We start from the raw sequence: 142191 nt of genomic DNA, 5'->3' as shown, positions 1-142191 counted from the left end.
GAAGTTATGATTAAAGCAAAGAGAGCTCAAATATCCTTAGAATATAATTATCTAAAAAACGAAATGGCATCACTTTAGGTGATAGTTCTTCTCTTTGAATAATTATCTAGGGTACTTGAATAAGAAATCCGGACACTGTAAATATCAAGATGTTGTTTGATGTCTATTTACTCTTACTGGGAAAGTTTCCCTATTGGATATCCTCTTCATTAAGCCATCAAAGGGAACTCCATGGTGAGAAAACACTGAAGTTAAAAAGTGTCATTTTCCACCTGGTTGAACGAACTATTCCCCGTCATTGATTAGAAGAGAAAAGTGAGTCATACCTGTAGTGTTGAAACAGGGCCCTCTTTATCAAACAGCAATCATCTATAGAGAGGGGAAATGACTTCAGGTTTAATTACTCAAACCTAGTTCACTTAATTCTGAGAGATCCTCAGAAAAATCCTCGAGAGATCCTCAGAAAATCTGCGGTGGTTTTTGGAGGGGATGAAGGCTGTATTTTGCACAGTGTGTGTTAGGGAGTTAATGGCAGTCCAGCTGAGTGGTTGGCAGATTTTGGAGCCAGGACAGAACTTAACCTTGTTGAGGAGAGATAATACTGAGAGGAGATCTCCGATATATTTTCCCAGAAATGTTGCACTGAGAGACTTCTTTTGGGGCATAAATGTTGAGGAAAAAAGAAGATTAAGATGCATTGTTTATATGTGATTATAGATATTTATTGGAATTAACTAGTTTGGAACTTATAATTATTAATGGTTTTACAGTTTTAGGAATAGGATTTTATATTAAAGAATTTACGAACTCCTTGAAAATTGATCTCCAAGTGTACATATATACTAGCATACTATGGTGCCAATGATGGGAAAGTGACTAGTTTCTTTTATGTTTTCAGTTTAAACTTGCCAACTTAAAGGAAATGGTTCCATTGAAAGGTTGTGAGAACAAGACCCCTGCTGCAGTCTTGATGAAACATTGTCTTATTGTGCAAACTTCCATCTTTATTTTCTAACGATATGTAGCCCATGGGCTCTTTGGAGTATCGACCCAATGACATATAGTTCATACACACACAGAGAAAAAAAATTGATTGACTTTGACAACAAAGAAATTCTTATTCACAGTAACAAAGACAAATCTGATTAATTAGCGGGAACTTTTAATGTTACCGAGATAACCAGTTCACCTGACGAGAGAAATGACACGAAATGATGCCATGAGTCACGTTCAGCGGTTCACTTTGATGATTCGAAACAGGAGAGTGTCGGAGATTCTATCTTTCATTAGATGACAACACCTGTATTGAGTTTTTTTTTTCTGGTTATTGAACAAAGTGCATTATGTCTTTTTGGTTAATTATCTCCCTTCGTTATTATCTTTGATAACAATGACTCATTCAGGATTTCTCATCACGGAGAAAAGTTGTCCTAAATAGCTTGAGGTTGGATGGCGTGCTCGTAAAAAAGATCTTTTGGATGAGGTTTTTCCTCCTCCTAGCATGCTAGATCATTACCTGTGTATCTCTTCGTAATGTCACCATTGATTAGTTTCCCTTTGCAGGAAATATTGATGGTACTGTGGTCCATTATAGCTAGATAAAGTTTTACAAGTCACCGCACTAAGAACAAGGGTCGTGTATTAGGTCTGGCAAAAAAAGAGAAAAAAAAAATGGAAAGTGGAGTTTCGACTTATATTTTGGCTGTTTCCATCGTTGTTTGTGTAATGAAAACACAACTAACAGCAAGAAGCCATCATACTGTGTAATGTGAAATGTCAGTCCACTTGAACATGCCCACTCACACTGAGAGTTTAAAACAAGAAGAGCAGGTCCTTTCTGACTTCTTTCTTCTGTGAAACTAAGTTGAAAATAATTTCAACATGTAATTTTTAACATAATTTTCTTGATATGTTAGAAGACACCTTTATGTTCACATAACAATGAATTATTGGGGGGGGGGGTGCAATTTCAGAATTTGTAATGGAATTTAGAAAATATTTCAATAAAAGGATTGCTCTGTTGTGTTTTTGCAGGAGGTATTGCTGCATCGTTCTAACAGTGAGGAGAAAATAGGACTCACATTGTGCTACGGCTCTGTAGACATTGAAGAAACTGATATTTACGTCAGTGAGGTAAGAGCTGGAAGATTTTAAAAATTAAAAGCACATTTCAGAAAGCTTTAAATACAATTGTACAGATAAAGACAGATTTAGAAATAAGTACTTAATACAAAGAAAAACCTGTTAAGAATTTCCAACAGAGAATGATTTTTTTTTTTTCATTTCAGATTGAGCCTTACAGTATTGCTGCCCAAGATGGCCGAATCAGAGAAGGGGATCAAATTTTACAAGTGAGTATCAAGGGCATCCCCACACCCCCACCAGGTTATATAGGTGTCTAACCCTAATTTAATAAGTAACCAATAGCAGCAAGAAGGCAGTTCAGTTTTAGAACTCATCTTGCAGTTAATTGGCCCCATTGTTTTCAGGCTTCAGTCATTCATCAACTCTGTCAATTGATCAGTTAGCTTGTTGATAATGTTGAGTTGATTGCCTCATTGGTAATGAGATAAGACAGTGGCTTCCCTCCTATCCTGGGAACATTGGAGAATCAAGTCAATGTTAGTTTTGGTTCTTAGTGCACTGCTAAGGGCAAGTCAAAAAATAAAAGAAAAGAGAAAAAAATCCTAAATTGAAATTGGTAAATTTAAATATAAATTTGAAGTTGTTATAAAAATAGGCAAGAAGAGAAATTGTAAGGAGCCTCTGTATCCAATAGTGTATTAGAAACTCTACCCCAGTTAAGTTTGTAATATATCTGTACAGAAATATAGAGAAAAAAGCCTGTTAACTGCAGTGTTTCTTTGCACAGCTCTATAAATTCATTAACTTCCCATTATGACTTCTTCAGTCAACTCTAACATCGATCTATGTAATTGATTTGCAGTTTTACTTGCAATCAACTGTTCTTTTTTATCCTCTGTCCTTTTTCTAGTCTGTTCTCTTTTTACATTTCTTAATAAAAAAAAACTGTTTTTCTCTTTAATTTCAGTTCCGTTGATACAATCCTTTAAATATTATGCTGTTATTGTTCTTGAGGAAGTGTTCCATGGAGAAATCTGAGAAAGAAAGTACATTTTCTGTTACTATTTATCTGTCTAGACATTCTTCTTTCCTTCTTTATATCTCAAATTTCATGCAGCTTCACCCCTGGTTTGAAAAAGCAATTTTGTGATTACATAATCAGATGAAGTTTGTCAGATCCAATCAGAACCAGGCTTCTGGATGAAAAACAGCTTCTCTGAACATCCCAGCCAAAAAACAGAACTCATCTATTCTAGAGGCCTGGGAAACTGGCTCTACCAGTTAAATTTTGGTCTTATCATCGCCAGCGCAGGCAGCCGCTGGGACACTGCATTTTTTCTGCTGTCTTGATTTAGGAATTAAGTTTAATTTAAGAATTAAGTTATCTCCGTCTTCGCTCATCTGGTCGAGTCTGGTTGGAGCCAAAGAAAGCTGGGTGTTTAGATTTTGGTGGGTTTTTAACCACTGGATCAATGGAGGTGTTTTCATTGGTCCTTTTGAGCACCCATCACCCCTCTCCCCCCCCCCCCCCCCCTCCCCCCACCCCTTTACTATAAAACACATACATGCACGAACACACCCCACACATGCACACACACACACTCCAACTTTCTTTCATACTCATAAAATACACTGATTTCACCCATCAATGATTCAGCTTCTCTTGAAGTATGGAGAAAGAGTGCTCTTCATGCCATTTTTACTTTGGTATACATTTGCAGTGTAATCTCATTACTTCTTTGACAACCTTTCAATAAGAGATCTAATACCACATGTATTGACTACTGAATCACTTAAATAAATAAGTAGGTATGAATTATTCTGAAGATGATTGGGGTCCTGTATAATGACTGTACTCAGTTAATTAGCTAAGGTTAATCCACAACCCAAAGTAAACATCTGTCTCAGTAAGAGATAAAATGGTTATAAATTTTCAATAAAGGGAATTGCAATCATGGCATTATAGCAATTGCTTTGTTTAATAGCTGCCAATCAAATTAAGGCTATCACCCTCTTGGATATAGATGACTTAATGTGCCCACCCACCTTCATTAAGTACTTGACTTAATTAAGGACAGCCTTAAATAAGTTTTTTTAAAAAAAGATGATAGCTGACACTTATATTTCTTGAAATCATATCTTTATCAAGTATGCCAATTTTGAATAGAAATTGAAATATAGTTATTGCCCATCGTAGGATCATAAATCTGTGTTTATTCTGATGGATTTTATGATAGTCAGCCCAGAAGAAATTCCTTAGAAGAATGAGTTTTCCAAAGCAGAAGCAGTAGTAGTAATAGTAGGGCTGATAAATTCCTATAGTACACTATCAGCTGATCATTGATCAGATTTACCATGCACGGTCTTCACCATAACTCAATCAGGCTGTATCAAGAGAAAATACTGGGATTTCACTGAAAGGCTTCATCAGTGAAAATGAATGATGAAGGCAATTCAGCAGGGAATCCTAGCTGACTTCAAGCAAATGGATTTGTGGTTATTGTAAACATTAGGCTTGCTGGCTACTACCACAAGGACTAGTTGATCTGGTGAGACAGGGATGTGGTAGGGTATAGGTGAGACACTGGCTGGAGAGAGAGAGAGAGAGGTTAGTTTGGGTTGTGAGGGGATTGGAGAGAGTCTAGCTTATTGGGCTCAGAATGGCGCATGTAAGTTTGGGGATGTAATGATTTTTATGGAACCTCTCTAAAGATGGAAGATTTTAACAGGGAATTCTGGAAAGTACTTGTAGGAGCATTGTGAATAGATGCATCTTTGGGAGATTAGAGATTGCACCTTTTTATGATTTTTCCTATCCTATTGTAGGAGCTTCTAGTTTATGTATGGATTTAGCTCATTTTCATACGTATATAGTTAAAGGAAAAATGATTATCCTGTAATATTAAATATGATTATCCTGTTATATTGAACATGATTGTCCTGTTATATTGAATATTTTTATTTAATTAATTACTTTATTTTCCAGATAAATGGTGTGGATGTCCACAGTCGGGAACAGGCCATCAAACTCTTTTCACAGAATCGCTCTGACATCACATTACTGTTAGCCAGACCAATGCAGGTAAGCCTAGACTTATTCCTTCATGTCTGCTTTGTTTTAATTCCCATTTCATTGAATACATACATGCATGCATATGAATCAGTGGTTTGGTTAAAGGTGATTTCAAATTACAATCAATGAATTATAATTTAGAAGCCGTGTTTCACTAGCACCTGTTTCACTATGCTGTTCCTTTTTCCTCCCTCTTCCACCTGCAAAACCCCCTCCCCCCCCCCCCTCCCTACATTCTGAAGATAGGCACAGAGGGAGGCAAGCTGTCATTTTGGTTTTAGTTTGAAATAAAGTATATATATAAGTATATAATAGTTTGCTCAAGTTTCTCTTTCTTCCTCTCCAGTATGCATACCATAAAATGATACCATGAGCTTCAAAGAAGAACTTGCTATCTGAAATTTTTTGCATATTATTTTTGGCACCAAGGATGAAATCAAAAGAAACAATCTCTTGGATGTGAGGGTTTGGGTTTTAGATAAGAGCATTTTGGAGATGTTTTTCTTCAACTGCAGGGGAACTTTGAACTAATTAGGTTCAAGCAGCAAAGTTGGCTTCCATAGCATGTACAGAGAGAAGACCTTTCTTACTCTGATATACAACGAAACAACAAAAAAAAATTTATGATATGTCTGCTTAGATAAAGATGCTGTTGCCCATACAAAAAGAGACCCATCTCATCCTTCCAGTCAGTCAAATGAAGCTTAAAAACTTGATTTTTTCGTTGAAATCCCAAGCAGACACCAACTGCCTCCATATTTCAACGTATTGACAGGCGACGTCTGCCAAGATGGCGCTGAACACACTGCTCAATTTCTCAGTGTCAAAGGTGTAGTTGAAACCAAGTCAGGGTGAGCCAGTCGGGCCAAGGGTTACTTTGATGATGAAGATAGGGAGTGGAAAATTAGGGTTGGGATTTATAGACTGGCAATGAACTGAGGAAGCCTCCTTTAACGTTGACCTTGTGGTTTTGCTACATGGAGGAAAAGGTTGCAACAAAGATGCTGTGGAAGCAAAGATATGTTAGACATTAAATTCATGGCTCGTTTTCTGCATTACAGCATCTCAATATTAGCACAACTTGAATTACAAAAGAAAATTTGAAAAGTGGATAGTTTACAAAAAAAGGTTGACCATTTAAAACTGTTACAATTTAAAATGTAATGCATCTCTTCTTATATTATAATCTCCATTTTGACATTTGGTGAGACATGTGGTCTTTGACAAACTGGCTATCAGCAGGCACTAAAAGCATTACTTCCCCCTGAAAATATTTTATGAAGAAGTTAAACATGTATCACAAGAGACAAGTTTCACCCTGCATGAGTAAATTCTGAAAGGTCATCATCAGTCCACCATAATGGATTTGACCACAGGGTGGAGTTTTGTCCAGTTGATGTTTAAGCTGATGTGCAGTGTCTAAGAGTTTGTAATGAGAAATTGTGCTTCATGTATCTGAATGTTATTATTGAACAAAATCCAGAGATGTTTACATATTTTGGTTCTCGTATTTTTTGATATCAATGAAAAATCAATGCTAACAGAGTATATCTGTGTAAGTTTTTGATTACATGTCTCAATGACCTCTAAGATATGTTAAAATTTTGCCTCGAGATGTCTCACTTAACCATCGAATCTGTAGGAAAATCCGAGCAGAATCCAAAATGTCAAGGAGTTCAGGAAAGGAATATTTGCTAGTTTGCTTAACCCTTAGCCTCTGTACACATAGGTGAAAGCCATTTTACCACCCCTTCCCAGAAAAAAGTGAAGTCAAGCCCCTTTCTATAGAGATTGATGTCCTTGCCTGTTCATTTGTCAACACAGAGGGGATGTAAGGGTGACCAGTTTCTGATGGGTTGAACTACCATTACCCTTCCCAGCCCCTTTGATGTGTGGGGGCCATCAGTGCAAGGTGTGGTCCTCCCTGCTGAGAAAATGTCACACCCGCTGCAATAAAATAGCAAGGCTTTCTTATCATCTGCTGATGTCTGTCCCAAACACAGGGCCTTGTCATAAAAGCTGAGGACCCCTCAGTGTATTATCAGAGGAATGCATATTTAGGTCCTGGTGTGATTTATAAGAGCCCTGTTCACAGGACTAGGATTTGAAAGTTTGTCTTGTTTTTACAAATTGCTGGGGTGAACACTTGAGATGAAAGCCAAGATTGATCAGGGTGAGAAAACGGGCTCACAGGGGGACGGAATGTTTACAAATTGGGGTAAATTTGTTCTCAGATCACAAGCAAGATCAAAGCCTTGGTTGGCACTTCTGTTTGAGAGGAAGGTCTGCGTGTGTGAAAGCAGAGACCACTGGCCCATCATCAGTGATATATGATGGAGAGATGATGACAGACTTGACTGTCTGAATTTCCGTAAAAAAAACTCTACAGCTTTTGTTTGGGGGGGGGGGGGGGGGGGGGGGGGGGACCCTTGTTTGAAGATTTTCAAACAGCTCCAGTGTGTGTGCCCCTTGTTTATTTGCATCCTGAGCATATTTAGAGAGCTTACTACATTTTTCCATATAACGTGAAATCAATACATTTGAAGATAAAAAATGTTGATATTGTATTACAAGCCCCCTGGTATGATAACCCTAAGGAATAAAAACACAATATACTTCAGAATGATAGACAGCTCATTGTTTCCAAGTTTGCTTAAAAATATATCAGATTCACATTTAATCTGTTAATGTTACAGATGGATGACGGGTTCATGGAGGAGCAACACATGATGCTGGATGACTTTAATATGTCCATGCTGGAAGCTAACCACCATCAAAATATGGAGTTTACCTCGGCAATGTTGGGACAGGTAAGTCGATCTGGATGGCTCTAGAGATTTGTCACCCTTTAAGCATAAGTTGTAAACTGATGTCAGTGACTTTGTCTGCACCTCTCCCCCCCCCCCTCTCAATGGACAAAAGAAAGCATGCAAAGTTTCATAAAAATTAAGCTCAGGTCAGTTTTTGTTATCTGACTTTGAAGAGCAGGTATGTTCAACTATTGTCTCCCTTGAGATCCCTTAACACTGAAGCTTTCTCAAGATTCCATGCTAAGATATCATCACGTAGGGCATACAGCTCATTTCAGTTTGCACCTTCTGATTGCAATTTGAAAGGCATTTCCAAAGCATAAGTTTCAATATTTTGAGAAATAATGAAGCGCCAGAGATGCAACCTCCCAGGCGTGTTGCATCAACATGAGGGTTCCATAAAGACGAGCATTCCAACTTGTTGCAAACCAGGTTCCGATATGTAAATGTTTGTGCGCATCTTTATCTGCTGTGCTCTCAGTCTGGGCAAAATAAAGTACAGAGAACACACATTTCCACCTCTTTTCCAAACAAAAATAAATCACTCAATCCTTCTTGAAAGATAGCCCTATGTCCTGTCCAGTCAGTGGTCAGAAATTTGTGAAAGTTGAACCATCAGCCATTAACTACATTCCAGGGAAGGAATCCTGAGATAGTAAAACCATCCTGCTGTTTTCCAAGGAATCTGGGGAGTCCAGAGATGTACATAGTTTTAGTTAATGGGATAATTGAGTGCAAGGTTTCCCTGTATTTACCCATCTGTGAATGGTGGTACTTGTGGGGCAGAGATCAAAGACATATCTATTAAGTAATTGTTTCTTCCAATCTGGGCTAATTGAATGGCTTAACTGAAACAAAATTTCCTGGAATGTTGGTCTGATTGCTCTACTGAAGAGGGATGCTGTCACTGAAGGCAGTGAGGGATAAACCATAAGTGGTGTCTGTTTCTTCTCCTCTCTTCTCTCTATCAAATTGTATCATAGTTACAGGAAAATACAAGGGCAATGTGAAAGAAAAAATATAAGCGAATGCTTATTATCACATGACTTACTTCAGTTATTTATCACAAAAATGAAGATTAGAACATTTTTGACTTGATAATTGAAATTGATTGAAAAGGACAAGTATGGGCAATTAATAAGCCTTTTGTTAAGGTATGTAATAGTCAAAATATTTTAATAGGTAAACAGGAAGAGTTAGACCATTCACCACTAAGAGTTGGCTGCATTTTCAATTAGACTGTAATAAAATCCAAGCACAAGTTCTCAATTTTTCCAGTGAACTTAGTGGCATTTCCATCCTAGCTGGTCTTGTTTATACTGTGCACACTGGAGCAGTGTGCTCTTACAGTGTACATGTCAGCCTCTCATCAACCAAAATCCTCTACCATGGATCATATATAACAAATAGGGCCCTGCAGCAGAATAATGTATCTTTAATTTTGCCTATCCATAGCTTCTAATGAATAGACAAAACAGTGGCCCAGAAATGGGCACCTACTTGGTGGTGGTGACCTGGAGTGTCTTGGCTGCATAGATAAAACAGATTCACAGCAGACAGGTGGAATAGTGCACTGGTAGTAGGAGCTGTGTATGTTTTCCCATGTGGCCCCTGCTTTTCCAAATAACACTAGATCAAAAAGAGGAGTTGTTTAGTTGGTGTCTTCCCAAATTACACCAGGAACAGTGAATTTGAATTACCTGTAGCTCATCCTTTATCAACTTGTACCTGTTTTTCATCTGGTCGGCATTTTGTTCCACGTAATAGCACAATTTCAGATGCTCCTGTACAAACAGTTCCAAATTGTTTGGGATGATGTTTAACAGACAGTTTAAGTCCTTTTCTGGGAAATTCTCTTGGAATTTCAGACTGAGAATAGGTGTAAATATTTTGATGTCTAACGTACAGAAAGTTTGAACCCCTTTACAGAACATGAAACTTTCTGAATTGTGCCTGACAAATGCGTTTTTTGAATGGAAAGACTGCTTAATAAACAAACATGTCTAGGGGCAAATAAAATCTTCCTAGTGAACTGTTGCTTGTTTTTGTATTGTATATGTACACTTACCTATTTCTTTACATAACAACTCTACCTACCTTACAAAACATAGTAATTTTTTCAACTAAACATTTAATCCAACCTTGTTATTGTTTACTGTAGCGTCACCATGACAATGACGAAGAGGGCGGGACCACAGACACTGCCACCACGGAGAATTCACAGAAACACGAAAAAGACAGTGGAGTTGGCCGCACTGACGAGAGCACAAGAAATGATGAGAGCTCAGAACAGGTGTGTTTTTCCAGCTCATTAATTGTGAATTGATTCATTTGAATGGTATTCATTGTCCATTTGTTTAGAAATTACAAATTTTGGGTGTTTTGTGTATGATTAATTTTAGTTTAGTTTAATTGATATGTGTTTTAAAAGCGAAATATGGAGACAGAATTGATTTATATCAATTTGAAACAGTATGCAATTTAATAGATATTCCATGAATCTTGAAGTGCATTATCAGTTGGCATTGAACATGGTTTTGCAAATATTAAAGCACAATTTCCTCTTCTTACAGGAAATATTTGACAGTGAATGCATGTCCCCAGCAACAAAGACCAAGTTCCGAGGTGGACAGCTGGGCAATGGCGAGCTCCAGTACAGCAATGACAGCTTCACCTCCAATGACACTCACGACAATGATTTCCCAGCCAATGAAATCCCAGCTGAAGAGTGTGAAAAATTCAGAGAAGTGTTGGAGAATCGTTGCACACAAAATTCTCATCCAAACATGGCGTCCTCAGGTGCTCCTTTGACCTCAAATTCGCGCAAAGACTCACAGAGCAGTATTGAGCGTGAACTTGCCATCCTAAACCAAGAAATGGAGGAAATTCAGCTGGAGTGCCAGCAGATAGTCGCTGCCCATCTTCAACACCAACACAAAGTTCAGAACCAGATAAGAACGCTGCAAACCTCAGAAATGTGTCGTAGTCCACGGCTTGTACCTCGCATGGGCACGCGCATGGAGTCTTTGCGATACAACCAAAACACTTCAGAACAACAACAGTCAGATCCAGCCATTTGGATCAGACAAGACATTTCCTCTTCTCCAACACCAGTCAAAGTCTGTAATAAAGACACCATTAAAAACGTTGAAAAAGAGAAAAAGATTGTTGAAGATTGTGAGAAAGACACTTCCAATTCAAGTGCCTATAACACGGGAGAAAGTTGCCGTAGCACACCTCTCACTCTGGAGCTCATGAAGGAAGAGGGGTTCCGGGGTTCCATGCTTAGTCTCTCTCACGCCCCACAAACTGTATCACAACCTCAGAGCGACTCTGAGAAAACTACTCAAACCACGCCTCAACACATGCCTAAGCCGGCTTCAGACAAAAGTAATAAAGGCAAAAGCCTTGCTCAAACCAAGAGTGCAACAAGTAGCAGTATTAGTGACGGTCAGCAGACGGCCATTGAGAATCGAGATGGACCTTCAATGAATGATTCTGAGTCCATGACTGATATCTATGCCAAATATTCAGATATTATGTACACAAACCATGCCCATCTGGAGCACACCATAGCTGTGCAACAGCGCCTTTTTGAGCAGAAAGTAGAAGAGCGCAATCGTTTGTTATCCTCGAACCAGTCAATCTCCCAAAACAGCCAAAATAGTGGGGAGAAAAATACCCAGAATGCACCAAGCTCTTCCCAGAGTGCTACAGGAAGTAAGCGTGCTGAGACTCCAGTAACGAGTGACAATCAGATGGAATGGGTAGTCAAAAAGCGTGCTGATGGTTCACGATACATCACGCGCAGACCTGTGCGCAGCATGCGCTTGAAGGAACGTGCAAAGAAAATTACAGAGGAGCGATGTGGTATGACCACAGATGATGATGCCATGAGCGAAATGAAAGTTGGACGTTACTGGAACAAAGAGGAAAGGAGACGCCATCTTGCGCGGGCACGCGAGCACAAGCATAAGAAAGAAAGCATGATCAAACAGCGAATGGAGACTCTGAAAGAAGGCGAAGAATGCAAACAAATGAACATAGTTGAACTGAGCCACAGAAAAATGATGCGCCACAAAGGGCGAAGGATGCTGGATGATTTTACAACTGTGCAAGAGATTTTAGTCCATGGAAGTAAAGTTACAGATGGTAAATCTTATAGTCCATTGCTTTCTGTAACAACTGTTTAATATTGTATGTAACTTTGTATTCTAGTCTACTTATTACATTATCCTGTGTTATAACAGGTGGAGAGGTGTTAACTATTTAAGAGAACTGGTTTTAACTATACCTTAACATCAAGTCTACTGCTGGTCAATGACAGGGCAATGGTTTGTTCACACCAGGTTTTGGCTGCAGTAATTTGTACAAAATTGAGACAACTTTGAAAGGTATGCTAAAAAATGAGATTTTTTACAGCTAATTAAGTGAAATTAGTAATTTCATCCACCAATTTTAAGAAGAGTCCAAACAAAATTGTGTTACTATTGAATAGTTCTGCATTTGATAATACAATAACATATAAATGAAGATTTGCTGTAAAACCAATTTAAATAATATTTCAACACCCTCAGTAACTAAACGTATCTTGAATGCTACACATTTTTCCAAGATGATGTAATGACAAAATTTTTTTAAGATAGGGCTTATAGTCAACTGTTTCTGTGCGTGATAAAAAATTGGTGTGGTTACTGTTAAAATTTGTAACCATGGTAATATGTTTAATCTGCTCAAATGTGGTGGTTATCAAGGGGGGGGGGGGGGTCATTTAACCAGACTATTTAAAGCTTGATAAATGTTAAGACAATCAGTTATTTTAAAAGACTACTGCATAATGGAGAAAGGGGTTGGAAAGGGAGAAGAAAATGAAGAGGTTCTATTTCCAAGCGTCAAGTGAATGCTCCATCTGCTGCAAGTATGTACACATACTTGCTATTAAAGTTTTAAGTGTGTGTTTTATTGTAATACAGACATGACATACAGTAGAATACAGTTTATCTTTCTTGGGTTAATTCCAGCTGGTAAGCTATTCATATTACTACACATGATCTGGTATAATTGTTTGATAGAATTTGGTTCTGCATGGTGCTTATGGTATAGCAATGCCAGTTCAGAGTATTTTAGAAATTTTGACCAATACATGCTTTTGTTACATGGACGAATAATGGAAATGACATGAGTCATTATGTATGAAACTGTACTATTGGTCAAATTTGTAGTTAATTTACAATTATTGATATCTATTTAATGCTACTGCATTCAATTTCCAAAGGAGATATCCATGAGTAGTGTAAGTCATGTACAGCTTGTATTATTGATTCGTGTTGCTTTTATTTATTGTGTACAATACTTACGACATACGCAGTCTCTGTTGTTTTGTTGTCAGCCCATCCCTTTCTTTGTAAATTTTTTTTTTCTGAAAGCGCTCTGCTGCCTGGCAGGTGGTTTTCTCAGAAGGTGACCCGAATTTAGCCCTGGTCAGGTACGCAGGTGTAAAATTGGTCCTTGAATTCATTGCACAGGTATGACAAAATGGGAATATTAAATATTATGTTCCTTATTGTGAATATTGTCTGTACAAATATTTTATTTTATTTGTGTGATAAATGTAAAAACTTGTAATTTTAGTCTTCAGTCTCACCTAGTCAGTATATTTCATAGTTTTTGGTGCACAAATTGGCCCATTTATTGTCCTGAGAAAGAAGAAATTCACATTTGATTTTTGGTATTAGGTTGACAGCCAAGTATCGCAGTATGAATCAGACATCATACTTTTTTCTTACCAAGTCCACAAACTTTACCTAAAAGCCTACCAAAAGATATAATTTGATGAGGTCTCAGGTATCTTCCAGACATGTAACTCAATTATAAGACACATTATGCATGTTGAATAATCTTCCTTATATTTTCTTTACAAAACGGAGTGCAGACCTTTCTTCTGATTGGATAAGTGATACCATATAAGTAACGATCTTTGTTGTGTATTTATGTTATTTAGTATATCTACAATCCTTGGTAAAAATCAGTTGTCATTTCTTGGGCTATAAAGCATCAACTTGTGAAATGGGCAATTTATGGAATAAATTATTGTTTTCTACCCAGAAATTTTCCTTTGAGTTTTTGGTAGAAAAATCTAACATTAGACACCTAAGAGAAGTATTAACCTCCAGAACTGCTGTTTGCGGAGACTTTCCAATAATGCTCACATCATGTGTATTCTATTATAAATGGCAATACACATGATGCAAATAATGGGATAAATCTATTGGCAATAAAGTCATTTATAAATGTAGTGGCATAATTAATGTAAACAATCGAGCTATGAAAAGGTCGACTAGACGCTTTTCAAGTTCACAAACACATGATGCTTCCAGTGTGCATGCGCAATCTCGCGGGATCCATCATGCTGTATGATAAGGTAGAATGGGTTTACTCTGTAATGTACAATATGAACAATGACACTGCAGCCATCTGCGGTTGTCTTATACACGATTTACAACCAATACTGACAAACTGTGCTACGCCTAGAGGAGCTGGCAACAGAGCCATTAAGTTATCTCCTTTGCACAATTTGGGGATAAATTAAGAGACAAAGAGTGATCTGCAATGGCAAGTAAATATGTTTATAATTTTGACCCACAAAGGGAAATTATTAAGTAATTGCAGTAGTTGTGACAGCAAATGTCTGGAGAAGGCAGACGAGGTGGTAGATTGTGATAGTTGTGCCACAGCATAATCACTGTGGTAGTTGTGACAGCAGGGAAATTTTTAACTTTACCAGACTCGGCACCTGTCAGTTCAATATGATTGAATCAATGTTGAATCAAGGTGAAAAACTTACTCAAACATCAACATTCAAAAATGCAAGTTGAATTAAAGTTGAAATATTGTTGGTTTATCAACTCAATCTTACTTCAAACTTGAATCAATGTTGATTGATATGCCAACTTTGAATTTGTTGTCGTTGAATCAAAGGTGAATCAATGTTGAAATGTCAACGTTGAATTTGTTGTCGTTGAATCAAAGTTGAATCAATGTTGATATGCCAACGTTGAATTTGTTGTCGTTGAATCAACGTTGAATCAATGTTGTAATATCAACGTTGAATTTGTTGTCGTTGAATCAACGTTGAAATGCCAATGTTGAATTATGGTCATTGAATCAACATTGATTCAACGTTTATCAACGTCTCAACATAAATTCAACGTTGATTCAACGTTGAATCAACGTTGTGTGCCTGCTGGGATATAGTATGTACAAGGCACATAATTTTCTTTTATGATAAACTTCCTGCAAAAAATAAAAATGCCCCCACTTCTGAGGATGTTACCCCCATGCATATTTCCATCACCCCTGTTTATAAATGCTGATAAGGCAGTTTGTAATAAAATTCTCTCTCTCCAGCAGTTGTCTTGATATTAGTATAAACCAAAATTTAATTATATATTTCATGTCAGAAAACAATATCTGGTGAGCTTGAAAGAAAATAAATCAAGCTATATACATGTAGCACCTGCCATACTACTATTTAAACCTATTAGTAATGCATAAATGTTTCAAAGCTTAAATATCATTGAAAATTAACTTGCCACGTATGAATGATAGACTTAATTTTTTTAATTCATGTGACATAACAGAGTTTTCTGATCCAAGATTATATTGAAAAAGTATAAGAATTATCTGTAACAATATTTGTGCTTCCAATTTGTCTACCAATTAAAGTAAAGAATACACAAATGTGATTTGACCACTGTTATAGGGAATTCTTGCACCACAAAACTGATAATTGTAGTTTTAAAAAGCTGTTGGTCCAACTATACTACAGAAGTCTGCATATATAAAAAGTAAATATAATATATCAATACAAATGACAGTAAGTTTTAAAAGGGAACTTGAGCTATTTTAAGTCTTTGGCACAGAGATATATAAAAACAACATTAGTAAATCACAAAAAAATGGATAACTTATTCTCTCGTTGGCTTCCTCAAAAAGTTTTTAATTTTATTTCGATGTACGTCCATCTCCTAAAGTTCTAGATATAAATATAATTATTATACTTACATCTAAAGTTCTACACACAAATATCTACATGTACATAGAACTTAACAATATTCACACTGTCAAGGTCATTTGAAGTCTTTGGCAAAGATGTGTTAACAGCATATGTAAATCACACACACACACACCAAAAAAAAAAAAAAATTAATTAATTAATCAATACTAAATCTGTCAAGGCCCCATTAAGACCTTTATAATCAGTCAGAGACGCTAAACCCAAGAAGTTACAACTCCTTGCTAAACCAGACAACCAAGAAAAAGAGTCAGGATTATTCAATTTATTGATGCCGCAAAACGGATGAAAACACCTGCTCAGAGTTAAATTATTATGTCAAAGAAGCTTGCCAAAGTCCACTCAGGCTTTAACTTTTGAGTGCATTTCACCATGATTCCCAACAAACCCATCACAATCAGGATATTCTCTGTTATTATCACTTCTAACTGATGTATGCAAGCGATGTAACAGTTTTGTTAAGCGTACGCAGTAAAAATTGACCTCGACTGGCCGCGGGGACAACAAGCGTGTGCGAGGGGGGGGGGGGCGTTGAAATAAATTACAAAAAAAATATTTGCCCAAATTTGCCCAAAAATCTGAAATGTTGGTTAGAAACCTTAGTCCTTGTTCTTCTACATGGCATATATTTTGTCTTGCCGCCCTTTGCCGACTTCAAAAAATAAATCAGTTTAAAAGTTTGCTCTTAAAAATTTTCACTTCTGACCTTTCGTAGATTGTGAAAACAATACCCAAAAGGAAGTAACAGCTGTTCTTTATCACGTGTTAAGGTAGGGTTGTTCCCGATGCAGTAGATGAGACACGCCGTGCATTGTAAGAGCGGGTTGAAATCTGATACTCTGGGGACAGTTTTAATGGCGCTTCGCGAAATAGAACAACTAACGCCACCTAGGGACGTCTGCGCTCGATACAGTGGTACATGCCTTTTACTGCTTTTTCACTGTTGCTATGCTATCAAATTTTCTTTTACTGTTAACAGCGTTGTCCACATGTAGGCTATAAAGGTGTCGTGAAATCTAAAAAAAAAAATGTAATTTAAGCAAATCAAATCATTTCACTGTCAGTAGTCAAATAATTTGAGAGTTGGGAAAAAGGATATAAACCAATGAGATCTAAGCAGCTCCATTTAATTATCAAAAAAAAAATAATAATAATAATAATAATAAAATGTCCAAGGAATTAAAACAAGATTTCCAACAGTCCTTCAAAGATGAGCTAGGTGACTGGTCGTTTGGTGCAGTATTTAATTCAAAGAAAGTCTGGTTGCATGCTTCACTGTTCGAGCAACAGGTGTCTGCTTATAGCTATTTGAGCATTAATATATTGCAAGTTGCTTTTACTTATACTTTTTCTTGGCCTTAAAATGTAATAAATGTGCCCCTGTCAGCATAAGTAATACGAATATCATTTCAACACATAAGAAATAATGTACTGTGGCAAAAATAAGGACAAAGCAATTCTAAGACGAACGTGCAGGTAAGAGAGAGAGAGAGAGATGGAGTGAGATTCTGTGCTAGAGAACATGGTTGCTTGATAAACTGATTTCGTCTTACAGCTAGTGTATGTCCGAACAGGCGCAAACCGTTGTACTGGTAGTTCAAATAGACAGGCACTCATAATCAGCGTTTTTAATTTTATGCTAGTATTTTAGCACGTTGCGTAGAACTTTGGTTAAGTCTGTTTCAACAAAATCATCACCATCTCCGTGTACTACCTTCAGTCTAAAGATCAACCAGTACCCGCTGACAACTAATAAGGGTGTATAGGCGTGGGAATTAGGGAGAGGCTGCAGTATGTATATCCATGAATGAAGTCGAGCTCATTTTTGTTTTCCTCTCTGTGATATACTCATTTACATTAAGCCTGGTGGAAAGAGAAAATGTTAAGTGAAATTAACCAGTTTGTCTTTTGCGTTTGATTATATCCCAAAAATTATGTAAACTATAGAGAAATACTGTAGATTGAAATGATGGTGTAAAGTAAAACAGATACATTATTATAAGATGAGAGAGAGAGAGAGAGGGATGGGGGGGGGGGGGGGCTTGTGTATCCAGCTTTTGCCTTGTGATTCTCCGATCTAGTTTCCATCACGATTGCTCGGAGTTTGCGAACAAAAGGAAATTCTGTTACCCTAAATTTTTGCATCTTTTTTATTACTTTTTACAGTACATTAATTTTTGTTTTACTTTTTCATATTGATGTCATTATGCAGATATTGCCAGAAATAGCATAAACTTATTATCTGTTGTGAAAAATTTTAAGTGTAGAATGCTTTCCATTTTACACGGATATTAGAGGTTGTGTTTCTTCGAATGTTGAAAGAGAAAAAGAGAATGGGGTGCTTAAAGGCCATCCATTTTACTCGTCTACACAAAGAAGCCTCTCTCAATATCCTCCCCACCCCAATCTGCTAAAAATAGTGACCTTTGCCAGACCCCCTGTGTGGAGCTGAAGAGTTAATGATTTTTTTATCATTATCTCACAAGCTTGCCGAATACTTTAACCTCCCCCCCCAGCATATGCGTTGTAGAATTGCGACAATGACCCCTTACCAACTAGCCTGAATATATTTTAACCTTATGTCCCGTAGCCAGTTATCTCGTCGTGTGTTATCAAATTTAACTAAGTTTGGTTCAGATTTTAGGAAAAAAACTGCTCATTAATATTGTGTACAGCTTATTAAAATATATATCTTCATTTTCTTAAGAATATATGAAAGAACAAATCAAATTGTGAATTGTGTGCCTCCTCATAGTTAACTTTGTAATGAAGGGGGATTTAAGTTCTAGAGAACATTTACAAAAACTCACTGAACCCAGTAATAACTGCTGTGGAATGATCAACAACAATTTTGTTGGTTTAAATTATTGTTTTGTTATTATATGTGAAAAATGCAAAATAATGTTAAATATTTGAGCATGATACAAATATAATCCGGCTCCGGCATTTTTTTCAAAATGTATAAGGTCCAAACAAAAGTCATTATATGAATGCTCCACACTGCCGTAGGTTAGGATGTACATGTACAGTTAGTGAAAAAATACCTTACTTCGTCACATCTTTAATTAAATTAAAAACAGGGCTTATAAAGTTTACCATAATTATTTTTTATTACTATTATTATAAGTCTAACTCTGACAAAGAAGCATCAGGAAAAATGGGTAAGCTCTTTCTATTACTTTTGTGGTGTCAACTTCATTTTGATGGTTTTCTTTTACAGTTAACGGATTCGTCCATGTAGGCTATAAAGGTGTTGCGAAGTGCAAAAAAAATGTTAAAGTTAACGTTTTGGCAGATAAAACAATTTCACCTTCAGAGAATGGTAGATTTCTAACCAATGATTGTAAGTTGAAAAATAGTAATATGAACCAATGATATTTAAGCAACTCCATCTTATTATCAGTAAACATTTAGGAAATGCTATGTCCAAGCGATTAAAACCAAATTTCCAATAGTCTCTTTTCCTTCAAAGGTGAGGTGACTGGACATTTGGTTCATTTTTTATGCAAAGAAAGCTTGGATGCATGCTTCACTGTTCGAGCAACAGGTGTCTGCTTATAGCTATTTGAGTATTAATATATTGCAAGTTGCTTTTAGTCATACTTTTTCTTGGCCTTAAAATATAATAAACGTGCCTCTATGAGCATAAGTAATACGAATATCATTTCAACATATGAGAAATAATGTGCAGTTGCAAAAATACGGACAAAGGGAATACTACCATGCACGTGCAGATGGAGAGAGAGAAAGAGAGCGCTGGAATGAAATTCTGTGCTAGACAACAGGGGTGGTGGATAAACTGCGTTCTTCTTGTGTCCGTCCATTCATAATAAGCCGAACACGCACAAACTGGCGTAATTCAAATAGACCGGCACACAAAATCAGTGGTTATATAATTATACTAGTACTTAAACGCATTATGGCATTTGCGTAGAATTTGATTAAATACTTGTAATCTGTTTCAATAAAACCATCGCCATCGTCGTGTGCGATAAAAATCAATCTGTGACCCTGGTACAGTATGGATTAGGGAGAATCTGTAGTATAGCCATGAATGAACTCGAGCTCATTCTTATTTTCCTCTCTGTTATACTCATTTACACCAATGCGTGAATTAAAGCAGATACTTTATTGAAAGACGAGAGAGAGGGGGAACCTTGTGATTCCAGCTCGTGTCTTGTCACTCCTCAGATCTAGTTTCTATCACGCTTGCTCGGAGCTTGAGAGCAAAAGGGAATTTTGTTACCCGATATTTTTTAGTATTTATTTTTTTACAGTAAAATAATTTTTACTGTACTTTTTCATATTGATGTCATTATGCAGGTATTGCCAGTGATAGCCTAAAGTTATTATCTGTTGTGAATAAATTTAAGTGCAGAATGGCTTCCATTTATAAGAAAACCTTGCTTCCTAGAGTTATGAAGGAGAGAAAGAGAAGCGGGTGGTGTTAGGGTCACCCGTTTTATTGTCATTTTTCGATCTACAAAGAGAAGGCTCACAATACCCTCGTCCAACCCTATCCGAGTGAAAAGTTAAAAATGGTGACCTATGCAAGAGCCTTTTGGGGAGCTGAGGAGATCACGATTTTTTTATCATTATTTCAAAAGCGTGCCAAAGACATTAACACCCCCCCCCTCACCACCACCATATGAGTTGTACATTTGCGAAAATGGCCCTTTATAAACTACCGAGAATATATTTAAGCTTGTGTTCGGTAGCCAGTTATCTTCTTGTGTGATATCTTTATTATCTAAGTTTTGTACTGATTTTAGGAAAAACCTGCCCATTAATATTGCGTACAGCTCTTTTGAAAGCCTTTGCATTTTCTTGAGAAAATATGAATTACAAAAAGTGTGGGTCACAATAAACATTTTAAAATCTGCAAGTCTTATTCTAAAGAGTACCCAACAACCGAAGACTTGATGTGTGTGTGTGTGTGTGTGTGTGTGTGTGGGGGGGGGGGGGGGGGGGGGGGGGGATTGACAGCAATAATTTAACTCGTTGTAAGTTTCGACCCTGTTTTTGTGCTGCATTTTTAACAAAATCCTTTTCCCCCGAAAACAGATAATGCGGGTAAAATTGAAATAAATAATTATCGTGGAATTAACCCTAGATATGTTCTATGTCCTAGTGTATTTTTTCCTCTTTTTTGTGGCCCAATCTTTGTTTTTCTAGGTTGGGAGGGGGGGGTGACATCAATAATTTTACTCATTGTAAGTTTCTGTTCTCTTAACCAGAGATATTATCTGTATTCTAATGTACATGTTTTCTTTCCTCTCCTTGTTTTTTCTGGGTCGGCTAGTACGTTTTCTTCACTTTCGCAAAAATGGTAGACTATTTCATCAGAATATTCCGTCTGCGATTTCAGTATGATCAAAGTAAAATCCTCTTTTTATATTTGTCCACTATCAACTCATATTGGCGGCCACTTACAAAAATAAACAAAAACATGAACGCAGAAAGATTCCATAATTCCGCTATGCCTGTCAAGTCCAACGATATAGGTATAGTGGAAATAACTATCAAGTGAAATGAACTTGTCACGAGAAATTATAGTAAAGAACAAAGATGGACTATATAAACATGGTAAATTTGACCAGCAATCTGTCCCCTTTTTATAGATGATGCTTGGTATAAGATATTCACGACAGTCAATTTTAATCTCAATTTAAATTCGTTAAAGCAACTCCTTTCCGTGAGCTGTTATTTGGAGTGTTTTATTACATATTCTGGGTGTAACAGAAGATTGAAATGCAGGTCTATCAGCATATCTTACAAGACGATCATTTAGGTACAAAAAGTGTGGGGGTTGCAAAAATGAGGGTGCAAAAACCGAAATTTAGATTATTATGATAATTAAACACACTAAAAATTAAGATGCAGATAATTTTATTGGACAGTAAGGGAATTCGCAGAGGGAAAATTCCCTTTCGCAAGCTACTGATTGGTTAATTCTTCTCAAACAGTAAATGACAGCCAACATTGAGAATTGTCTATAAAATTACGAGTATATTGAACTTATTATCAGATCCACAGTCGTCTCTGACAACCAGTAGATCAACATTTTGCCAGAAATCAATTCAGCAGCTTCAGAACTATCATTTGAAGGTGAAGATGACCAGTCCAATGGCCCTTTGTCTTGTTTTGATGGCGGTGTCACTATGTGCTGTCGATGGTGCCCGTAAGTACAAAAACTTTTTTATTATTATTTCAAAGATGGATGATATGGTTTCAAGTTGTCATGACTGGCAAAGGAGAAGTCAAACCTTTGAAAATATTGGAAGATGTACACAATGCAAAGCAAATTATATTTAGTCACTTGGTCTAGTCGATGTTATTTAGAAAAGCAAACGTCATTTTATTAGTCCCTATTTCGACGGCATTATGATTTTAAACATTTTACAGTTCGGCCTTAAATTAATAATTCTTTCCATGTGATCCGACATGTACTAAATTCACGGCCTACCAGTTTGCAATTATAATAACAATAATAATGATCAAGTTATTCAACCATTGTTAGCCTAAATTTATTGTAAAAAAATACACATAAAACGGAAACTTTTTCACCATCTTGGATTTATGCATGATTAAATTAATGAAAAGAAAAAAGTTTAGAGTAATCGGTAAAAATTATGTCATACTATTAAAGAAAGATGTAGCGGTTGGATAAAAACTTCAAAGCAGTTTGCTTCGTTAGTCTACGTCTAAAAGATAAAAGTCTACAATTGAAAATTTCATACGCAGGGTGAGCAGTATCTTTAATAATCTTTGCTGTTTTGGAAGCCACCATTTCCATATAAATGCCTCTAAGAGCGGGGAGATCCAGATTTGCTTGTCACGGTAGACATGCTCTGTAGTTGGCTAACTCCATTTTGTACCCAACAAACATTTGAATTTCCTCTTTGGATTCGATATTAAGTACCATTAGGAAAAGAGGAGGGGTTGAAACCTACATACTTTTCGAGATATATGGAGGATTAGAGAATCGTTTAGAACCATCTGAAGTAATGTGACGAGAATTTATGAAAATTTGGAGTTCCTAAATCCTCGTAAAGACAAAATATTCTGTCATTTCTTGGAAGGTAAACCGTCAACTGCTCATGCTTTAGCCATCCATGAATTACCGAATTTTAATTTGTCTATTAATTCTCCCTTTTTATTTTATAGCAACGACCGATATGCCACCTTTATGCGGGAACAATACAAGGTGCTGCAGGATTGAAAAAAACAACGTGACTCGCTGCAAGAATACCCCGAGTCCAAATAGCCAAGGTATTGCACCTTGCCCCAAGCCCTGGTCCTGTATTTGTGTTCCAGAAGGTGAGGACTTTCATAACAATGTCTATTGCATTAAGCGCATTTGCAAATATCAATACAATGTGCATTTATAGGTGAATCGCAACACTTTTTTTATTATTATTGTAGGTGTGTGTGTGTAAAAATCAACGCGTATTGTAACATAAATTAAAAACTGAATATTGTAACAAAGAAGTTTGCTATTCAGTTTTTATTCTTTTTCTAATAAATGCCCATTTTTTCTTTTGGTATTATTCAACAAAAATATTTCCTCTGCTATGTTTTTTACCCCTTGATTGCACTTATTTTATCACCAAACAATAGTTATCATGGAATCCCATATATGTTTTACTGCAGCGCTAATGATGATACCCCCACATTTATTATTCGGCTGATATTCCGTAATGTATAATATTGCTTTCTTTTATTTTTTCTCCTAGAGCCACTGGCATGTCGTAAGTATAACGTAAAAACTAGATTAATTTGACATGCAGTTTGCTTCCTATCTATTACTATTTATTACAAGCTAACTAAATTATGTTTTTATCATAATTGAAAAAATTGCGGTAGTGGATATTAGCTTACGGTCCACATAATACATGGAGACTCGTTCAAAAAGTTTAGCGAATAGATAAAACAAGTTAATGTGATTGGGAATTGGTGTGTGTGTGTGTGTTTGTGAGTGTGTGTGTGTTTTGATGTTAACAGACTTAAGTTCTTTACTCATATGTGCTGGCAGAAGTTTTGCAATATATAGATTATTTGTTTGTAAAATATTAATGAGCCTTTTCTTACATATCTCTTGTTATCAATTTTCAGCTGAACTTACAACACAGTGTCGTAAGTATGATATTTTGTAAAGCACTTACCAGTGTGTAGAAAAAGAAAATAAATAGGAAAAAACGACGATATATCGAGTTGTTTGTGGTCTCATAGCTACGTAGCTTACCGTTGTGCTTTTCCAAATGTTTACTTACTGTCTATTTAGTATATTATGTTTTAACATAATAAAATTAAAATTATTAAAAATCGTCTTATATCCACGTTTTAAACTTTATTATTATTATTTTTGGTATATTATAATAATAATAATAATAATAATAATAATAATAATAATAATAATAATAATTATTATTATTATTATAGCTCTTACATAATCCATTTTCCTATATATATTATATAATGGCTGAATAAATTATTATAAGTACTTAAATGTTCATTTTGGTGGGCAATGTGAAACTTAAAATATGTATATTTGTCACTTTCAGCGGATGTTCAACAAGTCACGTGTGATGGTACAGCTTACACCTTCACCGACAGCCATCAATTTGTCGCCGTCAATTTGGCACAGTTGCGATACTACATCAGCTACACCGGGTGCAACGATGTCATTATATCCACATGTAACACCGCCGACTACGACACAAAGCTGGCTCTTTTTGCCTGTGATGCGTTGTCTAATACTGAATCCGGTGGGAGTCAGACATGCAACATCTACCAAGAGTACAGTCTGTACTATAACGACTACGACAACAGGTGTTCTGGTTACACCTCTTTGATTCAGATTCCCGAAGGAGAGCTAGCCATTGGAACGTATGCAATAGGTGTGTACGGGTACGACACCAGAGAAGGGACCTTTACGGTGTCTATCACTTGTTAGAGATTTCACGGTCGTTGAGCGCAACCAAGAAATTGAACTGTGGGCATGATCCGCTCGAGAATAACTGAATTGCCAGAGACTACATTTGTATTCCAGATTATATCAAGTTTAGCGTAAAGACCAAAGCACTGAAATACTAGTATCCAGCTGATCGAATGAAAAATGATGAATTATAAAAGTTGAGATGAAGATTATATCCTTACATAAGTCATTAATAAATCTCTGCCAATTCACTGATAGTTTTTATATTTTCTCTCCAAATACTGAATTATATAAAACTATAAAAAGTTAAATATAGATTATTTTTCAATTATTCAGAGGTACATGCCGTTTCATTTATATTAGACCCCCCCCCCATTGATGATTTACCTGCCCTAAGAGTTGAGGTCTGAAATTTGTCACTGAAAGCCCACCAGGCACTTAAAATCATATGGTCATTTATCCGCGAGGAGCCTATCGTGCGTAGATATATCTTAATGCGTTTCCAGGCCTACCCAACTACCAGACTCGGCACCTAAGGATCCTGAATTAACCGGTATATCGGACCACGCTACCCGTTTTCAAGGTATGTGTCAGATCGCATTTCGGAGTATCATACCCCAGAACAAATTTTGTAGCATGACTGCAGGCTCATCCACGCTCGGCTGAACAACCATAAACTGTACTCTTACTTTAGAGTACTCTATTTAATTGTCTCAATGGGGATATATGGGGACTTAACGACATTCGGTTTGAATGTTTTGACCACTTTTGATAGGGCGTTTTTTTTTGCATTGTATTAGATTAATGTGGCAGTCTAAGGTTCATCTAGGTGGCTTTCAAATTTATGCACCCGGTTTTAAAATCATATAGCGAATTACGACAATGATTTACTATCCAATCAAGGTGACAGCCGAGCATGCCAGGGCTCATCCTGTCGGTGTTCTGGCTGATACTCCGAAATGCGATCTGACACACACCTTGAAAACGGGTAGCGTGGCCCGATATACCGGTTAATTCAGGATCCTAGTTGGGTAGGCCTGGAAAAGCTGGTCGTTTTACGAGTATGTTGGAAACCAAAGGAGGTGCATAGTCTTTTAACCTCATTCTAAACAACACCTTTGACAAAAATATAAATGAATCCACAATCTGAAACCAAGTTTTATTTAAAATGAATTTATTTCTACAAAATACAAGAACATAATAATTTTCATGTGTGGCATTTTTAGGGATATAACAGTTTACTCCTCAATGTTTTCGCCTACAAATAATTTTGAGGATATTGTTCAGTTTCTTCGATCTTTTTTCTTGTACCATCTGACCAAAGTATCCCACTTATCTAATGAGAATTATCCCATGAGAAATATGTCACTGTCCCATGAGAAATGTAGGCACCTGCATATATATTTGCTGCTATTATAAGTAGTGTCGTTGAGATCATAATTCTTCTTACAAATAAAACTTCCATGTAATCAAAAGCTCGACATCTCTACCAGATAAACATTCTGAATCGATGACAAGTTGGATGAAACAGGAGAGATATCTTCCCCAAACAGCAGCAAATATATTCAGAAACAAGAATTTTTTCATAATGATTACCGAATATCATTTCAATGTGTTTACCTGAGAAAATGTTCATTATTTATATCAATCATGTCACATAAGTATACATTTTTGGCCAGATCTACGACATATAAAAAGTAGCCATGATGATGTAACAGTAAAACATGGTGTGAAATTAAGTAATGATACTGGCAGAGAAGTCAAGCAACTTCCTTCAATAACATTAGCAGTTTTTAATACACGGTTAAAAATTCCTAATTTCTCATTTTTCTTCAGAAAAAGGAGAATTCACTAATACTTGTTTTTTCATATTTGTTATCATAAATTAATCTGAACAGAGCCCCCTCCCACCCCCAATCCCATCCAAGGATTTCAAACAAGATACTGAATTCGTATGCATGAAAACAAATTACAAACACCGAGAACCCACAAATGAACCAACAAAATTAACACAGATTTAAGACACTGTAGAACAACCAGCTTAAAGCTGTACCAGAGCCAAAGAAGGTCAACTAACTAATTAATATTCAAATCATTATTATCCTGGTATTAAAATGTAAGAGGTTTTGCGGATGTAACGGATGGAATTATCTGTTGAAACTTTTACGTATGAAATCTACTGAAATACAACAGCTAACATAAAGCTGACAACTCCTTTATCTTTGCTGACATCTCATAAAGGACTTGTACCTTCCACTTGCTTTTCTTGACTTCCTTATATGCTTCAGCAATTTTCCATTTACCTAACCACTCGAGCTTTGCACTTTCTTATATTGGAAATAATCTAATGATGTCCCTGACTCACGACACCTTTTTTTCACAACTCATTGTCTTACAACAAATTTACTTTAAAAATGATTTAAACACAATATTTTAACTAGAGGTATCTCTCAATTATTAAATAATATCTCAATTCTCTATAATACAATTTCAATTCTGATAAAATCTTAGTCAGTATCCATAGCTTCACATGTATTTTCTGTCACTGCTTTTTCTAGCTCTCTAGACTGAGAAGTACTAGTTACATCTGTTAACTGCTCTGAATTCTTGTCTGATATATTTTTCTGATCTTCAGAGGATTTTAAACTTGTGCCGTCATCTTCTGAACTGGAATCTAAAGACATTGAAAAACCCTCTGTCTCGTCAGAGTCTGTCCTTTGCATTTTTCTGGGAGGCTCTTCACATTCTCTCGAGTTCTCATCAGAGCCTGATCCTGATTGGTTGGATTCTGGCATGTCCATTTGTATGGCATCATTTGATTGGCTGGAAATGTCATCACTAGACTGAATAATATTAACTAATTCTGAATGAGTATCTGATTGGCCGATACTTTCTTCACTAGTGGATTGTGATTGGTCCTTTAATTCAGATGAATTGGTAGCTGTATTGGTGGAATCAGCCTCGTTAGGTTCTTGGTGATAGCTAGACTTTTCTGAGGTTGTGATTGGACTGCTGCTGTCAGGTGTCGGCTCTTTCTGGACCCCTTCAATGAAAATTAAGTACAAAGTGAGTATGGTTTGCAACATCTTCTGATGGCTGATGATCAATATTTACTGCCATAATTATCATTTCATTAAGCATGAAATAAAAAATAGAACTAATTGATATATTCTTGAGAAATGAATTCCACCATTTAAAGACAAGAAAGTCTTTCTTGCCTTAGAAATTACAACTATAAGTTGATCGTATAGTCCAGGTATACTTCTACTGGTAAGTAAATTGAGGGTGTCTAAGGGACCATTCCCACAGATATTTGGACCGATCTATCTCCCTGGGGAGTCTCACTAAATTGCTATCAACTTGACTGGCTTAAATGTATGTCACGCCTAGTAAAGCTGTTAGGGGGTAATTATTTTTACACTAGCTGATTTGGTAGGCATGACAGACATTTAAGCTGGTTAAGGTGACAGCAATTTAGTGAGACTCCCCAGGGAGTCAGACTGATCCAGATGGATCGATCTAGGCATGGGAACCCAGTCTATGATTTTCTTGTTTTTGTTAACTCACCTTCTCCCATTACACATTCACCAGTCCCTTTCTCATTTTCTGCCTGCTCGTTCTTCTCCAGGGAGCTCTGTGGCCAGTGAGCAAGGCTTAGTTTGACGGTGTCCCCTTTCTCATCAACTTGCAATTCTTCCAAATTTTCACCAGCAACAGTAGAATCACCCGACTCCTTAGCACCTACGTCTTCCTTCTCCTCCCCAGCAACACACTTCTCCAACTCGCTACTAGATGAGGCTTCAGTTTCACTAGTCTTTGGCTTGTCTTGGTTCTCTAGCTTGTCTTGTGATGGCAGATTTGTAGATGTCTCTGCTGTAGCTCCCTCCTCAGTGCTGGTGTGAAGTGGGTAGTTGGTGGCAAAGGAGGCAGACATCCAGCTGGCTGCGTTGAGTCCCGGAGAACTGATGGGCGGCAGGGGAGAGGTAAATAGACTGGACTCATCTGAGTGGCCGTTGGCATCAAGTCCATTGACCATAGACTTGGGCTCTACAATAATTTTGCTAAAAGAAAGGGGTGAAAATTGGTTAGAATATAAACCTGAAGTATTGCATATGTAGTCAGATTTATAGGGCGCTTTAAAACCATTTACAAGAGCAAAACAAACCTCGTCACCCATTTTAAACTATTCAAAATTTTTCACATCATCTAAAGGCAGATCCAGACTCGGAACTTAAACAAAAAGAGAACAGGCATTACACAGGTAGTTTAAAACAAGTTTCCTATATTCTGTATGCCAATATGATTTTAACTGCAGGAAAAAAAAGGGAGAGTATTTTCCAGAGTGTATCAGTACTTACTTCCCATACTGGTCTACAGTGCTTACTACCATTACATTCTAAAAAGAAAAACCAAAACCATAGTAACTCAACTCATTTATATTCCAAGAGAGAAGCCAGTTAAAACATTTGTACATAAAAAGTCAACATCATCTCAGAACAAGTATCTCTGGACTTCAGACATTTATGATAAATTCAAGAGAAATGTTTAATTGTGTATTTTATTATTCCATAAATGTAATTTATTATTCATTTCAAATTAAAAAAAAAAAAAAACTGTTATAATATGATTAGTTAAAAAATACCCAGTAATTTTCTACATTATCTGTTCATTGGGAGAATACATAGTAATTTGTCTCAGTTAATCAACAGATGAAGAGAGAGATTGCGCACGACCATAGTGTACCTTTTCAATACCCCTGATAAACTTATCTGTCCTCTTGTAATGTAGCTTGGGTTCAGTTATCAGTTCACATAGACGCTGTATTGTGAAAGGAGCACTGAAAAAAAAACGTCATGTTAGGTCATGTCATGTACCTTGTTTCTGAACTTGAAAAATGTAATGGTATTGTGTTTCACCTTATTTTTTATTGCTTAGGGAAAAAATTAAAAATGTCATTCCTTATCACAACTTGTCAGGTTTTCAACTTTCCCCCTCATTCTCATGTTTACACAAAAATATTTAGTCACAAACACTGCATGCAAGCTGTAAACATTATTTTTTATTTTCAACTTCGATATATAACAAATACAAAATACAAAAAAATAAAACCTTAATATTAGTTACTGCCATTTAGGCAGCATCAGAGTGAAGGAGGAGAAAAAAACTCACCCATCAAATCTTTTCAGCCTATTCAGCACCCTTTGTTTGATTTCACTGTACTGTATATTTTCCACATTAGGGAGGGGGGTCAGTTCGTCTGTAGGACACGAGGCAAAGAAGTCATCCATACTCTTGTCTAGCTTCTTCACCAGCAGGGTCTTCAGCTTGGGCCAGGGGACCCTGGGAATGAACACGTGATCAGTATAATATATATATATATATATATATATATATATATATATATATATATATATATAATGTGATCATAATCATAAATATTATGTTTCCAGTTCTGAGTGAGTGAAATAGAATTTATTTCATAACATCCTAATGTAAATGACACAATTAGCAAATAAAAACATTTTGTGGGATCACATCCTCTCCCCCTTCCCACGCAAAATGGAAACAATATATAATCGAAAATAATAAACATAATTTAAATTGATCCAAACATTTTAATTTTAGAGAAGAAAAATGAAGATGAAAATTCTGGTAATATATTTAAAAGAAATTAGAATGTTTCTTTTTATATTTATTTGTTGCTTCTTTTGGTAAATTGTTGGAATTAATTATTTCAAAGTGGACTATAATGTACATCTTTCCAGAAATGAACTAGTTGTCACATTCCGACAGCTTAACCTTGAAGGTTAACATGAGTTAATTCCAGGGCAGAAAAACACAGTGGTAATCTTATTTGCCAACATCTTACTTATTGGTTGCTTACGATAAATTGTGCTGTGACAAAATGAAGTATTCTAAATACCAGTGTTATGTTCGTAAGTCTTTATAGGCACAGCAGTTATCCAAGTCGTACTTTAGCCTTCATTACATATCAACCTTGCTATATTAACTTTATGCAACAGCACATCTGTATGTTGGCATAGAAAAATCAACAACCTGGCCTTATTATTTTTCTTTCTTAGATAACACTGAGCACTGTAGCATGGTAAGTACTGAAGCACTGCGACATAAACACCCTACACCAAAACAGTATGTGACCTACTGTATGCATGAATGTGATGTTTTGAAGTTCTGATATCCACAGCAGTTATCCAAGTCATACTTTATCCTCAATTATGTATCAACCCTGCTATATAAGCTGCTGTTCCATAAGCTTTATGAAACAACACATACGCGTGTTGACCAAGAAAAACCAACGATTTACTCTCATAATTTCTGTCTCTTAGATAACAGAGTTCTGGAGCACTCGGCGACCTTCAACTTGACACGAATTCTATTATTAGAACCGCTTTGTTTATCTTCCTAGCGTCTGTCTCGTAGGAAAACGCAAAAGCCAGTCGACTGAAAATAAAACTCTGAGTGGCTAATTGAAGATTTGAGGTACTTACAGGGTTTCTCCGGTTTTAGCAATCCGAATAAGATGTTGGTCTAGAACAGCCGGTATGTCAAAATCGTTGTCTGGCTTCTTCGCGAGGGCTGAAATCGACAACAAAATTGAAACGTAATTTCATTCTAGATCAGAGTGTCTTACAAATTTTTTGGAATTGTAAATAAATATGGCGGTCTTTAACTTACCATCTAAAGCTTCCAGTATTGTCTTTTGGTTCTCCATTGTCGTTCAATAAGTTATAAGTCTATGGCTATTCGGCACGTTCGTCTCAACCACTCTATTTTGAATGGCGGCCTCGCATGAGAATGTAAGGTCAGATGAATCTAAATGTTAGGGGAGTAAGCTTCATTTATCAAATGAAATGAAACGTTGAAGCACAAAATATTCCGCATTTTTCAAACAAAAACATAATGTTTTAACTATAAATTCTGTCACTATGTGTATAAGTGAATATTTAGTGAAATTTTTCGGTTATAATTTTAGTCAGAAGAGCTACTTTCCTATTCGGCGAGTTCAACTAGGCTCTCGAAAAATCTCGAGGATTAATCTAAAGATGGCGGGATATTGAGAGCAAAGTGTAGTAGCCTAAAAATTGGATGTTTGCTTTGCATATAGAGGAGGTTTGTGTTGATATCCGATATTAACCACATTCTTATGTCATTTTGGCGCACTTGCAAAAGTAAAAAAGATTTTTTAACTGAATGTGGAAATCTCACCAGTAGCAATATGGTAGCGACCTCACAAGAGTTCACACACAAGATAAACAGCCACTGTGACAGTGACTAAATCCTCTGCACATTTGTCACTTTGCGTGTCACTATACACTCAAAATATTGCTAGATAAAAGTGAATCTTGCCAAACACGATTACTAAACTCTACAGGGATTTTTCCTACATGCTTGGACCTGATGCAGTAATTGTGAATTTTAAACTTTTTTGTTGTCCTTGCAAAGCACCTGACCAAAAACATTTTGTGGTTTACCCAAAGTTTAAATAATAATGGAAATATTTTACTGACAGCAAGGGCCATCCACACCCATGTTATACAAAATAGTAATGGCTCCAAAAATAAGCTATTCCAAACGGGGCCCTTGCCTCAGTGTAAGGTCCAACATTGAGGTAAACCCCCCCCCCCCCCCCCCTCACCCTTCACAATACACAGAGAAATATGCAGGGCAGTCACACAAATTGTGATAAAAACCTGAGAGATAAAAAAAAAAAAAAAAATCAGGCACAGAAACAGATAATGAATATTGTAAATATAGCATTTGGAAAAAGTATAGAAAAAGTGATAATTCTGTTTGTTTCATGTCATTATGATTAATTTGCCTCTATTGTACATTTAATGTTGAGATATTTTATATCGTGATAATCAGCAATCTATTGATTGATAACCTAACTTGATATGGTCCCTGAATCTAGTCACAGCTTAGAACCAAGTCTCTGGATTATAATCCTATGCATATTTATACTATTGTGTTGTTGATCGATGTATGTACATCCTTATCTTCCTTCAGGTGGATTATTTAGACTGAAACGCCCAGTCACAATTTGGCACATTTCCACTACATGTTTAACAACAAGCAAGTACTGGAATAGGGAGACATGCTTGGACAGGATAATAGACAGGTATTCACAGGTGTTATTTTGTCTTTATTATTATTATTTTATTTATTTTTTTTTAATCTGTAAAAATTTATATTCTGCTAAATAAGGATTTTTCACCATGTATGTAGATAAACTTCAAACATTTTAGTCATTTTCAGCTTATACTATTGGTCAGATATTTATAATTCATTATCTTTTACTTTTCATTTAGATTGATTTCTTATTTTATTTTTCATTTATTTGAACTTATTTACAATGATTTTATGATTATTATTTTTTATGGATATATGAAATTACTAATATCACAGTGATGGATTTGGTTTCTGTGGAAAGTTCCTGTATATGATGTTATGTAAACACCACTGCAGAATTAATAGTTGAGTTATTGGTGAAGTTGGAGAAAAATAAATGGGAATGTTGTGTCCATCTCTCTCTCTCTCTCTCTCTCTCTCTCTCTCTCTCTCTCTCTCTCTCTCTCTCTCTCTCTCTCTCTCTCTCTCTCTCTCTCTCTCTCTCTCTCTCTCTCAGAATCAAGTGCCTCAGTATACATGTCACTTAATGTCTGTAAACAGATGCAAGAACACAGCAGTGCCTGTTTGGGGTCAATTTCCTCTAGTTAATAGGTGTATCTTAAAGACAAGAGGTGAATACCTTATAACATGCATTGCAACAGGATACATTATTCTGGGCTAATTAGAGCACAACTTGTGTTTAAACCAACTTATTGAAAATGCAACTGGCATCAGATGGTGATAAATTGGCAAACAAGTTGTAACTTCATATCTTATTTAACCACATAAACAGTTTTAGAACTTGATTTAAAAATAAAAAATGGGATGCTTTCCACTATTTACCATGCCTCGGATGATACCGCAATGTGAAAGCTGAAGTTGTGACCTCTGACCCACGACCTCTGACCTCGTGCACTGATATCAGATGTCACAGTATTGTAGGCACATACAGTAATACAAGAGGGCCATTCATCTGTCATTATATGGTCCCAAGCCTGCATAAAGCACAGAGAAAGTGATACACCACACATTACAGAGACAGAGCCTTGGTTTACTATTATATTCTTCATTTCAGCGCGGAGGACAGGAAACGACTGGTGTGTCCCGGTGATGAAGTAGAGATAGAAGAGGTCTACGTTGTAATTATCATCTCTACAGGTGGGTTATTATGACACTGGTTGGCAAGCTGTAATGATGGGTGGAAGGTACAGGTGCTTGTATTGTATGGTGGGAGTGAGACTTCTTTATCTGATATATATATACTTAGTGGATTATAGAGCTTGACACAACTTAGGATGTATTTATCATATAATTGAGATATGTGTGATATAGTTGTTGATTGTGATGGATTGTCTAGAAGGCCTAAATAGGAATATGTGAAAAGTTTTCTGTTTTACAACCAATGAAAAGGGTAGATAGAAGTAATAAATAAGCAGTTCTGATGATATATGCTACTAAACCCTTTTTTACTGGTATGAACGCAGTGCTAAGTGTAATCTTGATGGTTAACGATTAACGGAATGATCTCGATATGTTGGATGATAGTGTAGGATGCAGTGTGTGTATGCTGGTTCTGTCTGATAGAGGCAGACAGATAGTGGTTTATTGCCAGATTAATTATTGGTTTTCTGTTATGTTTTTGGAGTAAACTTCCCAAAGGAATTTTATATTTATTATTTTAGAGATAGTAGTTGTAGTAGTATAGGTAGTAATAGTTGTAGTATAGAATAAAAGTTAGGTTTTATTTAGTTGACACTATTCACACTGTCAACTCTTTGCTGGTAGGTTGTTATATATTTCATCAACATAAAGGAAGTCAATTGTTTTGGAAATACATGTTTATCTGAGCTCGGGATCAGGCCCCACTGTCAAGCTGTAGATGGCTCTAGTACTATGGTACAACAGGTGTCACATTTGTATACCACAACCCAATACCCATGCCAAGGATTTTTCAATGTGCACGTCTGTCATAATCTGTGTATAATTTAGTTTTAAAAAAAAGGAAAAAATACCTTCATGCCCTGTTAACCGGGAGAGACCCGTATGGTTGATGTTATATCAGCTTTAACCCAGTTCAATATATATACTAAATGCTTGATGATGGTTTATCAATATTTCAAATGAACTTTGCTGATTAGTCATCATTTGTTATTTTAGGATTTTCTGTTGGTGGGGTAACAGCTTACATTTGACAAGCAAGTCTGAAGTGTACAATGTTACAGCGATATTACAAGTGTCTGTCACAACCTGTACGCACATTAATAGTAATAAGGAAACGCTATCATACGTGCATGCATAGTCTGCGTTGCAAGTTAGAGGGTCACTGTTATTGACCCGTAGATTTGGTGTGTGACTGGTAAATAATTTGAATGTTTAAAAGTTAATAGGTTGATTGCACATGTGGAAATTTCAGGGCGTTTTCTTTTTCAATTATCTAAAATATTTATCTCCAGACTAATTGATTTTCATTTGGACTGGTAGTTTTTTAGGCCTGTTTGCCTGAGTGACCAGTAAGCTGAAAAATTGAAAATGCAGACTACATTTACATATAGAGAGTAAAATAAAAAGTTTCACAAGCTGGCTGTTAAATTCGACTGAGTCAAAAAGTGCTTTAGACATTATACGACCATGCAATAGTTTTATGTACTGCGAGTTAAATAGTAACCCTAATGCTAATAAGGCTTAATACACTTGTATATATCAACTTCATTATCCAAGTCCAGACAACACCCAGTTATTGCATGTTGCCTAGACATCCAGCAGCAGACTTCACATCTCCAAGCTATGTCTGAGTGGGACCACAAGGTGCCAGTGGTCACTATCTTACTGACCCTTGGTATGACCACAGCGATTAAGGGACACGGTCCACCCCTTGGGTGTTTATTAAGATGGTATCGTGACGGTTTTAAGGGGAAAAAATGCCAGTGGGTGTAAATATAGTGACTGTAGAAACTAAAGCAGTGTATGTGTATGTCTTTTTGACCTTATGTCATGGAATTAACTTAAGAAGGTAAACTTATTGGGTATATCAGAAACCATGTTAGAGCAAGTTTATTTATAATAAATATCAATTTTCCCGAATCTTTATATGTTTTGTTCAGTGTTAGTGTAACGTGTAATAAAAGTAAGCATCTTGTCTGTGATCACATCATGCTGTTAGCGAATGGGTGAACCTTTTCAGGATTATGCCTGATTTCAGGATTTTCAGTCTTTACTTTTGTTACTTTTTGATATGATCTGAATGTGGTGAAAAATTGCAAGCTACATTTTCAGGATTTTCAGTTTTTACAACTTTCATCCATTTAAAAGTATTCACGTTTCGTCTTTAAGATTCTCCTAATTTTTCAGTGTAGATGAGTTACGTTTTGTTAGATAGGAAAACAAAACTTTCTACGTATATAAACCCAGTTAAAATCAAATGCAACCAGAGGAAATAGACTTATTTGTCTATAAATGATGCATCAGCCTGGTTGAAAAATATTCAGTTCAGTCAATATGATCACTGTAGCTCAGGTTAGATGAAAAGACTTGAAGTAATCCCAGAATATTGGAATTCATGTTTAGTGTATTAGGAAACGATTGCTGTGTCATACAACTCAATCTGATAATGAAAACACTAGTAGTGTTTTTATTGTTACATGTGTATAAACACACAAGGGATGACCTTTTGGTTAACACAGACATTTGATCTCCTTTTTGAGAGTATTGTGATATACTGGTTAGGAATTTGAATCCTGAAGGAATTTTTTTTCGCTGTACTTATTGAATTGAATTGAATTGAATTAATGATTGAAACATGAATATCAGTTGTCAACAAATCTTCACATAGCAGGCCAGGGTTAGGGAGTTTTCTTCTGCCTTTGAGAGGATTTACTTTTTTTCAAAGAAGAAGGAAAAGTTACAAGATTTTGCATGAATTTCATAGCAGGTTATACAACTTATGGAAAGCAAAGCTGGGGTGGCGCTTGCAATTTTTTACGTTTAGCCAAATTACTACTTTTTCATTGCTTTTTTTGTCCAAATGGTTTAAATTTGATTAAAATGAGTCAAATCAACCCTAATTTGTTTAGCCAATTTTAGTCAGTTTTAGCATTTGGCTAAATTGGCGAGTGTTAGCGCTACCCCAGCAAAGGGTGCACCGCCATTTCGACTTTCTCTGTCTATCCTTGTCAATGACCCCTTCTCTGTTATTGCCAAAAAAACCCCCAGGCTTAGACAACTTTGCTGCTAAATCTCTCTTAGATAAGGGACCTAATCTGATGTGGCTTATGTTCAATAGCTTGGCCAAACTCTTTGGAGAAAGGGAGGCTACATATAATGTTTTTATACTTTAACTTACTTGAGGAATGCAGTGTACTAGTATAATTTGCCAAGAAAGATCCGAGCCTTCTGTTTGCTAAGCTTATCAGTTTTATTGGAAATCTCTGTTTTATTAATAAGCTACCTTACAATCTCAGCATTATGTTCTCTTGTAATGTTTACAAAAATGGGAATCAGGCACCATTTGAGATACGGTAAAGTCTTGAAAATTTCGTCGCTTAAAAATTAATTAATATTTTTAATTGTGTAAATCCGACTAATTTTTCAAAATTACCTCTCCCCGACTCCTGGGTATGACGAAATTTTCAAAAATCCGGCCTTTTGGCTTTTATCCTTAGCGTCTGTTATCTTTGACCCTCCTATATTGTGGGATATTTATTACTACTTCCTAAGTCGTTTTTTGGTGGTAAATAATAATCTATTTATTACTGCATCTCGATTAAGTTTAACTTACTGTACCAGAAAATATCTTCTCGGTAAGAAATATACCTTCTGATAGAGGAGAAGGATCAAGATAAGCCTAATTGCCTCCTTGCATCATAACCTGGACGCGACATATTTTTAAAAAAATACGCACTTGGCAACGTTTGTTGCATGCAGGGCTTTTCCCAGGATTGAGTGTCAGGCCTTCTAAAATTACCATCTGTAACTTCCTAAAAATTTACAGGGAGTTAAAATAATTGCTCCCGCTGACGATCTTCCGCAATTTAAGTTCCTTGAATTATAATGAAAACTGCATTTTATTATTGCTTACATCGCGAACGATCTCCCGATGATGATAAGAAAATTGCCTTTTCGTCTCGCTCGGATTGCGAACGATCTCCCTCTGATGATCTTACGCGAACAAAGTCCTGGCGATATTACGCAAACGATTCTTCGCCGATACATGTATGCCGTGAGCGGGGAATATATTATTTATAATATTCAACGGGGGAGGGTTAGAATTATGATCTCCCGCTGACGATCTTTTGCAAACTAAGTTCCTTGAACTAATATGAAAACTGCATTTTATTATTGCTTACATCACGAACAATCTCCCGACGATGATATGAAAATTGCCTTTACGTCAAGCTAGGATCCGCGAACAAAGTCCTGAGGATATTACGCGAACGATTCTCCGCCCAAGATATACCGTGAGCGAGGGAGGGCGGGCTGATTAAAGATAAAATGAAAATGAATTTTTTAAATCCCAAGTGTGTGTCACTGTGTGTGTGTGTGTGTATGTGTGTGTGTGTGTGGGGGGGGGGGGGGGGAGGAGATCAATAATGATTTTCCGCTGACGATCTTCCGCGAACGAAGTTCCCTAAATCCATTGAACTAATATAAAAATTGCATTTCATTCTTGCATACATCGCAAAGGATCTCGCGCTGATGATCTTACGCGAACAATTATCCGCCGAAGATATGCCGTGAGCGGGGAAGGGGGGGTTAAAGATAAAATGAAAAATATATATTATTTATTATTTATTCAAAGGGGGAGGGTTAGAATACTGGTCTCCCGCTGACGATCTTTTGCAAACTAAGTTCCTTGAACTATTTTGAAAATTGCATTTCATTCTTGCTTATATCGCGAACGATCTCCCGATGATGACATGAAAATTGCCATTTCGTCTCGCTCGGATCGCGAACGATCTCCCTCTGACGATCTTACGCGGACGATTCTCCGCTGAAGATATGCCGTGAGCGGGAGCAGGGGGGTTGAAGATAAAATGAAAAATATGTTATTTACAAAATTCAAAGGGGGAGGGGGTTAAAATAATGATCTCCTGCTGACGATCTTCCACGAACGAAGTTCCATTGAACCTAAGATCTAATATACCATTAGATCTTAGATTGAACTAATATGAAAAGTGCATTTTATTCTCGCTTACATCGCGGACGATCTCCCAGTGAAGATATGAAGATTGCCTTTTCGTCTCTCTCGAATCGCAAACGATCTCCCGCTGATGATCTTACGTGAACAGAGTCCGTTACAAATAAGAAAATTATCTTCTCGTCTCGTTTGGATTGCGAACGATCTCTTGACGATATTACGCGCAAGATTCTCCGCTGATATGAAAATTGCCATCTTGTCCCATTCGCATTGCGAACGATCTCCATGTACGAGGCAGGCAATCGTTAAATGGTCCTAGATTGAACATGGACATGAATAGAAGTGACGGGTACATGTCCCTTCGAGATAATATCTTGATTTTTTCATTGTGTCTTCCTCATTTAGGACAGCCGCCGATAACAATAACGACGTTACAAATGACAAAGCCGCGGCCTGTGACTTCTACTGTATTTGCCGGCTTGATAACGCACCTTGAGCCAGGTAATAGTAATGAAACTATTTAGACAAAAGGCCGACGTTCCCGCAATTAAGAACGGGAATTCACATGTTAACCACCTATATTGTGAGCAACCGCTCGCAGGGGCGCACTATTGTTCCTATCTCCCATTGAGAGTGTTATCGGCAATGAGATCCTGATCGTATCATTGTCTTAAATCAACTGACGCATTACCTTCATATTTGAGCTGGACAACGCGGCCATATTTGGTGACGAACTTTTCAAAAATTATTGAGTACCTCATTTTCAAGGTCGACGAAGTTTTCAAAGGGAAAAAAATTACCTCGGCGGAAAATCGTCTGTCGACGAAATTTTCAAGAACGACGAAATTTTCAAGACTTTACCGTACATCTTTCTGTTGAAGAATCAAAGCTAATCTCGTGATTACAGATATTAAAGAACATGATTCTCCTGGCGATGGCATGACTGCAGTACATTTCATGTTGTTATATTACCTTTTTATTGATTTTGGTGATGTGGAATTGTACCTGTAATGTAAAGTTGTCCAGTAGCCTTTTATTGGTTTTGAGGGATAGTAAAGTTAAGACAAGGGGTGTTTTAAACCGAGAATTCAGATCAAAGCATTTTACTATAAGGTCATATTGTACCTTTATTAGCACTGAATTGTTGTCTTATAAAATGATATAAATATGGGAATCATATTTGCAGAAGATGGTTTTATTGCATCCGAGGGGCAGTTCAATCCAGGATTTTTCAGACTGAAATTTGGTCTAAACTGTGTTCTCAGCAAGATTCCTTAATCTAGGATCTAGATGTCTTAGGCAGAGTAGGTCCTCATTGTACCCCTTCTCTCTGTACAGAGGTGTAGGGAGACAGTAAAAAGGATACAAGGTCCTGGGCATGTCTTTGTACAATGGTATTTGCTGTCGTCTCACTTGTGTGAGCTTAAAATAGCATGTAGTTGAAAGAATTAAGCTCATTGAAAGGAGAAATGCATGGCCAGGTATGTGTGTCCTGTACTTGTACTGTATAATGGGCAGAGTTAATGTGCGTACATGAGGGTGCTGTGTGATACAGACAGTGAGGGGTATACACACACTCACATATAGAGGAATGGTGCTTAGGCTCTCAGCTTTGGGAAATCATTAACTTTGATGGCAGTGTGGTTGGAGATTACTGCAGTCCTAGATCTGGACTAGTTTGCTACATGACATGGTGGACAGCAGTCTCTGTGTGGGAATTTAGAGACTGTGGTAAGTAATTGCTAAGCTACAGAGAGGTATTATACATCTATACATGTAGCAATTTTGGTATCAAATGTCTGTTTGAATATTAAATGTATTGCTTTGTGTTGTGGTTATAAAAGTGGTTCTCAAGCATGAGACACTGGATTAGTTAATAAGTTGTGTTAAATTGGCTCAATATTTAGCAATGGTGCTAGCTATGTGGATGTGCAGCTTCCAAGGCCTGTGAAATGACACTAAAATTTAGAGCAAATACAGTAGATATTATGACTAATAATCCACATGCTGCTGAGATATGTACTGTACACATTGGAACCTGCATGGATATGGGGGCACTTGTTGGATGCATGGATTCATTGCTTCCAATTCTGTGGTATATTTTCTATAGGGTCACACAAGATCCATGTGTTGGTGACTTAAGACACATAGCAAATATTAGAAAAAAATGTTGTTTTTCCATTAATACTAATATAGACGTATAATGGCCAACATTCTTCATTAGAGAAGCACTGTTGGATTACTCCATAGTGTAAGTAAATGAAAATACAGGTACAGTAGACTCAATTGTTTGGCCACATGTAAGTTTTAAGTGTCATTTGTTGTATAGTTGCGTTGAAATACTTAAAAAATGGAGAGTTTCAACTAAGATATATTTGGCGCTACGTATACGACTATTTGTGTTAGAATTACACTTCTGTATTTGACTTTCAAAGTCATAAGTCTGGATGAGTATTTGGACTGAGCTTTAGCACCTAAGAGTTCACTTCACTCATGACATAAGACTTTATTGTGCCTTTCCATAACTGAAATGTAGTAATATAATGGCAGTACACACATAATCATAAATGGCATATAATTGGTGTTGTATGTTATTGGTAGAGGTTAGATAAGGATATGTCCTATAATATAAACAACTGGTGAGTTATGACAGTGTTCTAAAATACTTTTGCCCTTGACAGTGTCAAGTATCTCCTGTCATATTTGCTATATTTGGTAAGTGTTGGATAGATTTGGAGTTTGTTTGTTTGCTATACGTAACTTTCCTTGCCGAGGTAAATAACAATACAGGTGCCTCTCTGTGTGCTGGCTGCACGTGGTGATTATATCTATGTGCCAGTCGCTGGTTGTCAAGTCAAACTGGTCAAGCAGGGAAAGGCTAGCTGTCACTTTTAGAGATGGCCGGCACTTGAGGCATCATTGTCATATTTTGAACATCATATTGGCATGCAGAGAAGTGAAGGTGAATGTTTTGTGAAAATAACTCTGTACACATGTGATCCTGTAAGAGGGCAGTGTAGTTGTGTGTTCTAACATGTGAAATGTGTCAGTGTTTGTACAGCTACTAGTACGGTCTCTTTTTTCATCCCTAGTCCTATGACAATATCATAGCAAGGATACAGATCCAATTTGCCAGATTATTTTCACTCATTTGGAGCAATACTGATTAAATTATTAATGATAGTGTGAATTTGCATATAAGCAGCTCATCGTGATCAGAAAACGTCCTTTTCACTGATATCATTGTAAGAAGTAGAATTGATTTGACATAATTCTTTCATTTTTTTTATCTTTGTGAGACATAAATTCAGTTGCATTAACTGTGTATTGGTTTTGATTCCAGCTCTATAATACCATTATAGTATACCAGTGACAGGCAGACGTCATGGACAGCGGTGGCGGAGACATCCTGAACTGTAGCGAGGACCAGTTTGACCTCCTGGTCAGACAGCTGGACATGCAGGTATCTTGGACCTCTTTTTACTGAACTATTTAGCTTATTAATATGATTTGAAAGCAAAATTTAATGTAATGCGCTGGGTTTTGTTTCAGCTGGAGGTAATCTTGTTTTCCTAGATACCCTTGTAAACTTGAGCTGTAAAGGCTGGTGGTGTTAGCAAGAAGTGGATAAGTAGACAATTTTGTCTTTGTGGACAACTGGAACCCAGGGAGAATAATTGATGTTTTACTGTTATAAATTGCATGCGTGAAGAGCTTTGTCAATATTACAGTGTAACAGTATTTTTAAAAAAATATTTTGACTCTTATTTTAGAAGATAAAGTTATTCACCAGCCCAGATGACTTTCTTTGAAAGCTATATGTACCTCTTACTTTAAATGCACAACGTAATCTTCTGATGTTGTCTCAAAGAAAAATGTCACTTAGTGCCTCAAGCAGATCATGATAATTTGGGAGCACGTTGCTCATGGTGGACATGCCACCCATACCCTGCAGGTAGCCATTAATGTCAGGGAGGCGTGAAGGGTCGAATGACCTCCCTAAGTGTCTCTGTCAGCTGCGAGGATAATATGATTGATCTGTGTCATTGTTGCTCTGATTGATGACTGGTCATCTATGTGGACCTGTCAGGCAATTTCTGTCTGTTTTTTTCTTCTTTTTTTTTTTCACTATTTCATCTTTTTTCTTTCTCTCATTTTTAAAAACTAGTTAAGGCCTTGTGAGGAAAGATTTATTTTATTTTTTGCACTTTTTTTCTATCTCGTAATTTCTTCTCCCCCTCCCCCATTATTTTTGGCAAATGGGGCATTTCTCTCATCCACATATTCTTACATCTAAGTTTTTTTTTCTAATGAAAGAATTGGTAGATAACAGTTTAAGCATTATAAATTTATATTCTAAACAGCACTGGAATCATTTGAAAATGTTACAGAGAAAGAATTTTAATAAGTTGAACTATTTCTCTTTATATTCAGGATCAGATGGTAGGTACAGGCATGTAACATGCATGAATTAATAATTTTTGATGAAAGTTTTCTAAAAAAAAAAACTTCTAAAGATTATTTGACATTCAGTTAAGATAATTTATATTCACATGCAAATATTTTTTATTTTATTTGTTTTTGGACTCACTGTCTGTTGTTGAAAGACTGTCACTATTGACAGACAATGTTGTTCAAAACTTTATTTAAAGAAGATTGTGTATGCCTTGTATAACTTTATTTTATTCAAGATATAGGGCTCATCATTGATCTTCTCAGTAAGAGATTTTCCTCATACATCTTAATTTATTTCAAAAAAAAAAAAAAAAACTTAAGACAAGAAGAAATACCACATGGATGTTGAGCCCTGTATATTGTTATGAACAGGTCATTATGTTCAAATTGGGATTGAGTTCTTAGTTTCATTCACACTAAAAAGTGCAAGCCAGTTCAACCCTAGTTTTGTAAACATGATCATTGTAATTAAACACTGTGCCAGTGTTGTTGCGTTCCTCTCTCCTAGGACAGTTTCACAAAGGAGGGTTAGACCAAAAGTTTGTTTATATCAAGAGTTTGAAATCTTTGGTCTCCATCATTTGAAGTCCCTGGTTTACACCCAGTCATATCAGACTAAAATCTGGTCTAAATGCAGGGGTTTCCCCAGGATTTGGGGCACAGGGAGTCCAAAATGTGAATCTGTCATTTTGTCACCAATTTATGGGGAGTCCAACCCAAGCAAGTCAAGCCCCCAACCTGTGATTTCCTAAAAAATTCGGAAGCTGTCCAGCCGTCTTAAAAAATAAATAAAGGCTACCTTTTGAGGCCAGTGGCTGTCCGAATGACATGTGGGCCTTTTTTCTGGGGAAACCCTTGTCTTAAAGTTAAAACTGTCAGATTTCAGAATTTTTTGTTAAAGAGGTGTCTCCCCCACTGGTAACTTTCTGATTAAAATGACTACAATTCTCACTAATTAATAATACAGAACTATAAGACTGGGTTGCATTTTCTTGTGTGAATACAGTTATATTCTGTTATGTTCAATTGACTGTTTTCTTCAGTTACATTTGGGGTTTAAAATGATGACGTTTGCCTAATATTTTGCATTTAAAATTAATTTCATTATTTTTATTTACTTGTTATGTTTTACCAGTAACTGTCATACTAAAGGCATGATGTTTTCACATGAAAATTGTTATGGTATTAGTTATATAAATATATTTAATGATTATTGATCAAGATTTTTTTTGTCTTGTTATGAAAGTATTAAAAGTGAATAATTCATGATCTCATTATCATGTCTCCAGTTATATTAATTATATTTTTAGGCTATATTGAATATAAAGAGTGACATGGTTTGGAATGAATATCTAATATCTAACCCATTTCTTTTTCATGATAAGTCTGTCTACAGTTATGCAAGTTGTAAGCTGTGTATATTACACTGGTATAAAATTAGGGAGCAAATAATGTAGTTTATGATTTGCCTAAATAATCAACATGTTAAACCTTGGATCTGAACTTTGAAGTTGACAGCTTTTGCCTCCAGCCAACACTGTATTTTTATGTTGTCAGAATCAAAGGGTACTCCAATGTTTTTATGAGCTATGGAAATTGGAAATATTTTTTCTCACAAACTTTTATGAGAATTTTGATGGGAAAATTTTCCCAACATGACCACACAAACAGAGAGCTAAGCCAAAGAAATAATTTTGTACTCATACATCAGTAAGATACAGCGTCTTTATTGTGGCACAAGTTTACATATCAAAACTGGGCACCTGTTAGTAGATTATTTTTGACAGTATAATCCCATTTTATCAATTATTTTAGCTGTTCCATAAGTCAAGATAAAAAGCTTGTTCTATTCACTTTGAAGTTGGATCATTCAAAGATTAGAAAATCAACAGAAACGTTTTTCTCTTGTGACCCCATGTTTTCCGCGTTTTATGACACAGACGGACATTAACCTTACTGTAACTGTAAAACATACTTTATCTGTGCATATAAAACAAGACTTACATGAAAAGCTTTTGTACAGTCTTTTACAAAAAATGCTACACTTCTGTTCATTGTGTTATCTTTTCTACACATTTATCTTAATTATTTACGTAAACTCAGCTATAAAAAGGAACATTACCAACAAAGATGCCAGCACATTTATAAATTTGGCCACATCATTCAGTGGTTGAGGTTTTACAGCATGCATATATAAAATAGACAGACACTGTACTCTAGTGTTAATATAGGTTGATAACTCTTGGAGTTCTATCTGGAGATTCTCATTAGAGTTGAATGGTTATGTACATTTAAGCAGGAGTGTCTGTAAATAGTAAGAAGAAGGGTTTATCAGGTTTGAGTCGACTAGGTTTCTGTAAGAGAGAAGAAATGCTATAGACTTTACTTAAAAGGTAAACTATGTACAAAATACTATGTGCAAAATACGGATACATAACAAGTTCATAGGTAGTTTGTGTTTGACAATTTATTAGCTTGGAAAAAAATAGGTTAATGAGATATTTAAAAAAAACTACTTTTGGGAAGCCTTGTAAAAGAACAACAGTGATTGGAATGGAACAAGTTGTTCTTTATTTTCTCATAAAAATTGCATGTAATAGCATGGGTTGCATGAATTGGATCTTTACTGATCTAATATGGGAATTTTGAACATTGAGTTGTCAGTATGTCATATTAAAAATGGTTGAAACTGCTGTATTTGTCCACACAAGTAGTGTTAATTATAATATTAGCAAGTGTGAGCAATTTCTGTATAATTATGATTGAACTGTTCCAGCGCACTTAATAGTGAGGCTAATATTTTTCATCGAGGCCATTTTTCTCTCTCTCCATTAAGTTGAGTCCTGTCAGAGTTACCATTTCAAGGAAAACTAAGTCATATTGTTTCAAGGCTAATATTTTTTCCTATGAGACATGAATATTTTATCATTCATCTTCCAGAGTTGTATCACCACCTTATCACTGCTACAGAAGGAGATGGCGCGAGAACAGGAACACTTCAACCAGTTGACTGTCCAGCTCGCGCAGGCACCGGACAACTCTGCCGAACAGGACAAAATCTCTGAGCAGCTCGTCCTATCACAGAACAGGTTACAAATGCTCATGGGAAGGAATATGAAATGTTTCAGTCAGGTGAGGTTGAGATTGATATAAATATATTGTCTCCAAAAAATCTTCAGTTCAAAAAAATTGGAAAAAAAATGGTAAATTTCCAAGTTGTTATAAAAGTTACGGTCTGTGGTATTTATGGTAGTTTAGATAGAGATTGTGTTCTTGGTGATGTCACAACAAACGCAATCATATATCTAAGTTGCAGAGACTGAAGCTGTAATTGTGTTAGCTGAAAGGGGCACATAATGCACTTCTCTTTACAAGGAGGTGGGGTCTTTTGGACCATAAATAGTTGTGATTAAAGACATTCTGATTTCTGCTTAGATCAAGGTAGCAGATCATAGTTTGAAAGTATAAACACTTGATGATTCTGGATTTCTAGTTTGGTATTCTTTATTGCAGCAATCTTTCCATCCAAGTGTCCAAATCCAAGATGTACCAAATACTGAAGCTGAGACCAAGAAAAAACCACCCAAGCCAGCAAGGGCGACCAATGGCTCAGTTCACGTTGACCAGGGGGTCAAAAATGACCATAGTACTGTTACGACCTCTTCTCCTAAACTTACTGTGAAACCTTTGAAGATTGAGAAGGAGAATTCCATTCCAGATGAGATTAGAAACTTTCACTCTGCAGACGTTGTTATAATTGATCAGAATGATTCCTCTAATGGTAAGAAAAATGATGAGAAAAGGGAAAGTGGGGCAGGAAATGATAGTGACTATGAAGAAAGTGATGAAGATGAGGAGGAACAGAAATTTTTCATAACAGTCCCAGATGACATTGAAACTGATACAAAACTCTCTGTCAAACCTGAGTCCTATTCACAAACCAAAGAGGATGACCTTGTTGAGAAAACCGTTGCCCCTACAGTACAGGCAGTTCCGGATGGAAAGGATTTTATACGTGAATCATCTGTGGACCGTAAAGCTAAAGCAGACGCCATTGCCCAGGTGGCATTTAGCAATATAAAAGCTCAGAAACGAAAAAGTCAAAGTGAAGATGAAAGTCCTCCTGATGCTGAAGTATCCAAAAACATTCCAGTGAAAAATGTGATAATTATTGAAAAGACGGACAGAGTAGGTGATGTGAAACCACCAAGTGAACCTTCCAAACCATCTCACAGTTCTGAGAACACACAAAACAAAGGCTCTGATGAACGTCACAAAGTTGCTGCAGAAATTACGCTTGGTGAAGAAAAGCCCAAAGTAAATGACCAATCAGAAGCACTTGTAAATGGCTCTGCGGAATCTCTGCCAGAAGTGGAGGAGATGTCTGTGAACCATATAGAGAAGGAAACTGTTGAGGCCGTCTCTCAGCCTCCACCAAAGAAGAGCGGAGGTGTCAAAGTTATCAGCGAAAAAAAGGCCGAGGAGGAACGGGCTACAAAAAAATCTGCGGTGAAGCAGGAAGAGAGTAAGAACAGTGTCTTTGAGAAGGAGATTGTGGAAAAGAAGGAATCTGCTGTTTCTGCTTCAAAATCAGCAAGCACCTGGTATAATTCTGGTAAGTTTTATTTTTATTTTTTGGGGCAATTTTTTTTTATTACATTGATTACAACATTACAACATTGATTAAGCAGATTTTGTTGATAAGTTATTAGAAAATGTCTTTAAATTTTTGCCACTTGCTACTGATTTGTCATTAGCAGTAAATCAATTAGCTGCACCATTAACCTTAAATAATTGAAATCTCATTTTTATGCAAGACAGAATATTACTTGGTATTAACAAGCTGTGGATATCTATTAGCATATTAATGTATATAATTGACATCTAGCCTTGCACTTTGACACATCCAGCAATTATCGCGTAACATGTGGAAAAACGTGGAAAAAAGTTGCTTTCCATTTGTGACGTATTTGTCATCTTGCACACTGTTACTGCTATTAAACGTCATGAAAAAGACTTGGAGCCATCTCCAACTTTACATTATTAGTTCCTAATGTCAGTTTTTAAGAGTTTGTAATTGAAAGTTATTTTTTATGATCGTTTTCTCTCTCCATAAATTGTGTCTTATTTGACCTTAATGTCTTGCCCATATGGAATACATATACAGGTGAGCAAATTAAGATAATGATTTGAAGGTTTGTTTGGTTAATTTCTTGGGTAATTAAAATTATTTTAGAGTAGTGGAAAAAGTTGACTGTAATTGTTACAGGGGTGTTTCTCGTGTACCAGTTTTTCTGTATTCTACTCAACACTAGGAAGAAAACTGTGGGGACTCTTGCTGAATGCACTTATTTGGATCAGTTTACAAAGGCCGCATTCAGAACAGTGAAGTAACTAGTCCGAGGGTCAAATATGGTGACCCATTATAAAGCTTGCCGTCTAATCTGTTATTAGACACTGAATAGATATCCTATAGGGAAGTATGCAAGTGGGTTGGCTATATTTGACACTCGGACTAGTTAGTCCACTCTTCTAAATGAGGCCATAGTACAATAGTTTCATTGGGAATAAGATCTAAATATACTAGAACATTTTTGTCCCAATGTTGGATCTGAATTTTGATACAAGTATCTCTCATGACATGATACCGGTGAATGAATATATCATTTGATGGGTGGTATACTCTTTTACTGAATTGGTTTTAAATCTATCTGAGCTATAAACTGGCCCATACCTCAATGTCTTATAACATGTTGTCACTGCCTGTGAACTGTTATAATTTGAATTGATCATGGTGACATCTTGTGTAACACCTGGCGATGATTTCATGGCTTTAAAGAATTGTAACGTCATTGATAAAAGCTGGCTTGAATTAAGTAGGCAGTTTTGTTCTTTCTCTTCACTGAAAAGTTATATAATAAGACATATTGTGAAGTACTCTTTTGGGTAAACTGTTATCTTCAGTTTTTGATACTGGAAAAATGATTTGCTTATTAATGCCTTTTAAAGGTGGAAGAAATGTAATTGGTGTTCAAATTAAAGTAACAGGTCATGCTCTCATCCAATTAACTGATCTGCCCCATAATTAGCTTGGCGTGGCCGATGACATGCCACTTGCCGTGACGACATGCTGGGGCCTTTTCTTAGCTCTCCTTGACGCAAGTCCGCTGTAGCAGCTGTCAAGATGGAGGATCTTCCCAGCATTCCCAGGTCAGGATCTTGAGGACGGCAGCTGTGACAGGCCATTACTTTAGTTATTAGAATACAGATGATCTCTGTGTGTGTGTGCAGTTACTGTTGGATGCAGTATCTTACAGGATGAAGTCTGATCCTGTCAACAAGTAGGAAGATATGAAGATTGGGAACAGTGCATAACTCGGAAGGATTTAAATGTTGGAGGGGATTGCAGTTACATTGGAAATCTTTCCATCAGGACCATTTGAAATTGACTGTACAGTAAAAAAAAATTGAGGAATACAAACAAATTGTTAATATTTTGTACAGAATCCATAACAACTTCACAACCTTTTTTTAGCTTTTTGAGGAAGAGGATTAATTAACTGCGTAAAATACCATAGATGCCATAGTTAGTAGTTGACTTATTGCTGACAGATCATAAATGCAGAACTTTTGTTATAACTACTTAAAAAGGAGTAACTGACTTATTTCTACATGACTTTTTGGGTAAAAACCAGTCTCTGTGAGCAGCAATGGAGAAGAACTAGATGTGTCTAGTGGGCAGTTTTACCTCTACGAAACAGGAATATCAGCTTCATAGGTGTCGTGCATTTTGTGTTTTATCTTAACGCAGTAATCTCTGGGCAATATGTAATGTTTTGACTGAAGTTTTCTTCATTCATTACTAATGTGACACAAGGCACAAAGATGCAGGTTGTGGAACTATTATACCAACTTACATTGAGTGGATTGAAGAAAAATCTGTGCCAGTTTCATCAATATTAAACCAGCATCTGCAAAATAACAAGTCAGATCAGGGAACTATCATTTCAGAAAAGAATTGTATTGCAACGAATTTATGTTGATAAATGCACTAGGCCAACAGTAGCTATGCTTTTAACAAGGGTACATTTGGATTAAACCCTGTTATATTTCCTTCAAAATGAGCAGCTGTCGTAAGCTGATCGTTTACTGGCAAAATGGGGCACAAGGTGGCAGCGCTAGTATGAACGACAAAAACTACACCACTTTGCCGCAGTCCACTAAAACTTTATCAGGGAGATATGTGAAGAACTCCTCACCCAGAGACAAACGTCGATCCAGATCACCAATTTCTGTTTCTAGTCTAAACCCACCAGCTGTGGAGAAATTTTTCACTGGTTTGGGCACCTTCAAACTGGTCCCGCCATCACCGCCAACGAGATGGAAAAGCAGTTTTGGAAGCATCGGCAAAAGGGCGAAAAGCATAGCTGCTCTCCACATCCCACCAGACACTGACAGCGAGGAAGGCGAGGTGGAGGACGCTCCCAGCCCAACTGGTGGTCTAAATAAGAACAATATTTTCTTACGAAATGATTGGGTCCACAGGAGTCACAGCACTCTGGGGCCTGGCGGAAAATCAAAAGCGGTCCGTCTGATCACCCTGCGAAAAAAACAAAATGGCAGAGAAGAGGAGAGTTCAGGGCCACAGTATTTGAGCAAAATCACCCTGAGTACCCAAAAATACCCAGATTCTGATGATTCCAGTAGTAAATATGCCACCCCCTATGTCACACTCAAGAAAAGGCACATTGGGGGGAGTGCGTCCACTTGTTATAGCAGCCTCAGCGGCTCTTCCAGGTATGGAGGAGATACCACAGAATGTTCATGTGATAGTAGTGAATTTTGTGTCTCTTCAGGAGGGGAGGTAGATGGCGAGGTGGACCAGGAGGAAGAAATAGTGCAGCCAAGGGTGACCTTGAAGAATTGGGATCCTGTAAGCATTGTTTGTAATTTTTTGTAACCATAATGATTGTTTTTTGTTTGTTTGTTTGTTTGTTTTTTATTTACCACTAAACTTTCGCTGTTCTAGTATTCTCTAATTCTATTCCTCTTCATGGCATTCTGACACTAATTGAATTTTGATCTTTTGAATCTGACTGTCTTTCTTCTTGACTTTTGTTAATCTTTTCACATGCTTCTACTCTATCACACGGGTACTGCATATATATATATATATATATATAATGATCCCTTTGTGTGTATAAGTTGCTGTCCTGCACAGCTGTTGTTTACCCTTAAACTGCCAAACCATATTTTTGTTTTGTCTGGATGTCCTGTGTTAATCTTTCTATTAAATTTTCAATTTGTTGTAGTTTTACTTATGGAAGGCAAAGGGGATAAAACATTACTGCCATATGTACAAATATGGGTCTCCAACTTTAACGTAGATATCCATTTTAAGAAAAAAAAAAAGCTCTAACATCCTTGAACGTCACTGCCAAAAGTGCATGTCTGCGTATTTCTGCTTGACGCCTGCCAAGGTGCCACACCTTGGAGAGTTAAATGTCAGTATACTGTACCAATAGGTCAGCCAAATATATGTGTTAATATGTGTAAATATATTGGTCATGGTAGCAGGTGTTCAGCCCCTCATGTCTGCTTGCTATCATGGCAGTTTTCACCACACAATTTATCTTTTTGATTTTTCATTTATTTACTATGGTCTATTTTCTTATTATATATATATTTTTTTCTCTATTTTTCATTTATTAAAGTGTTGTCGACTATTTTCTTAGCCTGTTCTTTGTATCCCCATTATTATGATTTTGGGTGATATTTAAGATCTTCCTGAATATATTTTAAGTAGTGAACTCTGCATTGTGACCTTTCTGTACATCGTTTTAGTTGGTCACAGGAAAAAAAAAGAAAAAAGAAAAAAAAAAACGATGGAATGAAGACGTTTCTCCATACTCCATTTCCATAATTATACTATTGTCACTTCAATGTTTAAGTTTTTCCTTGTCTTATATCTTTTGTAGGTGAAATTGATGAAGGAGATATATAGAATAAAACTTGAACCTCAGGTATGTGTTTTTCTGACAGATATTTATTGTTTATTTTTCTCATTTAAGATGAACTAAAATAATTTGTAAACAATCCTGTCAACATTTTTATCAACATAAACAAGAATTACAAGTATTAACTGACCTTTGAGTGATAGTAACCACTTACTAAAATATTAGTGGAAGTATGTTTCAGCCCACAAATCGGGACCACATATCGATGGGTGTTGGTAGACCTGTGAATGATTTTCACTCTGGGTAGTAAAGTAATAGTAAAGTAAATTCTTTGGCAACATGAACAGTCTTATTGATAAGGAATTACAAGGTAAATTATTCCTGGTTTGTGTAAAGTACCAAGACAAAAATGATTACGTATATCACCAAGTTGTTAAGATTTAGAAAGTAGTCTCTTAACCACCATTTGACTTCTACTTTTATTTTGTGTCCAGGAGGATGAAGACCTTGCCACGAAGTTCATTACCATGGAAGGTTACATGGAGAAATTACCCATGGGAAAGAAAAAAGCTACATTGCTTAAAACATGGAAGAAAAGATACTTCCGAGCCAAAGAAGGAAATTTGTTCTACTATGACGTAAGTTTAAAAATTGGTAACTAAAACTGAAGTGATGTTGACAAACATTAGAGAAAAACACAAGGTCAGATATTGTTTATTATATTACTCTTTAAAGGTAAAGGATCATTTAAATACTATATTGAGAGCCTGCACAAAAGACTCTGTATCAGTTACACAGATTACCCCTTCTATTGCAATAATGCTGCTAGCACTGTAGATTTAATGTATTTTAGATACTTTAAAATAAGAAAACGTCAGTATGAATAAGATGCTATGCCATTTTTTGTTAGAAAAGGCAATGAAGTAAAACATTTTTTTGTTTATTAGTAAATAAGTTTTTTTTTAACTTCACAGCATAAACTTAACAATAACTCAAAGTACACTTTCTTCATTCTTTACAAATTAGGACACGGAGGTAGGTAATGTTGTCAAGGCTTCATGTGTTGCCATGACTACATGTTGTGTTGCCATGGCTACATGTTATGTTGCCATGGCTACATGTTGTGTTGCCTATGTGTTCAGCCATTGCAGCCATTGATTTCATGCAGGAATTTGGAGCTATTTGGGGGTCCCTGGTTCAGTATAACACACTAACACTCCTTGGTACCTTGTGTTTTATTGCCCAAGCTTCAAGTTGTCTTGGCGTACTAGGTCTCGTATTCACAGTGTATCTGTTGTATACAGTTGGTGAACTGATCAAGGTTTATTACTAACCAAAATACATGTCTATATCAAGATGGAAAATTGACCTGGTTAAATGTAATACCCTTTTGAAACCTTTTTGCAGAGCACGTCCCATTGGATTGAGTCACAGAGAAGGGTAGTCTGTTTCCTTACTATTAATTTTAAACACTGACAGTCCTTTTTGCCTTGGAGAAGTTCCACTCTGAATCCAAATTTAATCTAAGTTATATGAAAACATGTAAATTCACTTTAAAATGGTCCACTTTTTCAGAAAATTCCACCCGCTATTTACCACTTAAAGGCGGACCGGATTTCCAATACTATTTTTTAATTCACATTTTCTTACTTAACAGGCTTGTGCCTGGAGCCACCCATTCCTTTGTAATTACTAAAATGGTTGGTCCCAGACCACTTAAGGGTTCAAATACTTATTCTTTCAATACCCACTCCCCAGTAACATGTCTTGGTATTGTGAGTAAAGACCCAAAAACCTTAACACTCAAGAGGTGACCTTTTGTTAGTGTGGTTACAATTTTTTTAAAAAGGGGATAGGCCCAATACCTACTAACATTTCACAGTGTGTGGGGAACAGTATGTTTATTCATATGCAATATTGTTGTTGTCCTGTACAAAATATTATATATCTTGTCAGAATCATGACTTCGTATATAAATGTTTTGTTTCTACGGGTGGTACCAGTATACTATTTCTTATGGCTTAATTTTGGACCAGGGTAACACTGAATACTGTGATAGTTAGCAGTGCAGTATTTATGGAACTTAAAATGTATTTAAGGCAATCAAACAAAGTTATTAAAGGAAAGGTGAAGTTGTAAATTTAAAGCCATTCTTGGAAATTTAAGTGTGATAATAGCAGCTATATATGCCTTATGTCTGTTATAGTAAAAGATTTGCTGTGCCAGCTTGATTTTTTTTTTTTTTTTTTTTTTTGTGAAACATTTGATAGCTTAGCACACATAAAAAACCTTTTAAGAAGTTTGGAAAAATGGCTTTTGATTAGAAGAAAATGCTAGGTTTTTACATAGACAAAGTTTCATTACCACTTAATTTCAGTGTATTATATTGCAGTACTGTCACCAGGGTTAAGTCACTGGATATTTCATGGGTGTTATATTGTAGTACCATCACCAGTGTAAGGTCACTCTGTCTTATGTGAACCTTTTGGCTCTGTTTAGACCTTGCTTGCAATATCTAGATGTGTAATATTTGGAGAATATGCCAATATCATCAAACTACTATTTGACTTCTGTTGTTTTCAGTTTATATATATTTTTATTTGCACACAGTCACGCACATACTGTCTAGCCAGGGACTAGTTCTTCCATGATGCCACCCTGTTTTGCCTTTTTTACAAGCTTTGATGTGAATAGAAATAGTGCTCAATTCGTAAGTTGAAAGATAAATAAACTGCCCCAGCTAAGTAACACAATGACATTCTCCTATATCTACCTGTATCCTATGATATTTCCAGAGTCAGAGACAGGACCGCCCCAGTGGGTTTGTCCAGTTAATGGGGGGCACTGTGGACGAGATTGGAGGGAAAGTATTGGGGATTGATGATGGGGTAAGGATCTGTATAAAAATTAATTTTTTCAGAAGTGGATGATATATAGCTAATTATGCTTTCAGAAAAGATAAAACTACAAAGCAGTATGATGGATATAACCTTTGCCATTCCTGTATAGTTCTGGCCATAAAAAAAATTAATATATTTTGCAAAGCATGTTAGATCTCATTTCATATTTTCATCATATAGTTAATTTTAGTTTTTAATAAGGTGTACTGTAATTTTATGATTAATTTTAAATGTTGTCACTTTAGGTTCTTATCATTTTAGAATATGAATAATTGGTTCTTTAAATTAGTTCTTAGTCCTTTAAAATTGTAATGTGTTCTTATATTAGTATTGTGTTATTTAGCTCTTTTAAGTGAATGTTGTAAGGCGCATTGAGATTTTTAATGGAATGCGCCATAGAAAAATAAATTATTATTATTATTATTATTATTATTTTTTTATTTTATTTGTGAATTTATTTTCATTTATTTATTTATTATGTTGTTTTGTTAAATTACTTAAACATAACCTTAATGGCTTGTATAAGTCAATAACTAATGGAACTAATGATCAAATATTTTTGCATCCACAGCGAGGTCATTATCTCATGGTACGCTGTCCCACTGACAGAGAATATAATGACTGGAAGGTGGCGCTGGAGTCACAGACCGCAGACCATAGTGAGGCTACATATGTGCGCCCAGTGCTTAAACCAACGCCACATAAAACAAGGGTATGTACATGTATATTGGGATTTTGTTTGATAACACGTATAATTTTTTCTTTCTTTCTTTTTTTTTTTTTCATTTTTTTTTTCATTTAAAAGGAACTTAATTATTTTTTGCAGAAATGTATTTGTGAGAGTAAGTGAGAACAGGTAGATTTTTACATAGAATTTAATGTTGAAAGATATTAATCAGTTATCTCAACATGTTAACACTGCAGGCAGCTAGCTATTGTACACCTTTTTTCTTAACCTTCATGATAAAGATGTTAATTGATACATTCATCTAAATATTTTCATGTGTAGAAGGTGATAGTGCTGGATCTCGGCAGCTGTTCAGTGAGAGCTGGGCTACTGGGAAAGGAACGTAAGTCACTATGGGATTGATTTAAGATGAGGTCTTCCTTAAAAAGAAAAAAAGACAACACATATTTTGGGGTTATATTTATGCCCTATAGACCCCCCACAACAACCACCAAAAAAAAAAAAAAAAGAGCTGTGTGTTTTTTGCACTTGCATTTTATAGGTTTTCTTATTTTCAATTATCTAATATTTATTGTATTATCATAAAGATTATAATTTTTTCATTTTTTGGGGGGCAATAATTGCCCATTTATCACCTGATATTTGATTTCTTTAAGATATGCATTGTTGTTTTATTTAATAATGATAATTTATTTTCTCTCCCAGCTTCCCTTCCCCAGGTATTTTTCCCCTGTGTAGTGGCTGTAAACAAGACAACAGGACAGAAGTTTTATGGATTTGATGCCTACAAACCTGATGTCAGGGACAGGTCTACCCTGATGCATCCCATAAAGCCTTCCATAAAGGTGGACAAGGTAAGAGGCCTCATTTTATTTATTTATTTATTTATTTATTTATTCATTTATTTATTTATTTTTTTACATATAGTCATCCTATAAAGCATACAAAGATTTTTACAGTGTGGGCGTGTTTTCATGTTTACTGTTGGAGCACCTTAGGAAGACACTAATTTTGCTGAAGTTCTCAGATATATAGATTAAATTGAACCATGACTTAGTCTTTTATGTTGTTAAAACTTTCTTTTTTTCAGTTTACTCTTGACCTGGAGCTGTTGCCTGGAGTGTTAGAGAAGGTGTTCCAGGAATTACAAGTAAATCCTGCAGAACATTGGGTAAGAAACTTCAGATCATTTCCTAGATACCAGTAATGTGCAGTTGTTTCTTGAAGACCTCTGTTTTCTTGTTAATATTTTTCATTTATTCACTTTCATGATTTATTTTTTGCACAAAAAGGGTGTTTTGATTTGTTTTTTTTTCTTCTACAAAGATCTATTTCTTAACATTTTGTTTTGATTTTCAACAAGAACAGTCATGATAAACTGATGAAAGATATGGAGGAAAGTAATTTTAGTTAATTGTTTTATATCCACATTTTCCATCAGGTGATGATGAGTATCCCCCAGAACAGTAACAAGCTGAAGGAGGACCTGATGACCCTCCTCATTGACCAGTACAGTGTGATAGGGGTCAGTATGGTGGCCCAGCCCATCCTGGCTCTCTACTCCTACAGCAACTCCTCAGGGGTCATTGTGGACATTGGGGAGAGGATGGACATTGTGCCTATTATTGATGGTCAGTTAATTTAAAATATACACTTTTGTGTTAACCTGGTCTCAGGTAATGAGTGAAGTGTCACACATAAGGTATATAAGTATATAAATGATATATTGATATAATACTTAAATGTTTAAAGAGCTCAACGCTGCACTTATTAAAAAGTATTGAAATAATATATTGATATAATACTAGGATATTTAAATATCTCATTGCTGCACTTACTGAGTGAAGTCCCTACTGGAGAAATCACACAAACTATAAAGAATGTCAAAATATATTTATGTGATATTAGATTATCAAAATAATTAACTTGTTCAGGTTACATTGTTGATGCTGGTCTTACGCGGCAGGCATATGGCGGGCAGAGGGTGGCAGACGACCTCAACCATAAACTGACGGAGAATAGGTATCACTTCTCAACGGAGGTGGAGAAATGGATAGTCCGTTACGTGCTGGAACAGGTGAGTATTGAGGAATGAGGAATGTCTTGGTATAGTGATGTGTGTCCATTCCTGTTAGTAGGGTCTTTGTTCATTAGTTCTAAGGCATTCTCATAAGCAAGATGGAATTTTATTAAATTACAGTTTTGAAAAATTGAGGGAATGAATAAGAGTCTGATTTAGAAAATATGTTGTATATGTTTAAGAAAATAACTGTCATTAATTTCTATGGTGCTGTGATTGGAGAGACTTTTAAAATTTGATAAAGCTTCACTTTCGTCTGTTTCAGATCTGCTATGTAGCCACAGATTACAACCAGGAGCTGGTGGAGTGCAGTAAAAACCCAGCTGAGTTCAGAAAGGCGCTGAATCTCACCAACTTTGACGTACCTCAGGGCACCTGTGAGAAGGTCGACCTGGAGGCAGGCCGGTTTATCAGCCCAGAGGGTTTAATGAACACAGAGCTGTGGGGGATGGACAACCCCACGGTGCCCAAACTGGTCCACAAGGCAGTGCAGGCATGCCCCATGGACCACAGGAGAGAGATGTACAGGTAACGGTGGGACAAAAAATAACAGGGAGTTGGAAACTTATCCTGTCTCTTTGCAGTAGTGATCTTAGTCATACCCGTTACTTGTATCAACCAGCTATGTAGAGACATTTAAATTTTTTCTTCTTTTTACTGGTAATTAAGTGATTACTTTAATATATGTATGACACAGGTTTTTGTTGAATTATTCCAGACACATCTATTTGAGTGGAGGAGTCACAATGCTGCCTGGCTTTGCTGAAAGATTACAAATTGAACTGTCCAAACTGGTGCCTTCTTCCATTGTGGTGCAGGTAAATATGTCACTCCTAACACAATGGCTGAGGTGTCACACCTAGCACAATGACTAAGATGTCACACCTAAGAAGATGACTGAGGTGTAACACCTAACACAATAATGCACCACAGCTCATAGATCTGTTGTCTTGCAGACTTGCATAGATTTTACAATCCATCATTTTGATACTTGTGTAGTCACTCATGTCCTACTTTATACTGTCCAAAGTTTTTTATTTTTATTTAATTTGTGTGTGTCTGTGTTTGTAAATCATTTATACCTGTAGTAACAGAAATATGAACAAATCTGCAGTGCCATTATCCTCCCTTACTGTTCCTATCTCTCCAGGTACACACCTCCCCCCAGAGGTACCATGCTGCCTACATTGGCGCCAGCACCCTGGGCAACCTGGGGGTGTTTGAACAGACCTGTATTACCAGACAGGAGTGGAAGAGCCAGGGCACACAGGCCTTTAAGAAGTGGACATAGACCAACTAGAGTTCTGTTTTAACAGACAGTTAAACAGTCAAGTGGGCCTTTAAGAAGTGGATATGGACTAAATGGATATATCTGTATTAGCAGACAGATACAGAGTTGCTACACAGGCCTTTAAGAGAGGGCTGGAGCAGTATCACCTAACTGAATATTGATATTTGGTTTTAGAACACCAGAGTGAGACAACATTAGCTAATACTTGTATGAGGTATTTAGTGAGCAGGAATAGGAATGCAAATAGACACAGGCCTTATCAAATGGGTCTCAGGAAAAATTGATAGCATTATGAACTGCGGTTAGTTATAACCCAGCAGAAAAAGAAAACTTAAGTGTATTTAACCAGGCACAGGGCAAGAAAAGAAGACAAAGGAGGTCTGTTTGAGCTTGTCTGATAAGTTACAGACATGGTTAAGTAAGCTACAATACCCTTGGGAATATCAGAGGTAGGCATGTTAGGGCCGATTGACATGTATGTCAAGTCCATGAAAAAATGTCCAACAAATCCCATTTTTTCAAACAAGACCAAATGTTGTGAAATAAAAATATATTATAAGATTTAAGGACACAGACCTTAAGTAAGGCCTGATAGAAAGGAAAAAGGTCTTAACAGTATGAAGAATGTATTACCATTTATCATAGTATATATATCAACATTCCTCTCCAGTTTAATTCATTGGAATCGTGATCATATTGAATCCATTCCAGATGTAGAGACCAAACCAGTGCCTTATTAAAGTAATATATGGGGGCCAAGTGACCTAGATCAGTAAAAAATATAAACTTTGTAGAAATAATTTAGCACGCAAAATCTGGGAGAGCCATTTTCCTCATTTTGTGAAGTGTAGGTCATAAATAAGGGACCCTTACCCTTACAGTTAGTTTGCGACAATCAGGTATTTGTTTTATGTATAGGTATACGTTTAGTATAATGTATAATTTATTACATTTTTATCAAGATGTTGATTGATTTAAAGTCAGTTGACTCAACTTAATTTCAAGTAGGGAGAAGTGGAGTCCGTATAAAACCATTAGTGGTACACTTCAACTTGACAACTAAAATGATTCACTGCATTTTCTCTTTTACTACAAATTGCAGTAAAATTAAAATTTTTTTTTTTTTTCAAATGTTGGTTGTGAAATGTAAATTATCATTGGGCCCAAATGAAACATTCCTTAACTTTGACACAAAATTGATATTATATTTGAAAAGTTTATATTTGAGACCCATATATTTGGGCCTATTTTAAAGTTGGTTGGATGAGTTCAAAGTACAATTTTTTTCACGAAATGGTCGTTAGCCATGTTATTAAAATTAAATGTCCACCATAATTAGTTATCTGCATATTTTCCCTTTTAACTGTTGATAATTAATATATATATATATTGTATCATATCACGGCGTGTTGCAATGTCATTAAATGTTTTTATGTCATAATTATTAATTCACAATATCAAAGCAGTCTCTGCATAATATATTGAACTACCAAATGTTATATATAATTATTGAATTATGTGTAATTATTGTATTTCAAAATTGTTTACAGATGCAATTTACTGTTTGGTCTTCCTTGACTACTAAATAAAAGTTCATTTGAAGAAAACATTGTTCAGACTTTCACTGCAATTTATAATAGATGGAATTTAACAGTTGTGCATTATTGAATTACCAAGAATTAAATTCACTAAATGTTTTATATTTTGTAGGTAGGTGTAAATATTTTAAAAATAAAAACTGAGAACCATGACAAATCTCATGGGTTTAAGAGCCTTGTTAATTTTTGTTACCCTATAAATTGTTAAATGACAAACTGACATGTTCAAAAACGTAAGGTTGTCACTCCACTGCAGCCAAAACTACGACATAAAATTCAACTTGCACATACAGTCTTTTACCATTATTATTTTTATTAACTGAAAGTTCAGTTTTATAACATGATGCATCACTTATTATTACTGAGAGAACACCATAAAAATAATCATAACCATTCATATTTAGTAAAAATGTTTATAACTACAGCTACGAAGACTGGTGGGCTACAAATCACCAGTTCACTGATAAAAGTTCTCCAAGGTCCCATTCAGAAAAGATGATCCTAGTACTTACTGATCTGCTGACTAAATATAGCCAACCTCAGTTGTAAAGCGATGGCGCTGGTCTCCCAGCCTCCACACGTGCTGTCGCTGCAGGGGACTAGCAATTAAACCCCAGAGCCGATATTTAATCCGTTTAAAGGCACATGTGGAGTCAGGGGGGGACCATTAGGAATCGGCGTCATCGCTTTTGCACTGTGGTCAGCCATATTTTGGCAGCGGATCAGTAAATACTCGGATCACCTGTTCTGAATGGGGCCTCAGGTGGGCTATTCACATCCCCATAGTTGCCATGATGGTATTGCCTTGGCTTGAAAGATTAAAAATGCCAAATTATCACAAAGAATAGAAAGAAGAACTGCCGTGTACAAATGTGTATTCATTTATCCAACTTTTTTCTTTACTTTAAGCACCATTAAAAACTAATCATTTTTATACCCATCCTATCTATTTTAGGACAAACTTTAACCAGAAAAACCCACCTTTTAAGACAGTGGAGACCACTTGTAACTACATTCTACTACAAAACACAGCAGCTGTTCTGATGGAAAACTTACATAACGTAATAATTCTATTAAAACTAATGCACAAATTCGTAAACAATATATATTTGTTGGTGAAAATGGTGTATCTGAATTCATATTTTTTGTATAAATAGTCATGAATTACATGATTTGTTCTGAATAAAATAAACATTTACTTAGATTCAACACAATATGCAAATATTAAAAAGTGCAACAAAGTTCCAGGTCTCTTGCATCATAAAATGTCACCTAAACCAGAAGTTCCGCCATTAATTCTGTACTTAACTCATGTGCGCCATTGCTCACGTTATCTGTGTCCTTTGAGAAGTCCCAGCACCATAACGATGATGATGATGATTACTGTATACAAAAACTTGAAAAAGAATCAGAATAAGATGTGGATTTGATTCATTTCAGCCTCCAATGTAGACCGTGCACCATTCATTCATACACACACACACGTGTTTGCACATGTTCACGTGTGTCCTCAATCCTGTTTTTAAATCCCCATCTTTCAACACAAACACCTCTGTTTGAACATCACTCTGTTTCCCAGCATAAATGCACGTGTGCCCCTTGTCAGCATGCACATGTTCCCGTTAATACAATGACCATGTGACCCCAGACCACCGTAGCAACCTGTATGTTCCCCATGACAACAGTCCTACCAGTCCTGCCCTGATGATCCACCTGAATGCTGTCCCCACCAGAGTGGCAGGGGGGACCCTGGAGATCACATATAATACAGAGGACAATATTAAGATTTTTAAGTGATCTTAGAGTGGTTTATAGACAAAAAGTATTAGCATATTTATTCTTGAACTGTAAGTCATCCCTTTTTATAAACACAGTTATCTAAAATCAGACAGTTACATATTTAACAAAATAGCATAGGAACATGAATATTTGATTTCAGTAAATTCTCCACTGTCACAGTGGTCCCTGTAATTAGAAAACAATCACAACTTGTGACCACTTACGTCATAATATCCTGAACATTGTGTTCCTCCTCCCAATGTTCTTTGATGCCAGGCAGGTGCCCTATCCCTACCACCCCTACCACTACTGATGGAACCACATCTGAAATGATACAGTTAGATACAATGTTATATCTTTATTAATATGATACAAGTGCCCTATCCCCATCACTACTTATGGAATCACATCTGAAATGATACAGTTAGATAGAAAGTTATATCTTAATTCAACATGACATGAGGCAATTGTCGTCACTTGAATAATGTAACTAATGGATATCGCTACAAGGTAAATAGATAATAATAAATAGATTATGTCAAAATTATCTAATTTAAACATTCACTCTCACTTTTTTTACCCATGCATCAACATGACTCCTTCCTTGCACACTTATTTGCACACGCTCTATCTCTCTAACACACTCTCTCACATATGCATGAACACACTCATGCAAGCACGCATGCACACACTCAAAAAACACACACACACGCAGACACGCACACACACACACACACACACACACACCATATAAAGACCTACAACACCATGTCTAATTCTCTCTCACCTCCATCTAGCTCTGGATGAGGAAGTGGCTGTGCTGCAATCTTTAGGGAATTAGCTAAGAATATGTCTCTCTCCTGTACAAACACTGTACTAAGAGCAGGGTAATCTCCTGTCATCTCCTTCAACATTTCCTCTAGAAGATCCTTCTGTTTGCACTTCTCTACATCTTCTTTGCTGGAAAAAATAAGTGCCTGTTACAAACATATCATCCCTTGAAGCATGTTAGATTTGAAGGTACTCTTCTCTCAACTTGCACCATGATATGAACTTATAATAATCAAATCAATACGATGATCAACTGCTGGCAATGAATACAACTTCTAACCCAGCTGCCCCATACCTAAACATCATCTGTCCCTTATGAGATAAAAGTTGCAGGGTGAATAAATTAAGTCATAAAATTCTAATAAAATCTCACAACTAGCTAGTTACCTTATAGGATCTTTAGTTGTGAGCATATAAAAACCTAGCCTGAGTTTCTGCCACCATGACAGGGCACCTAGCGCCCTCTTTAGTGTGATTCCTATTGGACGATCTCCTAGATGTACCCTGCAACCTGGAATGGTTTGAGCCTGTAAGGAGAGCATTTTGTACAGTGATAGATGTGAATGCAGTCAATCGGTGTTCTTCAATAATAATTGAACATAACAGCAGGATCAGTGATAAACAGTAAGTTACTCAAACTCCAGTAGTGATGCAGATTGTTATAATAATTTCTTAGCTCAAAAGCGGGGTTCAAGTTTTTAAAAATATCATATATGAAAAGAAGTTTGATAAATCTTTACCACTCTCTTTCTCTTATCTCTGTATATCTCTCTTGCTCTCACATACACACACATGCGCAAACAAACTCCCTCACACACACACATGCACACACACACACACACACACAGAAACTCCCTCACACACACAGGCACACACACACACATACATACATACATACATACATACATGTCCACACACACACACACACACACACACACACACACACACACACACACACACACACACACACACACAGAGAGAGGACCCTACCTCCTGGAAAGCCCTCCTGAACTCCCCACCGGGCGCCATACCCAGCTCCTTGGTGAGGTGTGCAGACATGCTGAGGAGCAACAGATGGAGCACTCCCTGGAGGAGGCCATTCTGAAATATAATTGATTCAATGTATTATATACTGGGCTCTTGTTATAGATGGGCAACTGCAATTTCACACAGATGTATATACTATTTAATACTTTCTTCTCAAGTAATTAAAGTTCCCTACTGGTCTTTTGAACGTCTATTAAGTATTTCTAATTTTTCTTGTTTTTCTGAGTTGTATATTACAACAAAAAGTTTTCCATGTTGACAACATTTACAAATATCTTATTTCAAGCACCGTGTGCCCCTGACACCCCCAAGTACCTGTTTTATTGCTACCCTAATTTTCTGCAGGTTAATATTCTGAGCCTCCTGCAGCAGTGTGCTCTCGTCCAGCTCCAATATGTTCACTCTGCTCCGACATAACTCTAGAACCACTATGTCTGGCTGGACAGCGTGGATGGTCTGTAAAGAGGAATGCTTTTTTTTAAATATAAGTGTGGAGACAATTATGCCAAATTTACAGAGTAAATAGCTCAGTTGAAGTTTTCTAAATAATACGTTGCATAGATACTCTAGTCATTTTAAGCATTTAGTGAATAAAATTATGTAGATCTATAAGTTTTGGAATCAGTAATGAAACACTGACAGCATTCAGAGAGCAGATAGCATATAATGTATAGTGTAGATATGTACATATGTAATTGATGTAAATATACTGAATCACATATTTCAGATTACTTAGTCCAATATCACGTTTTCTCAAGATTTCTAGTTTAAACAACTTTCCAATCTAAACTAAACTCCTCTCCCAAATTTCATTTTTTCCATATCAGTTTTTTTCTAATAACTTAACACTGCTCTGGGAAATAGCTTAAACCAAATTTCTTTCACATTCCATAACTAATTAGCATATGACCTTTACCTTGGCCACGTCCTCCTGGCTCTCCTCGCTGAAGTGCGCCGTGCCCACCACATACACCATACAGCCGTCCTTGGTCTCCAGCTTGGCCACCGTTCTCGGCAGCTCGTCCACCGGGTGCCTGTGGAGACGCTGACTGGGGTACATCATGTCATCGAAGTTGTCTTCTACGTCCGATTCCTCTCCGCCTGAGCTGTCATTTTCACTGCCTGGCAACAGGAAGGGATTGGAAGAATTTTTAGCTCATTTTTGATAAGAATTAAACTTAGGGAAGTGATTCAGTTTTATCCTTAAGATCATACATGGTTGAATTTTTTCTCTCAGTTTTGTAGTTATGTTTTAATGAAGCAAAGCTTGATCAAAATGATATTATATACTAAATTAAATATTCTTACCATAAAAATAAGAGTTTGAATAACTTAAGTTTTCTGGTAACTTTGCATACAGATATATGAGTCGTACTGATGTATCAACCTCTCTAAATATCATTTGTACTATTTGTATATCTGCTGAAAGCCTGAAACACTCACACACATAAACTACCCATCTGGAATAAAAAATTTTGCCAAGTTAATCACATGACTAGGAAGGTTCAGTATTAATCCATATATGACTGTATCATATCATTAATATTGGATCAATGAGCAGTCCATATATAATGGAAACATATGGCATGAAAACCAGATAAATGCTGTAATCAAATCAATAGTTAGCACTTGGCTTATATACACATGTGCACGCACATATGCATGTATGTAAACACTCACACACATTGCTATGTGTGTTATAACAAATGTTTTTTCTCCCAACAGGAAAAAAATATGAATAAAATAAAATACAAATTACAATAATTAGACCCTTTTATGGCCTGCCTGACAACCTTTCACCCATAGCACCTTGCTTGGTAAAATACCTGAGTCTTCCAAAGAATCCTCCCCTCCCCCGTCATCCCCTGTATTCCCGGGAGTGGCACCATCTTCTCTATTACCGAGAGGGAAATCATATCCTGTCTCCTGTACTGGGGTTCTCTCAGTATCTACAATAGATAAACACCATTATCAAGAAAGAAAAAAAAAACTAACCTAACGGAATGGGACCATTCAAGTTGCCAATTTATTTTCCTAAAAAGAAGTTTCAAAATATAAGTATGTCAAATTAACATATTAATCTGCTTCTGCTTTGTTAAATTATAAACAACAAACTGAAAACAAAATCTGATATAATAATGTTACCAACTAAATCTAGTCATGTCTCTTGCTTTCACCGCATAAATGTTCTATACATCTCACATATAGTGTATCCTTTGCTAGATTTTTAAGTCCTTCTTTTTCCGTTTTTGTATATAATATGATGTATTTCCATTAAAAGAATGCTTACCAATTATTTGTTCAATTTCAGCACCATCCTCCTCACCTTTTTCTTGTTGATGTGCATCTGTAAACAGTTTGAAAAAAATCTACTTATATTCATTTTTTTCTAGATCTACATGAGTATAAACACATATGAATAGCATATTATTTTGGTGAGAAACGAAGAATTCTCTTCAATAACAGCATTACTGAGAAGAAGGCAGGAACAAACTGACACAATGAGAAAATTTAATGAACAATTTTTTGCCAATGATAAGTACAGGTATTAGTTTGTCTTATAGAAAATCAAAAGTATTTGCACTACAGGAAGAGTAGGTCCAATGTACAATAACAAATACTTTTTGATACCAATAAACACTATCCACAAAACATCTCAATTATTTCATCATATAACATCATCTGACTTGCTCAAATTCTAAAAGTAAACTTTGTGTTAAGTTTTAAATATCATTCACAGGAAAAACAAAAGTTTAATAATACTGCTTACATGCTGACATGCTGAAATTGATAATCTACAAAAAAAACGTGGCACCATAAGCTGAAGCTACCAGTGACAGTGAAATTGATACAGCCATGAGAGAGCGTTGTCAATTTCACCCCTGGATAATTTCTAAATATGTTGGCATTTCTATGAAAAACTGATCGCATAAACATGAACTGATGTTGGGAAAATAGAAGGGACGATTTACACAAATAACACGCACTATGGTCTCATAACAGGTAGAATCGTAAGTCAGTTTTGACGATATGTTAGAACAAATGTTAGAAATACCTGAACCATTCGACCCTTCCATGCTGTGTCGTCTGTGTACACACGTTCTGATGACGTAGTGTACAAAACTGCAATGGCCGCCGTGAGAACGAAACTTGACAGATGCAAGGTGGTTTTTCGCATTTACTTTGTAATTGGAGCTTAAATCCATGTAGAATTTGAACATGCTTCGGGGTTGGGAGCTTACATTTGTTTGTATTAAAAGGAGAATATGTGCATGTCTTTTCTTGAAGTTAATTAACAATAACTGTGACACGTTGCACTTCGAACTTCCAAGACGAGCCCAACACTAGAGGTAAACAAGTGGAGGATGGGGAACGTGGAAACGCACGATCTGTCTCCCGTGAGGGAGCACGAAAGAAAGGAGCTGAACCTCAGCCGTAGGGTCAACTACAAACAATACTGCAGGGTAATTTTGCTCTTTATTCCATTATTTCTATGAAAAATTGATAACCCATTATTTTGCAGTTATTGGAGCAAATGTTATATTAATTACTTGTATGGTTTCTTTTAATTATTCAAAGTATACTTACATAATGCATTTATTGATCATTCGTGAACAGTGTATGAATATCTTATTAGGACTTTTGATATACAGCGACATCAGTCACACCAGATTTTCTGATTATTGAATATTTATTTCTCTATGCATATTTCATTTTGGGGTGTGCGTTGATTTCATCTGACCTACAATTTATTGTGCTGACTATTTTGTTAGAGTAAATTAATCTTCTTATTGCTCACACATTGTTTAATCAGCCCTCATAATTTCTGGTTGTTGGAGTTCTTATTTGAAGGAATGAATTCATATCATCTGTTTCATTTTAAAACTAAATTAAGTGCAGGATTTTACAGTATTTACATCCATATTTTAGCCAAAATTATTTATATATATATATTTTTTAATTTTAAAGAAAGGACACCAATTTTTTTATGCTATTGGAATTATTGATAAGTGATGCCTCCTTCCTAGTTGTCTGTATATATATATATATCAAATATCACATAATTCCCATATCTTCTTCTTTCAGCACATGAATGGTGAATCATGTGAGACAAGTTTAATAGAACTTCCTTGGTCCATCGTGGATTCTATCTCCCTGTATGAAAGAATGGACGTCTCCTTCAATGAGATATATGAGCTTCCAACAGAACTTCCACTTCGCCTGCCACATCTTCAGCATATCAACCTCAATCACAACAGACTTTCAGAACTGCCAGAGAGTTTTGGGTTGTTATTTCACTTGCGTGTCGTCCTCGTTAGCCACAACAACCTCCGCAGCCTTCCGAAATCCTTCACAAGATTAGTGAAACTAGAAAAAATTGACGTGTCTCATAATAAGCTCAAAGAACTGCCGGAAGACATTGGTGATATGGAGGTTTTGGCTAAAATCAATGTCAGTCATAACAGGTTGAGGACATTGCCTGAATCCTTAGGACAATCAGAAACTGTGCAAATTGTCCTTGCGGGGCATAACAAACTGACTTACCCTCCTCAGAGCATCTGTGACGAAGGCTCTGAAGCAACTGTCAAGTATTTGAAAAAGTATGCCACTAAAAAAGAACCCAAAGTAAATTTGGATAAGAATGTTTTTAAGAGAGTTCGGGGGAATCAGCTGCACAGTTCTGTACCCAACCCCCAGTCAGCACAAGCTCAGTATATACAGAGTCAGACACACACAACTAATACACCAAGCCGTATCAAAACACCATTGCTGCCACCACTGGATGCAAGTGCTCTGGATCCTCTGGACTTGAGGGACAGAATCACTGGTAAACAGCTGTTATTTACTAATACATCTCATCTTTTTTCCTTTGTTAATGCCTTTTCCCTTCTGTAAAACTATTAGCCCCTTCTACACTGTATCATCAGTTTAGGGTATCTTAAATTACTATTTATTTTTCAATGTTGGCTACTAACATTTAAGATTGTTTTTTTCCATAAATTCTTTATGTGATAGGTTTTTTAATTTGTGATTTTATTTTTCACAGAATTAAACAAATATAAAGTTATTTAGATATATTATAATTGGATAAAATGACATATTAAAATTTATAAAGCAAAGAAGTTTTGTTGATTTTTTTTTCAAAGAACAAAGCATTTAATAATTGTATGAAATGGGAACTAAAATGACCATTCTTATTATCATCAGACAACTAGATTTTAAAAACTTTTTTTACACTAACACCCCATTTCCATAGATTTTTAGATCGATCTATCCCTATGGGGAGTCTCACTAGATTACTGTCAGCTTGGCCGGCTTAAGCGTCTGTCCCGCCTACTAAGCGCTGTAAGGGGGTAATTAACTATGGTGTCCGCTCGGCTGACTGCAATTTAGCGTGAACCCCCAGGGAGTTAGGTCGATCTAAAACTTAAGCTTTAGATCGATCTAAATCTCTGGGAAAGCACCCTATGAGTACACTACTATAATTAATATCATATACTGTGTAGGGTTGCTGTATGGGGCTGCAATAGGGGATGCCATAGGGCTGGCCACGGAGTTCATGCCAGTGCAAGAGGCACAATTTTACTACGAACCAGAGACCTTGACCTACAGTGACATTGTGCGGGATCAGCACAGAGTACGCTGGAGACAGGGGGACTGGACTGTGGACTTTGATCAATGTGTGAGTACAAGTAGGAAGTATGGGGAAAACCATGAAAACTGGGAATATAGTGAAACTGAATCATTTGAGTGCAGTACTGAATGTAATTTTTAATTTTTATTTCTCAAAGGATCGTGTATTGATCAGTGGTGTTATGCTAAGATTTTTTTGTATGGATCTCCTGTTGTTTAGTCACTATTATAAATCATAATATAAAAAGCAGTCGATCAGGAAATATTTTAGAAAACCACAATTGCAAACATGGCTGTTGTAATATTTGGAGCTGTGATTTTAACCATACGATGTGTGATTTATGTTATTTCCTTTCTCCAGAAAATCAAGGAGTACTTTTTATTTCTTCCTCCAGGCTCTGGTGCTGGATTCTCTTGACCAGTGGGGAGGCGTGGTGGATGAACTGGACTTTGCCAAAAGACTAAAGCACTGGTCTGACCATGGGTTCACTGAGCTGGGAGACTCTGAGGGAATTGTGTTCAGTAATACTATAACCAAGGTAAATCATAGACAATGACAATTTGAAGATTTTTTTATAACTAAAAATAGCAACATGACTTTCATAAAGTGAGGAGTACATTTCTAGCTTTCAACTGTTATTCCAATCGTTATGTATAAAAAAAATTGTAGATCATGTTTGTATCAACAACCCTTTTTATACCCAATATGGAAATATCCCATAGGGTCGTATAGTAGGATGTATTTCCTAGTTAAACACAAACACACAACACAGGCTTAGAAAAGTTTATTGGTTGATTACTAAATAACACTACACTAAACTAAAACCAAAAACAATTCTTTAAAGCTCAGAGCCACGTAGCGGTCTTATGGTACTCAAGGCAAAAATACAAAATCCCCGTGAGATGTAAAATAAAGCTTACAAAATAAGAAATATGAAAAGATTCTATAAGTACCCACAAGCAAAGCAGACACTAAATATAGAGTGGGAGGGTGGGAATTAAAAAGCCATAAGCGGAAAGCGTGCGGCGCTGCACTGTTGAAGATGCGAAATTGAATTTAACGGTCTAACATGCGCGCGCAACTACATGCAGGGGGCGTTACCGCAGGTGGCGCTGTAGGGTCTCACGCAACCTACAAGGCAGCGGGCATTGTGTGATGCGTTTAAATCAGATTAACAAATGTTAATCTCCACATAAAAATCCTATAGGACGTCTGTAGGATTCTTATGGTGTCCTATACAACTAACAATAGGATATTTCATAAGGTATATAGAATGCCATGGAAATGTTCTACATCTACATGTATATTCCATTATGTCTGTCACTATCACCTCAGGTCGTGAACACACCGTATTTCACAGAGAAGCCTCACATTGCAGCCAGATCGCTGGTGGAGCAGTCACATGACCAGACATGTGACCAGTCACATGACCAGTGTGATGGAGAGAACTGTAATGGTGATGTGGATATTCTCTGTGATAATGCTGCTCTGTCAAGGTGTCTTGTCCTAGGTATGAGAGTGTTCTATAGTTGTAAATGATCCGTGTACTTGTACTGGACAACAAAGTCACATCCTTTATACAAGTAGTACTGTTCTTTGCCCTGAGGAGTATTTTAAGGACAAAAGTATACTCTTTCAGCTAGATGTCACTCTAAGATAATATCTTCAACTTTCATGATGAAAAATATCGCCAAAATGGCAAAAGGCCCATTAAGTTATAAAACTATTTTTAAACCTTCTATGATAATTATGTAATGTGTGATTAAACAGCAACAGAGAATGACGTAGTGACTTATAAGCAATGTTTAATATCTCCCAGGTGTTCCACATTTCCATGACTACCAGGAGGTGGTTGCTAACACACTGAGGATATGCAAGGCCACCCACAGTGAGCCGCGATGTCTGGCAGCAGCCGTCATGGTGGCCGCGACAGTGGCGCTGCTTTTACAGGTATGTGTTTATAGGAACATCTTTTTACCTCCAATCTGTTTGTAATAGTTTTTATTACTTTGTTTTTCATGGTCATATATATCAGGTGTATTAATTATTGTCAATGTGCATTGTATTTTGTCACTGAACTTTGTACAGAAATTTATAACATTATTTCCCAGGTATTCTGTATTCATTGCCATCTTCAGTAACATATAGTTTGAATTTCTATACATTACATTGCATTTGAAATTTCACATTTGAAGAATTTATAGATTCAATGAAAGGTTGAATCCAAGTGCAGAGAGGGATAGATAAATGATTCTAGAGTACAAGAAAATTGCTGATTTCCCCAGGTAAATCCCATTGAGTTGCCCTTTAATCGCTTTAGAAACAATTTTTTATCATCATTACACAAGAAAAAGTGATGAACCCTATTTCACCAGTTTTTCTCCTCCCCAGGGTAAGCATGATGTGGCTAAGCCAGAAGAGCTGGAGAAGATGATAGCAATGGCTGCTGAACTGGCCAGGAAACAGCTTACCACAGAGAAACAGTACAAGGAGTTTGATCATATTATCAGTGTTACACAGTTTGATAGGTAGGTCAGATTTAATTGTTTTAGCATGAATATTATGCAGTTTTTAGATTTTGAAGACACACACATGCACGCACGCATGCGCATACTCACACACACACACACACACACACACACACACACACACACACACACACAGCTGAGCCATACTTCAAATTCCTTATCATTCATTTATTGCATATGGTGTATACTGTACTACCCATTTATTTTTCCTTTCAGCCTTGACCTAACCAGTCCATCAACAATGAGTTTTGTATACACCCCACTGGCAGCTGGTCTGGCCGCACTCAGAGACCAGAGAGATTACAGGTAGTGTGTGTATACCTAGCTGGTACAAGGAGAATCACTCGTAGAAAATGTTAAAACATTCTAGGTAGTAGTACAGGGAGGCTCATTGCTTTTTGGAAGATATTTTTACTGGTATATTTTATATCATAATGCTTTTTGGATGTTCTTCAGTTTTACCATCTCACCAAAATGTAGTCAAAGTTAACTTTGTTAACAAGCTCTCCGAAAGTAAATGGAAACATGGGATTTCAGTTATTTGTTGTCAAACCTGCATCTTGTTTGTCCAGTGATTATTACCAAAAAAAGTGAACATTTGAGTCATGTCAGTAACATTTTCTGAACATTTTGCTAGCAGTGCTGTCTAATGTGCTAAACTCTCTCTCTCTTTGTTTCCAGAGACATCATCGCTGCAATATATTGTCTGTAAATCTGATAGCATTGCTGTCTAATATGTTAAACTCTTCCTGTGTATTTCCAGAGATATCATCACAGACCTAATTATGCGTGGAGGGGACAGCAACAGCAATGCTTGTATAGCAGGGGGTTTCCTGGGGTGTAGGGTAGGTTACTCTCAGCTCCCCACTCCCTGGATCACTGGACTCAGGAACAGACAGGCAGAGTGGCTCAACGCTAAGATTAACACCCTGCTGGACATGATGGGTATACCGTAGTTTTTACACTGCCCTCTGATATCAGGAGCCTCTAAAATAGTACACGAAATGGGGGATACCGTAGGTTTATTGTCAGGCACAGATATAGCATGTCTAACATATATTACTGTATGGATATATATTGCTCAATGCAGCCAACTGTGAAACTCAGACATATGATTAAGGCAGACATTTTATTGTCATTTTTAGGAGGGGGAGTGTAATATCTTGTTGTATATTTTGTTATATATGTGCAAATATTACTATGAAAATGCAAGTCAATTTTTCATATATTTTCATATTTTGTATTTCTCAGTTATTGAATGTGCAAGCTAACTTGGGAGGGAAGGATTTATATAAAGGTACATGTACTAGTAATAGTACTTTCCAGAAGGATTTGGTTTATATGGTGACAACTATTTGTGCTGGCAATTTCTTAATTCTTCTTATTATTTCTAGTCAAATATTAATACATCTTGATTCAAGCTGGTTACACCCCGAGTAACACCAGGTGTGCCCAGGTATGCTGATAGTGGGGGTGGTTCTCAGTTTCCTCTCATACTCCTTGTGAATGGCCACATCAGAGGGCCATATCTAGTCAAGTGCTGCTTTTTTCTATTTTTTAAGAGATGCACATGTATTTTTAATGTGTATCCACCACAATGGCAACTAAATGATATTTTTATCCAGTGCAGATAACTTTGTATATATTATACACAATATAGGGTGACTTATTTAAAATCTTCTCTAAGTTGACTTTATAGGTTTTAATCTTCAAAGCCAAATTGTAGGTGTCATTTTTTTTTCATTTTATGAAAATTTTACCTTTTTTCTTGTGTGGACTGGTTAAATGTCATTTGACACAGGCAGATGGATGCTATTTCATTATGTCATATTCCATTATCTGTATAAAGTTTAACGATATTGTTACATATATACCCTGAAAATCTGCCCATTGCACATCGAGCTGTAAATCAGGTTTTGCTGATGTGTTTTTACATTTCTTTACTGTATATTATATTATATTATATTAAATGATATAAAATGTTGGCTCATTTTTCCACTGCTTATTAAAGTCCCCTCTTAATGCAGTTAATGTCTGTTGTTCAAGCTATGTAATTCTTTAACATAGGTGTTCAGTTAGTCGTGAAGTAAACTTTGTGGAAGGGATTATGAGTTTGGGGTACAGTGTATCATTGGTGATATGTTTTGTATTGAATAGCAAATGGGAGGTTTTATATGGGGGTTATTTTGCTTTAAGTGCCATTAGATTTTTTTCAATAGTTGAATGGTAAGCATTACCTTAAAGTCCCTTAGTGATTAGATGAATGTCAACCTAAAGATTATAAGCAATGGAATGATTGGCGCTATTATTATTATTGTTCAAAGACAAAAACTGATATTTGGTTTAGACATTGTACATTTCATTTTAAGAGAAAAATTTCCCTGGTGCAGATGATTTTCATGTGGGAGTAAAGTTTTTTTAACAAAAAATGATTTTTGAAAATAATTTTAATAAAGTTTTGTTCAATTGTGCAGTTATCAGCTGAAAATGTATTTGAAAAATACCTATTTTAGCAAAGTACATACGTGTTATTGAGCTGAGAGAAGCTACACTGGATCCACCAAACATTTTAACCAGTCCTCTACTTGCTTGTGCATATTCCTATTTACATATATGTAAACGGCTGATTACTGCTGCAATATGGTAGGTACATGTATATCACGGAGATATATGTTATTACGTTATAGTTTTAAAATTCTATTCTTTATGTGATACATATTTGGCAGACATCTGTTATATGTGTGTGGTTGTGCTAAAAGTGAACATTCCAAATACGTGTAGGTGTGCATGAGATACAGTGATTGCTCGATCTTTTCATTGGGGGGGGGGGGGGGGGGGGGGGGGAATTGTGAATTTTACAGATACAGTATTTTATGTCGCAACTTCCTCAGTTAATTTGAAAATTTCTATTGAGTGGTAGCAACAAAATTAAATAGCAGACTGTTTTATAGTTTTTTACTAAGCAGTAAAAACACCACAAATGCTATATAGAAATATTTGAGATTATAAAATGATGTATCTGAAAGTGTGATAATTTTTCCCCATTGAAAAGATCGAGTAATTACCGTATAGAGAGGCCAACGTTTTCGCCGTCTCACAATTATGAAGTGGCTGACACCAGAGTTATTCATTATATAAGTCCAGTCTTGTACTTTTGATGTTTTTTGCTGAAGTATGAGGCGATCAGTTTTTTCATTGGTATGTTAAGAGTTGTAAGTCTGTTGTAATTGTTATTACTGTTATTGTAATGATGGCACGATGTTGAACGTATTGAATTTCAGGTAGTTAATTCCATCATTGGTATGTTGTAACTTGAGAGTTTTTATTGTGTTTTAATGGCGATCAGTGTTGTAATGTTGGGTATACGTTAAAATGAACGTATTGCGGAGGGAGGATTTGAATAAAGAAAATCCATGTTGGTGAGTTAATTAAAGAAGCGGAAAATTGCAATGCTTATGTGGACAAAATTCGAAACAAGATTGTTTAACTGAACCCAGGATGCGATTACAACAAACTTTTTCATGTTCACACATCTTTATTAATAGGCTTTCATTCAAACTTTGAAAAAAGATAGACAAAACGCGGAAAATGAGATCAAGGTGAGAATCGTAGAATGAGAGTATCGATAATGCGGCCTAATGTTGGGTAAATCTAAACATTCTGGGTCAGGCGGAGTGATTGACGCCTATTATTGGCAATTAATACACTTTTGCTAAAATCATATGAATATTCCAACAGAATATTGCATCTGTAATTCCAGTGAGTCTTTATTAAGACAATGTATTATTCCACCAACTCGGTAATAATTTATTATAATTTCTTCTACCTGAAAGTTACAGTACATTTTGGGATGATTCTCTTTTCGTTTGGTTCTTTCTCGCGATCAATTGTAAGTTTGATAAATTCACGGAAATTTGTTTTTATAGGGAAAATCAAATGCCATGTTCAAGGAAGCATGGATTAGAAAAGAATAGCAGAGCCTTCTTTAGAATTGTATAACTGGTCGCACAGAAAGAGCAGAATTTATTTATTTATTTTTTATTATTATTTTTTTTTTGGGGGGGGGAGGGGTGAAACGATTATCAATAGTATTGCTTTAAGTTATGCAGTTTGGAACAAGATGATGCCATTTGGTTGGGATAAGTTGCAATGCTTTGATATGTCGACTCGCTTAATATGCATCTTTCAGACCGATCTTTAAACTACGATTTGCAGCCAAAGGACTAACAACACATCCACGCCATCTAGCGGTCCATCCTCAGAGCTTGAATATCTCATTGTTACTCCACAACATGCCGCCCTGTAAAATACCACTTTGGGTATTTTAGAAGTGACGGGGACGTTTAAAATTAAAATAATCTTAAAGTAACGTGGACGTTTAAAATTAAAATAATCTTAAGATAAACTTAGAAGGGGACAGTCAATAGACATTCAGGAATGATGATAACCGGAGATAAATTCAGGAATGCCTTTGAAGGCTGAGAGGGGTGGGAATGATCCAGGAAACACGGTGACGGAGTGGAGGCAGAGCCGGAGACGAAAGGACTGCGCTCAGTCAAGTGTACGTCTTCCTGGATTATTAAAATTCCTGAATGATCTATAAAGGCTGCCCTCTTCTAAGGTGAGGGCATATCGTATTTTGGCTCTGGCGATATCATTATACATTTTGGACTGACAGTTACTATGTAGAAGAAACCTCTGTATATTTTCCAAAAGACAGTATTAAATTTCCACTTGCATCAAATGAGAATCTTGTTCGTTTTACTGGATCAGCTGGGCGCACAACACTAAGGCCCAAGAACCGGCGCGTTATCTAACGTGACATTATTTTCTCGTAAAGTCTAACCGACGAAAATTGAGACTTAACAATTGGCGAGCTCTTTTCAGGACTTAATTTTTAGCGATCTAACGAAATGAATCCAGATTCTCTTCAGCAGCTGTCCGCCGGAGTTGCAGCTTTGGCAAAAACAACGGTGCAGGCGCACCAGGAAGATGGACAGTGGAGAAATTTAATGCAGGAAAGATGGCGAGCGGAAGATGCTCGAAATGCGAGGATGGAACGCATGAAAATAGAGGGTGAGCACCAGACAAAATTGGACGTACTGTGCAGGGCTATTAAACCCTGTGATGGGTCCATTCCGGACGACACGAGAGACTGGATTGACCAAATTGAACGAACAATTCCCCGGACGGAGGAAATTGAACACGCCACAATTAAACTGGCACTGCAGACGGCACAAGGGTCAATGGCAGGTGAGATAGATTATTTCTTAAATCAACAGCCAGAGTATTTTGGAACGGACTGGACGGTGCTACGAAACCATATTCGACGGGTCTTTCTTTCCGCCGATGAAACTAGTTGCATTCGAGCCGAATTGGAACGAATAAAACAATCACAATTTGAGAACACGGCGTCCTATAATCGCCGCTTCAGAGACGTGGCGCGGAAAGCATACCCACTTCCGCGATCCGAGGAAGCGGAACGCCTGTTAATTAAAGCTTATACGCGGGGCCTGCATGAGATTCGCCTCGCTAGGGACATGATACGGAAGGGACGACCGTCAACGTTGCAAGAAGCTATGAGATACGTGGACAATGAAGAGGTGGGTGATCTCCTATTTCAAACCGTCTACGGAGACCGAAATAGCAACACTCAACGCCGCATAGAGGAGCCAATGGAAATCGGGGCGACACAACCTGTGGACCAAGTACCACGATGGGCTACCGAACTAAAAGAGTCGATCTTATCTGCGTTGAAAAGCGCAGCTCAACGCGAGCCACCGATGACGTCATCCAACACAAGACAGCACCCACGCAAACCGCCTCAATCGTCTAAGGACAGTAAGGGATGGACGGCAGACGGACAGATAAAATGTTTTCATTGTGGTAAAGTAGGCCATGTAAAGGCAGAATGTTACCAACTCAAAGCTTTACGTAAGAAACAGCAACCTTTTGATCATTTAAACTAGTTCAAGCAGAGAGGCGTAAGAAGGCTCGTATGGGGGTTAGTGTGTCTTTAAATGGGGAACCTTGTTTAGCATTAGTTGACACGGGCGCTAGTACCTCTCTGCTCCATTACTCAGTGTTTAAGAAATTATGTGCGATGACTAGTAGACCTAGATTAGTGAAAAGTACACAACCCGTCATTAGTATAACGGGTCAGCAACTTACTGTGTTAGGAACGGCTCAAATTCGTATTGACTTTGCAAATGTGGTAGAGATGCTCATTGTAGACAATATTGACCATCAAATGATTTTGGGTAATGACACGCTTCAGGCACACAGGGGAGTCATTAATTATGACACTAATACGCTGTATTGGTGTCGTAGGGAATGGCCGCTGGTTGAATATAAACAGTATCAAGACAAACAAGATACTGATTTATGTACCGCACTTTTAAAAGCAACTCCTGTGGGTCACGAGGCAATAGATAAGGTCTTGACTGATTTTAATGATGTGTTTAGTGTAAAAGGTGAACCGCACGGTTTAAGTACCGTGGAACCGATGACTATAGATACGGGTAATCATGTGCCCATTAGACAGAGACCATATCGCACACCACTAGCGAAGCGAAAACTTATAGAATCTGAAATTGAAGAAATGTTGAAAGATAATGTGATTCAACCAAGTTTCAGTCCATGGGCCTCTCCCGTTACACTAGTACCAAAGAAGGATGGCAGCACGAGATTTTGTGTGGACTACCGAAAATTGAACGAGCTTATTACACCCGCAAGGTACCCGCTACCCCTCATTCAGGACATCTTTGATCAGGTGAGTGGAGCACAGTGGTTTTCAGTACTAGATTGTCGTTCAGGGTACACACAAATTCGCATTGCTGAAAAGGATATTGAAAAGACAGCATTTGTTTGTCATCTGGGTCAATTTGAATACTTACGTTGTCCTTTTGGGTTGTCCATTACACCTGCGTATTTTCAACGCATGATGGATTCGGTTCTGAGTGGCCTTATCGGAGTATCATGTTTTGTTTATCTGGATGATATTTGCGTGTTTAGTAAGACAAAAGAAGAACATGCAGAACATTTACGTCAGGTATTTCAGCGATTGCGCAACGCCGGTTTAAAATTAAAACCTTCAAAGTGTTCATTTGCCCAACAAGAAATTAAACTTTTAGGCTACATTGTGACCCCCGATGGTATCAGTAGTGATCCCGAGAAAACAAAAGCAATTTCCGCCTTAGAACCACCAAAATCGGTCAAGGGTATTCGGTCTTTTCTCGGCATGTGTCAGTATTACTCGCGAACCATTCCCAATTTTGCTCACACAGCATCATCCCTATACAAACTTACCAAGAAGGGCGAGAAATATGTATGGGGGGACGAACAACAACAGGCATTTCAAACCTTAAAAGATCAGTTGTGTTCGAATGAGATTATGGCGTATCCCCGAACAGACAGGCCGTATCGCTTGTATACGGATGCATCCAATTACGCGGTAGGGGGCATTTTAGTTCAGGTAGATGACAGTGGAATGGAACGTGTCATACAGTATGTCTCTAAATCCTTGTCAGGACCGGCTCTTCGCTGGTCCACACTTGAACGCGAAGCCTACAGTTTAATTTTCTGCGTCAGTAAACTACGTCCGTATCTCATCGGGTCCGATTTTACCATCTTCACGGATCATAAACCTTTACGATCTTTATTCACGGCTGAAATGCGCAACACCAAAGTACAACGCTGGGCTATGCTGCTGTCCGAGTTTGGGGCGAAGATAGAATATATACAAGGTAAGAAAAACGTACGAGCGGATGTTTTGAGTAGATTGCCGCCACCAGAGGTCGCCACTTTCGACACAGATGAATGGGTGGACCCGGACGCGCTTCCGGATGAAGACGCTGCTCAACGAATACCCCTAGAAGCAGACGATTTACTACCAGAGAAGTTACGCGGAGAACAGGAAGAAGAATTCCAAGCGTGGTTTAAGAATGCGGGAACAGAAGATTCGGACCTTGCAGTATTAGATGGGTTACTTTATTCAGTAAAGAAACCATCGCGTACAGCTGCTGTCTATCCACGTTTAGTACTTCCCTTCCAATACAGAGAGGCGGTGATCCAGCGATGTCACGAAGAAATTGGCCACATGGGGGCTGCGAAAACACAACACCGAGTACAGGAAGCGTACGTGTGGCCCGGAATCCGACGGGATATTACATCGCAGCTGCAACGATGTCCGGTATGTCAGGTACATAAATCGCGGGCACAACACGCGCCATTTGGAGAAATGCCTATTCCATCGTATGTCATGCAGATTGTTGGGTTAGATTTAATTGGTCCGTTTCGGGAAAGTGATAAGGGCAATAGATACATTTTAAATGCCATCGATCATTTATCTGGGTGGGTCGAGTCATATCCTATACCTAATAAAACTTCCTTAGAAGTGGAGGCAGTTTTGGCAAAAGATTTCTTCCCGCGACATGGTATTCCGGAAATTATTATCACGGATAAGGGTGGGGAATTCCAAAGTCTAAGTTTTAGACAATTTCTGACAGATTTGGGAATTAATCATAGGTCAACTACAGGTCATAATCCTGAATCAAATGGTAAAACTGAACGAGTAAATAGAACCATTAAAGAATTGTTGGCGAAATTGGTCGACAATGATGCACTTCAATGGGAAAACCAATTAGGAAATGCGGTATGTGCTTATCGCAATAGCCCCAGTTCATCCACAGGGTTTACACCGTTCTTTTTGATGTACGGTAGAAGGGGGAGACTGCCACTGACTAAAGCATTAAAAGCCACCAGTCAGACAAACGCATTGCATGGTCGGTTAAGGGAAATGTCTAAAGCGCTTCGTTGCGCCCAAGTGAATCTTAAAAATTCCAGGCAATATAACCCTTCCAGAATTAATGCAAAAGCCAATGCCGATCTTATCCAAATTGGTGACACGGTAGTGGTTAAAGCCCAGGAACGATTAACCCTAACTTCAAAGTGGGATCCGGAATGGGAGGTTATTGATAAGTGGGGAAAGGTGTTCAAAATTAGGAATCAACTATCTGGAAAGATAATAACCGTGAATCGAAATAAATTACGCGTAGTTGATCCTGATATAGCTTGGGATGAGGTCAGACCACGACCGTTGCGTAACTCAAGGAAAAAGGCCACCCCCGAGACTGCTATAATACCTCCAGTGCCACCTTTGAGAGATCAGTTAGAGGAGGGGACTTCACATCAGCAAGACGATACCGACTCTGACTCTGCCGAATCCGAGACGTCATTAGAGTGGGATAGCTGGACAGATAGAGAACCACAGCTACGCAGACCGGCAGATCATAGCTACAATACCCGTTATAAGAAGAGAGCGGCGTTATGTCCAAGTCCCGAGGCACAACCTTCGTCCAAACAACGGAGAAAGGAAGGGGCTTCAAGCACATCTTAATATGGATGGCTCTGCTGTCATCTGCTAGAATACACACGGACGCCACATCTGAAGTGATACCGATACCAGACGGCGTTTTAGTCACCGGACGGGTAGACATGGCTATCCAAACGACAGAGTGGAACTTACTCGTAACCGTGGATCGCCCTGTCTTCACAGACGACCATTGGGTCCAGTTAGCTAAACTCAAACTGCAAATTCAAAACCTCATCGATTCCCGTACTATCACTAGGAGAAACGCTGACCTGTGGATGGGAAGACTCGACTTCTGCAAAGAGAAATTTCGGACGCTGACAACGCTAAGTATAACGAAATATCACTATGATTCATCCCATCGTTTAGCTTTACGTCCCAAAAGAGGATTGCTGAATTTTGTTGGTGACGCCTTTCACAGTCTTTTTGGCCTATCCACAGACGAAAATTTAGCAGAAGTTACTAAGATTGTTCAGGAGACCAGACATCAAAATAAACTACTTGTTCATAAAGTTAATGATCTCGTATCAGTATTAAACCACACTTATGATTTAATAGATGAAGGGAGACAAAGTATAAACAACATTCAACGATACATTCGAAATTTTGTAACTCACAATTTTCCAGCAGTAGTTTCACAATTAAATATAACACAAGGTAAATTGAACAACTTATATTGCGCTTCTCAAATCGAATTAGCAGTATCGGAATATGAACGTATGGTATCGGCATTTCAAACAGCTATGGAGAAATACTTAAGACAGAAAGCAAGCCTTGAATTGGGTCGTTTAACAGAAGAACTGCTTCCGCCCGACCAACTTCAGGATATCTTGACAACAGCGACAGTGAATGTTACATCTTTGCCAATTCAACCGATCAACTGGTATTACGAGCATGTCGTGGTCAATCCAGCATGGGGAGGTGAGACTTTGATATACAGGGTAAAGTTACCCCTCATTGCACAGCGGGTATACCAGAAATACCGGATTCTTAGCTTCCCCGCACCATACAACACGTCCGGGATAGCAGCAAAGGTAATAATTCCGTTCACCAACGTTGGGATTGATCCTATCACGGGGGACATCTTTCACCCTTCGAACTGCCAAGGGTGGCGACCCATTGTATGCAGGTCAGGACCGATGTTTCGACCTGGTATAGAACTATGCTCCAGGGCCTTGATCACCGGGCAGGTGAAACATAGGCGAGCATGTGAAATAGAATTAACTAGGTATGTACAGTCGCAGGCAGTAGAGTTAGCGTTAGGGGATTACGCGCTTACCACTTCGGGGGAAACAATATATACACGGTGTCCACGGTCACCTGCTGTGTCACATACCCTATGGCCAGGGGTTTACCTGATACATGTAAGTGACGGCTGTTCCATAACGGCCACCAACTTCACACTACCGGGTTTAAAACAACGGATGGGCAAAGTAAGCGTTAAGGCACTCATGGTAAATGATATAAAACCTTTGCAGGTACAAAATATTATTCCGGCTAGCGTAGCTTTGCACATCATGAAACCTGACGAATTAACACCTTTACAACCAGTTAAACGTATATTGCTATCTCCGATAAGCGATGAACCGAATCCCTTTTCTATATTTTTTGCTAACAAATTTAGGCGACAATTAGTAATTGGAACGACCACTGGCTCCCTCATTGTGATTGGGGTGATTCTGATTGTAATATGTGGGTATCGGCGATGTAATTGGCGGGAAATAATTAAAAAAAGCCATCACGCCAATAAACGGAAATCAGAAATGTCTAGTGGACATAATGAGGAATGTGATAACGCTTTATATGAACCCATGTCAAATGAACTTGAGTTGAGTCATATTTCAGCACCGGACAGCCCTGTTCATCAGCGTACGGTAACAGCCAATAGTACTAACGACTGTGAGACCATCACTTATGTCCCGGTGGAGCTGACAGCAACCTCGGACACACTGACGGTTCACGGACCTGAGGCGCAGGCGCTGACGGCCCAAGAACAACTAGCGTTGAACGAGTCGCTTCCTGCACCTCCGTTGCATATGCTGATGGAACAACACGCGATTTAAGGGTCTGGTTTAAGCGTGGGGTTTACCTTTTAAGGTGTATTTGTTTGATATCATGTTATACCATACAGTAATTTGTCAATTAACGGTAAAAGTTTAATTGATGCCATAATCACGAAGCGGATATGCACTATTTGTACATATATCTGAGTATTGAATTAGTATTACTACAATTCAAGGGTATACAAATGTTGGTTACTTTAATACCTTATATTTATATCTATGATTCTATGTTTATTAGGATAGATTTTTAAAGTAGACGTTATTGAAGCATATTTAACATATTATTTTAATTTCTTGTAGTTGAAATGTGAACATTTCAACCGGTGGGTAGTATAGTGGTGTAAAATACCACTTTGGGTATTTTAGAAGTGACGGGGACGTTTAAAATTAAAATAATCTTAAAGTAACGTGGACGTTTAAAATTAAAATAATCTTAAGATAAACTTAGAAGGGGACAGTCAATAGACATTCAGGAATGATGATAACCGGAGATAAATTCAGGAATGCCTTTGAAGGCTGAGAGGGGTGGGAATGATCCAGGAAACACGGTGACGGAGTGGAGGCAGAGCCGGAGACGAAAGGACTGCGCTCAGTCAAGTGTACGTCTTCCTGGATTATTAAAATTCCTGAATGATCTATAAAGGCTGCCCTCTTCTAAGGTGAGGGCATATCGTATTTTGGCTCTGGCGATATCATTATACATTTTGGACTGACAGTTACTATGTAGAAGAAACCTCTGTATATTTTCCAAAAGACAGTATTAAATTTCCACTTGCATCAAATGAGAATCTTGTTCGTTTTACTGGATCAGCTGGGCGCACAACACTAAGGCCCAAGAACCGGCGCGTTATCTAACGTGACATTATTTTCTCGTAAAGTCTAACCGACGAAAATTGAGACTTAACAGCCCGTGCTGGGGTACTGGAAGCAAAGAGGGGTATGTTCATTAATGCTTTTTGCATCTAACAGAACGTTGTGGATGTGCCCTTTTCTATTTGCAGGTTATAATTAAGCGTGCTTCTAACCAAATTATTGCTGGTTTGCCGTGTTTTTAAACATGTAAACAGGATAGTTAATGAGTCTCGGGACTGTCAGTCGACTCATGCCCTAGTTAAGGAGGTATCAGAGATAGATCATCTTGCACTAGTTAGAATCCATGTTATCAAAACAACACGATTCAGAGCAGGGTCCGTGAGGACGCGTGTTTGAACAGCGTCCCTTGCTGCAGGACCAAAATTACATAAGTAATATATTATGTATCCGTAAAATCCCCGGTGTGTAGTATATACCGGTAGATATCATCTTGATAAGGAATCCAGCGAACGGATGACTGTAAGGAAGTTATCAATTTGGCTGGACTTTGCTCTTGCAGTGCGGAGAGCAATGCTCAGCACAAAACTGTCGAAGTCCCACACACCTGCCGCGTTTGTGATCTAAAACATCCATCAAAGGTGGCTTGCCTTTGCGACGGTAAATCTTCTCGACGTACAAAAGATAGAAGAGGTCACAAGCGTCACGCTGGTAATGAACTTATAATGATTCAGCAATGAGGGTCTGGCTTTTAGACATACAGTGCTGCTTACATGTGTTGACTGTGATACCACAATAAAGGATGTTTACCTAAATAATTTAATAATTTATTCAGCTATAAGTGTTACAACATTGTTCGCTGTCTAAACTACTACTAACACTACTCTATTGTGCTTACATAAAAATATAAATAAGGGGTAAAATAAAGAATAAAATATCTGTCAAAGCTAAAAGTTAATAAATGTGATGAGTGATTATTATTATAAATACCACAGCTGCGAGTTGGAAAGCTTATACACGCCTACATGTCTATATACGAAGCGACCTCTTTACCAAAACACGCGTATCACACTTCTTTTATATGGCCAAGTTCAAACTGTTGTGCTATTGTGTGTCGTGTCACATGTCATAGGGAAAGCAACACTTTAAAGCTTGGGAGATTGAGCCTTGAGGCTTGTGTATAGAGATCATAAAAGTAGGCCTATAGATATTTTCTTGACGATGCAACTATTTTATCGGTTCAATATGTACGTAACACCAAAGATACCTGATGTGAATGAAGAGTCCAGATAGCGTGACTGATATAAATATTTTGTCTGTTCAACCATTATGTAACACACGGATACTTGATGTCGTTGAAGAACCCTCGTGTTAATTTGTGTCTTCTCTTTACGTTCTTTCTTCATTTTACGTAAAAAGGATAGTTACAGTAAGTTTAAAATGTAACTCAGACAAAGCAGAACCCACTTAAAATTGACTTACTCAGTCGTTTTCCTACTTTTGCCTGTTAAAGATAACCCCTAAAACTACATAACTTGGTTTAACGGTCGACCGCTATTATTTATCTCCTTTAAATGTTATGAGTCTTATCTTATCGCTCACAAAATATCTTAATTCCCTGTAGCTTGCCCAGCCCATCAGACTGTTGCTGAATTATGTGGAAGAAGAATACGAAGAGAAGTACTATGAGTCTGGACCAGGTCTGTCTGTCTGTCTGTCTGTTTGTCTGTCTGTCTGTCTGTCTGTCCATTCCTCCATCCCAAATTCTGTCCGTATCAGCTGATGTTAGAATAAGTGAACTTTTCAATGTGAGAATGAATAACGGATAACGCCATCATTCATATTATATGCGTACTGTACAAGGTTTATTTCAATCATTTCTACAATGATCGGTATAAATTCTATTACTCAATTTTTGACCACGTGTTTTGTTTCAGCTCCTGATTTCAGCCGTGAGTCTTGGTTGAGTGAAAAGTTCAAACTTGGATTACCCTTTCCAAATGTACGTGGATACTAAAACTGAAACTGAATGACATAAATGGATATGGTACACTTAGAAAGACCAAAGGTTTTCTCTGAAAATTCTTAATGCTGTTATGAATTTTCAGAGCACATTTAAAACATATTTAGCTGAACTTAAAATTGCCATGTGACGTCACTTCGTTCTTTAAATCTTATGACGTCATTTTGAGGGTTAACGTCATAAAATACCCACGTAACTTAAAATCTGATATCGAAACGGTCTCAACTGTCGCACTGCAGATCACCTGTATTGTTTTACCTTTCAGAACCCATACTGGATTGATAACGATATTGCAATCGTCCAGAGTCATGCCATTCTGAAGCACCTTGCTCGAAAACATAACTTGTGTGAGTGATTGGATTTCAATATGCATCCTTAAGTATTGGCACTGTTTGCCAGAGCTTGTGATTATTCTGTCATATTTAAGTGTCTTTCTTTGGAACTTAAAACTGTTCCAAGTTTTCGTCAGAGAGAATTGATTTTGTATTTGCCTAATTGGCCCTAGATCTTCATAATAAGATAATTTCAATAGTCTGCTCTTTCCAATTGGATATTATTTTAGAACTATATAATTTGATTAAAAACGGAATTAAACTTCGAAAGCAACATCTCGCGAGTACAAGAAAATTTGCTTTTTTACCCAGAGGAAAATTCATTTTGACGGGAAATTTTGTATAGATTATCTATGAATTTGAATATATTCTCTCTGGTCCCACAAAGCCATATTAAACGTATATCAAAACGTCCCAATTTTTTTTTAATTTCCTTTTTTATTTTTAAGCGATTGACCCATAGAGGCATCATTATCATTATTCAGTTACATTATCATTAGTGTGTGTGTGTGTGTGTGTGTGTGTAAGCGTGTGCGCGGGCACGTACCATCATCATTATCAAACTACACGTGCAAGTGTATATTAACTCTATCCCCTTTTCAGGTCCCTCCACTGAGCAGGAAAACATCAGATGTGATATCCTTGAACACCAGCTGGACGATTTCGTTTGGGCATTTATTTACGTCTGCTATGCTAAAAAACTTTCCAACTGGGATTACGTGAGTATTTGAAGCGTGGCGGAGGTGTCTATCATGAGATTATTTGGTTTTGTCAGTAGATATCAGGGGCAGATCCAGAGATATTTTCTGACATTCTTCCAAATTATCCTTGTTGATCCATCTTCAATATTTGACCGTCTTCCGACAAAAAATTCGATACCGGTCAATGTAAACTTGAAAATCTGACCGTCTTCCAGAACACCCAGAAGACGGCCTCAATCTGCCCCTGGATATGTTATACCTATTTCTTCGAAAGGATGCGAAACACTGTATTTTAATTTGCACATTCATATGACGTGATTATGTCACTATTTTATACTAGGCAGAAAAGAGGTCCGAGTATTTGTCGAAACTGCCAGACATGTTGAAGGAGTATTCTGAGTTCTTGCAGGACCGTCCATGGTTTACCGGCAATAACGTACGTAAATAAACATTTGTGTACATGAATATTTAGTTGAATACATGTTAGTAGTGTGTACGTGCGCACGCGTGTGTGTGTGTGTGTGTGAGTGTGTGTGTGCGCTCGAGAGAGAAAAAGTGTTGTATTGTAAAGTTATTATATTTATTTCCTTGTGCTCTCTTCACTCCCTGTGTTTAATTTTTGTTGTCATTCACCTATGGCGCACATGATAAAATTTATTCATTAGAAAATATCTTAAAGACGCAGTATTCTTCTGAATGTAGTTGAAACTGTGGCTTTCTCTTTCAGCTCACGTACGTTGACTTTCTGGCCTACGATATCTTAGACATGCATCGGATCTTTTCTCCTGGATGTCTTGATGACTTTAAGAACCTGGTGAACTTCATGGCAAACTTTGAAGTGAGTTGGAATATTTTACTGTGTATTCTGTCTTATGTCTCTCTAGGGCGTGGAGTAAGGTAACTTTCACGCTTACATTTCAGGCGCTGCCTACAATCAAGAAGTACATGCAATCTGATAGGTTCTTGAAAAAACCAATATGGAACAAGTATGCTGATTGGAGGGGGGATTGAAGTGGGAAAAGGAAGAACAGATAATCTGATGGGAGAGTGCTATCTAAAGCGCAGGATACTAAGAAAAGATTGTGCTGTTATTATGGTGGTATATGTACATGTTATTCCATCTTTAACTGATTTGCAATAAACCAGTATGCTTAATTTGAATATGATGATATTGCTCACAAAATTTGTCACTTTGTTAATTAAAGCATTTGAGCTCTGATGAGTAATTGCCACGGAATCCAATGACTCGACTGGAGTTTATTTATGTTGTAAAAACAAAATGCTATCGCTCACGAAGCTATGAATTTATTTATGATGCAATAAAAACTTATGAGATCATTCTCTAATGTTTTAACAATACAAAAGGGCATATTAAGCCATATGAAATATAAGGAAAGTAATTTTAACACTGAAATGAACTTCATGTTCGTGAAGTAGAATCGTTTCTAACAGGGCATGTCTTTACACACCAATTTCCCTTCGGAGAATTTGTTGACTTATCAATTTTAATAAATCGATACAGTAGTGACATTCACGTGATTATAATCTGATGATACTGCAATTTTATTTTGCATCCGCCTGGTACATTTCTTGAACCAGGGGCTCAGAATCAAAATGTCTGATATATATTTGGGACGTCTGTCGCAATATATTTAGTCCCCAAACCATTCTTACTGAGAACAAATGAAACAAATGTTAGATATTATTTAACTCTGTCCATAAAATGCATATATATATATATATATATATATATATATATATATATATATATCGTTTTGACAAAAAATTTAGTCCCTTTGATTAAGGATGTCTGTCATTACATAATTAATCACAAATCAATTCTTACCGAAAACAAACGAAATAATTGCTGTCAGTAGGTATGATTTAACTTTGTCCATTATGTCCTATGGATAGTTCTGACAAAAGAAATCAACTTGTTATGAACCAAAAATTGACGTACGGGCTCCACTGGCAAGAGTGAGACTTTTATGAGCTGGAAGTACAACGCAGGTTGCGAAATAGGTCGTAAAATTCCTTTCTATACGTCCGCACGCTGAAACAGTACAGGAAGAAGTTCAAGGCGTGGTTCAGGTAGAACAGCAGGATGAAGACCGTGAATACTAAACTATTAACTGGCGTTTGTGTCGTAGGTTTGTCAGGGTTGAAAAGCTTTAACAGACCCACCTGCACCAAGTTAAACCCGCTGGTTAACAGAATGAACGCCACTGTGACCGTCACTAACATCACCGTGACCTCTTTATCGGGGTCACTGTCTGCCCATCTGGGGTCCTCATGCGTTCCCATCACTGCCAACAAGTCTTCGTTAAAACTTGACGACGGTTCTTCACTTGGGCGTTGCTCCGTCAGGCGCCGCTTTAAAGAAACAATGAACGCGATGTTAAAGACGGGCAGTAAAACTGAGGGGATGATCCAATACAACGTTAGCGCTATCCATCTGTGTACTTGCCAGTAGGTAATGGCTGAAGCGTTTGTCTTATTCCTTAGTAAATCAACGCTGTCGTGGAACATATTCCAGCAAACCGTATTATTCCCATCCACCTTTTCCAAGTATATGTCAGATATAAATATGTTAATGTTCAGAAGGATAAGAACAGAAGCTAAGAAACCAATGAAGATCAGTGTTCTACTGACGGTGAGGTATAAAGCGTGAACCATGGGCCTCGCGAGCTTGATGTAACGTTCCAACGCCATGGACGTAAGCAGGAGCGCGCTCAATTCGGGTCCGAAGAAGCACGCAAACACAGACAGCCGGCACATGAAGGCGTTGCACGTGAGCGCGTGAACGTGAAGGTCCGGAAGATCGTACTCCAGCCAGGGGACGTACCCGTTCAGCGTGGTTAATAAGTCGCCACAGGCCGCCGCCAGGAGCAGTAGACATGTTGGTGTAGTGCGCAGTCGTTTTCTACTGAACACGACAATGGACAGCAAACTGCAGACCACTCCAAGGGTGCAAATGACAGGGCGGCCATATTGTCTTAGTCTCAGTGCCACAATTTCCAAAGTACCATTGTTCGTGCTTGGCGTGACCTGCTCCGTGGCTATGCGCACTAGGAAAGATGTGTAATCGTCACCCGTGGAATGAACGCTACTGTTTTCTGTACTAATTGAGGGTGTTATGCCGCTGATGAACTCCATATTTCAGTCCTTCCTGTGACGTTGATCACCCAATACTAAAACACACAGTGTAAATTATCACACTCTATTCTCTATTTTGCACTTCCTTATACCACGATTGATTGACATTTGTAGTTAATCATTACAAACAGAAATATAAGTCACGTATACGTTCTTGCATTTTGGCTGTTCGTCAACGCGCTGTATTGAAAACGCACGATCAAAACCACTGGCATGTCCTAGAAGGGAATTATGGTCCTAGCTACTTTTCCTTATCACAGTTAAAACAAGCCGCATGTACCAAACAACTATATATACCTTAGTCTGTGCAGTCCTTAAAATTGAAAAAAATCTAGTCAACAAATACGTTTTTTGTCTGTAGAGAATCATTTGCTTGGTTTAAGGATTATGTTAGATTAAGTTAAGCATTAAGCGTGCCACATTGTAAGAGATGCTTAATATTTTATTCACTAACATATAATAATTACCTAATCTACTGGCCAGTGATTTTTTGTTTGTAGAGAATCATTTGCTTGGTTTAAGGATTATGTTAGATTAAGTTAAGCATTAGGCGTGTCACCTTGCAAGAGATGCTTAATATCTTATCCATTAACATAATCATTACCTATTCTGCTGGACAGCAGCCTTAAGTACCTGTGGTCAATGTGTCCAATGAGAAGTAACAAAATGCTTAGAGGTGGGGATAATGCCTCCCAATAAAAGTGGAAAAATATGAGTACCGTTTCCTCCACCAAAGATACCACAGATGTATACTACTGAAATACATGTATGTTCCCTCTGCATCAGACTTCCTCATAAATAAATCCTTCCGCTTTTAGCAGATTATCATCTCTCGTAGGCGATACGGTATCAAGTATTTTTATTAACAATGTGGATATCTGGCTTGAGTAAGGCAGATACGACAAGCATGTGACCAAACCCGGTATAATTGTTTACTATGAAGTATCCATAATGCCTGTCTATTAAACAAAGTACGACGTTAAGCACTAATGTAACGTTACCCCATTTAAAGGGGTGGGGGTCTGCGGATACGAATCCGACCCCCCTCCCCCACTAAGCGTGGTCTTTTAGAGGGCAAACCCAGCCATTTGGTACGGTTTAGAGTTATGATTTAGCTAGTAAAAATTAGAGGGAGTGATATGCAGAATTACTTCACGAGTTTGGGCTTAGACAAGATATCTTACATTAGATTAGACAGTATACTATACAACTATACGATTTGTAGACCTGCTAGATTCGCAATTAATGTACGTGGCATAGCGCCGTCGGCCATCGTTACCATGAAGAATGAAGACCAGTGTCAAGACAAGTATAGTTCGCTTATGGGACTGAGGGGGAAACTACCAGGCAGAGAAACCTAATTTAACAAATTATATCTGTGCACTAAACGACTTTAATAACTTTTTGAAACGGCACCAGGATTCAACCACAGCTGCATAACTTTCAAGCACTTATGCTTTTCTCAGTAATCTATTTTAATGAATACTAGCTGGCACGTTACATAGGCACGTTTTATAAGCATAGTTTTTACTGGCACGTTTTAATCACCGGTTTCGGTTGAGAGGCCATTTCTTTTATCTATTTCTATTCTCCTTCAAACTCCTAATTCTCGTACCCTCAGGAGTGATGGTCCAATTCATAGACTTGACGTTTTTTTTTAAATTTTTACATGCTATTATGTGCAATTCAATATAAACGTGAAAAACTGCAATTCCAAATGACAAAAATATGTTTTAACGCCAGTAAACTAACATATGGAAATTTAGGCTGTTTACGTAACAAGCGATTCAATTAGATTTTAATTCTGCTTTAAAATATACAATTTCCTTATCTATACCTATATTGTCGTTTTTGTCTAATGTCCCATTTTCATCAAATTTACACATGATGGTTTTGAAAATGGAAGTGGTTCTACATTTTACTATCACTTTTATTTTATTTCACTTTTTAATTTGAAGGATACGGGTTGAGATGAGAGGGATCAGTTTCGTTTTTTAACCCATAACATTGGACAAGTCTTTCTTTGATCGGATACAAATACTGAGAATGTTTCTTAATAAAAAATCCGCACTTTATTCGGGCTTTTACTGCTGCTTGACATTGCTTGTGCGGTGTAAATGGTATACGTTATATGAACAGGAGGAAACCCGCATCTGTCTTTCTCTCTCTCTCTAAGAAATAAAAAAAAACATTTCAAAGGTAGTTACATTGATTTCAAAAGCCAAAATGCTCTTTGTTCTTTTTTACTTCCCTTACCCGATCTTTACAATAAATTTCATTGAACTAAAATAACAACTTAAGACCAAACAAACAAACAAACAAAAAACATTACAGTCGTATTACCTCAAAAGAGAAAAACAGTTCAATGTATGAAAAGCTCAACTATGGCAGATCATTCTCTGTACGGTTGCAGAAGGTGATAACCATTCGACCATCATTCAGATATTCGTTTCCGTGCACGTAGAGAGTAAGGACCCCGTACGCTACGCCGTCACCGAATTCGGGTCTGGTCAGACTGATGACGTGGCGATTGAAGACGGCGTACTCTCCTTGTGTGACGTCATACCCGGTCATATTAGTATATTGCCCCAATGGGATTGGAATGCGAACAGTTGGAACACGGTCGTCTGCACGTAGCTTTATTTCACTGTCGAATCCCAATGGCCCCGGTCTCATATAGACGTCTTCAAACTTAATGGTACTTCTTGCAGGCACCTCCATTCCCTGGTTTCGACCCTCACTCACAGTGAACTGATTGTCGATTGTAATCATCCATCCAATACTCTGAATCTTGGTAGCGTAAAAACGAACTCGTTTGCCTCGCGACTCCGTATAAAGTTGAAACTTAGCAGACTGTGGAAGAGTCATAATTGCGAATGTAAAGTTTAGTGACGTGGTCTGGAAAGACACAGGGGTCGGATCAACCCCTGACAAGCTATCATCACCAACGACCGCGTCGATGCCGTACCATTCTCTCAAAAACTGTAGGAACTTTCTCCCTTCAGCTGCGATGCTGGCGTTAGTGTTTCGATCGAAATATCGGTGTACTTGGTACCATTGCTCGCTGGAAAATTCGCCGGCATTGATGCTGCCCTGACCAATCATAGTGTAGACGATGCACAATTTTTCTCCCGCCATCACCATTGGCAATGCGAAGAAACACAGGAGGGAAAAGAGATGCAGTACCTTTAAAAAAAGGAATAGTGATGCAATCTAAACGAGACACACAGTTCCATTTGAAAAAAAAAAAAAAAACAGAAAAGTGGAAAAATGAAGTTAAAGATGCATGAATATTCATGAATTCAATTGTTTAAGGCCTGGCGACAGTAATTAATAAATATAGCCTTTTGTCTATGACATGCAAACATTTTCAGGTTCATGCATTGCTAATTTGCACAGTTTTCATATTCAGTAAATAAGTTTTGAGTAACAAAAGTTTTAAAAATTTACAATAAACATTCCAGGCACTTTCCTACTCGTTAGCCGTCATGCTCGCTACCTAACAAGTGGCAAAATTTCTACTTTTGTTCAAATGAAGTAGATCAATAGGAGAATGTGAGATGGTGCTGCGAGGGACAGCAAAGAAGGTTTGAAAATTACTCCGTTCATGTTTTTGGGCCAGAACAGATAAATCTAGAATTTTTTTTTCAAATGATTTAAATTGCTAGACTGATGTAAGTAAAGTTTTACTTGGACAAACAAATCTTCCGCTCGCTTATTTTTAATGAAATAAAAAAAAATGTTAAATGAACCTATATTTCGAGAATGAGTAAATATGGGCACAATACTCCTAAGTAATCTTGTCTAACTCACCATGTTTCAGTGTAAATCTTCGACGCCTATTAAGATGTTCCAACGGATCTTTGGTGATATGTTTTGGTACTCCACTCTGGTCGATGGTTAACGGCAACTGTACAACGGTGAAGTGCGCGCTTCAAATCGATTATCCTCAAATATAGTTTGAAGAAGACGATTAATGCTACCATCATAAAGTCGCAATTTTCACTTTTATCTGCACAACCCGCATGAGCAAAAATCTTTATACTTCTGACTTATTGCCAATGCACAGGAGCCACTATGCTGAGAATAGAATAACACAAATAATGTCGTCTGCACCATACACAGTGCTACATGACGTGATACCAATATGGATCCAATGGGCAATGATGCCACTACATGGTTGAAATAACGGACAAAGGACATTTTTCAGTTCCTCTATGTCTTGTTCAGTGCAAAGAATGTGGTGTTTTGTATATTTCTTTAGTTTCCACTCACTACAGCTTTGCCTGTGTTGTTGAGCTTCGTACAAAGAAAAGAGGTTATTTTGAAAAAAAAAATGGCGCCTGTAAATTGCATCAGTTGAACCTCTATCATAAAATGCGGCAAAGAACCCAATGTCTGCGTGGATTCGGAACGACGCGGCCCTTTAATTCCAAATAACCAGCTCAAACATATTACAAAATTAAAGTTCTACTAACCAGGATATTACCGCCAAATCAAATTCAACGTCGAAGACAGAAGTTCAACATGACAATATTTGTGCTTCTTATTCAGCATTAAAACATCTTATTTATAGCAAATCCAATAACATTAGTAAAATTAAACATGTTGTACAGGAATCAGAGGATGTCCGATAGAGGCCTGTAGGGTTCCCTTAGAGTCCAACTGAACGTCCTTTAGGAAAGGGTTATGTTCTCTTTACATTACATTTTGTTTGCTTTTAGTTCAGATACTTGTCGTCCAGGCAGACATCGTACCCGCAACAATGACAAAGATACGGGGGACAGCGTCCGCGAGCTTTAGAGACCACGGGGGACGCCTGGATCTCCGGGATGGTGGTCACCCACAGCTTCCAACGACTTGGTATGACGTCAGAAGCAGACTTGGTGACGTCACCTAACTCGATGTATTCTTTCTTGTCTGAAGTGTATGGTGGCCAGGTCGTGGTGGGCATGTCTGGTTTGTTAGGATCCCTTTATTAAACGAATGATAACTGTTCTGTACATTTGTGCATGGCATCAACATACATTGAATGTTAGAACTGTATGTAGAAAAACTAAATTTCTGGAAATTCCAGCAGTTTCACTTATCATCCATATTTACTGTACACAAATATGTTGATAAATTTACTCCCTTTAACTCGATTTTGGGTTTTATGTTTCGTAATTGAGACGAGAAATGGCGAACTCGTACAATGGCTTTTTGCAAACATCTCTTGGTAACTATAATGTTTACACGGCTGTATGCTACTCTTTACCCAAAATAAAGTTAACTATACTTTAAGTAAGTGATTGTTGTAACACAAGAATTATCAGATCTACACTTACCCTGTTTTAGCAAAGTTTGCCCAATACTTCATCATTTCGTAAGAAATCCTCTTGTCACCGTCATCAAACTCGACGCCGTCATCAAACATTGTGGGGTGATCTGGACCAAGGAGATACGAAATGTCGTCTCCGTGGTTGGACCGATCGAACCAAGGAGGGAATTTCAAAACGTAGCCAAATGAAGGTACCTTTGTGAGGTAGTAAAGGTATGTAGAGCCACCACATGGTGACACGTGTTTATCTGTCAGAATTGCCATCGGTCCTGCTAAATCCCAGTCCGTCAAGATGTCGACGTAGCGGTTAGCAGTGTCATATCGATTAGCTGCGTTGTTGTAGTATTCCTTCATTAGAACGTTCTCAATTTCGGCTTTGTGGCCAGGTGCGACATGCTTCGCCACATCAGGGATAAACTTGTCTCGTAATTCTGCAGGGGTGATCCCGTTATCGATGTCATGGATCAATATCGCCCCGTCTCCGTCAGTGAAACCTCCCAAACAGTCCAGAGAACGAAAGTGCTGTATGACTTCGGAATCAGGTTTTTTAAACATGTCTGATAAGGATTCTGGAAACATATCGCCGTCGACCTCAGCGCTGTAATGGAGGGTGCCAGGGACACCTATGGTAGCAACGATACTCGCGTCTAGGAATCGTTCAGCTGTTGTTTTTCGCAGACAGTCGAGGAGTTTTGACCTCTCTGTTGGCCCGGCGTGGCAGCCTATGATGTCGCCAATCCTTAGAGAGAGTGTTGCAGCTTTTTCCGTCGACCACGTCCAGTCTGCCCAGGCGGACCCGCTCTGAGGAATGAAACGGTGAAAGAGGCCTTTGGCTTTTGCGGTAAGAGCAAGCTGAGAGATACTGCTACCCCCGGCAGATTCCCCGAATGTAGTAACCCTGAAAAAAGATAAAAATTTTGATGGAGGCATTCGAAATGCACGTCTCCTTCAGGGTTCTTATATGCGTTAGTATTTATCTGATTTATTGAATCTACCGGGTTCGGATCATTATATCATGTAATACCACTAGGAAGTATTCGTTGGGTAAATGTATTTTATTCTCTCATTTGAGGAAACACAACAACGTCTCTTAAATTCGATGTAGTATATATATTTTCTAAAACATGTATTACCTTCACTGCTTTGGCCAAGCCCAAGTAGCAGAAAAGTCTCGAAAATTCAAACAAAAGACCGACAAGCAAGTAGGCCGACAGTTTAAACAGGTCACAACCATGTCAAACGTACTTTTTAGGGTCACCACCAAAGGCTCCAATGTTGTCTTGTACCCACTTCAGGCCCTCAATCTGATCCCACAGTCCCAGATTTCCAGGTGCATTAGCGCCATCTATACTCAGGAAACCAAATGGTCCCAGGCGATAATTCAATGACACAACGATAATGTCGCCTCTTGCAGCTTATCAAAATGATAGAAAATATAATTTGATTCATTGAATTTGATTTCATATTTGATATTCACTTTTCTTTCTTCCTTATATTTTCTTTCCATTTTTATATACATGTAGATGCACTGACAAAGAGCAGATTACACATGTATATAACCCATGAAGGGCCACACAGTGGACCTACCGAATTCGGTGAAATCATAGTGAAAACTGCCCCCTGTGTAGTAGCCTCCGCCATGAATCCAGACCATTACAGCTTTAACGCCAGGGGTATCGGGAACAAAAACGTTGAGCGTCAGGCAATCTTCAGATATCTGAAGTTGATAAATAATTTTACATGACGCATATGTCTCCTCCATAAACTCCATACCAATATCGATAGCTTTGGATCAATAATTCATGAAATGTGATCATGAATGAAACTGTTGTTTGTATCAATATCATAGTACTGACAGAGCGCCCAAAGAGGAAGAAGAAAACTAGAGGATCAGAAGGGTGATACCACCTCCGGATATTGTACCACCAGCTGGAGTAAGCGCATTCGTATGGGAAACAAAAAAAAAAAAAAAAAAAAAAAAAAAAAAATATATATATATATATATATATATATCAAAAATTAAAAAAAAATAATAAATAAATAAGGGACACCGCCACCAGTGTTGTGCTTGACAAGCTCTGCAAAATGCGATAAAAAAGAGTTCTCGAAATATGCAGAAAGAAGTGAAAAAACAGCATAATTGTAAAAACGGTCCGATCAAGCCGATTTTCGTAACATTGATCACTCCTTGGGTTTTCAAGACAATAGGTCTATCGGTTTTTTTATGTGTTATCGGTGTTGCATATATGCTGAAAAAAGAGAAAACCCAGGGGCAACACTGGGCGTATCTCTGCCAGTTTTGGAGTTATAAGTGACAGAAATTTCATGGTGAAAAGTTAGTCAAAGGTCAATTTCAAGGTCACAGATTGCCAGTATATGATTTCCTATTCAAGTTCAATAGTAACTATGGGTGTATCTCTGCCAGATTTGGAGAAAACTTGCAAAGTGCAGTTCATCATGAAAAGAAGGTCAAAGGTCTATTTCAAGGTCACAGTTAGATTGCCAGTAAATGACTTCCTATTGAAGTTAAATAATAACTATGGCAACTATGGTTGTATCCCTGCCAATTTTGGAGTATTTCACATTTTATTTTCACCACTGAATATTGCGACGGTGTACTTTTTGATATAGTGCAACCCCTTGACAAGCTCTACAAAATGCAAAAAAAAAAGAAAAGGTTTCTAGCATTTACGGTTCCAGAATTAGAGAGAGTTTTCAGTTTCGGCATCTATTGGCTGCTTCTCCCGTGAAAATGCACCGATTGACCCCAAACTCCAAGAGATGAAAGAAGTCCCTTCACTAAACATGAAAATTCCCAGACACAAGCCTAAAATTTTCCGTACCGTTAGCTTGCGGCCAACCTGGTCTAAGGTCTTCATCAGACTGACGTGAGTAGTTGTTCACACTCACTGACCGCTAGGTGGTATAGCGGCCAGGACCCTCTTATGTTTAGATCATGTTTATCCAACAACCAAGCTAATGAACATTTTTGCTCAAGTCCCTGTTTTATGAGAGCTTAGGTCTATGTAGTTTCTGAAAATTGGGAAAACCCAATTTTTTGCAGAAAATTCCCATTTTTAGAAAATTTTGGCCCGTTTGACCTTGACATAAAGGTCAAAGGTCAAATCCAAGGGCATATTTGAAATCTCCACATATGACTCTCGGACAGACTTCTGCAGTAATTTTCCCCATAATTCCTTCGGTTTGGGAGATATTTTACATTGAATTTTCAAAAATTTTGACAAGGTTGCGTTTCAACGAGCGTCACGCCCAGGCCAATGTACCGACTGAGACAAAAAAAAAAAAAAAAAAAAAAAAAAAAAAATGGGGCTACAGGTACATGCGGTCTAGGAGGAGAAGCGGTAACGGTGACTTGTGTCTCACGAAATCCTGCGGAGCCGCAGGAGCGGGCGGAACTATACGAGACAGGTCAGGACAAAAACAATTAAGATTTCTACACCTAAATCCCACGTAATGGTGTTTATGATTATGATTACATAATACAGTAGGATGTGAACTTGGTATACACTGTACCCACGTTTTCGGGACAGGAAATCCAAAAGGGTTGGGTCTCTGCATTTCATAAAAGAACTTTTGTTTTTAATTAATTTTAAAACATTAAATATAAAGTTACTAAACCTACTTTCTTCGGATTAGGAAATCCAAAAGGGTTGGGTCTCTGCATGCAAGCTGGACCATACGCCGTGGCGTCTTTCACCCCTGCCCAGCGGTTTGCAGGCTGGGGCTTTGCAAATCTAAGGTTCCCAATTGGAGGTTTGGCAAAGGGAATTCCTAAAAATTCGTTCACAGTTGTCCCGTTCACTGTTTTGCTGAAACCTCGTATTCTACCGGTTCTGATGGTGACCTCTAACTGGCTGTTTACTACAGTTACTGACAAAAAAAGCAAAAGCAGGTATGGAATCCACCAAGCCATTTTACGAGAGTAACTAAAAACACGTTCGTGACTCAGTGTTTTCTACAGTGTTTGTGTTATGGCTATATCTTATCATGCTTCCTGAATCAGGTCAGAGTAACGTGTCTGCTACACTACGACTGGGTTCCCATACTTAGATCCATCCAACTGGATCGGCCTAACTCCCTGGGGGTTCACGCTAAATTGCTATCAGCTCAAGAGGCTCAAATGCCTCTCACGTGTACCGAATCAGCTAGGGGTAAAGACTAACACTAACAGCTTTACTAGGCGTGACAGACGTTTAAGCTGGTTAGTTTGATAGCAATGTAGTGAGACTCCCCAGGAAGATAGATCGATCCAAAAATCTGTGGGAATGGTCCCTATGATGATATACTGTGCGACCTAAACAAATGGTCCATTCTCTACCATAGCAATTCTATGAGCTTTGTTTGTCTATGTTGAATTTTTAAATGTGAAACAGTTATACCATGTACGTTAATCAGGGGCGGATCCAAGATTATCTGATTTTTTTTTTTTTTTGGGGGGGGGGGGGGGGGGGTCAGGAACGACAGGCCTCGGATGCGAAGCCGACCATCACCCTCTTGGCGTGGGATTGGGGGCCTGCTCAAGGGACTCTAATTTTTTGGGTGATTTGGAGGGCAAATTAAGCGGTGCCCTTTGGTACGGTTTAGAGCCAGGGTTCAGCTTGCTCAATTTCTAATTTCAAGAGGGATATATTGGTGTGATATATTTTTCAGAAACGGGAATCCGCTACTGGTTAAGTGCTCTTCTATGATATTGCATGTGATCTTTTAAGAATGATGACTTGCTCCTGTAAGAAGATAGCTGTCTTATGTTGTATTTGTGAAATTTGGAACACAATGCTGCCCTTGTCTGACACTTTTTCATGTAAAAGGTGTTTGTTGTTTGTTGTTCGGAATACGTCAGGTCTCAGACGAGAGACAGATTCAACATGAATGTCACGTATTAAATGATACGTTGGGGCAGTAGTAGTAGTTGAGAGAGCTATATATGATCTTCTTTCAAGTGCATCGACTGTGGAGATAAAATTTAGTGATATAAGCGGCATGTTCGCCATTATATGTACATTCATGTTCATAGATGCTCCCAACTCAATAAAACTAACAAATAATCATTTTGGCAGATGGGCTGACATTCAATCGAAATACAGAGGTGGGCATTGTATTGTGCAAACAACTAAAATGACCGGCATGAAACAAAAAGCCAGAAACAAAAGGTCAGAAGCATGTAGAGGGTCGTTAATGAATCTGTTTTGATTTTATAGGTATTTTAAGAATATTTTCATTATAATTTAAAATGTGATTATCCAATATACCCTGACAGATACAGAGCTAAGAATTAGCGATATATGGAACTATTTCATCAATGACAAAAAGTGTGTGGTAAAAAGCACATGCCAATATGATGGCTGGCAACATAGAGCAATGTATTTTAGATAACCAGTTCAGCTACAGCTCTGGCAGAATATGCGGGCTGACGGAAACAACTTTTAAAAATATGACATCTTCTGCGGAAGGAGTTCATTGTCCCAGACAAGCGAAACAGAGAAGGCCACTGGAACTTGGAATTTGATCAGACTTGTGTTTCATCGCAGTATGAAGTATTGGGTTTGGGCTGTAATTTCTGCCTCTCTGATGGTGTTAATTCTGGAGAGAGTAAAATGCCAGACCATTGTGTACATTGACAACGGAGCGTTACAGGGAGTGACAGAAACTGTACAAGGGAACAGAGTGGATGTATTCTTAGGTATACCATTCGCCAAGCCTCCAGTGGGAGATCTCAGGTTTAGGTTACCAGAGCCTGCAGGGAACTGGGAAGGTGTTAAAGATGCCACGGCGTTTGGGCCTGCCTGCATGCAAGTTGCATCGAATCCCAACGGTTTTCCCGGTCCGGAGACGGTAATACACATTATATGTACTTCACTAGTTCTTTTACCTTTTTTTCATAAGTAATTTGATCACAGGAAAATATGTTTGTCATGAACCATCACATTATAATTGATTACCTCTTGAGGCTGCAACTAAACAAAGAAATATGCTTATTGGGGAAACATTACACAAAATCAGTGCAAAACCTAGAAAATGCTAATTGTAATGTGAAACATGATAATGGAAAATCTTTACTTGACATGACCCTTTTGATGACCTAAATTCGCTACACTATGCAATGGTCAAAAAGGTTGTCCCACCTCCAAATTTGAATTAATGGATACTGTCACCACTTTTTTTGTATTTTGTGCACCGTTTATCATGTAAGATGTGGTATCTGGAATGAAAAACACTGTTTATAACAATGTACACTTGTGAGGTGATTGTTTGTAAATAAAAGCACATGGTGGGACAACCTTTTTCGACTAATAGTGCATTTTGTCGGGAAAAGTGGAGCGTTTCTCTCTGTCCGTCCCTCTCAGACTCTGCGTAAGTTGTGGTAGTGTGCTTTCTTAAAATGGAGCAGATAAATGATACCGCAAAATCATAATGTTCAGTAGAAACTTAACAACTGAGTGCACAGAGCTTTACTGTCTTTCTCTCTCATCCCGTCGCTGCCACCAAATGTTTTTTAATTGAGGGAAATGATATGTTGAAATATATAGCACCAGAATCTGTCATGAACAGGAAATGTATTTCGCATGTTACGGAGAAAGACTCCAATTATCCAATTATATCTTCATGCTACCAAACACGAGCCGGTGTCAATAAATTTGGTAAACTAACAATTAGTGCGATTCTCAGTTAAAGACTTAGTCTACTCCTTCATTCTCAAGTACATAAATATACAACATGTTTAAGATGCATTTCAACTCAAAATTTTGCAACAAGACGCAACCAAACGCCACCATATTGTTTCGAAAAGTATGACACAGAAAAAAAAACTAAAGGATCCTTTCATATTTCCCGAGAAATGATATTTTAAGGGCAATGTTCTGTTTCTTTCCGGCGCCAAAACATCCCGCAGCAGTCTCATTGAATAGGTATGCAATTGCGCGCGCAACTATACATTGGAATGAGAGTGATGATTATGTAATGCGCACGCAGTACTACGGCATTAACGGACCTTTGTGAACTAGAGAGCCAGATAAATAGGCCAATTTACGGTCATGATAGTTGAAAAGCTTTTTAGGCTGAGCGAGAGATTTGGTTTATACCTTGGCATCCCAACTTTGTTTTGGTCGTATAAGAAGTAAGTAGAAGTGATCGATATGCGTTACTTGGAAACCAAACTCGTTTTATATGTATCTTTAAATGTCTTTCTGATCAAACTGTAAAACTGGCAACAGTGATAAAAGACGCTAATAATCACATTTCGCACAAAAATACTTTATTATGCAGGTTTCAGAAGATTGCCTGACTCTCAACGTTTTTGTTCCTGGATCCACAAACAGTTCCAACAATAAGGCGGTGATGGTCTGGATATATGGTGGGGGTTACAACATAGGTGGAACATCCGTATACAGTTTCAAAGAATTTGGTGAGTAAAATGGGACTGACTGGATGAAGACACCTCTAAAGAAAAAAACTCAACCTTCCTATGAGATAATAATGTTCTTACAATAACGATATGTTCTTAACCATGATACTTCTATATATTTTCATGAAATGCACCAAATACTGGATTGTTATGCCGGTGCAAAGAAAATAGAAAACGTACTGCACACACACACACACACACACACACACACACACACGTTCACGGTGTTTTTCTCACCTTCACATGTACCCCTATATTCATGCAGCCTTTCATTGACTTTCTGTGTAAGTGAAATCCTTTTATATGTGTAACGGGTTTGGTCAAACAGTGACAACGACGCAGCTATTCTTGTTTCTGAAATCCTATACGAGTTTCGAGATACGAAACGAAAATATCAATCTTCTCTTACCATAAGTAACCTCGGCAATGAAAATGTCCAGTGCTGAAGTTTGAATTTGGCGATAAACTATTTTTACAGATGATCACGTGAGACTTAAAGCGGTAAATATGAATAGTCACGTGAGTGAGGAAATAACGAAGATGGCGCTCAAACAAAAGAAGAGCAAATGATAACAACAAATAAAAAAGGAACTAGTCTTGGTTACGTTTTTTAAAAGTATTAATCGTCTGTTAATTTTGTGACGCTGTACATTTACATTGTAATCTCAAATTTAGATTAAAAGCGGGTCCATTCATATCACTGGTTGTTGGTTATACTCACTTAAAAGTTTGAAGCCTAACCACCAATAAGGAAGATCACATTTTAATCTCTTCCTTTTATCCCTATTTAGCTGTAACAGGTGACGTCATTGTGGTGTCTATGAACTACCGCCTGAATGTGTTTGGGTTTCTCAGCACTGGTGACGACAGCGTACCAGGTAATATAGGACTGTGGGACCAAATTGAGGCGCTGAAATGGATCAAGAAGAATATCCAGTACTTTGGAGGGGACCCTGGAAGGTATTTGCAGTATATAAGATATACTAATGATGGAAGCTTTTATTTCTCTTGTTGCGTATCAGTTCTTATTTAAAACTGTTGTATAATTTGCATGATATCGGAAATTAAAAAAAAAAAAAAACATGCAGATAATTATAGATATACAATGTACATTTAATAGACTTGGTACTTTAGATGCATGTATGGAGCAGTATTGTTGGGTAATGTTGTCGCCCCAAGTACAATTATATAATTTCTAGATTGTTCTTTTTTCTAGCACCTTTTTCTATGATGGTCTTTCAGACCACATCGGTGTGGTGAAGTGCAAAAAACTTCCCTCATCGTACTGCCTGTATTAAAATCGTCATTGGTGTTTTACAGGGTGACGATCTTTGGCGAATCTGCGGGTGGCAGTTGTGTGACACAGTTGGCCCTGACACATGCTTCCTCAGGACTCTTCCACCGCTTGATAAGCCAGAGTGGTGCTGCAAACGCTTATTGGGCAACGTCAGAAAATGGTCCAGAACTTGCTGTGAGGACTGGGAACATTGTTGGCTGTCCAACGGCAAACACCACGGCACTCATAGAAGCTGGGGAACTCGTAAATGCCAGTGAGCAGGCCACTGTAGGGCTCATTGGATTCTTTTACAGACCTTCAATCGATGGTGTCTTGCTTACTAAACCAATATCAGAGATGTTGAGTGATCCTGTTGTTTTGCAGCGCCTCCGTTCTTTCGACTTTGTTACTGGGTTTCTTGATGGAGACGGAGGAGTCTATGTTCTGAATAACTACCCATATGGAATAAATCCGCTTTACTTCCGCGACATATTGATCCCCTTTTGGACAGATTTAGTGTTTGAAAACAGCACGAACATTGTCGACGCAATTAAGAAATTCTACTATGACAAAAACGCCAGCAGTATCGAAGCCGCTCGCGATTATGTCGATTTCCTTTCTGACATTACTTTCACTCAACCGATGTTTAAATTCATGACGTCGTATCTCTCTGAAGAAGGAGGACGCACTTATCTTTACTACTTCATGAGAAAGCCGCTGTATGGAAATGTTATGTCGGGTTCACCATCTTGGTTTCAGAGAGCAAATCACGGAGACGACCTTCATTTTATGATTGGTTCACACGAACCTTTCGTCTCTGGTGCCACTTTCACGGACGATGAGAAGAATTTGTCTAAAATGTTGATACAATATTGGTCAAACTTTGCCAAGACTGGGTAAGTTAAACCGAAGAACAAAGTTATGTTGTTGCCTTCTTTTGGGTGTTGAGATATGACTGAATAAGCTAATAGGGACATCATAAACTTTTAACTACTCTGATGTCATTCTTTACTAATGGCACTACATGGCAGCAGAAAGTCTCTCACGATCATCTTTAAGCCGTTCATATTTTTAGTTCTTATTTGTTCCAGAAATCCAAACATGCCAGAGCCTGTTCCAGCAATATGGGAGGAATACACTGTGAATAAAGAGCACTACCTCGCGTTTGGAGACGTCATAGTGGGAAAGAAAAGAGTTGTTCCAAAACGGGTCAAGTTTTGGATGAAAAGCATCCCGAGAATCATATCTCGTTCCCCATGAGTTTCAAAGCAGTGGGGAAATCATTGGGCGACATCCTTTCGAGATTTAGCATATGCTGAATAGTATAATATCTTTAGTGGTTATCATAGCTTTGGTGGTGATCGAAATATATTCCTAAATTGTCAGCACTGAGTTATTCAAAGGCATTTGTATATGATGGAACTATGATAAGGAGTTATTCAGTTTCATGGTGGTATTTTGAGTTTAAATGGAGTTTTTGATTTTACGATATATAACCAAGAATTTCTGTGGTTTTGTGGAACAGTATTATCATAGAATAAAGGAATCATATAGTCCTAGAAAAGGTTGTTATGTTTAGGAAAACTAAATAAAATAATACAGTACCTAATCTACAGAAACCACAGTGTTACAGAAGTCAGGCCAAAATAATGAAACGCATGTAATTATGGGAAAAGTAGCAACGAAGAAGGAAACTAAAACAAGACTATCTAAATGAAAGTAATATATCACACAAACAGCAAAAACTAAGTTTAGAATTTATGAACAAAACCATAAAATATTATGCACAGAATGTACCTTATCTATGGGAATAATTCAACGATGAAGAAAAGTTTGTTACCTCACATTCGTCACTGAAGACAATAACAAAACTATTTCACAGCGAGAGACGAATGATGACATTGTTATTTTTATTATACACTTACATGTATAAACAAACATGTCTATAATTACGTGTTTTTAAAGAACATATAAACATACTGCATATAATTTCACGTTTTGCACTCTAACAATAAAATTTAATTTAATTAATATCACAATTTGCTTTATTCAACAAAGGGGTTACATATATTTTACTGGTATGGACAAAGTTGGAAGTAAACGGGTCTATAAACTACATTTAAAAGTTGGATGCGTATTTTGCTATGGGGAACAAATAAGAGTGCAGATGAGTGACAGATGAGTGCAGTTATTATTATTATTATTATTATTATTATTATTATTATTATTATTTGTAGATGCAGAGTATAATATTAAACGTACAGCAGGAAATATTGGTCAAACAACATATTTGAAAGGGCGCATTAACGATGTGCAATATTTTTGAATTGCAGTAACTAACTATTTCATGTTAAACGCTGCAGTTTTTTCTGTTCGTCTTCGAAAATAGGAACTTTTTCCGCGATCAATTAAGTTACAATGTAAGCACTATGGTGTATTCATTGCAACTGTTGCGTTCAGATGTACACTAGTCACAATACCTGTGGTGGTTGAGATCTTTAGTGGATACGTGAGAGTGGATCTGCGGATCAAATATGGCGGATCCTACATGAAAGCAACACCGTTGATCCCGTAATGGTATCTGGTTAAGATAAAATAAAAGACTGCACATTGATTCCCTGTATTATGAATACATGTATACCATAGTCACGTTCGCAGTTACCACATCACTAGGTGAAACAACACTCGTCGTTGAGTATCTTCACGTTGATAAAAGCAATATTTCTGCTATTCAATATGGCTGTTGCATTTATGTTATGAATAAATGCATACCATAGCCACGTATGCGGTTACCACGTAGCTAGGTGAAACCACACTCGTCGTTGAGTAAAATATTTACGTAGATAAATGTGATACGTTGCTATTTAAACTGCCGTTACATTGAAAGTTACATGTATATTTGAGCGGTATTATTTGATTTATATGTAGAATGGAGTCTTGGGTCAAGGTTGTCCTCTATGTCTATCTTGTACTTGTAAATCTGGAGGGAGTGAAATCCCAGATCATTGTGTACATTGACAACGGAGCGTTGCAGGGAGCGACAGAAACTGTACAAGGGCGCAGAGTGGATGTATTCTTAGGTATACCATTCGCCAAGCCTCCAGTGGGAGATCTCAGGTTTAGGTTACCAGAGCCTGCAGAGAACTGGGAAGGTGTTAAAGATGCCACGGCGTTTGGGCCTGCCTGCATGCAAAACTTGCCGAACCCTTTTGGCTTTCCCGATCCTGAGACGGTTAGCATGAGACACATTGTATATGTGCATTTAAAATTTATTTATAGCTAGAATTTTTTTTATCAAACCTCAGATACCGATGTTCAATAAAACAACGCATTGATGTTTTATTCAGCATAAATCCATCCTGTTTCCAGCAAATCCAATAGAATAAGCAAGAAGAAACATAAATTACCTATGGCTGCCATGATTTACACCATATTTTTAAGATGCAGGGAATTAAATTATCGTAATAATACGATGTACTACAAAGCGCCACCACCAGCATACAGGTCTGAGTAGGGAGGACATTATTGTACTAAACTTCTATTTTTTCGTGAAATTAATCCTTCTCGCCCGTATACTACGTACCCTCGACAGTTATTTGATACACCAATCAATCAGCATTTGTTCAAAAATTTAAAAATCTTTAAAAATAACTTATTAAGATATATCTGCTGTTGTAAATATCATGGATGGTAACAAAAATAAAACAATCTTATATATGAATGCAATGCAGCCGATGGGTGCAGCAACACGGAAATAAAATTGAAAGAATTGCTCAAGCAAAGGCAGCTTTTCAAAAAACGAAATCAGTTTTAACGAACAAACATCTATCACTTATCACAAGAAAGAAAGTTTTACAATGTTACATTGAACCTATTCTTATGTATGGATGCAAAGCTTGGACACTAAGTAAGCAAATGAAAAGGAAAATCGAAATGTGGTTATACAGACGAATGATACGCATACCTTGGACCGATAGAAAAACAAATACAAATGTGTTGAAAGAAGCAGACGCCAAAAGATCGCTCTTTAACAAATTCGAAAACGACAAGCAAAATATTTCGGCCACCTTATGAGGAATGGGGGTCTTGAGCACCTGACCACTACAGACCAAAATCAATGGGAAAAGGTGCCGCGGAAGACAACGGGAAAAAATCACAGACGGTCTGATATCCTAGGTGGGACTGGAGACGACAGTTGACTTGCTGAGAGCCACTCGAGACCGAGATGTGTGGAGAGACATGATCACCAACGCTGAACAGCAGGGCACTGGATGATGATACTTTATGATCATGATGGGTTTGACAATAACATTTTTCTTTCCAAGTAACATCTATCGAATACATACAGCAGGTAGCAATTGGGGATGCTGTGCCATTACAGTGTTCTATATATAGCGAATATATGAAGGTATCTGAAATGTAACGATATCCTTGAGATGCCTGCATGTGAAAGCAAAAAAAAAAAAAAAAAAAAAAAAAAAGCTACATCACCTGTTAATACCATTACTCTATTTGAGCCCAAATCATGCTGATAGTGTAGGTATATTCGCATGAAGGCTTCACTATTTTTACTAGCAATCCCAACTGTACTTCGGTATTGAACTAAAAAAATTATTTTTCACAGCTAGATGTATTTCCATCATTTCAAATTTCAGCAGGGCAAACGACTGTTAAAATTGGAAGTAAAAGATGCAAAGGTTTCATCATATGCACCATAATCCCACAAAGTGATATGCTATTCAAGAACTTAACCTTCTACATTTGCAAATAAAACCTCCAGCTCACACTATTAAAAGTCACACAAACCAAAAATAATACTATTTTTATATCTTTGTTTTATTAAAATTAGTTCCTTTAATTAAAACGGGTTTGTCCGACTTGGCTAAGCACTGCATGACTAGTTTTCTTTTTATAAAAACGGAAATGTGCCCCTTAACTAACCATTATCCTTAACCTCAGGGCCTGTTGTTCAAAATATATAGCAATCCCATATTTTATGACAATAAAATTTTAGGTTCTGAGAAAAAGCATTAGTTATTTTAACTTCAGGTGCATTCAATAAGTTATTAGGTATTTACATTCACGCATATGGTATTAAATTGATTCTGAACACTTAAGCACATACGAATTGATCCATTTATGTTATAGAAGCATCGATTCATGTATATTATCTACCTGATGTAACTTCGAAATTCATCAAATTGATGTAATACTATGGCTCGTTATCTTGTAGATTTCGGAAGACTGCCTGACACTCAACGTTTTTGTTCCTGGATCCACAAACAGCTCCAACAATAAGGCGGTAATGGTCTGGATATATGCTGGGGGTTACAACATAGGTGGAACATCCGTATACAGTTTCAAAGAATTCGGTGAGTAAAAGGACTTAAGGCATATAAAGGATAAATGCGCCAAACTTCTAATTACAAAACAATACATAAATACTTGAACAGTTATCTTGAAATGCACTTTATATTGCTTTATTATGCCACATAAAAATGAGGTTCTCCATCATCTTTTTTTTTTTGGCGGGGGGGGGGGGTGATAGCGAAAAATTTTGTGTGAGCATTCATTACAGTATAGATACTCAGTGTAGCTCGCAGGGGCCACAGATAAACGAGGCAAATGACAACGGGCATATTCCTTAACTTGAGCTTTATTTAAATTGTCTCCGGTTGAAACAGCCGTGTAACTAAAACAAAGAAAATACAACTGTCACTTATTTGTCTAGCTGGTATCACCACTTCTCACATAACATCTGAGTTTATAATACAAATTGCTATTTAAAATACAATTAGCAACCAGGTTAATTAATAAAACTATATAATATAAAGAAAGAAATACTGGTAATATACATTATGTACAAAATTGACATAAACATCTTACCATTATGCCTCTACTGGGTAAATACAATAATGCCACTGCATTTCTGCACCTCTGCACTCCTCTGCAGCACACACCTAACTGACCCACACTCTCCTGTGTGTGACAACTAGGACTGTTCACTTATGCTAATGAGGTCCTTTTATTAAAGAAATGTGATAGATGTGCTTGCTTAGCATATCTGATGCAATAAACCATAAACTAAGTTAGATACAATCATTTTTGTTCTTACACTCAGGCATATAAAATGAAACATCATTATGATGAATTATCCCAAAATGACTCTTATATCTTTCAAACGCATCATTTCCCCTTTCTGTACTAACTTATGGGAACTACGGAAGTTATCACATGGAATGAAAAATAAATATCTTATTCTGACACAAATTTAAGCACCCAAAGGAAATTTGCCTTGTTTAAAGCCTTAAAAATGTTAATACCAGTATTTCTCTTCATTTAATTTTTAATGGCCTAACATGAATGAGGCCAGAGTATTATTTTTGCATATGCTTTTAGTTCTAACTGGTGACGTCATCGTCGTATCTATGAACTACCGCCTGAATGCGTTTGGGTTTCTCAGCACTGGTGACGACAGCGTACCAGGTAATATAGGACTGTGGGACCAAATTGAGGCGCTGAAATGGATCAAGAAGAACATCCAGTACTTTGGAGGGGACCCTGGAAGGTGAACGATTATGCACCCACCCACACACACACACGCACACACACACACACACACACACACACATAAGAGTCCATCTGTCAATACTTTATTTATTAGATCATATCATTGTGATGACCCAAGCTTGTGCGCTCCTTTACTGTTATATTGTCATCGGTGTTTTACAGGGTGACGATTTTTGGCGAATCTGCAGGTGTAGTAGTGCAACACAGCTGGCCCTGGCAAACGCTTCTTCAGGCCTCTTCCACCGCTTGATAAGTCAAAGTGGTACCACCAGCGCTGCTTGGGCAGTGTCACAAAATGGCCCAGAACTCGCTGTGAGAATAGGAAGCATTCTTGGCTGTCCATCGGCAAACACCGTGGCCCTGGTAGACTGTCTACGCACCATAGACGCCGAGGCCCTTGTGAATACCAGTGTGAGTGCCACCGTAGGGCTTACTGGAGATTTTTACAGACCCTCAATTGACGGAATCTTGCTTACTAAACCAATATCAGAAATGTTAAGTGATCCCGTTGTATTGCAGTGTCTACGCTCTCTCAACTTCGTAACTGGAATTCTTAATGGAGACGGAGCAATGTTGGTTCAAAATAAGTTCTCCGACGGGATTGAGCCCCTTTTTTTTTCGTGACACGCTGATACCTTATTGGACTAAGTTGGTGGTTGGCAACAACACGGAAATAATCAACGCGATCACAAAATTTTACTATGACAAAACCGCCACCAAAATAGAAACTGGGCGTTATTTTGTCGACTTCAACACGGACATATCCTCTACTCATCCGATGTACGAATTCCTACTGCCTCATCTCTCTGAAGGAGGTGGGTCGACATATCTTTACTACTTCACGAGAAAGCCGCTGTATGGGCATGTTTTGTCTGGTTTACCATCTTGGTTTCAGCGAGCAAGTCACGGAGACGAACTTCCATTTATGATTGGTTCACATGAACCTTTCGTCTCCGGTGCGACTTTCACTGACGACGAGAAGTATCTGAGTGAGATGATGATACGATATTGGTCCAACTTTGCTATGACTGGGTAAGTAAAACTATAAAACACAGTTATATGGCGACGAAGCACTTTTCTTACATCGTTCAGTTACTATATTATTACTGTTTTAAGAAATTGAGCCAACTCAGTATATATCATTCAAATATTGTAATCCACAAACATAAAAAATCGAAATCCACAATTAACTATGAAGCAGATACTATTTGTTTTGATTTCGTGCATATAAATGGTATGAAAGTTGGTGTTTTAGGTATATGATGATGTACACTTATCAAAAAGCTTTAACTAAAACGTGCGGGAAGCTCCCTCGATTTTTTTCAACGCCAAAGATAAGTAATTTGATATAACAGGTGCAATTGAAACCAAATTCAATATTTAGGTACCAAATGTATATTTGACCATGTGTTATCGTCAACTTACATGCATTTAGCGTCTTTTTTCTACTGTGGCCAAGTGCAGTATTATTAGCTTCTTTAAGGTATTGTCATTTGAATAAATTATACAATAGAGACTTATTTGATTTCAAATTACTCTGACGTCATTCTCTACGAATTACACTTACTGGTAGCGGATAATATCTTCTGATAATTTTTAAGCGGTTCATATTGTAACTTATGGTTTGTTTCAGAAATCCAAACATGCCAGAACCTGTCCCAGCAATATGGGAGGAATACACTATGAATAAAGAGCACTACCTCGAATTTGGTGACGTCATAGTGGGGAAGAATAAAATCCTTCCAAAACGGGTCAAGTTTTGGATGAAAACCATACCAAGAATCCGTGCTCGTTCAAATTGAATTTCAAAGCAGTGGGAAAACTTTGGATGGCATTTTTTGAGATTTAGCATATGTTGAATAGTATAATTTCTTTGGTGGTTATCACAGTATATACCTAAATTGTTAGCAGTGACTAATTCAAAGGCATTTGTATATGATGGAGCTATTATTGGGAGTAATAAAGTTCCAGTTATTCAATTTTGGGTAACAATTGAATTTTTGATTTTACATTATACAACCAGGAATTTTTCTGTGGTTTTGTGGAACAACATTATCAAAAAAGAAAAAAGATCAAATAATCATAGTAACGGTTGCAATGTATAAAGGGACACAGAACAACAAGCAAAACTAAATAAAATAATACAATATCTAATGTACAGAAACCACAGTGTGACATTATAACCATAACACCGAGGTAAGGATAATATAAAATGAGAGCAAAATAATAAAATTCATGTAATTTAGGGTAATGTAGCAATGAAGGAAACAAAATAAGAGCTATATATCATACAAAAAGTAAAAAAAAAACGATAAAAGAAAAAAACTAAGGATAAATTTATAAAAGAAAGTATCGAATAATATGCACAAAATGATACTTGTCTGATGAAATTAATAAATAACGACGAAGAAAACAAGTTTGTCACCTCAAATTCGTCATTGTTAATAACAACAGAAATGCATTTCACAGCGAGAGACGAATGCTGACATTGTTATATTTTAATGATATTTAAAACAGTTTTGTGCAGTTTATATGATAAGAATTTTGACGATGAGTATATATCAGCACACGTCTTTTGTACAGTCTGTCACTCGTGTCGTGAATTGGTTCATAAACTCAGCAGCATCTCGTAACTCATCCACGATCCAGGATCGCCGAAACCGTACTGGAAAAGGAGGTGTTTTAAATGGGTTACTCACGGCGGCCTTGCAGCAAAGTCCAGCTGACGCAACATAATATGTCATTGTCTTGGGTATCTCCCCATAGATATCAATCTTGTCCAATACTCGATAAACCTGGAAGAACTCGTCCACGATCAAGGCATAGCCGAAACCGTACTGGAAAACAATGTCTAGTGTCTACGCAAATAAGAATTGATTTTATCCGACAAAAGTGATAATACTAAACAGTCAGCAGGAAATATAGGTTAAAGTGTAAACAACATACTCGAATGGGAGCATTTACGATGTGCAACATTTCTGAATTGCAGCAACTCACTATTTCCTGTTAAACGCTGCAGTGTTCGTCTTTGAGAATCGCACCTTTTCCCGGTCAATTAAGTTAAGCACTACGGTGTATTCATTGCTATTGTTTGCGTTCAGATGTACACTAGCCACAATACTTGTAGTGGTTGAGATCTTCAGTGGATACGTGAGAGTGGATCTGCGGATCAAATATGGCGGATCCTACATGAAACAATACTGCTAATCCCGCAATGGTCTCCGGTAAAGATAATATAAAAGACTGCACATTGATGTGTCAGATCGCATTACACAGTATCATACCCTGAACAAATTTTGAGTGGTGATGCAATGCTTTTCGACCCCGCTGAGAATCGTCACTATCACATCGCGTACTAGGCAAGAGCGGTGTCGCGTCTGATACTGTGTAATGCGATCTGACACACACCTTGAAAACGGGTAGTGTGGTCTGATCTACCGGTGAATTCAGGATCATTCGGTGCCGAGTCTGGTAGTTGGGTAGGCCTGATAGTCACGTGCGCAGTTACCACATCACTAGTGAACGGCACAAGTCGTTGAGTTATCTTCACGTAGATTAAAAAGATACATTGCCATTCAATAAGGCTCTTAAAACTTACGTTATGAATATATGCATACCATAGTCACGAATGCGGTTACCACGTATATAACTCAATGAAACCACACTCATCGTTGAGTTAAATCTTTTTATACGTAGATAAATGCCATACATTGCTACTTTGAACGTTACATAAAGATTTGAGCGGTGTTATCAATTTGGTTTATATGTAGAATGGAGTCTTGGATCATGGTTGTCATCTGTGCCTCTCTTGTACTTCTGGAGGGAGTGAAATCCCAGACCATTGTGTACATTGACAACGGAGCGTTACAGGGAGCGACAGAAACTGTGCAAGAGAGCAGAGTGGATGTATTCTTAGGTATACCATTCGCCAAGCCTCCCGTGGGAGATCTCAGGTTTAGGTTACCAGAGCCTGCAGAGAACTGGGAAGGTGTTAAAGATGCCACGGCGTTTGGACCTGCCTGCATGCAAATCGTGGCAGTACCTTATCCCAACCCGGAGACGGTAATAAACACTACATTTTACTTGCTCTTGTGATTATAAAGCATGTGATTATAAAGCATATTGAATGGATTACAGAGGCACTGGTTTAACTTAGTCAAAAGCTTCATGAAAGTATACTCAATTTCCCCTTTATGTAGTAAATGTTGCAAAAAAATGATGTAGCGGACACATTATGCTACATAATTGACCATGAGGCGGAGATGTATGTTGTATCTTAAAAGAATCTTTGTACCCAGTAGTTAAAAGGTGGGAATAAGTCTTTGTAATCATACTTTCAAACATGAGCTCATAATTAGCGATTTTAATTAAAGTAATTCAATCACAACGATAGAGATATGAATAAAAATAAAAAGGGCTAAATCAAATCTTACTCAATTAATTGATATAAGTACTTATAATATAAGTATATAGGTTATATACAACATTGGTCAAAAAGGTTGTCCCACCCCAGTTCCATGTGCTTTTATTTGCAAATGATCACGTCATTGGTGTACACTGTTCTAAACAATGCTTTTCATTCCAGATACCATAACTTACATGATTAAGTGTTCAGAAAATACAAAATAGCGGCGAAAATATCTATATTTTATAACATTAATTCAAATTAAGAGTATGCACACCCTCAAATCCAGTGTTTCACTGTGATTTCCACAGAGGCAAAGAATTGCCTGTTGAATTAAAAAGACACCGCCACAAAATTAACAGTAGGATGTCTTCGTTAAAGGCCACGTGTCAAATAGCGTGTGTGTCTACCGCGTACTGCAATTATCTCAATTCCGTTTTGTCGGAAATTGTCCTATTCTTGGAAAAAAACTCTGCGAAGTTGGTCCAGATTATTTGAAAATTGGTTCTCCTCTGCATTGAACACTGCAATTCATGCCACAGGTACTCAATAGGGTAAATATCAGGGTTCAAATATGGTTACCCTATACTCAAAACATTGTTTTTCTGCACCAAATCACTTGCCAGACGAGAGCTGTTAGCAAATGCAAATTAACCTCTTAACCTCTGTGGAATCATGGGGAAAATTTAATTAATGATATAAAATATGGATCGTCACCGATATTCTGTATATTACTGAATTATATGAATTATGTTGAATATGGTTTCTTGGTAAAAAGCAGTATTTTAAATTGTTTTTGGCTATGATGTGATTTTTTGTAAAACGAAAAACACGTGGAACTAGAGGTGGAACAACCTTTTGACCAAAGAGTATAATAATAATTTGACCAAAGGTGTATAATAATAAAATGAGCCAGCGAATTTTCACACTACAGCTATATTCTCCAGAATTTATCATCCAGATTTCAGAAGACTGCCTGACACTCAACGTTTTTGTTCCTGGCTCCACAAACAGTTCCAACAATAAGGCGGTAATGGTCTGGATACACGGTGGGGCATATGAATTTGGTGGAACTTCTATCTACAGTTTCAAAGAATTTGGTGAGTACAATGGAATTGTACATATATAAAAAAAGTAAACACACCCAGCCCTTAAAAGATATAACCAAGGTCTAAATTGATAGTGCTTATATTGTTACTGATCTTATGATCCAACTACCAACTGCACACTTTTGTTATATATTATTTATTTTTGTAACACTGTAATTTAATTGAAATCTCTAATGTACAAGAAAAGCCTGACCTATTCATGCTGCTGCTATTTCGATGTACTCACATTTTCAACTTTACAAGCATATAAAATATATACGTGTATTTAGAAATAGCACATCTATTTTTAGCTGTAACAGGTGACGTCATCGTCGTGTCTATGAACTACCGCCTGAATGTGTTCGGGTTTCTCAGCACTGGTGACGACAGCGTATCTGGTAATATAGGACTGTGGGACCAAATTGAGGCCCTGAAATGGATCAAGAAGAATATCCAGTACTTTGGCGGGGACCCTGGAAGGTGCGCGATCACACACACACACACACACACACACACACACACACACACACGAGTCCACCTGTCCATGTTTTATTTATAACATCATATCATTGTGATGACACAAGCTTGTGCGCTCATTACCTCCGCCAAGAAGGTTATGTTTTTGGTTCCGTTAGTTTGTCTGCCTGTCTATCTGTTTGCCTGTCTGTCTGTTAGCAACATTACAGAAAAAAATTATGGACCGAAATTGGATAAAGTTTTCAGGAACTGTCAGAAGTGGGCCAAGGAACAGATGATTAGTTTTGGTAGTGATCCAAGTCATTAATCAATCAAAAATAAAAATCTAAATCATTACAGAATTAAAATTAAGGGATGAAAAGGCATTGGCTGAAGACTTTGCTGCCGTGGCGGAGGTCTGCGCTCTCGGAGTGCTTTTCTAGTTTACTGTTATATTGCCATATTGGTATTTTACAGGGTGACGATTTTTGGCGAATCTGCAGGTGGCTGTAGTACAACACAGTTGGCACTGACAAACGCTTCTTCGGGTCTCTTTCACCGATTGATAAGCCAGAGTGGTACCACATGCGCTTTTTGGGCAATGTCACACAATGGCCCTGAACTTGCTGTGAGAATTGGAAACATTGTCGGTTGTCCCACGACAAGTACCACAGCCCTGGTAGACTGTCTACGCACCATAGACGCCGAACCACTCGTAAATGCCAGTGTGAGTGCCACCGTAGGGCTTACTGGTTTTTTGTACAGACCCTCAGTCGACGGTATATTGCTAACGAAACCAATATCAGAGTTGTTAAGTGATCCCGTTGTATTGCAGCGCCTCCGTTCCCTCGACTTCGTTACTGGGATTCTTGCTGGAGACGGAAGCAATTTTGTTATGAATAAGTTCTTAGACGGAATTGATCCCCTTTTCTTCCGTGACACACTGATTCCCGATACGGCAAAGTATGTTTTTGAAAACAATACAGACATTGTCGACGCCATAACAAAGTTCTACTATGACAAAACCTCCACCAAAATAGAAACTGCTCGTGATTATGTCGACCTCGGCACTGACATTGCATTCACTCAACCGATGTTTGAATTCATGACGTCTCACCTCTTCGAAGGAGGTGGTTCGACATATCTTTACTACTTCACGAGAAAGCCGCTGTATGGACATATTGGGACTGGTTTACCACCTTGGTTTCAGCGCGCAAGTCACGGAGACGAACTTCTTTTTATGATTGGTTCACACGAACCTATCGTCTCCGGTGCCACTTTCACGGACGATGAGAAACAACTGACTAAAATGCTGATAACATATTGGTCCAACTTTGCCAAGACCGGGTGAGTTATATTACATGTACAAAGTGGCAGTTTTTCTTTAATTCAGGTTCGGCGGCCTTCTGTTAAAATGCAATTGGATCAATTATTTATATATCTTTCAAATATTATAATTTTCTGAGTTCACTTCCAAAACCTGTCCAAATTCTTAATTCACCAGAAAGAAGATACACATGTACTGCACGTCTTGATTTCTTAGCCAATTACCTCCGTAAAAGTGAATATTAAAAAATTATAATATAACATTTCAAAAAGCTTTTCATTAAACGAAAAACTCTCCTTAATTTATTTTTCGCTAAAGAGAATTACTTTGATGTAACAGACATCACTGAAACCAGATACAGTGTTGAGGAACAAAATGCATATTTGATCATGAAAATTAAACAAATAACATCCATTAAACACTTGTTTACCATTGTCACCAAGCACCAGTTTCATTACATCATTTTGGGTGCTGTCTTATGACTTAAGTATATTATAGAGGCTCATTTAACTTCAAGCTACTCTGACGTAATTCCTTTAACAATGTCACTTAATGAGGGCAAGTGATCGCTCACTATAATTTTAAACTGTTCATATTGTAATTTATGGTTTGTTTCAGAAATCCAAACACGCCAGAGCCTGTTCCAGCAATATGGGAAGAATACACTATGAATAAAGAGCACTACCTCGAATTTGGTGACGTCATAGTGGGAAAGAGGAGTGTCATTCCAAAACGGGTCAAATTTTGGATGAAAACCATACCAAAAATCCTTGCTCGTTCAAATTGAGTTTCAAAGCAGCGGCAAAAAAACATTGGTCGCTATCTTCTCAAGATTTCACATATGCTGAATAGTATAATATCTTGCGTGGTTATCACAATACATATATATATATATACCTAAATTGTTTTAATATATGTCAGCGGTGAGTTAATCCAGACATATGTTTTTGGCGGAGCTGTTATCGGGAGTTATTTGGTTCCATTGTGGTATTTTGGGTTTAAATGGAGTTTTTGATTTCATTATATAACCACGAATTGCTTTGTGGTATTGTGGAACAGTGTTATGAAACAATAAAGGGATCAAATAGTCGTAGTAAAGGAAGTAATGTATAAAGGGACACAGACCAACAAGAAAAACTAGATAAAAAATGCAATACCTAATGTACAGAAACTACAGTGTTGAATTAGTCATAACATTGAGGTAAGAATAACAAGACCAAAATAGTGAAACTCATGTTATTTTGTAAAAATGCAGAAATGAAGAAGGATAAATTAAGTTACGGACTGCAGTGTATTTATTGCTATTGTTGCGGTCAGATGCACACCAGTCACAATACTTGTAGTGGTTGAGATCTTTAGTGGATACGTGAGAGCGGATTTGTGGATCAAATATGGCGCATCCTACATGAAAGCAATACTGCTAATCTCGCAATGGTCTCTGGTAAAGATAAAATAAAAGACTGCACATTGATTTTCTGGGTTATGAATACATTTATACCACAGTCACCTACGCAGTTACCCCATCACTAGGTGAAACAACACAAGTCGTTGAGTAATCTTCACGTAGATAAAAGCGATACGTTGCTATTCAATAGGGCTCTTAAAACACGTTATGAATACATGCATACCAAAGCCACGTATGCAGTAACCACGTATATAACTCGGGGAACCACACTTATCGTTGAGTAAAATATTGACGTAGATAAATATGATACATTGCTATTTAATTCAACCTGCCGTTACATTGGAAGTTACATATATATTTGAGCGGTGTTGTTTGTTTTATATGTAGAATGGAGTCTTGGGTCAAGGTTGTCCTCTATGCCTCTCTTGTACTTGTAAATCTGGAGGGAGGGAAATCCCAGACCGTTGTGCATACAGGCAACGGAGCGTTACAGGGAGCGACAAAAACTGTACGAGGGCGCAGAGTGGATGTATTCTTAGGTATACCATTCGCCAAGCCTCCAGTGGGAGATCTCAGGTTTAGGTTGCCAGAGCCTGCAGAGAACTGGGAAGGTGTTAAAGATGCCACGGCGTTTGGACCTGCTTGCATGCAAATCTTGCCGAACCCCTTTGGCTTTCCAGATCCTGAGACGGTTAGTATGAGGCACATTGTATATGTGTGAAGGGGTGAAGGACTAATTTATCAAAAAAAGGCAGAAGTTTAGTGCAATAATGTCCTTCCCACTCAGACCTGTATGGTGGTTGTGGTGGCGCTTTATATTACATAGTATTATTACGATATTTCAATTCACTGCATCTTAAAAAATTGGTGTAAATCATGACAGCCATAGGTAATTTATGTTTCTTCTTACTTATTCTATTGGATTTGCTGGAAAAAAGATGAATTTATGCTGAATAAAACATCAATGCATTGTTTTATTAAACAACAGTATCTGAGGTTTAATAAGAAAACTAGCCATTAACAATTCTGAAATATATATATGATCATGATGGGTTTGAAAATAACTTTTTTCCAAGTAACATCTATTAAATACAAACAGCAAGTAGCAATTGGGAATGTTGTGCTATTATTGTGTGCTAAATATATCAAATATATGAAGGTATCTGAAATGTAACGATATCCTTGAGATGCCCTCATCTAAAAGAAAAACAAACAAACAAACAAAAAAAAACACAAAATTGAAAATAATGGCATTTCCCCGGGAACTTCACGTGTGTGTTAATCACAAAGATAAACAACTACAGTATACTATCTAATTTAATTGTTATGTGTATAAATGATTTAACAGAATTTTACATAACATATTAAAACACTCTACATGTGCTTTGTAATCCTAAAATTCCTTTAAATTTATCTAGAAGCCAAATGCCGTATAAAAAAGTTTAAAACTGATGATGAAATAGAAATAGAAAAAAGACACTTTTACACTTTTACATTCACGGATATGATATTAAATTGATTGTGGACACTTAAATAGGCACATATACTAATTGATCCATTTATGTTATAGAAACACCGTTTCATGTACATATATATTATCTTTTTCATCTAATTGTGAAATTCAACAAAATGATGTAATAGTATGGCTTATTATCCTTTTTCTCTTTATCATGCAGATTTCGGAAGACTGCCTGACACTCAACGTTTTTGTTCCTGGATCCACAAACAGTTCCAACAATAAGGCAGTCATGGTCTGGATATATGGCGGGGGTTATATCATAGGTGGAGCAGATATATATAGTTTCAAAGAATTCGGTGAGTAGAAAGGGACTAAATACGATATAAATGAGAAATGCGCCAACCTTCTTATAACAAAATAATACATAAATGCTTTCACAGTCATCTTGAAATGCACTTTATGTCGCTTTATAATGCCCTATGAGGTTCTCCATCAACTTATTTTTTGGACAGTCAAATGTTATGTGTGAGCATTTATCACTGTATAGATATTGAGACATCCTAAAATGACTCTGATATCTTTCGAACACTTTATTTCCCCTTATTTTACTAATTTATGGGAACTTCAAATGTTAACACATACAGTGTAAAAAGAAAAATAAATATCCTTTTCTGACACAATTTAAACGCCTTAATGAAAAATGCTCGTTTCAAGCATTAAAAATGTGAACACAGAAATTTCTAGTCATTTTAATTATTTTCGAGTTTAACATGAATGAGGCCAGATCACTATTTTTGCATGTATTTTTAGTTCTAACCGGTGACGTCATCGTTGTGTCTATGAACTACCGCCTGAATGTGTTCGGGTTTCTCAGCACTGGTGACGACAGCGTACCAGGTAATATAGGACTGTGGGACCAAATTGAGGCGCTGAAATGGATCAAGAAGAATATCCAGTACTTTGGCGGGGACCCTGGAAGGTGCGCGATCACACGCACACACACTCACACTCACACACACACACACCCTAGAGTCCACCTGTCCATGTTTTATTTAACAAATCATATCATTGTGTTGACCCAAGCTTGTGCGCTCCATTACTGTTATATTGTTATTGGTGTTTTACAGAGTGACAGTTTTTGGCGAATCTGCAGGTGGTAGTAGTGCAACACAGCTGGCGCTGGCAAACGCTTCATCAGGCCTCTTCCAACGCTTGATAAGTCAGAGTGGTACTACCAGCGCTTTTTGGGCAATGTCACACAATGGTCCAGAACTCGCTCTGAAAATTGGAAACATTCTTGGCTGTCCAACGACAAACACCACGGCACTTGTAGACTGTCTACGCACCATAGACGCTGAAGCACTCTTAAATGCCAGTGTGAAAGCCACCGCAGGGTTCATTGGTTTTTTGTACAAACCCTCAGTGGACGGTATATTGCTAACGAAACCAATATCAGAGTTGTTAAATGATCCCGTTGTATTGCAGCGCCTCCGTTCCCTGGACTTCGTAACTGGGATTCTTGCTGGAGACGGAGGGAATTTTGTTATGAATAAGTTCTTCGACGGAATTGATCCCCTTTTCTTCCGTGACACACTGATTCCCGATATGGCAAAGTATATCTTTGAAAACAATACAGACATTGTCAACGCCATAACAAAGTTCTACTATGACAAAACCTCCACCAAAATAGAAACTGCTCGTGATTTTGTTGACCTGGGCACTGACATTGCATTCACTCAACCGATGTTTGAATTCATGGCGTCTCATCTCTTCGAAGGAGGTGGGTCGACATATCTTTACTACTTCACGAGAAAGCCGCTGTATGGACATATCGGGACTAGTTTACCATCTTGGTTTCAGCGCGCAAGTCACGGAGACGAACTTCTTTTTATGATTGGTTCACACGAACCTATCGTCTCCGGTGCCACTTTCACGGACGATGAGAAACAACTGACTAAAATGCTGATAACATATTGGTCCAACTTTGCCAAGACTGGGTGAGTTATATTACATGTACAAAGTGGCAGTTTTTCTTTAATTCAGGTTCGGCGGCCTTCTGTTAAAATGCAATTGGATCAATTATTTATATATCTTTCAAATATTATATCAAATATTATGAGTTCACTTCCAAAACCTGTCCAAATCCTTAATTCACCAGAAAGAAGATACACATGTACTACACGTCTTGATTTCCTAGCCAATTACCTCCGTAAAAGTGAATCTAAAAAAATTATAATATAACTATTCAAAAAGCTTTTCATTAATCGAAAAACTCCCTTTAATTTATTTTCGCTAAAGAGAATTACTTTTATGTAACAGACATCACTGAAACCAGATACAGTGCTGAGGAACAAAATGCACATTTGATCATGCAAATTAAACAAATAACATCCATTAAACACCTGTTTACCATTGCCACCAAGCACAGTTTCATTACATCATTTTGGGTGTTGTCTTATGACTTAATTAAATTATATGTTATAGAGGCTAATTTAACTTCAAGCTACTCTGACGTAATTCCTTAAACAATGTCACTTCATGGTGGCAAGTGATCCCTTACGATAATCTTTAAACAGTTCATATTGTTAGTTTTTCTTTGTTTCAGAAATCCAAACATGCCAGAGCCTGTCCCAGCAATATGGGAGGAATTCACTATGAATAAAGAGCACTACCTCGAATTTGGTGACGTCGTAGTGGGAAAGAGGAGTGTTATTCCAAAAAGGGTCAAATTTTGGATGAAAACCATACCAAAAATTCTTGCTCGTTCAAATTGAGTTCCAAAGAAGTGGCAAAAAGCATTGGACGCCATCTTTTCGAGATTTAACATATACTGAATAGTATAATATCTTTGGTGGTTATCAGAATATATTCGTAAATTGTTTTAATATAAGTCAGCAGTGAGTTAATCCAGACATATGTTTTTGGCGGAGCTGTTACCGGGAGTTATTTGGTTCCATTGTGGTATTTTGGGTTTAAATGGAGTTTTTGATTTTGGTATATAACCACGAATTGCTTTGTGGTATAGTGGAACAGTGTTATAAAACAATAAAGGGATCAAATAGTCGTAGAAAAGGAAGTAATGTATAAAGGGGCACAGACCAACAAGAAAAACTAGATAAAAATACAATACCTAATGTACATAAACTACAGTGTTAAATTAGTCATAACATTGGATAACAAGACCAAAATAAGGATAACAAGACCAACATAGTGAAACTCGTGTTATTTTGGAAAATGTAGAAATGAAGGAGGATAAATTAAGTTAATTACTGCAGTGTATTCATTGCTATTGTTGCGGTCAGATGCACACCAGTCACAATTAATAAATGTGCCTGTGGTGGTTGAGATCTCTAGAGAATACACGAGAGTTGGGAATAAAAAAAAATGGGGCTTTTGGTGACTTGGACTTCTGTTGTGAATTAACTCTAAGGCCATTCTTTAACACATATCAAACACCATTGCTGTTAAATGTAGAAGTGAAAAGTATTTTCTCTCCAGTTTAATAAACCACAGTCCTTTTCTATTTACAGTAAAACATTGCAGTATTTGTCTGTTCGTCTATGAAAATCAGACCTTACTAAAAATTAAAAATGCTGCCTATTTGACCTGGCAAGGTGATTTTCATATTAACTGAACAATAAACACACTTTTTAAACATTTGATTTTCTAGGCAGGTCGCTCAGTGGACGCACATGCAGCTGTCAATTTTACAGGTGGAATCTAGGTCCGGCCGTTCAAAGGAGGCACAAGGGACGCATGAGACTCGATGTAATTGCTTTGGCGACTATTGGGCGGCTTAACCACATTTTAGATGTGCACACTAAGTGAAATTTATCAAATTTGTTCATGCCATAATAATTAACGAAAGTAGCTCTTGTTTGGTGAGATATCCGGGCGAATAAAAACGTTGAGTCACCATATTCTAATAAAGCCGCTTATTTGGGGAAAAAATTATATTTCACAGTTGCACCCCCCCCATCCAAAATTGACAAAGAGCCAATGGTCATTCATCATGGAAAGTTTCATGCTTTTCTCAACTTTAGCACAATTCTGAAAAAAAAATGGACTGAGCCGCCTGACTAAGTTCATCATTTTCTTTGGTAAAATTTGGCCTAAACACAGAAAATAAGTTTTATAAATATTCATTCATGGTCGGAGGATAGAAAATGAAAGCTTTTAAGTATTTCAACTATAGAGAATTAACAAAAGTAACCTGCAGAACAAACAATTCGATCTTAACATAGATCTGTCTGAATCGTTCATTCATTTTGAAGAATCTGTGGCACCACTGACGAATCTCAAATTTGAATCAATGGAATTAAACTGTGAGCATTGTTAGTTTCTTTCAATAACCCATAACAGCCTGTGAACCCAAAATGCGTATCTTATGATGGATAAAGACTTAATGCCTAGGTCTTTAATAAAGGTAGATAGCAAGTATCACTTTCTTATCTTCTAATAAGTTCCGCCGATTACATCACTTTATTGCACTTTCTGACACACACAATGACTGGCTTATCCAAAAGCAAACCTGGGACGCTGGAAAATTCATTTTTCATTGTCCAATCTATTTCAATAACTGCAATATTATATGGTTTATATCATTATTGTCAAGTACCATTAAACACTCGACCAAAAAAGTTCGAAAAAGGAATTTGTTTTTCAATAATTAAAGCTGTGTGAGGCAGCGGGGCAATCTCCAGTAAAATAAAAAGTAAAGAATGGTACGTGCACTATCCATCATTATTTGGTTGAAACATTCACCTAAGCTCATGTGGCTATTTTATAATTATTGAAAATAACGACGATTTCGAACTTTTTGGTTGCGTGTAGAAAATGGCATATAGACCAATTGTGAACACTAGTTTATTACTGTGATAGGGATTTAAACACCTCAGTTCTCCACTAAAAGTATCGCGACGTCAGTGGTGTTTGATAATTTCACATAATCTCCTAGTTTCAGAAACATTCTCTTTTGTTACAGGTATGACAAAAATACTAATACCAAATATTGTAAACGCCCCTGCCCAAAACAAAATGAGCCAATGGCTGATGTCAGATGTGAGCAGACATATTCAGTTAGATAACAAAGGGGACTCCTGAGCCTACATAAACACTTAATAACATCCCGCTGTCAGTCCGTGCTCACATTCTCACACTTGTATAACATCAACTCACTTGAAGTAAATCCACCAGTGTAAATCGAAGGTAGAGGATGGGCAATACAATTTACGCGTATTTGATTTTGCTGGTCATCCCTTTGGGTTTAAGTCAAGGAGAAAACGAAATTTGCAGTACGTAGAGTTTTGATTTATATGTACAAAAAAAATGCATTAGTAAACTCCTTAATGAGGAAAGAATTGTCGAAGAGCATTGGAAAAGTATACGCTTAGATATATGATCTAATATCAAGAACTCTACTTTTGATCTGACTGACATGTGATTATAATTTTTCTTTGCTGGATTTTTATGAATGTTATTTTAACAAGCATAAAATTCAATATTTTTGTTTCAGTGACAGACCATGCAGACGTTGGCTTTATGTTAGACGCGGTTGGTTGGTCAAATGAGGCTGCAAGAATTCAGCAATTTATCAAGACTATGATAAATACCGCATTTGTGTTGGGTCCGGAAAACGTACGAACAGCAGTGTTTTCTATTTCACCTTTTAATAAGCCAAAGAAAATTATCAGTCTAAACGACCGATTTACAAGCAATTCATTAGACGTCCACATGAACAACATTATCCTTCGTCAATTTTCACAAAATACTAACACATACTGGGCCCTATTTTACTTGAAATCAGCTGTTCTTTATCCAAATAAATCAGTGGATCGGGCGAACGACACAAATGTAAGGAAAATTGGTGTCCTCATAACCACGCAGAAGCCACCTGATTTGTGTAGCGTTGTGAGTGAGGCGTCCAGCCTCAAGAATATGAGTACCGAGTTGTATATTATCGGCTTGGGGGCAGGGGTAGATATCCTGGAACTACAAGCGATGGCCACAGCCCCTGCAGAAAAACATACTTTCGTCTTAAACTCATTTGATGACCTTGTCCATTTTACCAGCAACTTTTCCAAGGCTCTTTGTTCAGGTAAATTCTTCTTCTTCTTATTATTATTATTGGTAATAAGGACATTAACACCCGGGTTTGACAATGCCGATCAAGAATGAGCATCGGCTTTGAAATTCTCTTGAAATATACAAACGGGGACTATTACCCGATAACTCTCATAAAGATCCGTAAATTACACCATCATCCAATGTGTGCCATGTTTTATTTCGTCATATCTTTAATGCCAAACCGCTGATTCCGAAAGGAACCTTATCAAGCTGATGTCATTTTATTGCAGTATGCATTGATTTAGAGATTATATTTGTTTTGCTTTAAGGATTGAAACGATAATATATTTCCAGAAATACATTAAGCAGCTTGGCAATTGATGGGATTTTCTTGTGATTAGCGCTATGTACACTGTATTGATGTATGAAGGAGGAGTGGCAACTCCCCCCTTTTCCAAACCAAAATATCAGATTTAGATTCAGACAAAATGATCGGAGCTCAAAGCCTTCTTCAAAGCGGGGAAACTGCGATGTCGATATTCTGAATCCCCCAGCTTGGGTTGATGAACTTAAGGCGTTCATTTATTTCGAATATTTATTTTTCCCTTTCAGGTAACATTGCAAGCAGCACCTCGGCACCAGAGACTACAGACTGGTACAAACACTACCAATCTAAATGTCCAAAGCCAACAACCATTCAAACAACAACATCGGGAAGCGATACAACAGTGAGTTCCGGACATAAAATAACGTCAGTTTCTTCACAGGATAACACTGATTTAACAAGAGGAACAAAGACCAATCCCTCAGATGCCAGCGATACAACTGTGAGTTCCGGACACAAAATAACGTCAGTTTCTTCACAGGACAACACTGATTTAACAAGAGGAACAAAGACCAATCCCTCAGATGCCAGCGATGTAACTGTGAGTTCCGGACACAAAATAACGTCAGTTTCTTCACAGGACAACACTGATTTAACAAGAGGAACAAAGACCAATCCCTCAGATGCCAGCGATACAACTGTGAGTTCCGGACACAAAATAACGTCAGTTTCTTCACAGGACAACACTGATTTAACAAGAGGAACAAAGACCAATCCCTCAGATGCCAGCGATGTAACTGTGAGTTCCTGGGAAAACCCAACACCAGTTTCGACCAAAGTTGGAACCACACAGGGCCACACTTCATCATCTGTGACAGTCTCACTCGACCCTTCAGCTGCCCCATCTTCTAAAGCCCCACCTACATTGCCTGACAAGAAGGGGATCGGCACGACACCAATCGCCGCAGTGCAAGAAAGCGCAACTAAAGAAAACTCATCAGACCAATCCAACAGAGTGGACTTTATGGTGGTTGCTATAATTGCCGGCCGTGCGTGTGCAGTTGTCATTGGTGTCGTGGCTGGTTTGGCCGTTTATCTGAAAAAAAGACCGCAAAGTGTTCAACCGAGTATGGTAGAGAACCAGTATGAATGGTAGAAAACAGAGAGTGGACTCTTTATGCGAGAAGGATGTTAAACACCCAAACCCAATATAGAGGTGCGTTTCACATGCTGAAGTGTCAAAAAGTAAAATTGAATGAATTCAAAGTTTATTCAATTTTTTAAAACATATATGCGTATAGAACAAAAATCCACCACTGTCTCAAATTAAATTCAAATTTTAAATTTTACCATGTCTTTTTCATCACGCAAAGAGCCCTAAATGGTAACGTATGTTCCAAAAAAAGTACGGTAACGTATGTTCCAGGTAATTTAATTTTAATTTTTATACCGCGTTCCAATATATTTTGTAGTGGTTCAGTCATGGTAAATTGGACATGACGTAAGGATGTTTTTCTAAATATTTAAACTGTCACTCAAGGGGCTTTGCGTCATTGCTAACACTAGGTAACGTATGTTCCCTAGAAAAATTGTCAAAATGTTTCATTGTGTTCAAGTACTTAGTACAAGAAAAAGCAATGCTTTCTTTTGTCGTGATATATCGTGATTCCATGACAGTTTGACATTTCTGATATAATATTTGGAGCACGAGAGGTTCACAGTTGGACGTTTTGCATTTGTGACAGTAACACACGTTCCCTTCTTGGGTTAGACGATGGATTATTTTTTTCATTATTCATGGTTCCAGGAGAGTGAAACTTGAATACAAAATTCTTCATGTGGGACCCTAAAGTAATTAAACATAGTTTGCAATCAATCTGAGCACTAAATATTTTAAGAGAATGCCTGTGACATCAATTGCGCCGCTATATCGGGTTTGGGTGTAAAGGGTAATAGAAGCTTTATATCAACTCCGTGAATGATAAATGAAATAATACTACAGCAAAGTAAATAAGTTATCTTATCATCAAGTCATGCAATTGCTTGACTTTTGTCAAACAAATGCGACCTATACTTCAATTATTTTTATTTTCGGTTTTTACTTTCGAAGGTTCAGATAAGGATGTTGAGGAAAATGTTTTTTAAAAGGGAACACTGAGTACCGTTATTGTGTATGGTTAATGAAAGAGAATGGTATTTTTATCAGTTGTTCAGTAGTGTGAGTTTAAGGGACAGTTCGAGGAATTTTATTGCAAACCAAACGTAATCGACATTTGTAAAGATACTTAATGGTATACTACCACTTTACGGGATAAATGCCCTGATTGTACTGACAAATCTACTTCATAGGATAAAATGTGATTTCATCTCCCAATAAAATATTGATTGCGACTTCATGGGTTAATGGTGAAAATGTGCATCAATTTTTATGAGAATGATATAATATTAGAAGTGATGAAATTGAGTTCAATGAATCGATGTCAATGGCATTCAAATTCTTTCTTTTCGTGCGTTTGCTTTGCGCTTATCCTTGGTTGCGTTATCTAAATTCATGGATCTGCTTTTAATGCTATCCATAAGTATTTTTGTTTGTTATCTGAAGTCTACGAGACGGACTGTTGCATTTTGTTCATCGTTGGTAGACTGCACTTGGAAAACCCAACTGCGCCGGTCGTAATGGCGTTTTCTCAAGTATTTGCATATTTACCAATCAGATAATTTGAAAGAAAAGTCAGAAGATTGAGAACATCTCTAGTCATTGAAGAAGGTAAGCAGTTACAGATGCATTGCACGCTAGCATTTGTTCGCTTTATCTTTTCTTTAGACCTTCTTACTCTCTCTTGATCAGACTGTAACTGAAATATTGATGATTGCTTAGGAATAGATTCTGAAAATCAAACTGGACTTTTTGTTCTTTATAAACCTCTGTTATCGCGAAATCCTCATGTTTTCTTAGTCTAATTGTTTTCCCGATTTTTTAATTATTTTATTGAAGAAAAATTAAGTTTGAATATATTTAATTTGCTGAAAATTTTTGAAGTACAATCTTTCACTTTTAGAGAAAATATGTGAAAAAAATTCCCTGTATACTTATTATTTTGTTATAATAATAATAAGTATAATGTAAAAAAATACACGATGCCCTTCAATTTTGATAGTACATGGTAAATCTTATCAAATTTACAGAGCGAATATACTATTTTTTCACTTACAAATACAGAAATCTCACTGCAACTATCATCATATTATCTGAACATGTTACTAAAACGTGTAAAAGAAAAGCACTGCCTCCGCCAATATTGTAAAATTAATATTACATCGCAAAATAAATACTGGTAATTAGTATTAATGGATAAAACCTGATGTATCTAAAGTTATAAATAAAAAAAAACTCAAAATTATTTTTACAAGTACAACGACTCACAAAAAGTCTAACTGCAGGGTAAATTTTCCCTAAATGACAAAACATTGTTTACTTCATGATCTACAGTTAATATCACATTAAAACAACGAGAAATCACTGTATTTTAATACAAGAAAATGAATTACTTATTACAAGTACAATGTAAAAACCGGAGTTTTGCCTTATCATCCAAGATGATACAATAAATTATTATCGCACAAAATGCATTGCTATTTGAGCAACAGAATAAAACATGTACCTGTATGCTGTGAAACACCGTGTCAAACAATACTGTAAAACAAAACTGTAGTGGACCTGACTTTAGACTCTCCAACACATTGTCCTAGAGATGTTTCCTCACATCCAGGTGGATCATTTTCTGCAACATGAAACAAAACCACATTCTTTAATCATTTACTTCACAAAGAAATTTTACACTTCTACTTCAATGAAATTAATTTTACCTGAGGTCTTATCAACAAATTTTGGAGGAAAGGAATTTTCAAAATTCGTCAATGGCATATACTGTTCCATTTTTATCGGAATAAATAAATAAATAAATAAATAAATAAATAAATAAATAAATAAATGTCCTACTGTGTCATCCAGAAACGAATGAATACTTTATTAAGGTCTTATTTCTGGATATTTTTTATTTGTTGTAAAGGATCATATATAAGAATAATGCCAATCAACAAGACAAATGCATCATTTACTATCTGTGATAGACCAAGGACTTGGCGTTTCATCATCTTGTCAAAGACGTATCTCCTTGGTTGAGTTAAATTTAGCTAAAAAAAAAAAAATCAACATATTATCAAAATTTAATTAGTCAAGGATAAACATTAAAATTATATTTCAAGCTTATTTTATGATTTATCTATCTAAATACCTATTTTTTTTAAATTATATACTTAGACTCAGTTATACTTTTATTTAAAAAAAAAAAACGTCAATAATGATTGGCCATAACTGAAATGCACTGCTTATCAATTTACTACTGTCACTTACCATTGGAAAGAAAATGCCCACTACAAACAGTTTCATCTCATCTGGGGCAAATTCCTCTTCCCAGGGGCACAATATAATCCTAACAAAAGGGGAATACATGTGAAAAAATACATTGTGAAAAAAAATGGTGAGATGGATATGGGGAATTCTTTTTGGTACAAAGTAAAACTATGCATGAAAGCGAGAATAAAATTAACCAACTTCCTTATAACTTTACATACTAATAACTTAACAAAGCGCTGCTATATCTACCACAATCTATGTGACAAAATCTCACATAAAACTTCAAGATCTAAGAAATATATAACATTATTGCTAATAAAAACAAATTTTAAAACCTCACCAAAACTGATTTTTCTCTTTTTTACTGGAAAAGAGATGAAACCAAAGAAAAAAAGCACAGCTTGAGTAATTATTTTTGCAACTGTCGTCACATTTTGGTAAAAGTTTATTTTTGTTCCAGAGAGACCACTGAAGAACAACAATTAATTAACACATGTTGTTATCTTATCAAACACTATTACTTGACTTTTGCATCGCTCAAACTGCGGCTTTATTTCAATCATTTGCTTTCTGCACATCGAAAGGAGAAAACTAGACATTTTTATATAAGATGATCCAATAAGATGTTTCCATTTTATATAAAGTAGCGTTTTCTGCTGAAAGGAAAACTTCTCTCTTTTGCATAGATCTGTCTTACAGACAGTTTTGTGTGGTGTAAGTTTTTTCCTCGTACATGTATGCCGTCAAATTTCGAGTACAGCTCAATACTTTATAATGGCGCTGAATCGCAATGGCTATTGAAGTTTGTATTGACAATGCTCATTATGACATAGGATTTCTCCTGATCGCCGTTCGACTGTTATACTTGAGAGCATTAGTAACTAGGGGATTGTCAGCATAGACACCGTCTCTTAGGTGTCGCCAAAGAGAATAAGCCTTAGGAGATAGGGCCAATGCCAATGACGCCAGGGACGATGATTGATTTGAAACTAACTGATATTGGCATTACTAGCACTGTTAAAAATCAGTATCACGTTTATTAATATAGGCAAATGCAAAAGCAAACGTAAGCATTGTTGCTTTTTCAGTAAGCAAGTAAATTTGGTGACTCTATAGTTGGAAAGACTAAACTCGTTCCGAAGCAGATAAAGCTTTGGATGAAAATCATACCAAGAATCATATTTCGTTCGAACTGAGATTCAGAACAGAGGGCAAAAACATTGGACGACGTCTTTTCTGGATTTAGCATATGCTGAATAGTATAATAGCTTCGGTGTTCATCCCAATATAAACCTCATTTGTAAGGATAACGATACCAAAATAATGAAACTTATGTGATTATGGAAATGTAGCAATGAAGAAGGAAACCCCCCAAAATCAACGAAATGAAAGCTATAGTTCACATAAACAGCAAAAACTAAGTATTAAATTTTAAAATAAAATGGGAGCATCTAATGGAATTAATTTAAAGATGTAAAAAACAAGTTTGTCATCTCAAATGTGTCATTGAAACATTAACAAAACTGTATTTCACACACAGGAAGAGACCAATGCAGACATTGTTTTTTTATTCTACACTTATATGCAAACATGTCTGCTAACCTGTTTTTAAATAGCATATACACTACTGCAGATATTTCCATGTTTTGTACCTTAACAATGAAAGTAAATTTAATTAAAAACATCGCAATGTATTTGATTAAAAAAGGGGTTACATCCCAGCAGGCATAGTTAGGTTAGATCAACGTTGAAAACAGGTTGATACGTTGAATTGCCGTTGATCTACCTAAATTCAACGTAAAATCAACGTTGACCCGGTCACGTCAAAACACCGTCATAATGTGACGTTGACTCAACGTTGTAGTTTGGTCATTGACTCAACGTTGTTGTTTGGTCGTCGTGAAGCAAGACATGGATTGTAATTTAAAATATTAATTATTGAAAACGTGATACTTTGTTTATCAATACTGTAACTTACTTTATCAAAATAATAAAAAAAGTGTTTTAAAGTTAAAGTGTACAGTCGTTTTGTGTCTTTATTGAACTAGTGAATTTTCTTAACTTGTTATTCATAAATACATTCCAATAAACTTCCTTGCAAGGTCAGCTAACACTAGGAAATAATCGCTGTAACTGTGACTGAGTGAAGTTAACAAAGTTGACAGTTCTCGGTACCCTGTTATAGATAGACAGGTTGAGATGAATGTGACTTTGTTATATATATAACTTAACTTTGGAAATCCTAACTTAAAGGCCATACATACATATATACCCTACATATATTTAGCCATCAAACATGTCCTTCTGCTAAACACATCCAGGCTAAAAGGGTGTACCATGCTTAGGTGCAAAACAAGCTTAGGAGCTAAATGCGTTGAAAAAATCAGACAAAGCAAGCACTTGGATGTTTTTACAGTGTACGTTATAATTGTGTACCTGTGTTTTGTACCAAAAATAAAAACATTTCAGGTCATTTCAATGTCTTTTCATGCAAGAATGTTGTCTAACAACTGGGGTTGATACAATGTTGTTATTTGACGTTGATCCAACTTTCAAATCCAATGTTTATCCAACGTCTTATCAACGTTATGGTTCAACGTTGTTTCAACGTTAAAACAACATAATTTGCCCGCTGGGATGTGCTTTACTGGGTTGAACAAAATTCGAAAGGTAGGTGCGTATCTTTGCTATGGTGAAGATTAGTGCAGGTATTACGATTATTATCATTATAATTATTATTATTATTTGTTGATACAGAGTACAAAATTAAATGTTCAGGAGGAAATATCGGTTAAACAATATACTTGAATGAACGCATTAACTATGTGCAACATTTTTTTAATCGCAGCAACTTACTTTGCATTCGTCTTTGAAAACCGGATCTTTTTTTCTCGATCAATTAAGTTTGGCACTGCAGTGTATTCATTGATATTGTTGCGTTCAAATGTACACCAGTCACAATTAAAAGGCCTACATGTACTTGTAGTGGTTGAGATCTCTAGAGAATACATGAGAGTGGGAAAAGATAAATTGGGATTTTGGCGACTTGGACTTCTGTTATGAATTAAATATAAGACCATTCTTTAACACATAGCAATCACCATTGCTGTTAAGTGTAAAATGAAAAATAAGAAATCACAGCCTTATTCTATTTACAGTAAAACATTGCAGCATTTTTCTGTTTGTCTGTAAACAATCAGACCTTATTCCGAAAAAATAAGACACCATTTGTTTTTAATGTTTAGGTGAAACGTTTGAGTGATCAACACTCTGCTCATACAGCAATTACAGGTATGCATTACTCAGTATACTAACTGAACAGCAGTACAGGTATATGGGACCACAAAGCTGGAGACAGCAAAGACTAGAGACAGCAAAATGACCTTCATAATTATTTTATAACTAACAGGTTTTACAAAATTGTTTTCCTAAGTTTTTGCTAACTTCTTGTCAGAAGTATAATTTGAATTATTGGGCATGTCATGAATTGGATTTTATCTCTATAAAATGGCAGCTTGCATTCTGAGACAACTATAACAAATATGCAAATTTGGCAAATTGTGTTATAATAAAAGCTCCATACAAATCAAAAGAATGGCAATTTATTCAGCTGTATAGATGTGCCTTTATATGACAGATCATGCGGGTAGGGAACGACAGAGAGAATGAAAAACTTAAAAACTAAGACAAATTATAAAAGAAATATAATTTTTCTATCACATAATATGCGGGGTAGTGACGCAAACAATATGAAAGCAACAGACGCATTATATGTATAGTGAATAATCCGTGGAAGATATAATCACAAGTGCTGTTAATTCATCACCTGGTGACATAACGGAAGACACCGAGACTTGAAAAAAGTAATCTTTCCGTGGATAAAAGGAACATTATTATGCACTAAGGCTTCCCAGACTATCGAATAAACGTCGCGAGTTACATATTTTCACGCAGTATAATTTGTTATACGTGAAGTTTCGCAGAATGGAGTCTTGGGTTGTGATTGTCATTTGCGCTTCTCTGGCAGTTGTAGTTCTGAAGGATGTAGAATGCCAGAACATTGTGTACATTGACAACGGAGCGTTACAGGGAGCTACAGAAACTGTACAAGGGAACAGAGTGGATGTATTCTTAGGTATACCATTCGCCAAGCCTCCAGTGGGAGATCTCAGGTTTAGGTTACCAGAGCCTGCAGAGAACTGGGAAGGTGTTAAAGATGCCACGGCGTTTGGGCCTGCCTGCATGCAAAACTTGCCGAATCCCTATGGCTTTCCCGATCCTGAGACGGTTAGTATGAGACACATTGTATATGTACATTAAAACTTATTAATGGCTAGTTTTTATCAAACCTTAGATACTGATGTTCAGTAAAATAATGCATTGGTGCTTTATTCAGCATAAATTCATCTTGTTTCCAGCAAACATATATAGAATAAGTAAGAAGAAACATATGGAATACGTGTTCACTGAAAATAAATTACCTATAGCTGCCATGATTTACACCATCCTTTTAAGATGCAGTGAATTAAAATATCGTAATGATCTTATATATGATCGTTATGGGTTTGAAAATAACTGTTTTTTTCCCAAGTAACATCTATTGAATACATACAGCAAGTAGCAATTGAGGGTGTTGTGTTTTTATAGTGTTCTTAATATATCGAATATATGAAGGTATCTGAAATGTAACGATATCCTTGAGATGCCCTCATCTAAAAGCAAAAAATTCACAGAAATAAAAATGATGGCATTTCCCCGTTAACTTCATGTGTGTGTTAATCACAAGGAGAAACAACTACAGTATACTATGTATTTTAAATGTTATACACACACTGGACAAAAGAAGTGTCACCCCTACTGAGCCGATACTATGGGGGAGATAAATGACTGCGGAATGATATGCTCCTGGTATCATTTTATTAACATCAAATTTCACAAAAAATCACAAAATGAGAACAAAATATACATTCTACCAAAATATGCAGTTTCAAGTCCAAAATTAGTACTAAGTGGCATAGCCACGTGACCTAATAATAGGTGCCAGTCTACGAAGCAAGGTTTTCCATAAATTGTCTGATGCGTTCAGGGCTAATGCTGGCCCAAGCATGAAACACTGAATATAACAGAGTTTCTCTGCTGGTTAGACGGGCATTTGTAAAAAGTTTTGACATATCATTTCACACATTTTCTATTATGTTTGCATCAGGACTCTGGGCAGGTCACATCACCCTGCGAATGTCCTGTTGGTCAAACCAATCATCAACTGCTCTGGGCCTGTGACAAGGAGCATTGTCATCCTGGTGAACAAATGGATAATTCCTGTCACCAAACATGTTAGTAATAGATGGTAGCAAGCCTGACTCCAAAACATCGATATATTTCTAGTGATTCATGTTTCCATCAACCACTATCAATTCGCCCAAGCCATGGATGCTGATGCAGCCCCACACCATGACGAATATGCTGCTCCGGGTTCGAAAATTCAGTGCATGTGGTTCAAGTGCTTTACCAGCAGTTTGCCAGCATAGTACCCGTCTGTCATCAGAGGACAGACCAAAGCGACACTCATCAGAAAAAAATATATAGGACTAATTGTCATGAACTGTCCAGTTCCAGATCCTGTTGACCCTAGTTTACTCTACGTTGCCTGTTTTGTAACGATATAAGAGGTTTCAGTCTTGCTACCCTGCTGTACACTCTCTGAGCATGTAACCGACGCCTTTTAATTTTCACAGACACATTCTTATGTGTGAAATTGTTCCACTGTGTTGTCAACTGACAAGCAGTGTCGAACTTTGACAACCTGGACATCAAAATCAGTCGTCGGTCTTCACGGCCAGTATTTTTTCTTGGACGACCCATCAGAGGCAATTTGTCTCTTGATCCAGTGTTTCTATACCGAGATCAGACCCTCTGCACGGTTCTGACTGAACAATTCAATTGTATCGATATTCTGACATTGCTTATATTCCGCCTATTCAGGTTAATAACTTGCACCTATAACCGTTATATAATTGCCTGTATCTTGTCATATTGGAGGAAGACAGGAATAACATTTGCTGTACATGTACAAGACCAACTATACAATTCCATGGTATAGCGGTTTTATACTCATTAGTCACATTATAAGTAGACCAGGCATTATAAGTACCCAAGATCGGCCTACTTTTATTACTCTGAGTTAGGGGGTGACACTTCTTTTGTCCAGTGTGTGTATGTGTACACGATGTAACAGAACATAACATAACACATTAAAACCCTAGAGTTATGTGTACTTTGTAATCCTAAAATTCCTTTAAATATATCTAGGCGCTAAATGCCGATTAAAAAGGTATAAAACTGATGATGAAATAGAAATAGAAAAAATGGGCCAACTTAAGTTATTGGATAATTACCAGAATTACAACATTATGTCAGTCTGGGGGATATCTTCACGAAGTCATGCACAACATAAAAAAGTTGTAAATGCTCCATTTGTTTCAAATACAACCATTTACTAAAGTTTAAATCACTACCTAATGGAGGGTATAATGAAAAAGGGGCATTTACCAAGACAGTGATTGCGTGACAGGCATGCTACACTATCTTTTAATTCCATTACTATTTAAGCCCAAATCATATAATATACAGTAGGTATATTAGCATGAACGCTTCACTATTTTTACTAGCAATCCCAACCGTACTTACGGTATTGATCTCAAATAATTAATAATAATTGATAATAATTTCCAACATTCAATTTCCAAATTTCAATATCTGCTAAATATTAAAGTAAGACGGTGCAATTTTCAAATATCAAATGTTTTTATATCTGTTGAAAATTAAAGTAAAAGTGTGCAAAGGTTTTATTATATTCCCCACAATCCCTCACACGTTGTATTCTATTCAAGAATTTAACCTTCTGAATTTACAGATACTTTATGACAATAATGATATTTTAGGTTCTGAGAAAAATCAGTAGTTATTTAAACTACAGGTGTATTCAAAAATTTGTTTGATATTCACATTTACGTATATGATATTTTAATTTACAAATTGAATCTGACCACTGAGGCACATATACTAATTGATCTATTTATGTTAAAGAAACATTGTTTCATGTACCTGTAGATCTATGTTATTTTTCTGATCTAATTGTGAAATTCATCAAAATATTAATATTTTCTCTTTATCGTGTAGATTTCGGAAGACTGTCTGACACTCAACGTTTTTGTTCCTGGATCCACAAACAGTTCCAACAATAAGGCGGTCATGGTCTGGATATATGGCGGGGGTTATATCACAGGTGGAACATCGACATATAGCTTCAAAGAATTCGGTGAGTAAATTGTCACTGAATATATATTGTGGGGGTTAAATCACAGTTGGAGCAGATATATATATATATAGTTTCACAGAATTTGGTGAGTAAAAAAGGACTGAAGACGATATAAGGACAAATGCGCCAACCTTCTAATTACATAAATGCTTTAACAGTCATCTTGAAATGCACTTTATGTTGCTTTATAATGCCACTTAAAATTGAGGTTGTCCATCATCTTTTTTTTTTTTTTTTTTTTTTTTTTTTTTTTTTTTTTTTTTTTTTTTTTGGTGGGGTGGGGGTAGGGGGTAGTCAAAAATTGTGTGTGAGCATTCATCACAGCATAGATATTCAGACATATAAAATGAAGCATCATTACTATGAATAATACGAAAATTACTCTAATATCTTTCGAACACTTCATTTCCCCTTACTTTACTAATTTATGGAAACTACGAAAATTATCAGAAAGAAAGAAAAATAAATAACCTTTTCTAGACCTGACACAATCTAAACACCCTAAGGAAAACTTCCTTGTTAAAAGCCTAAAGGTACATACGAACCGAGCTTCAGTAACGCATATATATTCGACTCAAATAAAGTCGACATACCAGAGATAAAATGAATAAATCACTCGGTCAGCCATAAAAGAGCTTTAGACTGCTCCCTTTTTCAAATTTTTGGGCAGAAATTTAACCTGCTTGGGTAATATTAAACATATTTGGCAATTATTTTAGTTAAACTATTTGAAACTATATATATACATGTATGCTGGCATTTGATTGGTTTTTGTGGCATAAATTGACTTCATATGCATCTTTAAAATGTAAACACAGACATTTCTGTTTATTTGAATTTATTTCAGGCTTAACATGAATGAGGCCAGATCACTATTTTTGCATATACTTTTAGTTCTAAAGGGTGACGTCATAGTCTTAGCTATGAACTTCCGCCTGAATGTGTTTGGGTTTCTCAGCACTGGTGACGACAGCGCACCAGGTAATATAGGACTGTGGGATCAAATTGAGGCTCTGAAATGGATCAAGAAGAATATCCAGTACTTTGGCGGGGACCCTGGAAGGTGCGCGATCACACACACACACACACACACACACACTGCATTTGAGAGTCCACCTGTCCATTTTTTATTTAAAAGATCATATCATTGTGATGACCCAAGCGTGTGCGCTCATTTAGTGTTATATTGCCCTTGGTGTTTTACAGGGTGACGATTTTTGGCGAATCTGCAGGTGGCAGTAGTGCAACACAGCTGGCACTGGCAAACGCTTCTACAGGCCTCTTTCAACGCTTGATAAGTCAGAGTGGTACTGCCAGCGCTTCTTGGGCAATGTCACAAAATGGCCCAGAACTCGCTGTGAGAATTGGAAACATTGTTGGCTGTCCAACGGCAAACACAACGGCACTCGTGAAATGTCTACGCACCATAGACGCCGAGGCCCTTGTGAATGCCAGTGTGAAAGCCACCGTAGGGCTCACGGGATATTTTTACAGACCCTCAATTGACGGAATCTTGTTTACGAAACCAATATCAGAGATGTTAAGTGATCCTGTTGTATTGCAACGCCTCCATTCTCTCGACTTCGTAACTGGAATGCTTAATGGAGATGGAGGAATCTTGGTTCGAAATAAGTTCTCCGACGGGATTGATCCCCTTTTGTTTCGTGACACACTGATTCCTTTTTGGACTAAATTAGAGGTTGGCAACAACACGGATATAATCAACGCGATCACAGAATTTTACTATGACAAAACCGCCACCAAATTAGAAACTGCGAGTGATTTTGTCGACCTCGGCACTGACTTAATCTTCACTCATCCGATGTTTAAATTTATAGTGTCTCATCTC

At 37.1% G+C, this 142191-nt stretch overlaps 15 protein-coding genes across 21 annotated transcripts in view; 11 read left to right on the top strand and 4 right to left on the bottom strand.

Annotated features, from left to right (window-relative positions):
- LOC106163365 (E3 ubiquitin-protein ligase PDZRN3) overlaps nucleotides 1–14076 on the top strand; it is a 152378-nt gene extending 138302 nt beyond the window's left edge. For all 4 annotated transcript variants that reach the window (XM_087015656.1, XM_087015659.1, XM_087015657.1 and 1 more), the window contains 6 exons: nucleotides 2035–2133; nucleotides 2289–2351; nucleotides 5072–5167; nucleotides 7855–7968; nucleotides 10130–10261; nucleotides 10542–14076. In XM_087015656.1, the coding sequence (XP_086871782.1) occupies nucleotides 2035–2133; nucleotides 2289–2351; nucleotides 5072–5167; nucleotides 7855–7968; nucleotides 10130–10261; nucleotides 10542–12161 (2124 nt within the window). In that variant the 3' untranslated portion in view covers nucleotides 12162–14076. The remainder of the gene's footprint in view (nucleotides 1–2034; nucleotides 2134–2288; nucleotides 2352–5071; nucleotides 5168–7854; nucleotides 7969–10129; nucleotides 10262–10541) is intronic.
- A 9112-nt stretch (nucleotides 14077–23188) lies between these two features.
- Nucleotides 23189–25232, top strand: LOC106163385 (uncharacterized). The gene is made up of 4 exons (XM_087015655.1): nucleotides 23189–23362; nucleotides 23779–23793; nucleotides 24158–24178; nucleotides 24607–25232. Exons 1-4 carry the CDS (start codon nucleotides 23221–23223, stop codon nucleotides 24996–24998), a joined length of 570 nt encoding a protein of 189 aa, XP_086871781.1. The 5' UTR covers nucleotides 23189–23220; the 3' UTR covers nucleotides 24999–25232.
- Nucleotides 25233–26137: 905 nt separating this feature from the next.
- Nucleotides 26138–31833, bottom strand: LOC106163391 (uncharacterized). 2 transcript variants are annotated; one of them, XM_013540955.2, is made up of 7 exons: nucleotides 31677–31833; nucleotides 31490–31577; nucleotides 30150–30320; nucleotides 29724–29817; nucleotides 29339–29376; nucleotides 28548–29041; nucleotides 26138–28023 (listed from the first exon to the last, which is right to left on the bottom strand). In XM_013540955.2, the coding sequence occupies exons 1-7, from the start codon at nucleotides 31711–31713 to the stop codon at nucleotides 27488–27490; spliced, it is 1458 nt and encodes a 485-aa protein (XP_013396409.2). In that variant the 5' UTR covers nucleotides 31714–31833; the 3' UTR covers nucleotides 26138–27487. The 2 variants fall into 2 exon arrangements, with proteins under 2 accessions (XP_013396409.2, XP_086871780.1); XM_087015654.1 differs by lacking the exons at nucleotides 31490–31577; nucleotides 31677–31833 and adding an exon at nucleotides 31144–31314.
- Nucleotides 31834–31963: 130 nt separating this feature from the next.
- Nucleotides 31964–55907, top strand: LOC106163389 (uncharacterized). The gene is made up of 11 exons (XM_087016023.1): nucleotides 31964–32111; nucleotides 33009–33120; nucleotides 34186–34268; nucleotides 42587–42706; nucleotides 46639–46830; nucleotides 47212–48313; nucleotides 51555–51631; nucleotides 52677–52721; nucleotides 53150–53293; nucleotides 55451–55543; nucleotides 55899–55907. Exons 4-11 carry the CDS (start codon nucleotides 42629–42631, stop codon nucleotides 55905–55907), a joined length of 1740 nt encoding a protein of 579 aa, XP_086872149.1. The 5' UTR covers nucleotides 31964–32111; nucleotides 33009–33120; nucleotides 34186–34268; nucleotides 42587–42628.
- A 219-nt stretch (nucleotides 55908–56126) lies between these two features.
- Nucleotides 56127–61383, top strand: LOC106173776 (uncharacterized). Its single transcript, XM_087015400.1, has 9 exons — nucleotides 56127–56267; nucleotides 56565–56625; nucleotides 56949–57097; nucleotides 57334–57414; nucleotides 57685–57874; nucleotides 58178–58320; nucleotides 58589–58851; nucleotides 59042–59141; nucleotides 59474–61383. The coding sequence occupies exons 1-9, from the start codon at nucleotides 56142–56144 to the stop codon at nucleotides 59612–59614; spliced, it is 1254 nt and encodes a 417-aa protein (XP_086871526.1). The 5' UTR covers nucleotides 56127–56141; the 3' UTR covers nucleotides 59615–61383.
- A 122-nt stretch (nucleotides 61384–61505) lies between these two features.
- On the bottom strand, nucleotides 61506–68088 carry LOC106163400 (traB domain-containing protein). The gene is made up of 10 exons (XM_087015399.1): nucleotides 67925–68088; nucleotides 67160–67216; nucleotides 66696–66818; nucleotides 65786–65991; nucleotides 65185–65325; nucleotides 64813–64923; nucleotides 64210–64349; nucleotides 63779–63951; nucleotides 63216–63315; nucleotides 61506–62961 (listed from the first exon to the last, which is right to left on the bottom strand). Exons 1-10 carry the CDS (start codon nucleotides 68073–68075, stop codon nucleotides 62835–62837), a joined length of 1329 nt encoding a protein of 442 aa, XP_086871525.1. The 5' UTR covers nucleotides 68076–68088; the 3' UTR covers nucleotides 61506–62834.
- LOC106163399 (uncharacterized) lies at nucleotides 68076–75552 on the top strand. The gene is made up of 9 exons (XM_013540971.2): nucleotides 68076–68333; nucleotides 68956–69697; nucleotides 70377–70552; nucleotides 70899–71042; nucleotides 71840–72014; nucleotides 72324–72454; nucleotides 72896–73032; nucleotides 73249–73338; nucleotides 73796–75552. The coding sequence occupies exons 1-9, from the start codon at nucleotides 68235–68237 to the stop codon at nucleotides 73986–73988; spliced, it is 1887 nt and encodes a 628-aa protein (XP_013396425.2). The 5' UTR covers nucleotides 68076–68234; the 3' UTR covers nucleotides 73989–75552.
- A 1613-nt stretch (nucleotides 75553–77165) lies between these two features.
- LOC106163380 (glutathione S-transferase Mu 2-like) lies at nucleotides 77166–89672 on the top strand. 2 transcript variants are annotated; one of them, XM_087015488.1, is made up of 9 exons: nucleotides 77166–77333; nucleotides 85376–85402; nucleotides 86900–86975; nucleotides 87213–87277; nucleotides 87564–87645; nucleotides 88234–88353; nucleotides 88676–88767; nucleotides 89059–89169; nucleotides 89253–89672. In XM_087015488.1, the coding sequence occupies exons 1-9, from the start codon at nucleotides 77325–77327 to the stop codon at nucleotides 89340–89342; spliced, it is 672 nt and encodes a 223-aa protein (XP_086871614.1). In that variant the 5' UTR covers nucleotides 77166–77324; the 3' UTR covers nucleotides 89343–89672. The 2 variants fall into 2 exon arrangements, with proteins under 2 accessions (XP_086871614.1, XP_086871613.1); XM_087015487.1 differs by having other exon boundaries at nucleotides 77178–77333; nucleotides 88234–88349; nucleotides 88672–88767.
- A 645-nt stretch (nucleotides 89673–90317) lies between these two features.
- LOC147761382 (uncharacterized) lies at nucleotides 90318–91487 on the bottom strand. The gene has a single exon (XM_087016022.1). It carries the CDS (start codon nucleotides 91485–91487, stop codon nucleotides 90318–90320), a length of 1170 nt encoding a protein of 389 aa, XP_086872148.1.
- Nucleotides 91488–96008: 4521 nt separating this feature from the next.
- LOC106161746 (fatty acyl-CoA hydrolase precursor, medium chain-like) lies at nucleotides 96009–105093 on the bottom strand. Of its 2 annotated transcripts, none has more exons than XM_087015506.1 (5): nucleotides 104952–105093; nucleotides 98395–98524; nucleotides 98053–98221; nucleotides 96815–97705; nucleotides 96009–96460 (listed from the first exon to the last, which is right to left on the bottom strand). In XM_087015506.1, the coding sequence occupies exons 2-5, from the start codon at nucleotides 98459–98461 to the stop codon at nucleotides 96208–96210; spliced, it is 1380 nt and encodes a 459-aa protein (XP_086871632.1). In that variant the 5' UTR covers nucleotides 98462–98524; nucleotides 104952–105093; the 3' UTR covers nucleotides 96009–96207. The 2 variants fall into 2 exon arrangements, with proteins under 2 accessions (XP_086871632.1, XP_086871631.1); XM_087015505.1 differs by lacking the exon at nucleotides 104952–105093 and adding an exon at nucleotides 100451–100815.
- Nucleotides 102337–107129, top strand: LOC106152700 (fatty acyl-CoA hydrolase precursor, medium chain-like). The gene is made up of 5 exons (XM_087015509.1): nucleotides 102337–102660; nucleotides 104092–104230; nucleotides 105022–105190; nucleotides 105551–106402; nucleotides 106598–107129. The coding sequence occupies exons 1-5, from the start codon at nucleotides 102358–102360 to the stop codon at nucleotides 106764–106766; spliced, it is 1632 nt and encodes a 543-aa protein (XP_086871635.1). The 5' UTR covers nucleotides 102337–102357; the 3' UTR covers nucleotides 106767–107129.
- Nucleotides 107130–108398: 1269 nt separating this feature from the next.
- Nucleotides 108399–115166, top strand: LOC147761381 (cocaine esterase-like). Its single transcript, XM_087016021.1, has 5 exons — nucleotides 108399–108738; nucleotides 110740–110878; nucleotides 111906–112074; nucleotides 112239–113108; nucleotides 113710–115166. The coding sequence occupies exons 1-4, from the start codon at nucleotides 108436–108438 to the stop codon at nucleotides 112324–112326; spliced, it is 699 nt and encodes a 232-aa protein (XP_086872147.1). The 5' UTR covers nucleotides 108399–108435; the 3' UTR covers nucleotides 112327–113108; nucleotides 113710–115166.
- Nucleotides 115167–115757: 591 nt separating this feature from the next.
- On the top strand, nucleotides 115758–120817 carry LOC106161752 (fatty acyl-CoA hydrolase precursor, medium chain-like). Its single transcript, XM_087015508.1, has 5 exons — nucleotides 115758–116138; nucleotides 117443–117581; nucleotides 117881–118049; nucleotides 118503–119372; nucleotides 119971–120817. Exons 1-5 carry the CDS (start codon nucleotides 115848–115850, stop codon nucleotides 120137–120139), a joined length of 1638 nt encoding a protein of 545 aa, XP_086871634.1. The 5' UTR covers nucleotides 115758–115847; the 3' UTR covers nucleotides 120140–120817.
- Nucleotides 120818–121043: 226 nt separating this feature from the next.
- On the top strand, nucleotides 121044–125279 carry LOC147761380 (acetylcholinesterase-like). Its single transcript, XM_087015507.1, has 5 exons — nucleotides 121044–121448; nucleotides 122434–122572; nucleotides 123027–123195; nucleotides 123344–124213; nucleotides 124822–125279. Exons 1-5 carry the CDS (start codon nucleotides 121146–121148, stop codon nucleotides 124988–124990), a joined length of 1650 nt encoding a protein of 549 aa, XP_086871633.1. The 5' UTR covers nucleotides 121044–121145; the 3' UTR covers nucleotides 124991–125279.
- An 11547-nt stretch (nucleotides 125280–136826) lies between these two features.
- The window catches only part of LOC106152714 (fatty acyl-CoA hydrolase precursor, medium chain-like), a 6735-nt gene continuing 1370 nt past the window's right edge, over nucleotides 136827–142191 (top strand). The window contains exons 1-4 of the mRNA XM_013526424.2: nucleotides 136827–137311; nucleotides 140204–140342; nucleotides 141237–141405; nucleotides 141549–142191. The exon at nucleotides 141549–142191 is cut by the window's right edge and continues 227 nt beyond it. Coding sequence (XP_013381878.2) covers nucleotides 137009–137311; nucleotides 140204–140342; nucleotides 141237–141405; nucleotides 141549–142191 — 1254 coding nt within the window. The 5' untranslated portion in view covers nucleotides 136827–137008. The remainder of the gene's footprint in view (nucleotides 137312–140203; nucleotides 140343–141236; nucleotides 141406–141548) is intronic.

This window comes from Lingula anatina, chromosome 6 (genome assembly GCF_051362555.1).
Source record: "Lingula anatina isolate TDL-2025a chromosome 6, LinAna3.0, whole genome shotgun sequence".
In the NCBI taxonomy this organism is placed as follows: Eukaryota; Metazoa; Brachiopoda; class Lingulata; order Lingulida; family Lingulidae; genus Lingula; species Lingula anatina.
This window is presented reverse-complemented; position numbering and strand designations above follow the sequence as displayed.

Bases quoted from the DNA above. Each gene is read 5' to 3' on its own strand.
- LOC106163380 (XM_087015488.1), top strand. The intron at 88,354-88,675 runs GTATTTGAAGCG...TATACTAGGCAG, and splicing joins TTCCAACTGGGATTACGTGA to AAAAGAGGTCCGAGTATTTG. The intron at 89,170-89,252 runs GTGAGTTGGAAT...CTTACATTTCAG, and splicing joins ACTTCATGGCAAACTTTGAA to GCGCTGCCTACAATCAAGAA.
- LOC106163391 (XM_013540955.2), bottom strand. From the start codon at position 31,713: ATGGAGAACCAAAAGACAATACTGGAAGCTTTAGATG. The intron at 29,377-29,723 runs GTACACTATGGT...TTTTCTTTTTAG, and splicing joins TTATCAGGGGTATTGAAAAG to AATGTAATGGTAGTAAGCAC. The intron at 29,042-29,338 runs GTAAGTACTGAT...CCTTTCTTTTAG, and splicing joins ACTGTAGACCAGTATGGGAA to CAAAATTATTGTAGAGCCCA.
- LOC147761380 (XM_087015507.1), top strand. From the start codon at position 121,146: ATGGAGTCTTGGGTCAAGGTTGTCCTCTATGCCTCTCTTGTACTTGTA. The intron at 122,573-123,026 runs GTGAGTAGAAAG...ATGTATTTTTAG, and splicing joins ATATAGTTTCAAAGAATTCG to TTCTAACCGGTGACGTCATC. The intron at 124,214-124,821 runs GTGAGTTATATT...TCTTTGTTTCAG, and splicing joins TCCAACTTTGCCAAGACTGG to AAATCCAAACATGCCAGAGC.
- LOC106163389 (XM_087016023.1), top strand. From the start codon at position 42,629: ATGGACAGCGGTGGCGGAGACATCCTGAACTGTAGCGAGGACCAGTTT. The intron at 46,831-47,211 runs GTGAGGTTGAGA...TCTTTATTGCAG, and splicing joins ATATGAAATGTTTCAGTCAG to CAATCTTTCCATCCAAGTGT. The intron at 48,314-51,554 runs GTAAGTTTTATT...GTGTCTCTTCAG, and splicing joins AAGCACCTGGTATAATTCTG to GAGGGGAGGTAGATGGCGAG.
- LOC106163400 (XM_087015399.1), bottom strand. From the start codon at position 68,075: ATGGATTTAAGCTCCAATTACAAAGTAAATGCGAAAAACCACCTTGCA. The intron at 67,217-67,924 runs GTATTTCTAACA...AACTGTTTACAG, and splicing joins GGAAGGGTCGAATGGTTCAG to ATGCACATCAACAAGAAAAA. The intron at 62,962-63,215 runs GTAAGTGGTCAC...TGTGATCTCCAG, and splicing joins AATGTTCAGGATATTATGAC to GGTCCCCCCTGCCACTCTGG.
- LOC106152700 (XM_087015509.1), top strand. From the start codon at position 102,358: ATGAAGTATTGGGTTTGGGCTGTAATTTCTGCCTCTCTGATGGTGTTA. The intron at 102,661-104,091 runs GTAATACACATT...TTTATTATGCAG, and splicing joins GTTTTCCCGGTCCGGAGACG to GTTTCAGAAGATTGCCTGAC. The intron at 104,231-105,021 runs GTGAGTAAAATG...ATCCCTATTTAG, and splicing joins ATACAGTTTCAAAGAATTTG to CTGTAACAGGTGACGTCATT.
- LOC106173776 (XM_087015400.1), top strand. From the start codon at position 56,142: ATGGTACGCTGTCCCACTGACAGAGAATATAATGACTGGAAGGTGGCG. The intron at 57,098-57,333 runs GTAAGAGGCCTC...TCTTTTTTTCAG, and splicing joins CTTCCATAAAGGTGGACAAG to TTTACTCTTGACCTGGAGCT. The intron at 58,852-59,041 runs GTAACGGTGGGA...GAATTATTCCAG, and splicing joins CACAGGAGAGAGATGTACAG to ACACATCTATTTGAGTGGAG.
- LOC106161752 (XM_087015508.1), top strand. From the start codon at position 115,848: ATGGAGTCTTGGATCATGGTTGTCATCTGTGCCTCTCTTGTACTTCTG. The intron at 116,139-117,442 runs GTAATAAACACT...TTTATCATCCAG, and splicing joins CTTATCCCAACCCGGAGACG to ATTTCAGAAGACTGCCTGAC. The intron at 117,582-117,880 runs GTGAGTACAATG...ATCTATTTTTAG, and splicing joins CTACAGTTTCAAAGAATTTG to CTGTAACAGGTGACGTCATC.
- LOC106163399 (XM_013540971.2), top strand. From the start codon at position 68,235: ATGGGGAACGTGGAAACGCACGATCTGTCTCCCGTGAGGGAGCACGAA. The intron at 68,334-68,955 runs GTAATTTTGCTC...TTCTTCTTTCAG, and splicing joins ACTACAAACAATACTGCAGG to CACATGAATGGTGAATCATG. The intron at 73,339-73,795 runs GTAGTGTGTGTA...GTGTATTTCCAG, and splicing joins AGAGACCAGAGAGATTACAG to AGATATCATCACAGACCTAA.
- LOC147761382 (XM_087016022.1), bottom strand. From the start codon at position 91,487: ATGGAGTTCATCAGCGGCATAACACCCTCAATTAGTACAGAAAACAGT.
- LOC147761381 (XM_087016021.1), top strand. From the start codon at position 108,436: ATGGAGTCTTGGGTCAAGGTTGTCCTCTATGTCTATCTTGTACTTGTA. The intron at 108,739-110,739 runs GTTAGCATGAGA...GTTATCTTGTAG, and splicing joins GCTTTCCCGATCCTGAGACG to ATTTCGGAAGACTGCCTGAC. The intron at 110,879-111,905 runs GTGAGTAAAAGG...ATATGCTTTTAG, and splicing joins ATACAGTTTCAAAGAATTCG to TTCTAACTGGTGACGTCATC.
- LOC106161746 (XM_087015505.1), bottom strand. From the start codon at position 100,741: ATGGCTTGGTGGATTCCATACCTGCTTTTGCTTTTTTTGTCAGTAACT. The intron at 98,525-100,450 runs GTAGGTTTAGTA...TATCAACTTCAG, and splicing joins GATTTCCTAATCCGAAGAAA to ATATCTGAAGATTGCCTGAC. The intron at 97,706-98,052 runs GTACGTTTGACA...ATCTTTTTTCAG, and splicing joins TTTGGTGGTGACCCTAAAAA to GGTTACTACATTCGGGGAAT.
- LOC106163385 (XM_087015655.1), top strand. From the start codon at position 23,221: ATGCCACCTTTATGCGGGAACAATACAAGGTGCTGCAGGATTGAAAAA. The intron at 24,179-24,606 runs GTAAGTATGATA...TGTCACTTTCAG, and splicing joins TGAACTTACAACACAGTGTC to CGGATGTTCAACAAGTCACG.